This window comes from Enoplosus armatus, chromosome 23, assembly GCF_043641665.1.
Source record: "Enoplosus armatus isolate fEnoArm2 chromosome 23, fEnoArm2.hap1, whole genome shotgun sequence".
Lineage (NCBI taxonomy): Eukaryota > Metazoa > Chordata > Actinopteri > Centrarchiformes > Enoplosidae > Enoplosus > Enoplosus armatus.
Genome location: NC_092202.1, coordinates 15364734 through 15484474, shown reverse-complemented (window position 1 = coordinate 15484474; position 119741 = coordinate 15364734). Strand labels below are relative to the sequence as shown.

The window sequence follows — 119741 nt, the reverse complement described above, 5'->3', positions numbered from 1 at the left end:
CTCAATGGGAACGGAGAGCTGGAAGAATCCCGAACAGAGAGAGGTTTTGGATGGTGATGTAATCTGATCCACACACACAATATTGAATCCTATACACAGCAAAGAAACCTTCTGTCCAGAGTCCTGCGCATCTCTGCAAACCCGTCTTGCACCTGCAACGCTCAGCATTAAAACCGAACCGTTAACACAAGACCTGCGACCTGGACAGTGGGCTAATCGAATGAGCTCCGAGCTGACCGCCGGTAGTGCAAGACTGACCCTGTACAGGCGCACAACAAGGAACTGCATAAATGCTAAGAAATAAATACATAAAAACACGGTGACACGTTGCAGAAGCAGACAGAAGCGCCTCACCTTCATGTTTAAAGATGAATATAAATTAACAAGATAGACAAATAGGAAATAATTGGCTTAATTTTTGACGAATATCTGATTTTGACGTCTGCAGGTGTTTTCGCATACTAGTAAGAACTGTCATAGCTGTCAAGCCTATAAGCTAGCACAAGCTAGTGTGCTGCAAGGTAGCTAGCCGGTGCACAGCTATTGGGCCTGGCTAGTACATTCCCAGCGGGCTAATGTGTTAGCGGTTAGCTCGTCACACACAAGCACATGCTGGTGAACTGATGAATACTTTCTGGTGTGACTGGGCCTAAAAAACAAACCTACTGTGTATGTAACTTATGCAGCAACATCTAACTGTTGCTCACCTTAACAAACATTAGCCAACAAGAGCTACTGATATATACCAGAGCAAGTAGTGTATTGAATAAATAAATTCAATGTTTAACTTGTAAGAGAATAAACATGTGATTTCTTCTTCAAAATGGACATGGTCTTGCTTTGACCCCCCCCCCCCCCCCCCAATGATGTCATCAGGGTTATCTCCGCTTTGACTTTGAAACTACAGAGTTTTAACGAGAAGCCTGGATTACAACCTGGGGATGTGAAGTTTTAAATATGGGGGCTGTTTACCATGCAGGGAGGGTCTAACGAGAAAAACAAAATGCCATTAAGTTGAATTATGGGAAATGTAGGATTCAGTTGACCTGGGTATCTCGGCCTCTGCTGCTTCGATGTTGACCATTCTTTTTTTTTTTTTAATCTGTCTCTTGTGAGTCCCCCCAACTTGATGGAAATGCACTATAATAAATCACTGGAGTACCCCTTTAATGGTTTGTTATGCACTGAGACGGCACAGATGCTGTGCAGTTCTGAGATATTAAGATTAAAGATTCGACATATGCCAGCTGGGAAAAACAGAACATGTGCTTTCTGTGTGTTTGCCCCACCTCCCCCCTGGGAAAGATAACATAGCACAAGCGTGAGATAATAATCAAAGGGTCCCTCACAATAAGTAACCCCTCCGACAACCCGGCAGAATCTCATCCTGCCTCTCCCAAACCACAAACTAGTGACGAAACGCAAAAACACACAGCTTGCGAGGGAATGCGATGCGTCCTGTAACAAGTGGCCTCGCTCCACAGCTGGGAACGTCTGTTACATCCATTCACAGCAAACGGCTTCTTCTAATCTTAATAATGATAGGGTCCTTAGCAGCCAGCAATTTAAAGAAGAAGGGAGAAGGGGGGGGGGGGGCATTCTGCTGAAAAAACATTTGGCCGCTGTCCAGCAGAATAGTCCTTGAATGTGCAAACAGAAAGCCTTAAAACGCTTCCAAATACTCCCTAACTGCTAGAAACGAGAGCTGAGTGTGTGACAAAGGGGTGCGAGAGCAGTTTTTGCATGTCCCAGTGCTGTAGCATTACAGGAAAAAAAAGCAGATTTTCCCTTTAACTGCACTGATGATGGTGGCTATGATGTATTAAATGTACTGACAAACAGATCTGAGGCGTCTCGCCTGCACAGGAGTTTCCCGAGGCATCAGCTAGTGAGTCCACAGATAAATGGTGGATATTTTGAGGCAGCGAGAGGCAAGGTTTCTCATCGGAAAGGAAGTTTGGGATGAGAAACGGACAAATAAAAGGAGGAGGAAGAAGGAAAAGACATCGTATTATGCTCCTGAACAAGAAAGGTCCCCAGCAGAGACATCCACATTACACTCAGACATGTCCTTACCTGATCTGCTAACATCTGGCGCTGCTCCTTCCTCCCTTACCTGTCGGCCCTCCTCTGCTTTTAACAGAGCGACTGCCTCATTGACAGGATCTCGCTCGCTCCTCAAGCGACAAACTCCACCCACGAGAGAGAGAGAGAGGGAGACAGGGGAGGGAGGGACAGAGGCCGAGGGCAGGAAGAACCAAGCTGAGGACGCCTTCCTCCTCTTGTTGCGCCCGCGGGATCAGTCACCGGAGCGGAAAAAAAACACAAAACCTGGAGACAAACACCAGGCTCTGAGATCAAAGTCTCGTCCAAAGTGCCTGGTGGTTGAAGGCCCAGCTTTGTCATTACTGAACAGAAAGGGGCAAAGATAAAAGGCTTAACAGTGCACTAATGTAAGGAAAACACCAAAGGAGAGAAAATGGACTTCATGTACTACATATATATACATATATAAAAGGATACACACCCTTTGTGAATCTGAGGAATCTTTATGTCCTGGAACTTCAAAAGCCGCACTTATCATATCAATACATCAATAAAGGACCAGCTGGTGAACATAGATGGAGCATTTAGCAGCTAAAGAGCCAGGTATTTCCCTTCCGGAGGTGGTGGCGCAGGCCGAAAAACTAAAGGTCAAAGAGAGGGAACATTGCACTCTTACAAGTCAAGAGGTGGATACAAACAAATCTCTGAACGAACGCTAGCGTGGCTCTGCGTCGGCTGGATGTGTAAATAGGCAAAAACCAGAACCAGAACCTCCGGGTTACTGCGCCGAAAGTAACAACAAAAAAATCAGTCAGTCAGTTCAACAAGTTCTCCAAATTAGATGACAAAATGACACGAGTGCTTAGTGCTTAGTTAAGGTTCGGGTTAAGGACGTGAACCGGCGGTGTTCATGGTCCAATGCTTTGTTGAACCAACCGTCCACCCCTGACCTCCTCCCCACACGCAGACATGCAGCGGAGGTCCCCGGTCAGGAATCGAACCATAGATGTTACTTATGTAGTTTCAGCTACTAGGCAACCGGGGCTCCCACGGTCGGCCACTCGTAAGGCTCTTAAGGGTACGCCTCTCACAAACTAGTCATGCATGAGGCGTCGTCCCGGAAAGGATGTCCTTGAGTTAAAGATTTCACAAATTGCAAGAGTTCGTCTCAACATAGCGTCAGTTCACACGCAGAACAGCTCTGCCCACGCGAGGGATGGCATTCTGTTGGTCCAGCTCTTGTTCGTTTAATCCTCAATTGTTTCTTTGTTTTGTTTTTTTCAGTCCTGGTTTAATCCAATCATCCATCATTGTCTCCTTCGTCAAATTGTAAAATTACAGTTTATCAAAGCGGCAGGTATTAAAGTCGGAAGAGAAAACTAACGCCACTGTGTAAAAGGAAGGCCTTAGATGAAACATTTCTACCACACACAAAAAAAGGCCTTTTTAAAGTGAGTGAAGCAAAGATTTGTGTGAATTTGAACACTGCCAGACTAATACAATAATGTAGAATAAAAATAAAAATAATAAGACTGTAAAGCCTGAACCTTGAAATAATTGCCAGAAAAATCAAATTTTTTGAAACTGGAGTGTTTATTGAACCTTCTGACAAGTTAAAGAAAAAATAAATTTCAATTTGCATATATGAGTTTTAATTCGTATCATTTTTTGTACAAAAACATATAAAACACAACATTTTTTAACCCATTAAACTTTGAGTTTCAATGCCATCCTTTCTCACATCAGGGGGCACACTAGAGGTTGGCCTTTTGTGGGGTGGGAGGGGGGGGTATTCCTCCTGCTTCTGGAGAGGATAGTGGTCTAGCACACTTGATTTTGCCCTTTCCTGCACTTGTGAGACGGGTGCCAACAGCAGCTTTCTGCCTGAGCTTCAATTTCTTCTGGTGCACTGCATGTGTCTGATTGTATACATCAGGTTCTTCAGGAAAAAAAATATCACACTGATGATGAAGAGGTCTCAAAAACTCATGTATCAAATATGGTACACTTGGCGTTACAGGGTTAACATTGCAGTTTTGCAGGGGAGCCAGTAGGGGTCAGTATTGGCCTGGGAAAACAATATGACCTCAACAAATACACGGTGTTCCATCTAGCTGCCTGTTTTCTGGAAATGACATGAAACATTTAAACATGTAAACCCACGCTGTCCCTCCAAGTTTAGTCAAAGTGGACCCGTGGAAGCCCCCCCCCCCCCCCCGTCCTTGAGCAAGACACAGAACCAAGTTGCTCCCGATGGAGGCCTGCACCTTGCACGGCTTAAAAAGCACTTTGGGAACCGGCGAAGGAAAAGCTCTACATAAGTGGACTGAAATGCCAATCAATTGACAATATTCACATAACCTGAGATGTTGAACTCACTGGCTTGTGGGTAATGAGGGAGCGTTTCCATTGCGACCCTCTCCTTGGCAGACGTGCAAAACATGCACACAACCAGGAATCCTGAAATGGAAACCAGCCACCGTTAGAGATATTAGTTGCTGTGTTGGACACTGTGTTAAGCCATCACAGAGCACAGAGTGAGCGACAAAACAAGAACAGAATGGTTCCAAACCCACCCCTGCCGGCCCTTGACCCCTCCCCAGGAGTGTCACCTAATGTTGCATGTAGGTTATGTGCAAGATTTGAGATATTTCAGCCTTCCAGGTAGGAGATGAAGGGCTGCCAAAATCTTCTCAAATCGCCCCCCAGTCCTCAGCCCTTCCTATACTCCCAGCGTATCATCGAAAATACTCTAAATATCCCCATCCAGGAGTTCTGTAAACTGGGACATAGATTCCCCCGAAATATTCTATGTCATTTTGTCTTTGAATAGTGCAATCTATGCAGTGTCTTCAATTGTATTAAACAGTGTCGTGCATTACGTCGAAACATGTGTGTATATATTTGAGGCTCTTGTCCCAGATATCCTCTGATAGCTGTTGTCCCAGTTCTATGTATATCCCCCCCCCCCATGCAAGAAAAAGCACGAATCGGAAGGAACGAATGAGGGATTTGCAACCATGGGTAATAATAAGCAGGACATTGACCTAAGTGAAAAAAAGTTTCGTAATTTGTTTCCAAATGCGTATAGGGTTGTGAATGACTGGGCTGTTGCTGTAGTTTACTTTGCTTGGTGGCACAGGCGATAAAATAACATCCATCTCCAGCCCATCGGGCCGCCACTCTTAGATTTTGAAAAATAAAAGTTGAAAAGTCTGAGGGGAAAAAAAGTTGCAACAGCCATGACAATAGTCATTATACGCTTAAAAAAAATCAGTGGGTCAAAATTGACATAATATTACAACGTTTCTGCTTGTAAAAGTGCAATGTTATTCTCAAAATATCAAGACATATATTAACAAAAACAAACAAAAAATTTTGAGTTATTTAAAGGGGACCTATTATGCTTTTCCTTATTTTCTGTCATATATATATATAATGTTACAATGTCGGATATTCATACTAAATGTTGCCAAAGTTGCCAAATAATGAGGTCAACGTACGTAAAAGTAATCCAAAAGCTCAAGCTTCAGACTGCTCTGAATGCCCCGTTTCAGTTTTTTCAACCCCTGTGTCTCTCTGATGTCAGAGAGGCACGGATGTCCTTATATGGTATCTCTGCTCCAGGCACGGACCAGGTGTTTATGTTTATGTCATAAACAAAGCGTTGCTTTGTAACGTTAGGTTTACAGTTTGCCTTTGGAAATTCTTCCGAAGACTTCCGGAACTTGGCCGGCCAATCAGAAGAAAGCAGGATTTTAGGGAGGGGGAAGGGGGCTTAAAGAGACAGGAGCTCAAACGGCTTGTTTCAGACAGAGGGCGAGCTGAGGGGCCGCATGAAGGTCCAGTAGAAGATAAATGCTGCTCCAGTGGAATCACAAAATGAAAATATAGAGCTGGAAATGAACATAATAGGTCCCCTTTAAGAAATGTCATTTCCTAAAAGCGGCCCTAATACTATTTTTTTGTACCAGCTAACTGTGTTGGAAATTGGTAACTAAGTATAATATGTGAGTTTGACAGGCATCACATGTTATACTGAGCCTGCAGTCGCCATAGTCACAGTCGTACCTTGTTGCTGGTGTCTAATGTTTCCCTCAAGTCACAGCGGAGTCTTTCCAGTCAATGCATCAGCCCAGTGGTTGCTTGTCGGGAGTGTTTTGTCAAAAGGAAGCAACATTCCTCAGCTCCAGAAATGGGACCGCTTCACTAAGTCCTGACAGCCCCTGTGGTTCCTGCATACCTATTAGCGCACAGACTGTTCCACCAGGCTGCCAGGTGGAGGCCTCGGCAAGCGCTCCGACAGGGAGATAAGAAGTGCAGATACAGGATCACGTCAGACCGGATGGAAACCATTTAAACTCACGATGGTCCAAGGAGTGTGTTTGGGATTCTTCAACGTAACGCTGGTCTTCCTCCTGCTGTGCTCCGCCACGGGCCTGCTGCTGATGGATCACCACAGGGGTGCAGAGGACGACCAGGAGCTCGACAAAGCCATTTTGGAAATGCTACATATCAATAAAGTGTCCGCGAGCCATCAGGCTAAGCCCCATCCCTACATGAGGAGGATCTATCAGCGCCTGGACTCCCTGGAGGCTCAAGACTTTGGGAGTTCAGATGGAACGCTGGTGCAGAGCTTTCGGAGCGTTGTTGGTAAGGACTTGAAATACTTTTCTTTCTATAATTACGACTACTTTACATAGTTTTATTAAACACAGCTATTACCTTTCAGTCCAATTCAATTTCATTTATATAGCGTCAAATAACAACAGAGGTTATCTTAGAGCAGGTCTAGATCGTGCTCTTTACAATCTTAAAGCGACAGTAGGCAATGTTATTGAATTTTAATTTCAGTTGAAATAGCTCATTATGACCATCGCATGTCACTAACAATATCTAATTGAAGGGCTCCTTTAAAAAAAAAAGTGTGTCTGTGAGCACCCGCCCCTCTTTGTGTTTAGTCTAGACCAGGTCTGACTCAAACGACCAATCGGGGGTTAGCTAGCACGTAACTGGCCACTCGCATCGACTCGTTCTATTGAAGGCCCCGTCTTCTGGATTGGAGTGTGAATCAGAACACAGACACCCCGGGTTACCCTGATTGGTTGTTTTGTAGAGCCAATTGTTGTTCCATTGATAACCGCCTTGTTGTGAGATTCCTTGTGCATTCATTTTTTTTGTTGTCAAATTCAATAAGCACCTAAACTGCACTGCCAAGCAATGTGAATGTCATGAAAACAATGTAAATGTAATGGACTACGCGGCCTGTGAGTTTAAAACGTCGGTTGAGTCTCATACCAAACAGAAATGAAGGGAAAACCTGACAAACCCGAATGCTTTTCTTTTCATTGTTTGGGTCACCCAGGTCCACATCACGCTCCCCCAGGATGGATCTGGTTCAACGTCAGCAGCCTGAACCCCTCCATGCTGGGTGCGGAGCTGGTCCTGTTCAGGAAAACCCTCCACCCCCGTCCCATCAGCGTGACTGTCGCCCTGCACAGTGTCGCAGCTTCGCAGGGAGCTCTGAGGGAGAGTCCCGCCCTCGAGGAGAGGCTGCTGGTCCTGGACCAGCGGCCCTCGTCCGGATATGATGTGTTCGACGTGTCGGCTGTTCTGGCCGCGAGGCCTCTGGAGGTGGTGGGCTTTCAGCTACGTTACACAGACGAGAGTGGTAGTCTGGTCCTCCATGAAGCCCTGACACAGAGTCTTTACTGCCTCAACAGAGGCTCTCTGAGTGAACCCTTACTGGTGCTTTACCAAGCACACCTCGTCCACATCTGACTCTGATTCTGGGACCACCGTTAGACCACTTTAGGAACTAGTAACTGTGTGCATCACCTTCAGAAAATGTAGCCTTTACAAGCATCAGTCTATTATTATTCTGATTGTTATTTTAAAAACTGAACCAGAACTTCCCTCTAGTTGCCATCTTTTATTTTGAAACTTCCCGCCGGAAGTGATAGTGCTGTTGTGTCTGACTTGACATGGGTGGAGCGGTCCACTGCCCCCTCAACACAACAATTTAACTGATCTGACATCAGCTAATAGCTGTTATTGATATCAATATCTATCAGTTAGTATGAGTGTCTCTATTAGAAATGACACCAGTAACATCAGCACTGGTAACAACTGCATTAATATGGAGTAACATTAATAAGAGTGTTCAGATCTGAAGACTAATGTAGCCTGTTACTTATACTTCCTGTGAAAACTTCCAGAGTAAAAGTTGTTGACCAAAGTGATGTAATTTGAAGTTATCAAATGAACAAACGAGCAGAAATGGAGTAAATATAACTCGGCATTTATATAATATACAATCACATTATGAGTTATAAAATATAACTCACCCATATTCAAAAAAGCAAAACATATTTTGTCATTTACCTCTAGTGGTGTTCCACCATGCACATGGTTTTGCTTTTATTTTCTAGGTTTTGACATTTCTGTTAGCAGCTAATGTTAATATGTGTTTGTAACATAGGCCTGCTCTTAGTTATCAAACGAATATCTGTACCATGTTATGTCTTATGATACAGCAGCCCTGCAATAAATGTTACCTTTGTGTATGCACACATCCATTTAAGATTCGTGTATGCATTAGGCATGTTTATTACAGTTTAAAGGTCCCATATTGTAGAAAGTGAGACCTCCATTTCTTGGTTGATTATAAAGCAGATCTCGGTGCTGCATAAATACTGTGGAAAACGCTCGGTCCACGGAGAAATGAAACACAGCCCGTATTCAGACGCTGCGCCTTTCAAACGAGCCATCAGGACTTCCGTAAGGTCGTGATGTCACAACTGTACAGTCGCCGCCCTCAGCCACGCCCTCCCCAGCAGACAGAGGGTGAACTACTAGGGGCTGCCTAAAAGGGCCAGTAGAAGATAAATAATAACTTTTTTTTTAATTGTGAATCATGCAAAAGCTACTCTAGTGGAGTCCCAGAATAAAAAAAAAAGAGAAAATGAGCATAATATGGGACCTTTAAGGGAATACATAAAATACACTTCTACAAAAGTAAACTAACTAAGATGTTGTCATCAAGGTGAAGCCACTCTGTTGCAGAAATAAAGGAAAGAAAGACATTAAGTTGAAATGAGGTGCATAACGTCAGGGAAGCAAATCTACAGAAAATTAAATTCATGTTTCGCTTTTTTTGAGATACTTTAAACTAGTTTGGTGGCGTGTCAAAACCACCATAGAGTGGGTGGCATTCTGCTCAGGGACTTTCGCACGTATGACCTCAGCAGTTGCCAAAATCCCGGCTTGATGATGATGATGATGATGATGATGATGATGTCCTCATTAATATTTCAATATTTTGCAAATGTAGGGGCTTTGTAATGACTGAAAGGGAACTCTAGACATTACGCATGTTAGGGTTTATCAGTTAAATTACATGACCTGAAGTCTTGCTTATTATTATTATCATTATTATTATTATTTTATTATTATTATTATTATTATTATTATTATGACAGATAGGCAATGTAATCACAATAAAAAATATTGTTATTATCATATTATAAATTATTATTATTATTATTGTATTATAGACAATGTAATTACAATAAACAATATAATTTATAATTTATAATATAACAATATTGTTATTGTTATATTATAAATTATGTTTATTATTATTATTATCATTATATTATTTTTTGTTATTATTATTATTATTATTATTGTGATTAAATAGCCTGTCTGTGTCATCATTAGTACGTCCTACAAGACACAGGAAGTACCCCGTCCTTCCACTGATATGATTGGTTGCATTCCCAGCCCTTCAAGTCGTTTCCCAGCCAATCACTGACGACCATCCGCAGCAGCGGCACCGCCTCCTGCAGGCGCAATTCGCCCCGAACACAGAGGACGCTTCGGATCCTGCGGGATTTTTGTTTCTCTTTTTTTTTTGTTGCTTTTTAACTGCGGTAACGTTTGACGTTTATTGTTGCGGTGCTTACGTGCGCGAGCTTCGTTGTCTGCCAGCATGCTGCCCGGTGCGTGGATCTGAAGCGGCCGTGCGAACGCCCGAAGCGGACGGACTCAAGTGAAATGCATCCCGGCCGGAGCGCTGAACCTGCTCCTCCATCCCGCACACAAAGCCCGTGAAGCAGGCCGTGTTTTTTGTGTGTGTGTGTGTGTGTGTGTCTTTTCCCCCCCTTCCTCTCGAGAGACTCCGCGCCGATGATGCTCAAACATGTCGGGGAATCACTACAAGGGCCACGAAGTCAGCTGCTGCATCAAATACTTCATTTTTGGATTCAACATCCTGTTCTGGGTGAGACGGTTTTCTGTTGTTTTCTATTCGCATTCTACGCATCTGCGCGTCTCTCTCCAGTCCAGGTCTCGGTTGTTAGCACGCCCCCCCCCCACCACCCGCCTTGCCAATAGGGAGGAAGGCCCCAAATCATCATCGCGCCGCTATAACGGTACCGTTATCAGCGCATTTGGTGCCTCGTTGTGAGGACATTTGTCCGGACGACCGCAGCTGCTGCTCGGCCGGAGCGCAGAGAGCTAATCGGCTTTCTGCGGCGAACTAATGACAGCTCAGGCTGCAGCTTATCATCCAACTGACACATTCATATCACACACACACGCACAGGACGTACTGACAGCAGGTCAGTCACTATATATATATATATATACACACATATATATATATGTTCTAGAAGGGGATGGCACCCACGTCAAGTATACAGTGCTAAAGTATGTGCTCGTTGACAGAACAGGTTACATGGTCGAATTACAGTGGTTCCCAATCGAAGGGTCTCCACCCATATCGTGGGTCGTCAAAGCTCCACAGGGGCGGTCGTGAAGCCCTCTTGATTTAAGGGTGTAAGAAGGGTGTAAGAATTATATATGTTTATATATATGTATAATATATTCATGTGTATGTAGCATGTAGCATGCAGTATGCAAGAATTGTACATATATAGAGAGGCTTTGATTGGGATTGATATATTTATACAATTCTCTCTATATATACACTTCTTGCATATTGTACATATATATAGAGAGAATTGTATATATACAAATATATATATATACACAATTCTCTCTATATATGTACAATTCTTGCATACTACATGGGAGGATATCGTCAGTGTGTACATATATATATTGTATATATAAAGAGAACTGCATATATATATACAATTCTCTATATATGTACAATTCTTGCATACTGCATGCTACATGCTACATTTTGACAAAATCAGTATATATATATATATATTATTTACGTGCATTTAATTCATTTCTGTGAAGAAGACAACTACATTTTAGGGTTATTTTAGATGTTTTTATTCTATTGTTTTAAAGCCAGCCTGCTAATTAAAAAACATTTTCTCTGGGCCGCAACTAAGGAGGATTTTCATTAATGACTGATCTGCCGATTATTTTCTCGAGATATATATATATATATGTATATATGTATATCGACGAAGCACGTGGTCTAAAACAAATGTCCAACGCAATATCCTGCAGCCCAAATTAACGTCATAAGATAGAACCATCACATTTCTGGCATTCTGGTATTGGAATCGTGGAGGCACAACAACAAATATTTCTCATATTTGTTCAGAAACAGATTTTGGTGGCGAAAGAAGTAAAAGTTTACGCAACGTCAATGGCAGCCCACCGCCAGCGCTTTGCACTGTGGGACACAGTAGGCGAGGTAGACCGGTCCGATGCAGACTGGACAAGGTTCTTTTCCGAATCAGTACGACATCCGGGTGTTTTTGGCGCACTGTGTATTTTTGCTTTTGTTTGCATGCTGCGCGCTGCATGCTACATTTTGGCCAAATCAGTACGTACTGCTAATATAGTAGAGGCGGTTTTGAATACAGGCCTGGAGTGCACGCACGGACTGTGCGGGCCGACTCGAAAGATTCATTGATTATCAAAATAGTTGCCAATCAATTTTTTTGTTGCAGCTTTAATGTCAATAGAAGGCTCATTGTTGGTAGATGACAGGTTCACGTGGGGAACTCTTTATGCTAACTCTGCGGGTAGAGACTTCATTACAAACAAAGCAATAACAAACCACCCATTCATAATAAATATGTTCTCCTCTCTAATATTCTTATATGGAAATGCTTATAAAAAAAGATCTGTGACTTCATTGTGAGGGTAAACATACAATGAAAATATACAATACCGCTATTGTATCTGTACTAAGATAGAAATACAAGTCAACATGAGATAAAAGAAGGCTGAGGTCAGAGCAGAGCCCCCCCACAGGGTCACAGCAGCCCTCGGAGGAAACACATTTGTGTTTTTCCATTTAATAACGATGTGACGGACGGCGCCGTGTCACTTTGCGTCTTCTTCTTCTTTGCCAGTAATGTGACATGACTGTGGTGTTTTTGCAGCTGCTGGGCATGGCCTTGGTCGGAATCGGACTGTGGGCATGGAGTGAGAAGGTAAGTCGAGACGCTATTGTTATTATTATTATTATTATTAATAATAATAATAGTGATATTGGAAAATAGAAATACAGAGTTCATAAAAAAAAAATGCTGAGTATTTGTTGTTGTTTTAATTCCTTCATTTCCAAATAACATCTGACGTTGTTTGTGTTTTAAATTGCTGATTGTTGAAACCACAGGCTGTATATAAAGATGGCCGACGCGCCTCCACTTCCTCCCACTGTGCAACAATGAAGCCAAAACATCCTGGGGGGTGGGGCTGTGGTATCCAGGTCCCGCCCGTATATGGGCCCGACCCAATCGCGAGCTCACCGCAGTCAATCTCAGCTGTCAATCATTCTCGACGTTTCACCCCCTATTTATAGCATCAAATAACTAATTAAAACCAAACGAACACTTGATAAGAACTACCTAAAATGACAGAAATCACCTTTGGGGAAAAATGGATTTGACGTGGACTTAAATTTTTTTTTTAGTTTGGCCCATGTCCCATTGGCTAACATGGAGGGGGCGGGGCTAATGACCTACACTGCAGCCAGCCGCTCTGGCTTGTTTGTCCGATGAGCCGGGCTAGCTGCGCGCTAACGGCACACAGGCACCGTCGGCAGTTAGCTGACGAACACCGCGCAGCTCCTAGCAGCTTGTTCCGCCGCCCCCTAGTGGCCGGGGAACACACGAATGCAGCTTTAAATTCTCAACTAATTCATCTCACTGAATCACTTCATATTCTGGGGGTATCAAGCGTTTGCATTCTAAATATAAATAGGTCGAAAAATGTAGTGAATCAAAGGACGACTTATTCTTTGTCTTTTTTGCACTATGTCTGGTTGCAGCAGCCTCAGTTCCCCTCTGTGTTCCAGCCTGTTTCATGTCACTGTGACCCTTTTGGCAAACCAGAAGAGACGCAGCTGCCGGGCCTCAGACTGACTGTGTTGTTGTCGTTGTGCCCTCTCTCTCTCTCTCTCTCTCTCTCTTTCTCTCTCTCTCTCTCTCTCTCTCCCTCTCTCCCCTCCAGGGGGTTCTGTCCAACATCTCGTCCATCACAGACCTGGGGGGCCTGGACCCAGTCTGGCTCTTCATGGTGGTCGGCGGGGTCATGTTCATTCTGGGCTTCGCCGGATGCATCGGAGCGCTCCGGGAGAACACGTTTCTGCTCAAGTTTGTACGTTCCGCGGCGAAAGCTCCCGCTTCTCGCGCCGTCAGAAGGTATTCACGGTATTTTCGCAAGCGACCAAAGAGTGTATCATTTTTTTTTTTGTCTCTGTCCTCTCGCTGTAGTTCTCTGTGTTTCTGGGAATCATCTTCTTCTTGGAGCTGACGACGGGAGTCCTGGCGTTCGTCTTTAAGGACTGGATTAAAGACCAGCTCAACCTGTTCATCAACAACAACATCCGGGCGTACCGGGACGACATCGATCTGCAGAACCTCATCGACTTCACTCAGGAATACGTACGTTGAATTGACAGCTGAGCACGAGCGTTCAGTCTCGACCTTGACAAAATCATATTTACACAAATTCCCCTTACTTTTTCTCTCCAGGGCTTTCAACCATATATCTTCGTGTTCCCACATCTCAGCAGTTACTCGCTGATAAACCGTATAAAGTAAATATAAGAAAGAAATTCTGTTGTATTATTATATTAAGCTACTCAGCAGTATATAAAGTAGTCAAAACTAGCCCCAACGTTACCAGCTACAACATTAAAGCGTCAATTACATATTATTTATTATGTATTTTTCTGAAATTTTCACTTAAAGCTACAGTAGGCAATATTATTGCATAATAATTTTGGTTGAAATAACTCATTTTGACCATCGCATGTCGCTAATAATACCTAATTGAAGGGCTCCAGGTCTGAATCAAGCAACCCATCAGGGGTTAGCTTAGCACGTAACCGGCCAGTCACATCGACCCTGTACAAACAAAGGGCGTTCTACAGGAGGCTCCACCTTCTGGACTGAACGGTTGGAAGAGAACCTCTGAGTACCCCGATTGGTTGTTCTGGTTGCGTACTGTAGCTTTAAGTAAAAAATCGGAGCAGTTCTTTGACCGCTGCCGACGACGAAACACCAGCTGGTGCTTTTGAGTGAGCTCATGTTGTAAGGTAATTTGCATTAATACAAAGGTCACTGAATGAGAATGGTCTTTCTTTCTGTAACAGAACAAAGAAATTGCAGTCCGTAATATTTTGAGAGGTGAATGCCTTTTTCCGTGACTTGAAACCGGGAGGGGGGATTCTGTGTATATAACTGATGGGCTGCGACTGCGGGACAGGTGCCTACAGGCAGAGATCAGAGATCGACTCTTGTGATGATGGGAACCCTGTCGCGCTTCGGAGTAATTCCTTTAACGAAGGGAGCCAATCGGGGGGCCACCCGCGATGCATTTCATTCACGAAAAAGGTCTGTTTCTCAGTGGGGAACCTTTTAACACGCCGTTCCTCTCTGCCCCGCCTGCAGTGGGAGTGCTGCGGTGCGTTCGGAGCGGACGACTGGAACCTGAACATCTACTTCAATTGCACTGATGGGAACCCCAGTCGGGAAAAGTGCGGCGTTCCCTTCTCCTGCTGCACCAAGGACCCGGCGGTATGAGTCCCTCACTCATGCATGCGAAGCCCCACGTCTATAGTGGAGTTCAAACCCAGTATGTAGCCTGACGCAGGTCCCCTCCGGAGTCCAGTGATATTACCGTAGGAACGCTGGTAAAAAAAAAAAAAATCTGGTGTCAAGGCTCGAAAGGTGCTCTGTGATGTTTGTGTTAGTTAGCCATCAGTCAGCATTTTATTGTTGTGTATTACTGCCCCATGCGCAAGGCCCTCAATAATAATAACAACAATAATACTCTTTCTGTTGCACACACTTTAAATGGGTTCGACGCTGTAATGTTTATTCTTTTTTTTGTCTCCAGGAGGACGTAATAAACACTCAGTGTGGGTACGACATTCGAGCTAAACCAGTAAGTGACCCATCTCTACTTCATTCACTCTCACTCCGCTTTCTTCCATTTTGATACTGATTTTTAAATTTTTTTTATTCATGACTACCGGTTTTCTTCAGAAAGTGTAATATTTCACTTCTGCCAATTGATTTTAGTTAGTAATTTAGTGCTAGTGATTTTACCAGCAGGTCAAAGGTGGATCAAAGCTGCTAATAGCCATAATTTATATATATATATACTGTATATATATATATGTATATACATATATAAGGTCCCATATCGTGACTGTATAGTTGTGACATCACAACCTTCCTGACGGCCCGTTTAAAAGGTCACGGCGTCTTGAATACGGGCTGTGTATTACGTGGACGTGGACTGAGGGTTTTGATCCTTTCCCAGTTCCAGTATTTATCCAGCACCGAGACCTGCTTTGTAGTCAAGCAAGACATGGACGTCTCACCTTCTGCAATATGGGACCTTTAAACATGGCTTCCATTCACATTCTATGCTGAGTTTCCAAAGAGTGCGACAGAGTGCGCCTTTTCATTGAACTCTAGGCGAGGCTTAAGCATTTTCACAAGAACGCCAGGTTGCTTGTCCATCGAGTGTTGTGTTCATTGCAGGACTCGGAGCAGAAGGACTACATCAACGTGAAAGGCTGCGTGCCACAGTTTGAGAAGTGGCTCCAGGACAACCTGACCTTGGTGGCCGGGATCTTTATCGGAGTCGCGCTGCTGCAGGCCAGTTTTCATTCACGCGCCTGAAACAAAAAGCACCATTCCTGTCTTTCTTTGTCTTGAATTTACGTGCCATTTTGTGTCGTTTTTTGTTTTCTCTCTTTCATCCACAGATCTTTGGGATTTGTCTAGCCCAGAACTTAGTGAGCGACATCGAAGCTGTGCAGGCGAGCTGGTGAGAAAACGATCTTTTACTTTCACTACTATCAGTTCAGTAGTCCCTTCCCTGTTATACATAAAAGCAAAAGGTATGTCCGTGGATTACTTGCCATTTTAAAGTTACGCTCATTTGGTTTGAATTACAACACTAGTCTCAATTAGCGGTGCTCTGGATAATGTAAAGTATTTTTAGCGTTGCTTGTTATGCCGGGTTCAGACTACACGGTCACTGTGTCGGATTAGACGATTATCGAGTCATAAATTGTTGGCGCAGAGTCGGCAGGAGGCATGGCGGACAGCGCGTCGGTCCCCCGACCACTCGTAGCACCTGCCATCGGGAAGGAGGCGCCAAGGAGGGGGACTTCACGGGAACAAGGATGTCAAACAAACAGTGGCGCCCGAATCGGTGTGTTTTGATACTGGCTGCCCTTGTGTTGGGAAAAACCTAATCTTGTCTTGGGGTGGCGCTAAGCCCAGGACGCAGCCACGGAATAGTCTCACTTTTACTGTCGAGGACGTAACTTGATCCTCCGTGTCCTGGAGGTGAGGCCTACCTATACTGGACGGGTTAAAACCACGGACTTCCGCTACCTGCGCCGTAAGGTCGCCGGACTTATCCCAGCAGCCTAAGTCAGGCTGCTGGGATAAGTCAGGCTCGGCGAGAGAAGGCAAAAGTCGGGAGGCGTCCCAGAAGCAGTCGACTTCTGTCCGGGTCGGTCTGCCATCACACTGGTATTGCGTAGTCTGAACCTGGCGTTACTCACCTCCCCTGAGAGGTCCTCATAGTCATCTCCTAACCCTTAGATGCAAAGGTCTGAAGAAAGAAAAGTTCTTTGCTCAAGAAATTGATTGTAAATAATAAATATACAATCTGTTGAGACTTCAGGAGCTCCGCAAGGTGCAAGATGGTGCAAGTAGAGGATGTGAATCGTGCTAAACACTGAAAATTAGGATGAAATCAAGCAGTTTTGACACCAAGGCCCCCCTAGGGAGCCTTGACAGACGGCAAAAGCCAGATAGGTAAACAACTACAGCTACTGAAAAAGGACAGAAGAACACGTTTTTTTCTCCAGTGAATCGGATGTTTGAGTTGTATCAGCAGTCATTCCCAGCGGGCTGGGCTGGGGTGGGGGGGGGGGAGTAAAGGGGGGTTACTGAGCTCTGCCATCACGATGCCAAAAAACTCACCTCCCGCCTCATTCTTCCTCCTCCATGCTTCATCAGGGTGCCCCCCCCCCTCTCCATGCGCCGACTCCCACCACACTCCAGCAAGAAAGCGTCGGCTTACTACTCATGAGACACACGCACACGCGCACACGCCGCATGTGTGTTTGTCGCCGGTGGGTGTGATGGATCCATTTGGTCAACTGTTTTGTCTTTTGGTGTATGACCTCTGTTTTGTGTTGTGTTGTGTCCCATTTAAGGTCCAAATCCGTTGCATAGTCACTCTGCCCTTACAGTGTCCTATGGAAGCAAAAGGGTGCCATTGGAGTAATTTTGTAATTCGCAAGTTTGTTTAAGTATATTATGATCAATTGAAAGACCCAATGAAAATGTTGCCTCTTCAGCGGTGACCTCATGCTGCACTGCAACAACAACAACAACAACAAAAAAAAGAACCAATAAAGTCATCAGAAATGTATTAACAGCCGCCCCTCTCTCCATAACTAACAGCCCCATTGGTTCGCACATTAGATTAACCCCTAATGGAACAGGAAATACAACTCACCGGGAAAGCAGTGATACCGCATCGACGCCGTTGGACTTTCCTAAAAAGAAATTCTGACTTGATTGATTAAATTAGCATTTAAATGATACATTTAAAAAAAACAAAACTCAAAAGTAAAAATTAATAAAAACAATTACATTTGCCAGTTAATAATTGCTTTTATTTAACTGTCTTTTAAACAGCCATTGTAATTGTTAAATTTTAAAATGAAATTAACTTTGAAACGAACCTTATTAACCTTATTTAACTTCCATACATTTACGCCTACGCCAGTATTCTTTGTCACACTTCATTTCCTGCTGCTTGAACATTTACAGTTTCCATTTTAAGATCGCTTTGTCTAAAGACATGTAGCAGCTGGCGAGTCATAGCGCTATTAATTGCCATTTGCTGCTATAATTAAACTCTAAAAACAGTCTATAATTACTCCAGTGACACACGCAGACTCCATACTAGAGGTTCCGAACAGCCACAGTGAAACCTTGCTTCCTTTGCTCTCCGCGCAGCACTTCCTGTTCTCTCAGTATTTGGTAGTCAGAGAGCTAGCTAGCAGCAGGTTAGCCTCACCTATTTTGTTTATATCAAGTTATCGCGAGGAAGTGACGCACACGCCGGAGGCGCCATACAGACGGACGTAGCCGAGCTGCGCTAATCCAGGAGGCAAATGTGATTGAGACGTGGCTTTTCTGGGCCACCTGACATGTTAACGATGCGTCGGGATGCTGCAGCGTGCGCTGCCCTGGAAGTTCGCGCGTCGTTCCGAAATTTCGAGCGTTAGGAGCAACTGCCGACGCAGGACGTAGTCGTAAAAAGTGTAAATTAAGCTGCAAACACGGGACTCCCTTTTTGTATGATCACTTACAGAGATTATTTATCGTTCAATCACGCGCTCGGAATTTCGGCGCCAATGTAATTCCGTGGGTTTAAGGCTCGCATTCACATTACGGTGCAACAACCAGCGTTTGCGTGCTTGCCTCCTCCGTTACTGCATATATGTGGTTCGTTGCGACGGCTCTTAAGTGGGGTGGGGGGTGGGGAGGCCTGACCGCTGCTCAAACTGAAAGACGTTTCCGAACTGTGCAACAGCAAATCGGTGTTGAGGCGAGACGGGGGAAAAAGATACTCGCTTGGCAAAAACATCAGGTTTACCAGGTTGGTTCGAGCCTCCAAAATGTAGTGATCCACTGTTAGCAACATTGCCGCTGGGGTGGGGGCTCACCGGGTGTGTGTCCGGAGCGCCGACCAAGACCCTGTTATCCCGCCGTAATGTGAAGAGTTCTCAGACTGGATGGGGTCGGCTGCGTGCAGGAGAAACCCTCAAGACCTCGCGGTTCGAGTGAGGTTGCCATTATGTTTTAACGTGTCGAACTGACGTTTAAATCAAAATCTGAGTCCGGACCTTTCGGGTAATATGGGTCGCGTTGCGGCAAGCTTGAATGAAATGCTACTGAAAGGGTGGTTTTCAGTTGCTGAACCCCGCTGAGCCACAGCAACTGAGAGTCACGGGACTTAGACAACAATCCCGTCTTTCTTCTCGGCCTTTCCTCCCACTGTCTCGTTCACTTCATGACTTTGTCCAACTGGAGACGTGTTTTTTCTCTTCCTCAGCTTCTCTCTCGCTCTCTCTAGCCTTTTTAGTTTAGACCCTTTTTTTTTTTTATAGGAAACAGTTTTCCAAGCATTCCCAACCTAACCCTTCACTTTTCCACCCTCTGCTGCTCTCTGTTTATTGTATTCTTGTTGAAGCGGATGGGGGGGGCGGGGGTTGCTGGAGCCTCGTTTTTAAAATGAGCAGATGATTTATAGGCTTTCTAATGAATGCAGCGCTCCTTCTGTTCTTCTTCCAGTTTCTTTACCTAGCGCTGAAGCCGCGTTTCAGTTCGAACAGGTAACATTTTCCTTTAATTTTGACGCGTTACTTTAAACCAGGATCGCATTAAAAAAAAAAAAAGGATGTTAATTCTCATTTTTTTTTCTTTTCCTCAGCTCCGGGTCCTTGAACGCGCCTCCTCGAACACGCCTCCTCGAACACATCGCCGGGGGGGGAGCGTTCGGAGGACTTCACCGATCACCTGCACCATTTTCTGTTCACCGAACCAGCACCTTCTTTCCAAGGCACTAATATGTGAAATGCTCTGTATATAACACTTGTGTGTGACTACTGTAAAAAGATTCCTGTCGGAGATCGCGGTGGTTGAACGTGCACCACGTGCAGATCGTTACAGCGCCCCCCTCCCCCCCAGTTTTGATAGCTACATGTAGAGAGTAGGAGTTTTGATACATCTTTTTGATATTAGATCGGTATTTTTCACTGTGGAAATAACGCTCCATTGCTACAACCATCTGTGTAGGACCGTGAAGTAGTTGTGTACAAGAAACTGGGGATCTGCTTTTAAAGTTCAGAGCTTGCTTTCTGTGTCTTTTCCCGCCACCCGTCCAGGGACCGAGGCACCGGCTGGGCCACGTCACAAGAGAGTTGCAAAAGGAAGGAAGTTACGGGATGTCTTTATTATTATTATTATTTTTTTTTTTCTTCTAAAAAAAGAACACTTGTAGGATTGTTTGTGTGTTTCAGCAGAGTCCAGGACTACATAAGTTCCCATTTCACCAATGAGAATTATTTCCGCTCACTGAATAATCCGCAAACTTAAAACAGAATTCTTTTTGTGGCACTAACAATGAATTGTAGTTCCTGTTCAGGATGAGCTAAATATCCTCCAGATACTAACTCATTAGCATTACAGAGGAAACGACTACAACTGTTGTAGCATGACGAGTTACTACTCAACTAATGGACCGAGGGATCACAGTTCATTGAGCCCCCACCATGTAGCCCCACAGTGTGCTACAAAGTTATGAGGACCATGGTTGGAGGCGCATCATCTGTAGGAGTCCCGGTATCCGACTTGGTGTTGACCGAAATGTGTCTGCAGCACCGAGCACCAACCCCTGATTCTTAAAATCAGATCATTAACCGATTTGAATCAATTTATTGTTAATGATATTTTCATTTGGGTCGAAGTTCTTGTACGGCAGCTTGTGTCCAGGCGACACTTACGAAATGTGAAGCGGCCCCTCCGTAGCGTGACTTTACACGAAATCCGTGTTAAAAAAAGAAAAAAGGTTTTCCAGCGTTTGGAAGCTAATGTGAGGCTTCAAGCGTTCGGAGTTAGCCGAATTGCAACTTGGCTAACTCCAAATGCTTACATGGCAGCAGATTTGGACCCGTTTCACGCAGTGGACTCGTGCTACAAAGACATTTCTTTTTTTTTTCTCGACCAGTTTGGACGTGAGGAATAATTAGCATACTCGTGACGGTGCGAGTGTGAGGATTTTAAGATTTAATAGGACAAAGTAAATGGAAAAGTAATGGTTTGGCTTCTGTGCTGAAGTGTCAAATCAGCAATGGCAAAGGATACTGTGTCTTATTTTGCTGTATCCCATATAAAGAAGTCATTGTCAGTCCTGAGAGTTTGAGAAGTGAACCTGCGGGGTGGGGTGGGGTGGGGGGGGCGTGTTCCAAGTCCTGATATGCATGACGTATGACCACGAAATGTAATTGTACCTGTGACCCCCCCACTGTCATTTCATTTCACATTTTGTAACCGTCGCCAAGGAGGTTAAGTTTTACTTTTACCGGGTTTCGCAAAAACTGTGTGGTGGGTCCATACTGAGCTAGGCTTTTATATATCGTGAAATGGACATTTTTGAAGATTTTCCTCATACTTTTCTGCTCTCGCTGAAATGAAAAGAAATCCGGCACATGCATCCCATGATTTTAACCCCATCCCGTGAATTTTCACTTTGTGTATCCACATCAGTATCTAGTATCCACAATACCGACTGAACGGAATATTGGAGATTTAAATCTGGAATTTCAAAAGTGTTGAAATGTTGATTTGACGTTTGAAAGTGATGACTTGCTCAAAGCGTGAGTCACTTTTTTGTTGTTGTTGTTCGTAGCATCATACTAAGTGAAGCATGCTTCCTCCGGCAAGTTCGGCTTGATATTGTGGGATACATTCCGAAAAGGGGTTAAGCTACTCAAAAAGATCGACAACGTTTGCTGTTACGTTTTGGTTTCAGGGCTTCTCCGCTGACATTCAGTACTACTGAAGCTGACTCCACAGATAGCAGAGTTCATGTGCCAGGTTTAGGAGGTTGTTCTATGGTCCTGCTGTATAGGCCTCTCACTCGCCACCACCTAGTACCACTTCCAAGGATTGTTTGACGGTCACAGTATATCCCACAAACATTGTAATGTAACTACCTCCTCTAATTTCCTCGTCTCATGTCCTGTTTGAAATTGGACTGATTTTAATATCAAGTAAAAAAAATGAATTAATAAAGGTGACAAAACATTTTGGAGTCTTTACAGTGGTATGTGTTTGTTTCCCCCCCCCCCCAATTTTGGCCGCTGAGAGCTCGCTGATTTGTTTGTGCGTTGCACTTCCCACGCATCATCTGTCAAGCGTTCCTGGCCATCTTCGGTTGTCTGTCGCCACTGATGCAAAACTGGTCTCGATCCTGTTCTCATTACCAGACTACCAGACTACCAGACAACCAGACAACCAGACTCGTGCGCCAGAAACGGGGACATGGACACGAACACCTGGGCCCCCGTATTCATGAAGCTTCCTGGCACAAAGAGTCGCTCCTAGTGATGAAATTTGGAGAAAATTCCTTACATGTAAGACTAGGTCCTGGTAAAGATAAAAGTTACTCACGAAGCATTGTAGCCCTTAAGAGAACTAAGAAACAGAAAGACTGTTTGGGAGTAGGGAGGAGGCCTTTTAAGATGCATTTCTTAAGCTACGACGCCAGAAATCAAAGCGGTCGCAACGCGAAGATATTTGACGACAATGTAAATGCGACAGTGCTTCCGTTGCTGTTTGGACGTTTGCTGGTTTCTGATCAACCAATCAAACCCTTTTTTTTTTTTTTAAGAATGTGTCACACATAGCAACAGCGTCAACCACACCTCCTCACTAAGGGAAGCAATTCTGTCCCGTCCTTGCTCAGAGTTGCTCCGAGAGTTTTGCATGAATCACTCCTAAGCTAGGACTCCTTGCTAGAAAGCTCCTGCCCCTGACGATTAAGGCAGTTGCAAATAAGGCCGTCTGTCATGGTTTACTTGAAATGCAAACTACCATTCGAACCTGATCTGTTGCTTGCCCCGCTGCTGTCTCTCAACTGATGCGAAATGGAGGACAATGGAGCCATGTCAATTCTACAATGTAGTTTGGGATCAACCTTTGTGGCTTGTGTTTTCGAATGAATCCCCTTTTTATGTTTGAATCTTAATATTTTGAAAAAGAACCAAAAGAATTCAAAGTCATTCTACCATTTGTTTATTTCATAAAGATAAAGATGGGTATTGGGGTTCGAATTCTACCACACGTCTCTGGAGATACAGTGGGAAGAAAGACATGAGCCGTCGACCAGCTATCATCTTTTAATTATCTGCTGAGTTACAATCCTCCAAATGTACAACTTCATGACATTTACAACAAACATTTAAGTTTATAGTATTTTACGCAGTTACTATGGATACACCTCCACTGGCGTGTGTCTTTAGAAGAGCACAGATCTGATAAATAACCATTCATACCTTTTAAAAAAAAAAAAAAAAAGAAGAAAAAAAAAAAAAAAAAAGCGTGGGCCCAGACCAGGAAACGCACACCGTGGCATGTTAGCGGAGTGTCGGTACAGTGTCGGACATGCTGAGCAGGAAACCCTTTGACTTAGAAGAACCAAACTGTCATTCCCAAAGAGAGGGACCCCGCCCTCTGGAGGGCGTGGTGCTGCTGTATTGGTGGTGGTGGTGGTGGTTACAGTGACAGCAGTTACCCGTTCTCACGAGACTCCCAGACTTTTGCTCCACGCTGCCAAACCCCAAGCAGTACATTCACAACACACATAGAAACTGTACACGCATACGTAGGAATGGTGTCTGCTTTATTTCGTACTGTAAAATTACAATGCCGGGTTTTTTTGTTTTGTTCAGTTTGGTGATTTTATTTTGGGTGGGGGGGATGATGGGGGGGCACTATTTTGTGTTAGAACTGGATCACGGAGTCAATCTTGAACCTAGGCTGCAGTAACTTCACTTGGAACTCTTAGTCCCATGCCTCCTTTGACTTTACCTTGTCTTGTTCTTGGGCTGCTCTTCATAAGCTTTCTCCACCCCCCCACCCCCCCTGTCCATCCAAAAAAAAAATATAAGAAAAGAATATCTTTTGTTGATCTTTTCTTGAGTTTGGTCCACAGCGCTACAAACAACAATTGTATCTGTAGATGAGTGCATTGATTGGTTTGGATGTTGAATAGGCAACCTTCTTAGCAACCTATAAAATGGGGGGGGGGGCAAAGTAACAAAACATGGTCCGAAACTTGATTTAGTCCAGTACAATACAACCATTTGAAATCAACGGTTTGGTGAAAAAGACCTCCTGTGCCACCTTCGATGTTACATGGCTTGCATTGACTTGAATGGGACGAGACCTTTCTTGTTCATGCTAAGAATCTCGTTCCGTTACTTTGCACCCACCCGACACTGTTTTGGCCACGGGGATCGCCTACGATGTGGTTAGCTTGTATTTACAACAATCTTCCCGGAATCATTTTTATCAACCGCTCAAGGGGCGACGCAAGACCATGATACTGACGACCCTGGATCAGGGCTAACAGAGGCTGAGATTCCACATCTGTGTTGATGGGCAAACTCCTTAAGTATATTTCACCAATTCCGTGTTTTGGTCTCGACTTGATTCGATGCATTTAGTCATGGAGCCGAACTGGACTCGACCGGGCAAAAAGGTAGACCTGACTTCGGCCCCCGTCTCTCCACTATACTTGCTTCACCCGGTTGTTACATGAGTCTATTTCAACGATGGGGTGGAGACTTGCGGAGCCTCTAACTTCACTGTACAGCTGTTGGGGAGGGGGGAGGGGGGGTGTTTATAGACAACTGCGGAATTAAAAATCAGATAAAATCTCTAGATCCAAGTCTTAAAGAACGAGTGCAAAAAAAAAAAAAAAAAGGAGTGTACATGACTGGAGGTGTCAGTGGAGGAGGGCAGGCTGTACTTTGGAGTATGCGAGCGGTGGAGAGGTAAAATGAACACTGTCACACCTTCAACAGGACTAAAACATGCACAGTTTCTAGTCAATTTATACTCGAGCTACATGGGGACACGACTGGGCACATCATGGATGGCGGCTTTTCTTAAAAATGAAAGAAAGAAAAAAAATCACAAGAGGAAGGGTTGTTTTTTTTTTGTTCTTTTGTGCACATTTTTTTTTTTTCTCTGGTGGGTTTACCGGTGGGATGGTATCACAGCTATGGTCGTAAAAGAGTGTCGTCTCTTATCTATTGCGTTAGGCTGTTTTATGGCGGCCTCGGCTCCTGCGGAGCTACTTGTAGCAGAAGACGCATGCACACAAGTAGAGGTGGGGACCAGGGTTAGACTGATGTATCAGTTTATTTATATAAAAAAAATAATAAAGGATAGTGGATAGACCAGTAAAGTCAACGGTGTCCCATCTTGAAACACTCGCATTGAGCATTTAAGGAGTCTGTAAAGCCTGAAATGAAACCTGCCTCACCCTGCCTCAGGACCTGCTAACCCACCTAAATAGATCTCATTGTTATGGCTTTCAGAGGAGAGTTTTGGTGTCCCACAGTAGTCTAAAAACAGTTTCGGAGGCTTGTCCACCCTGTCGAGTATTCAATTCTGGGCCATTTTAATTAGAGAATGCTCAGATTGTACGATTTGTATATCAGAATTAAGTATTGGCCTTCCAAACGGGCATCAGTCTAACCCTAGTGGAGGTGGGCAGGGCGGAGGGGTCAGGGGTTAGAGACGTGACTGTTATGTCTGGCTGGCAGTTAACGTGACATGGTACCTTGGCACATGACGATGGGGCACGGGGGAGAGCAGTCGTGGAGGTGTCACTGGGTGATTAGGTGGTCAGGCAGGCGGTTGGGGTGGATGGCTGTGGTTTTGGGGGAAGGGGGGTTGAACACAGTCATTTAGCTCTGGGCAGTCAACCGCTGCTCTGTGAGCGACGCCTGGTGCGACACCGTTTTGTTTTCGTGGGCCCTCAGCTTGGACACCACGTCGATGAACGCCAGGCTCTGGACTTCTTTGTGGAGAGGCTCTAAAAAACAAAAGCCGGGGGGGGGTTATTGTGGATTCTTAAATAAAAGCTGGGTATTCAAGTACAACGACAGAGTGATCGCCAATCTGCTGCTCTGAGTTTCTCTTTTTAAAAGAAACCACTAGTCCACCAGTTAATTCCAATCGCTCCCCACCATCAATGAAACTTAACACTTCCTCCAGATGTTTCACATTAAAAGCCTACCTTTAAACCTTTTTTTTTTTTATAAAGGCAATTCGTGTACAGAAACTGTATTTATTTTAAAAAGACAGTGATTGTTGTGAAGCTACCGTCTTCGAATCAAACAACACTTCCTGCAGGTGTTTCACATTAAAAGCCCCGACTGAAATAAGAGTGGTTTTGCCATTTGGAGCCACTGGAAGGCTTCAATGTGAAACGTCTGCACATGGAAGTGTCCCGCTTCGCTGACAGTGATCAAAGCCAATGGAAACAATCAGAGAGGGACAAGGGTGTTTGAGTGTGAGCTTGACATGACATGGTGAACTGAAGAATTAGTGCTGGACTGTGTATGAAGATGGCCGACGTGGCTCCACTTCCTCCCACTGTACAAAAATGAAGCCAAAATCTCACGGATATGGCCGCTACCATCATCAGGAGTGGTGGAGCTGCTGTATCAAGGTCCCGCCCATACGCGAGCACACCGCGGTCAATCTCAGCTGTCAATCATGACGTCTCACCCCGTTTTTATTGCATCAAATAACGAAATCAAACCAAACTCATCAGAAAAATCAGCGTGATGAGAACTACCTGAAATGACAGAAACCTTCTTTGGGAAAAATGTATTTGGTGGGGAGGGGGCGGGGCTTATGACCTACACTGCAGCCAGCCACCAGGGGGCGATTGAGACGTTTTGGCTTCACTTTTGGGGCGCTGTCATGTCGTAATGTACATCACAATATGTTTATCAAGACAACAAAATAAACGGTTGAGAAAGTGTTACCGTTACACACAAACGGCGAAATATTGCTATATTAAGATGACTTTTTTTTCTGATTCGCAAGAATTAAGCGTTTCTGATTGACGTTCAGTCTGTTGAAGTAACGGTCCAGAATAAAGCTGTGGCATGAATCTCATAGCTAGCTCGACGATAGTAATAATATTAATAATAATAATAATAATAATAATAAATAGTGAGCGGTTAAAGCATTTTTAGGTCTCACCTGAGCCCATGACCGCACAGATGAGGATCATGGAGTTGTACTTGATCTCCGGTGCACTCCTCTCGTCGGACAGCAGCTTGTGAAGCACTGACACCAGGTGGGCTCCGACAAAGTCCTTCTCGGCCGCAACTGAAATCCAGAAAAAAAAAGAGGAGAAACTCGGTATGAGTTACGGCGACATGTTTTGCGTTTCCAACAGCCGGTGGTTGGTTTCTGCAGCCACTTCTCAGAAGTCACGGGGCCGAGTCAAACTGTGCTCGGGGATATTTTCATCGGGAAATGTCAGCTCAAAAGAGGTGAACTGTTTATTCAAGAACACACTTAAGCTGTGTAATTGAGTCAGCGTCTTCTTTTTTTTTTCTGTATTTAATTCAGTCAATTACTGACTTAAAGTTGCCGAAGTGTACAACTGTAAATGCAAATGAACAACAACAGAATTACAAATTTCCGCTCGTTTACTTCCGGCTCTTACCCAAATCCAGCGCTGCTATGAGACCCAAAGCCACCAGTGCCTCGTTCTGCATAATCATGTGCTCACTGGTTGCCATGGTCACTAAATGCTTGACGCCTCCTCCCTGGATGACCGTTTTGACGACTTCCTGAAATCCACAACAAAAGCATCACTCAAATAGATCAATCTTGAGGTGTGCTTTCTGATAATCACAGAACATGACAGTTTAACTATAGACAATAGTAAATGTATATCTAGTAAATATTATTATAATTATGACACAAATGTTGCAAAAAAGTGGCAGGGTGGCACTGACAACGAGGTGACTGAATGATTTATGGATAGGTGCCTGAGGCAAGACAAACCCCGTGCAGTAGTAAAACCCAGAAATAATCAAGTCAGTATTTATTAGCGAGAGCCACATGGCAGCGGTTATTTTCCTGTAATATTCCTCCACAGATGAAAATGAATAAAAATGCAGTTTCACAATTTAATACACTCAGAGGTTTGACTACAACACCCTTACTCAGTTTCGTATGGTGGCTAATGTTAGCTAATGTAAGCAAACTGACAATTACAGTGTCACTTCATGTGCTTGCTTTAAAGGGGACCTATTGTGCTCCTGTTCCGTTTCATTCTGGGACTCCACTAGAGCAGCTTTGCATGATTCACAGTTAAAAAAAGAAAGAAAAAAAGTCCTTATTTATCTTCTACTGGCCCTGTCTGAAACAAGCCGTTTTAGCTCCTGTCTTTTTAAGGCGCCCCCTCTCTCTTCTGATTGGCCGACTTCCAAAAGTCTATGGAGGGGCAGGGACGTGACAGCATATGACAGCTACGGTAACTTAGCTTGGAATATTGAAATATGAGGCGCTGAATTTCATGAATTCACGGTTTATCAGACCACAACGATAGATGAGTGTTTCCAAACACACAACTTTTATAACTTCATTCACTGATTTTGGTGATCACATATTTTACAGGAAGAAAATGTTTCCTGGTTTTCCCTCTGATGTCCTCCGGCTGCTCTGCATCAACTCTCGATGGAACGGATAGCTTTCAGAAAGTAACCGCTAACTGCTGCTAACTGGAGCTGCCATTCGCTCAGTTACCGTGCCAGCTGGCGGCCCTATTAGCTTAGCTGACTCTGCCCGGACTGGGAGCTCGGAGGAGCACTAAGCTTTGGACCGCCGGTGGGAGTTTTTCAGCTTTTTCCAGTTTGAAGCCCGGGTGTTTTTGCTCACGGGGGATAACTTTTACATACGTTCCATAACTTTGGCCACGTTTAATATGAATATCCGACATTGTAACATTACAGATATGACAGAAAATAAGGGAAAGCATAATAGGTCCCCCTTTAAATTCATAGTGTGCAGCGTAGTTGTAGTTACGCTGGTATAAGAAACCTCTCTCTGCCCAAATGGGAAACACTCCACCGACTAAAGGGTAGCTACACCCTCACATTCTGCTAGAACCCCTCTCTTCCCAGCATTTTTTTTTTTTTTAAATGCGACAGAGGAGTGAGGGAACAACAACTGAAGGATAAACTTCATGACATAGATAAGTCCCAACTGGTCGACTCAGCCAGCATTGGCCCTACAACGTTCAGGGCTGATTTAAAAAAAAAAAGAAGCCATGTTGAGCCACTTTCAACCCATGAAATGCCGATTTTTATTATTAATTTGATAAGAAATGTCGTATCATTTAGTTTACAGCTCAAAGAACACGTGTAAGTGTGCAGTGCCTCTTTAACTACATCTAAAGAAACACAGGGGATCATTTGAAGTGAAGCACGGCGTCTGACCTTGGACTTGCTGTGTCGAATGAGGGCGGAGAGGAGCCTGTTGGACTCGCCCATCACTCCCGCGTGATCTTTGGCTTCGCACCACTCCACTAGCCTCTCCACCAGTTTCCCATTGGTTCCCAGCTGGTCTGCGGCTTCAGCTGAAGCAACACACAAGATTACCGTCATTTATTCTGGCGTCTCGCGGCCACCGAAATGCAGTAAAAAAAAAAAAAAGCTAACAGGTTGCACCCAAATATACCTTTCATTTGGCTCAGTCTCATTTAAAAATGAGAAGAAAAAAAAACATTTTCTTTTCAGATGCTAAGAATGTCTTGGTCATCATGCCAGAGCTTAAAACAGAGCTGTAGGGAAGAGACTCGTGGTTGCTTGGAATCTCTTTCACAGGGACTTCGCACTTTAATCAACTGGTGTGCGTAACATGACTACAGGATAATTGACATACATGAGAATTTAGAGCCGCTTCGCAGTCTATAATGTGTGCCACATATTTTCCCGTGATGGAATGTAAAGTGAGAGTCAGATAAAGTCTCTACCTTGCGTGTCGATGAGCATACGTAATGTCCCCAGGAGTTTAAACTGGACCGGAGGCATCTCTGATTGCAAAAACTTCAATACCACGTCCGCTACTCCGGCCGACAGCATCTTGGATTTGTTTACCACTGGAGAGAGGGAAACAAGGCGTTATTATGTTTGCAAATGTATCATAACTGTAGGCAAACACACCTCTTCGGCCCTTTAAAGCCGGGACGAAACAGCATTTTTGAGAGTATTTAGCTTCCGTATCGTGACGTATTTCCAGGTGAAACGGGACAGGCAGGCGGGACGTCATTGTGATTTTGGGCGCACGGACGCTTGCGCCAGAGACGCTACACAGACCACAAATCCAGCTTAAGTTTGTCCGATGAGGCGGCTCACCAGGTATGGCCAGGTTCCGCAGGGCGCTCAGTGCTGCGTGTTGAACAGTGACGTTGCCTTCCTCAACATGCCGGTCCAACAGCTCCAGAAGCTTCTGCACGATACCAGTGTCCACCATGTGGATGCAATTCCCATCTACAGACACAAGGTGAGCAGACGGCTTGATGTAATTAATACTACAACACAATATTATAATCAGCACTAATGTTACCAAGTCTCCTCCTGCTGCAATGTCCCCCTTTCCCAACTGGGGTGATAAATGTTTTGGTTGCTAACTTTCCTCTGGGACCTCATCTTACCACGGTGTAAAGTAACGCCTACCGTTGCGGGCAAAATTAGCGATGGCCAGAGCCCCGGCGAGCTGCAACTGATGGTTATGAGACGGTATCCAGGACAGGACCCTCTGGAAGACGCTGCCCTTTCCTCCCTCAAACAGCTTCTGCATGGACTCATCTGCACAAAAGGAGGAAGACGGGTCACTGTATGACGCCAGTCAATACGTCAGTCCATATGACAGCGGGTCAGGAGCTCCTAAGGCAGCAAGGCAATGGAAACGGCAGAAGTAAAAAGCTAACGAACGACACCATGGTCGCTTTACTTCAAAGTCACCACCACTAAGCTTCACTTTTAAGAGAATACGGATAGATATAGATATATATAGACAAGAGTATAAACACAACGAGGCCGTAAAGGTGTCCGCTAACGTTAGCCGCTTGTTAGCAACCGCCTTTTTTAAGACACGTAAAAGCTTCAAACTTCACTAGTGGGGGGTATCTACTGACGTATTTTATGTCGCAGAACAAAGCGTTGAAATCTTTTAAGCTTGTGTTAACCACAGACCTTATTCCAGGCATCTAACTAAAGGCCCATTCAAAAAAACCTGTTGACTTCCAGACGAGGGAACAGGAAGCGTAAAAATGCGAACTCATTTCTGGGTTTTAGGACTCATTCCTGTAGCGCTCCATTAGAACCTTAGTCAGCCTGAGAAGACAACTGCAGGTAGTACTCGAGGCTGAAATTAAAAAAAACATGCAACACTAGGGATGTCCCGATTTTCTTTTTTTACTGATCAGTATCAGGCTATATTGAGCACGGACCTCACGCTCAACCCCCCCCCCCCATTGGCTCACACAGCTAGGCCTCAGGGAGGGAGATTAATCACCTAATCTGACACGGTGACCATCTCAAAAGATAAAAATATCATCCTGGTAATCTCATCCCGGCCCTTAGATAACGGCCAAAAGTCTGAAGCTGCACTCCACACTCAGGGCCCGCGTGGGAATGAAGGCGTTGACGAATCATCACTTCAAGTCGCTCATTAGACGTATGAATTGTGGCGTGGTGCTCCTTTAAGAACCAAGAGCATGAGCACCATCACGTGAAGCGTGTGGTAAGACTTAGGCTATTCCGCTGCAATAAAATATTTACATAAAAAGGCTGAATTATTAATACTCAACATCAGCACTGGACAGAAGACGTTTATATCTACGGTCACATGCAAGTGTAGGTTATATTTTCAGTTGGGGGATAATCTTCTCCCTTGGCTGCAGGATCTGTGCTGCAACAGTAATCTGACAGAAAATGGTTATTTACTGTTACACAAGGTTCTTTATAAATTCAGATTCTGAAGGAATTTGAATATGCCTGCCTCCGCACACAGGAGTCAATATTTTTTGACAGAACACAGCGACCCCGCGAAGTTCGTGGTATAACTGGTGACGCTGAAGGCAGTTATGAGGAGTCATCGTTGGCGTTTACCTCCCAGCAGCAGGAGAACCATGAGGTCAGAGGCAGTCTTGAGCTGGGCGATGTCCTCCTCCCTCTCTCCGTCCACAGTCTGAGCCACCACCTCCAGGAGACACTCCACCAAGCCGGCCTCCACCAGCTGCAGCTTTATCACATCTGGCGGGGGAGGGGGGGGGTGGGGGTTGAGACATTCAGAGAGGGCCCACGGTGAGCAAGTTAAGTCTGAAACACACTGCTACTGCAATGCAGTGGATATGCATCACATGATGTGCATTGCATGGCGCGAGTTAGCACGCGCGGGACTTGTCGCGGCCCGGCATACCAACCCGGACTTCACAGCGCGTGAGGCATAATGATGGCATGCTGGGTAGTTAAGCTGTCATTTATTCAGGGAAGTCTCAATAGACAGGGTTCAAAACGTAGCAAAGACTGGAGCTGAATCTACAGAGAATCGGCAAAAGCAAAAAAAAAAAGAAAAAAAGAAGCTAATTAACGCATGTTTTCATTCGCTAACGTTGTTGGAATTTGAGCGCGTCGTTTTTTTCTTCCCCCACACAAATCTTCAGCGTTTACATCCAGACAGAAATCCAGCTATTTCGTTGCTGGGTGGAAATTGAAAATGTGCATAAAAACAGGTAGACTACCGTTCAAAAGGTCAGCATTAAATGACCCTTGAGCACCCCCTTGTGGACTAATGAAATAGCCGTTTCAGTAGGTTCATTCTGCACTGTGTGGCACCAATCGAGGCCTAAGGCCAATCAGAAGAGGACACCAGTGACTGCTGTCGGTGCGTGGCTGACAGTTCAGCACATCCAAGCGGCTTAGCCCCGTTGGCAGCATACAAAACATCTCCTTTCCAGTAATTCCATCCAGGAGTCCTCTATTTTGAGGCCTTTGTGGGCCGAGAGATCCCGCGCGTCCATGAGACTGAGTCTGTTTTAGCAATTCAAGAATATTACGGTCGTTATTTCCTTGCCTGTTAAAATCCGTGACTCTGGTCACGTGTGTCATTCTCACTTATAACCATTTTACGCTCAACTCAGCTACAGCTGTAGTGATAGTAATCTAAATCTAACGAGCGTCATGCGGTGTGACAAATGAAAGAGCTGGAGAGGTAGAGAGAGGTAGAGAGAGAGAGAGCGAGAGAGAGAGAGGTTTCTCTCCAGTTAAGTAGGACGTTGTCCTGGAGACGGACAATGTACGAGCAGGCAGTGTGCCTGGAATGGTGATAACAACAGTCAGTAAGATGCTGTTGAAACACAAACACACACGTTTGAAAAAGAGCAGCTGAGCAAACGCAGGAGCTGTCTGCCATGACTGTGCAGTTAGCAGCTAGCTCGGAAAGCATGACTCACACACTCGGAGAGGATCATTTACTCTAGAGTAGGTGGAAGTTATCCATGAGACAAACGCTGCAGTCTCTCACTCTTTCAGTGGCTGAATCTCTAGTACCTCCCATACAGTGGACATGGCCTTTTGTAGAACTTAATAATGATAATAATAATAAAATAAAAAAAAATATATATATATATTACCATTTTCTGCAAGTGGAGCCAGAACCTCAAAAATCATTTCCTTCTTCTCGTGCTCCGTCTGCTTCTGGAAGAGACGCACTAGCTCCTCGGCGATATTGGTGGAGGCAAACTGCTCTTTGCTGGACTCTGGAGGACACCGGGAGAGCATCACAGGCATGAACGACAAGACACTCCCCTCCTCTGCGCGGACATCTTTCTGTGCATTCCGGTTACGCTAATGGTTACATTGTTGAAGAATAAAGGCGCACACCATCTAGCGTCTAAACTGACTGATTGGATGACATTTGGTCGGTACCATAGACTGCATATAAAGATGGACGACATGACGGCTCCCCGAAAGTGAAGCCGAAACGTCTCGATCGCCCCCCCTCCCGGTGGCTGGCTGCAGTATAGGTCATAAGCCCCGGCCCCCCTCCAGGTTAGCGGATGGGGCATGGGCCAAACAAAACAAATTCAAAGTGCACATCAAATACATTTCTCTCAAAGTTGGTTTCTGTGGTTTTTGGTTATTCAGGGCTATAAAAAAAAAAGGGGGACGTCACGATTGATAGATGTGATTGATGTGGGAGGAAGTGGGGACGCATCGGCCATCTTGACATACAGCCCGTGGTCGCTACGTTTGTTAGCTCGGCTAAACAGCTATTTGGTCATACTCACCGAGCTCAGCCAAATTCCCAAAGGCAATTAGACACATTTCCGTCAGGGCTGTGTTGTGGGAATGGATGCCTAGCAGCTTCACCAGAGTGGGAATCACACCCATATTGATCAGCTGGGCTTGTAAAGAATCTGCAGGAAAAAAAAACACACACACAAAGACACAGGAAGCCGGGCAGTTGACCCGTTGTTCTAAACATGATGCAGAGCTGAGGAGATCAAGAGAAAAAAAAACATGTGCATGTGGCGTTCGATTGTGGCCTGAAAGCTCATTTGCTGTAGTTAAACAGACGGCGAACCATTTGTGCAAATCGGAATCCAAATCTTTAAAAGGTGATTTTCAAAGAACTACGTCAGCTTAAAAACACGCTTCCAGGAAAAGTAGACGATACCATTGCGAGACAACCCCCATCCCCACCCTTTTTGCAGCAAGTCCCGCCCTACTGTGCTGTGATTGGACACCGTTTTTTTGTCGTATTTTCGGCAAGTCCCCCTAGCAACCCCAGTGACACTACTGACATTGATGATGATGTAATAATAATAATAATAAAAATATAAATATATTGTAAACCCTTGTATCGTGTATAGGGGATGTAACTTAATTTAACTGTACGCTATTTAAACCCCTGTTCGCATGTATTCCTACCATAACTTCGTTGGCTGCGCACACAGCTAGCATTGAATCGCAGGGACATGTCGAAGTAGCAAGTGCCGGCCAATCACAGCAAAGTGGGGCGGGACTTGCTGCAAAACAAAAAAAAGGGGGTGGGAAAACAAATGAAGCGTCCAGTATGACCAGTAGCTTATGGTGGCTAATGTTAGCAAACATTAGATTTTGCTGTTGCATGTTTGCAGAAGTTACATATTTGGGAAAACCACAAAAGCTAATAAAAATACCCTTTTTGACACAGGATTGAGTATATAAAACGTTGGGGTGGGGGGGTGAGGTCAATCACGACGAAAATGAAACCCCTGAAATAGTATTATTATTATTATTATTATTGAATGCAGGTTTCACATACCCACCTGCGTTAAATAGCAACCCCCCCCCCCCCCCCCATGACAGTAGGGTGAGTTAGAAGCAGCAGAGGTAAATTCCACATTTCAGATTCCCAAATACCTCAGAAGAGTGCAGATGATTTTTGCCATTTGAAGGCAAGAGGTGGTGAGAGCTACGACGGACACACCTTTTCATTTCAAAAGCCAGAGACAATGAATCAATGGTGAGGGAAGACTAGAGTGAGTGGATGAGCAGAACAGAAGAGAGAGAGAGAGGGAGAGGGGGGAAAAATGTCCAGTCAAGGACAATACTACAATAATACTCAAAAAGATTGTGTCAGATGCTCATTGAGTGTCTTTCAGAGCTTATAGTAGCAGGACGAGCTAAACCCCTAAAGCCAATGTAAACGTAAGGAACGGAAAAAGCCGACAAAACTGACGCTACGCGTCTCGTTTGGACATCAATAAATCATCATGCCATTAAGAGGCCACTACATCAAATCTAGGGGCTTATTTTATTGCACTTCATGTCCTTTTGTTTTATTAGTTATAACCCCACTGCTGTACTTTGTATTTCTGCTAACTGTCCTACGGGGCTTGAGATATTGAGATATAGTACATACTATTGGGTTATACCAACAAAAAAAAAAAGAAAAAAAAGATGGTATTAGATAAATGAGATAACTTGATTAAATAAAAGGCTATATATATGAAAGAGGAAATATCCTTCAGTGGAGTTCCACAGCCGTTTAGCAACAAGACGTCGCGGTGCAGAAGTGAAACAGAAACGGCGTTGCCTTTCCATAGTCAGTCTGCCAGCAAAACCACTGACCAACATATATTTTTAACTCTACAATATCTATAGCAGTCTTAAAAAAAAATCAAGAAAAACAACATAACGCGACCTTACAAGAATACCCATCAGGCATTATGTGTGTACTGTAAATACTAAAGTACCATGGCTGTCACAGGAATATCTTAAGAAAAAGACAAGTGTATTGAAAGAGATTCCTTTTAACTAATGCAGTTGGTTCGGTGTTGGGGCGCGAACTAGATGTGAAGAGTCAGCTCGACGCTGAAAGCTGCTGAAAGCTGCAGAAAACGCCACAGAAACGCATCCACTCTGTGAGAGCAACCCAAAACCTCCCGTCACTCGGCCAAGCGGATCCAACCGTCGTCCGGTGCCAAAAGGCACTTTGGCAGGAGGTCCGAGTCTGCCAAGATCACTCACACACACACACACACTCGCTGCTCTCAACAAGCCTCGTTATCACAAAGACGCAAAACTGAAGGACAGGAAAAAAAAAAAAGGGATACAGCGGAGGGTAAATTCACCTTTCTCGCCTTTTTAAAAATGGGCAAAAAAACCATTGACGATTAAGTCTACAGAAAGGAATGCAGATACATTATGCGCGAGATGAGAAGAGTAATATCAATGTCATGCCTGTGTGAGTCGTACGGAGCTGCAAGTCCGGGCGTGGTCAGCCGAGCTCATTCTATTTGTTTAATCCGTACACGCACACACAAATGTGACAAGACTGGGAGTCGGCAGCTATGCTAGCGGCTCTTATTAGGCTGTGCTTTGAGTGAAATGCTACGCGAGGGTGCTAACATTCTCACGATAGTTGCGGGGAGGGCGTATTTTTGTAGGCAAGCCCGGGAGACTTTTTTCCATGGGATAACCTTCATGAACGAACACCAATTTTAGGATTTTTGAAGCGTGAATGGAATCGCCAGAAGTAAAAAAAAAAGAAAAAAGAAAAAAAAAAGCTAACGTTAGGCTATAAACGAGCGACACCGCGGTCGCATTACTTCAACGTCACCACCGCTAAGCTTCACTTTTAAGAGACTATAGATTGATGTAGATATATAGACAGGTAGATATAGAGTATAAACACAACTAGTGAGTAGATGACTTTCCGTGTTTGGCGTGAAGACGTTTAACGTCCCCGACAACCGCTGTAGTCTCATTTAGCCGCTTGTTAGCGACCGCCTTTTTTAAGACACGTAAGCGAGTGGGGGTATCTACTGGCGTATTTTATGTCGTAGAACAAAGCGTTGAAATCTCTTAAGCTTATTTCAGCCGTCCAAACCAAAAACCCTTTCCTGGGTTTAAGGATTAATTCCTGCAGCGCTCTATATGACAATGCTAACATGTTGATGTTTAGTATGTTAGCATGCTAACATTTGCTAACATCTGAGTACAGCTGAGGTCGATGGGAACGTCATTAGTTTTCCAGGTATTTAGTCCTAAACCAAAATCTTGGACAGGCTGAAACGTTGACCTGATGATGCCGCTGGATGAAAAAGTTAGTGGATCACCAAAGTTATTACAATCCATCCTGAGGGGACATGAATGCATCGACTTGCGATATGTTTATATAGAGAAATTTCACTTAAAACCACAAGTGTCATCATCCGGGTGAAGCTCGGAAAAGCCGTTAGGATGCATAATCTGGGAACCAGCAGTGTCTGTACAAGCCTTCGTGCCGATCACCTTTTGGATTTTGAGATATTTCGCCGGATGAGGGACAGCGTTGACGTGCGGGTGGCGCTCGAGGAAAAGTCGTTCGCGCCACTCCGTCCTACAGACAGGCCAACACTGCCATCCCAAGAGCCATGTTGCAAGCTAGGCTTAAGAAGCAAGGGAGGGGAACTAGCTAATGAGTACGTTTTACCTGCGGAGTCTATCAAACAATACAAAACTTACAGGAGGAGCAAAGTAAAGAGGGAGGAAGGGGTGCTGCTGCTGCTGCTGCTATGAAAGCTGACACTCAGCAAATATTAATAACTGCAGATTACCTCAGGGGGTGAAGTTGCAAGAGCAACAGAGAGCATGGTAAGAAAGATCAGTAGAGAGGTCAGTCCAAAGAGAAAGCACAGAATGCCCTGGTTCAGTTCAACCCTACTGTCAAAAAAATAAAAAATAAAAATGATGCGACATCGTCTGTGTATAAGAAAGAGAACATCCGCTGATTAGTTGAGATTAGTTAACAGTTTTTGTTCTTGGAGGGGGTGGGGGTGGGGGTGGGGTGGGGGGGTCATTACCATTATCATTGCTATAGTTCATCAGCATGCCACAAAAGACAGTCAAGAGCTTCTCATTTTCCGGCTCAGTATTTTGGAAGAGGGACTTAATGTGTTCAGCTACTATCTGAGCCCCTCCTGCCAGGTCAACTGCACTCCTGCCCTCATCTGCAAAACAAAGAGGCCGGGACACAAATCAACCACAAAGCAAAGGGGTAAAAAAAAAAAATTACAAAAAAAAAAAAGAAAAAAGAAAAAACAACCACAACCTGAAAAATACATATGAAAGAAATGTTAGAAGTACAAAACATATTCAAATCAATGCAAACTAAGGCTACGAAACAGTCACATTGCTGAATAAATGAAGTGTAAAGGAAACAATTATGACCACAACTGCATGTCATACAGCAAATCCAAGTTTAGGTCTGGTGTGTGGTCAATTGAAGGGTCCATCTGAAAGGCTTTTAATATTCAAATCCACAGACGACATTGGTGGCCATAATTCTTCCCTTTTTTTTTTTACATGATTTCTTTCCAGACTGTTTGTGGCGACAGAAGGAGCCCTGAGCAGTTCACTAAATACAAATACTTTGTTGCAGCCCAGAATAAAAAAAAAAAAAAAAAAAACACAATCAACAGCAAAATCAAAGAACGGCAATCTTAAAAGAAAAGAAAAGAAGCTTGAACAATTGACAATGGATGTGTTCGGCATGATCACGCTTTTGCGCACAGTTTGCCCATTTCCAGGGCACTTTACCTTTAATGTTCATTACAAGTGACTTCATTGTGTGTTCTTTCATTTCTTTTGTTTCTTTATGGAAACAATAACTACACAGTGGCGATGATCGTCCCTCTGGGAGGGCTTTGTCTGGTAGAATAGCTGCCAAAGGAAGCGTTACACGAGTCAGCCTTCTCAGTGTCAGTTGCGTCTGCTACTTGCATTCACTCGTGGCGGCACGCCACGCCACGCCTCAACCCTCCGCAACGTGGCAATGCCACGTGCGTGACATGTCCGGTTTCCGTTCTGTTCACATGAAGGGGGACTCAGAAATGTGTAAACAGTGACGGTCCCGGCAGGAACTTGAGTAGAGCGGCTGGTGCTAGCGAGATGTGCTAGCTTTAAAAGGGTTAGAAGTTTGCTATGGTTAGTCCTTAGCCACTACAAAAGGTATTAACATAGGTGTTTGGTTGGAAAAGCCATTTTAATTCATAAAGGGTGTTTAAGACGGTTGTGCAGGTCTCTTGTTTTGAGCACTCAATCTGTTCATGGTTTGAAGGTCTGCGAAAAACACACACACACACACAAAAAAGGAGTTTGTATTGGGTTTGAACCTGAGGACACATTGGCAAACAGCAATTCCAACAGCTTGTGTGGTTACCTCTAAAGACTTGAGCCATGCAACTACAGTGTGGTACATAATATCCACGACAACAGAGCCCATGAGTATCTCAAATAGAGCCTGACCAATTCATTGGTCAGCTGATATTAGCTGATGTACTGAAGTACTTTAAAAAGAGCAGTTCTATACGATTATCTAATCGCAATTGATCGGTACAATTGCATTTATGCAGTCTTTGGGTCTAAAAGTTTGGGTTGATGATGGCCCTCTGAAGGAATCTATGTCAGGATGCTGGTCGAGGAGGCTTCAGCCGACTGTCGGACCTCACGATCAGGACTCCTTCCTGGTTTTGGAGGAGTGGACTCTTTGCTTTTGAGTCATGGGGGTTTGTCCATCCAGTCTGCATGTGCTTTGTGGACTTGGAGAGGGTTTATGTCGGTGGACAGCCAACAAGTGGAAAGTGTCCACTTTGTTGACATCTCCTTTTTCCCCGGGGTCAGTTTTGCTGGCTTTAATCAACCTGTGTGCTCCATGGTGCCCTGGAACAGTGTGAGTGTGAAGTGGCTTGGATGAAGGTCAGCACCCCTAAGTCTGACGCCATGGCACTCCGCCAGAAAACAGTGGATTGCTCATTCCGGATCAAGGATCAAGTTGATGACCCATGTGAAGCAGTTATAAGTATCTTGGGGTCCTGTTCGCAGGTATGGCACTGGTACTAGACCATCACGGTGAAGAGTGACCTGAGCATGACGGCGCCTCACCTATGGTCATGGCGTTGCGTCTGACAATTTTTGGAACTTTGAAACAGACCACCAGACGATCATACAACTAGCCCCATCCCCTTGAGTGTGTACAACCGACTGCGACACCACCTTCAAGGAGAGAATGTCCAAAAGTGTGTGCTGTTATCCCCGATCGTACAACTCATCACATTGAGACTACAAAGGCATGCTAAAGAATTCTTGGAGGAGAGATCGGGGAGGTAGCGGGATGCAGTCAGGAGGAGGATATGATGTCTTGGAGTGTGGCCATTCAGAACAGGAAGAAACATCTCTAAATGGACACGTCGCAAGACCTAGTTTGTTTTAAGCATACTGAACCCTTCAGGGACAAGGAGAGGCGTTGGTACATCTATAAAGGAGCTCAGAGTAGAGCCGCAGCTCCTTCACACTGAAAGGGGTCACTCGAGGTTGTTTGGGCATGTGATTAATACCCTAAGGCGGCATTCAGAGCAAATCCGTCAAAAACGCCAGTCCTCCCATTCATTTTGAATGAGGGTAGTGCAAGGAGTTTCGAAAAAAAAAACCCCGCAGCGCCGAAAAGTTTAGACGGATTCAACTTTTGGAGAAACGCAACCCGACGTCACGCTGCGGTGGCCAATCAAGTACCCTGCCGATCAGACCGCAAGACACCCACGAGAAGAAGAGCCATGTTTACCTTTTACCGGCATGCTAACAGCATCACAGCGGACTGTAACATTATGTTTCACGTGTAGTCTTTGGCCTTGTGCACCAGTTCAAACCACACGGTCACGACAGGCCTCGTAACCTGGTTATCTGTCGAAAGCAAACGTGTGTTTTTAATCTGTTGATGCGGATGGACGACCCCTCGGGTCAGGGGTTAAAAGTTCTTCTCCTTCTCTTTTGTTGTTTAGAGGCAGTTGGCAAACTGCTTAAGCGCATCACCGCCACCTTCTGGATTGGGAGGTTAAAGGTCACAACATGCCGTCACGCAAATGGGCCACGGGGTGTCACCCCCACACCGCCGCAACTGCCGGATTTTGGTCTGAATGCAGCCTAACCATCACCACCTTACCTTACTCTCGTTAATGAAAGGTGTAAACATGGCAATAAAGATTTAGACTTGTTAAAACTCAAAGGGCATTTAAATGTTTAAAATTACTTTTTAAAAAATGTTCAACTTTGTAGCGATACTTAAAAGTGATTTCAGAAGATCCGGTTTTATCCATTTCACTGAAGCAACTGAGGCGACTTCTCCCATATCACAGTGTGTGTTTCTTTAAGGTGGCGAGCAGCTGCTTCTCCACACTCTCCCAGTGCGTCTATCACGAAACCATGCCGGCTCACCGAGACCCCCCTCTGCTCAAACAAATGTCACGTCCCACCAGATTCCACACCAGACGCCCGCCTTTTCAACAAGAGGAGAAACCACGCACCAGAACTGACAGCTGTGGTTAAAGCCTCTAAAGCTGGCTGCAAAATCAGGCTTAAACTCGGCGGCTCTTCCCTTGAGGTCAATGCTCAAATACTCCACTGGTACATTCACTAATGAAATTTTCTTAGAGCAGATATATCTTGAAAAAGGTGCCACGTGTAGCATTTCCAAACACAATCACGTTATTGTCATGTGAACTGTGATACCTTAGCTTTTAGTTTGCCTATCACTAAAGAAACGGGGGTTTATGAGCAACGTGGCTTCGTTATCACACGTGGTTCTCAAAGTTTTCTGCCCCCCCTTTGTTTCATTTGAACTTCAAACACAATAACCAAATGTGTGCCTTACATGTGCATTAACAAATATAGAAATGCAGGTGTTCTAACAGCCATGTCCAGTGATATTGTTGTCCCATTCATATATGTAATTTGAAGTAATTTAGCGGCACCTGAGGATCTACTGGTGGCTCATATCATGTCATTCTTAATTGTTAAGTTAATGCCTATAAGAGTGCAGCCGCTGTATCGTCAACGTGTAATCGCGGGTTATCTGTAAGTGGCCTTGATTTGCATTATGCGGTCGCTCTATGTGTATATTTTCACGTGGACTACTGTAAGACAGCAACTTCACACCTCTCCGTGAATGCACTATTTGCCTGTGTGCAATGCCATTGCCCTGTTTGAAGAGGTTCGGGGTCACCTGAACCACATGGTTGGACATCGGAGCTTTGTCTACTGCAGTCCACCAGTAGCAAAAGCAAAAAACTCCTACTTACGGCTGTCATAACAGATGTTGCCAAGAGCTCGGCCGGTCTGCAGTAAAACCTCCTGGTCGGTGGAGTTTAGCAGCTGAATTAGGGGAGGGATGAGGCCGGCTTCAACGCAGGGACTCCGCATGAACTCTAGAGAGAGAGAGAGAGGAAAAGGTATTGGATAAGAGGTCTGTGCAAGACTTGCTCACTAAAGATTAGAGCATCAAACTGCTATATTACTCACCCCCCCCCCCCCCCCCCACACACACACACACACACACAATTTTACTGATTATCTGTAGCAACTGCAGGGGCCCGCATGATTCAAGATACGCAGTGCCTTTAACAAATACAGAAACTGGAAATGAACAGGTGAAAACGTTGCGACAATTTGACACCGATGCGACACTGGCCACCCTTCATTTTGAGCCGGAGTCAAAAGCGAAGAGATGAAAGTGAATGTGGAGAAAATCAGACATTGCTGCGACATGTTTAACCCATATGCTCTCCTTGATCCTATTGGGGCATAAGAGCGTATGATTTCTCAATACCGTCAATAATACAGACGCTCCTCTTTCTATTGAGCTGATACTGAAGCGGCTGTTTAATACCACAGGTGACAGGATTAAAAACTATTTAATACACTATTTAACAAAGCAGCCAAAAGCAATAATTGGCCTTTTCCCGTCACTCTCGACCCTCATAAGAAAAGCCAACTTGTGTTTCGCCAGTTAAATGCTTTCAGTGTGAAGCTGCGGCAGTGGGAGATTGTTTCGTTTAGCATTAGCAGGAACTTAGCACAACATTTACCTCATTCGGTGCATAGTGACTTGACAGGAATGTATTTAAATGAAAATCTTGCATGCTACACCAGCAGCTCAGCTTTTGCTTTGTACACAAATGTCCGTCTAATAATATGCCTTGTACCGCGGCGAAATGTCAGGTAGGTTGTGAAGGTACGCAAAAATAGATACTGCCAGTTTAGATCACCAAAATAAGTGCCTTTGTTTTTTTCATGATTCACCGCTACAGCCCCCAACTCACCCGCAGCCACACAAGCAAATAAATGCACTGGCCTCCGCTGGTTAATGGGGTGACAGCGGCCAGTAGGATTGCTTTGCCTTATCACCTAACCCCTAGCATCCTGACAGTTACACGCCCAACTAAGCTGTGATGCTTTACGACAAAAAGGTTACAAAAGGGATGAGGAAAAAAAATGGAGGTGAATGCTCTGATACAGTCACCATGTTGTGCATTAAGGAGAGGATGTCTCGACGGTGTCCATACTGGAATGGGGATGGGGAAACGAGAACCGGTTCCAAATTGTCCAATCCATCAGGATCATATGCTTCTGAGCTTATAAATTCCTTTCATTGATGCTGGCATGTTGACATGACAGCTCCCCAAAAGTGAAGCCAAAACGTCTCGACCGCCCCCCTGGTGGCTGCCTGCAGCATACGTTTTCATCATAGGTCTATAGGTTAATTTGCATACACACTCCGCTAACGGCTTCACTAGCTAGCAGCCTGAAGTTAAAAATAAAGCGTGCTAAACAAAGCCTGGTGTGGGACCATTCCATCCAGTAAGTCAAAATGTAAATTGCGTGATGCTACTCTTCAGTTCAGTAGCAGTGCTAGCGCTATGCTGCACCACTTTAAGAACAAGTACCCGACTGCCATGTCCGAGGATGGCTCGCAGCCAGTCCGAAGCCATCACCCAGTTGGTGTGCCGAACGATTGAGACAGATTGCCCTACCGATCAGCGTGGTTTGGTACCTCAAGCCCGAGTACGATATGCCTATCGAGAGCTAATGTGACGAGACGCATTGAAGAACACTTCTGAGAAGAAGGAGGATGAGCTAAAAGTCAAGCTAGCCCGGGGCAGACAAGCTAAATGAGCTCTGAACCACCGACTGACACTGAAAACCTGTGCAGGGCTAAAGAATCGGGCCGCTAAGCAGTATCGATAATGGCACTGGTATCAATGCAATCTTTTCAATTCCCATCCCTGCGTGTGATCACACTTTCATTTGAGCAATCACGTTGGAACATCTGGGTTTTAGTGGTGGACGAGACAATACTCTCTGGTGGGGATGCTGATGAGTAAAATATGTTTGTTTTTTTTAACACTGAATCTTGCCCGGTGCAACTTTAAACAATCAAGACAGAAAGGGAGCCGTCTTAAGCCCAGCAGTCACTTGGCTGCTTGCAGACATCTCCGGAAGCGGTGACAGATAAATGCCAGCGGGGCTGTTGCCAAGCTTGGCAAACTGCTGGGGGAGTGATCATTAGCTGCAGTCTTGCAAGCTGCTAAAAAGCAGTTCATTATCCCAACCTTTTTCTTGCCCAAACTTCTATTCACGTCTGCCTACTTTAAAAAGCCTCTCCTGTGCTCACACAGAGGCCATTAAGGAAAAATGGAAGCTCTCTTGACACTGCAGTTATGCAAGATTTGAGTCCTTACACAATAGCCTCGCAGCCTGTGACAGCTTAGCTCTGAAATGCCAAGGAGGGCTGCTAAAACTAGCCCTGCTCTGAAATGTCAGTCAAACACGGTTCTGTTTGATCCTTCAAATATTCAAATTCACAGGAAGGTTCTAAAGCATCCCTGACTAACAAGTCCGCAACAAAATGATGTATTCACGAAGAAGACATGTAAAAAGCAAAAGGGATGACGGCAAGAAAACAAAAAGTATACAAATTGAATACTGACGAATGGAGGAACAGAAAGTCAGGATGTTCCTGGGTGGATGGGCTTGGAAACCGAACCTCACCATTTTTGGCCACCTCAGCTATGATGTTGGCTACTTTCGGGGTGCAGGAAGACTGGGGGTTTAGCAGGGTGGGGAGCAGCGGAAGGATGCCCATCTCCTGGATCTTCACACTGGCTTCGGTGTCTGCGGGAGGAAAAAAAAAAAAAAGAGAATGAATTTCTATCAAATGAAGTCACGCTAACAGTGATCTTGTAGATTTACTGCATGGTACACACTATGTAAGATGGGGGAAAAAATCCCATACATGCGTACGTTTTGAGGAATGTTAAATTGTGCAATGAATGCCTGAACATTGGTACAAGTAAATATAAAATATTGTGTGCAAGATATACATAGCAGATATGAACATTTGAAAGCTGTATTTTTGCCATGCTAACGGCATTGGCTCTAGGGATGGCAAGGTTGTTAGGATTCACACTGCATATCCTTAGCCCCGTTTTCACACTGGCACCTGCCGTGTTTAGTCGATTCTCGCGGGATAACCCTGCAAACCCGGGGCTAAAAGCCTGCTCTGGAGCAGGGCCTGCAAGCCCTGGGCTAAAGTCGGGGGTTAGCCCACTTGGAATGTTCCGGGATTGTGCCAGTGTTGAGAGCTCTCTTAGCCTGGGGCTAACAGCTCCCTTAGAAGGGGCTAAGTGCAATGTAAAAAGCCAATGTCAGTCCGCAACAGTTGTTGAGAAATTCCAGACATCCACATTCCCCTCGGGACGATTTCTAATAACTTTGGTGCTGGCTTTTCATCTAGCGCCACCATCGGGGGCAAACCCTCTGGTTGTCCAATACTTGGCTTACTTGCTTTACGAAAAAATTCCTGCAAAAAACAACGACATTCCCATCAGCCTCAGCTGCACTGTGTTTCGTGCTAATTAGCGAACGTTAATGTTAACATGCTAATGCTAAGATGGTGAATACGGTAAGCACTACACCCGCTGAACATCAGCATGTTAGCATTGTGACTGGGAGCATTAAGCTCAAAGCGCCGCTGTGGCGCGAGCGTGGCCGCGGACTCTTTGCCTTGTTTGTATGTTACTTAGCTTAGCACAGATATCAACACACCAGTGCGGTACCTTCGCGTATGTGTATGAGCACTGGCGCTCTCCCCTGTCATTTCACGCGGCGTTCTTATTGATCGACTTGCAGACGAGGGGGAGGGTAGCAGCAGTTACACTGTCAGAATTTTGCTCCAATTAATGACTGATCTGCTTTACAGTCAGCTGGGGAAGAACTGCTCGTTCAAACAGCAAGATGTCATTACTCAGCTGTCTGGCAAAGACGTGGCTTTAGGCGGACACTAGCAGCGCACATTGCAATTCAGATTTGATTTATTAAATTAACAACTGGCCACATTAATCAGAGGGTTTAAGTCAGAGGACTGCTTGTATTTACATTTGACTCATGTGGGAGCGATTACGGAAATGTTCCAAAGCTCCAGAGCAGGCAGATTGTCAGGGAGACTATTACGGAAAACGTAGAAAGGAGGTAGGTGGACTGGCTAACACACACTAGGCATAAATCAGGCTCTACTCACTGTTGTTGGCGAGTGCTTTCAGCAGGCAGTCCAGGCAGCTCTCCACGCTGTCGGTGGCGCTGTCTGTAGACGCTAGCTTCAGCTTCTCCAAGGCCTCGCTTAAGTTGTCTGAAAACAGAAACACTTACATGAACAAAAGTCGAAAGGTTGTCGATTTAGGGCCGTGATGAGCAGAATATGACGGGGGGGGGGGTAGAACAAATGTTTTGAGGCGGACCACATTGGAATTTGAAAGCAGTTTTCGGAAAAAACGAAGCAAATGTACCAAACGTTTTTCCAGAACCTTTGTGGGCCTGTGATGGACTGGCAACCCGTCCAATGGGTTCCTTTTTTACTCAGCCGTCCAGTCACAGTGGAGGAAGGGCTGGGCAAATGCCACAAAGGCCAACCGTCACATCCTACATGTACTGAAGTGCTGACAATATTATATTATAGAAAGGATCCCTGCAGAGATAAGACCTTTTCGTTAAAGAGGAAGGTCCTTTCTGTTTAACCAGAAACAGAAGTCTATATAGATATTTTACAATCCGTCAATATTTTGTACATAACTAAATTGGCTTATTGAGCTTTTGCCGTTATCCTGCCATGCTTTCGTGTGTTGCTGACGCCAGGTCAACGCAGTAACTTCAGCGGAAACATTTCCTCCACCCGGTCTGCGGTGGGTCTCTCCACTCTTGGAACAGCATTTTTCCTTTAGGAGAGGTGCCTTGGTATAAGCATTTTCTTCTCTTCTGCGACCGGCCGGTCAGTAGACAACTCACCTCTCGCAAAAAGACTTCAGAGCGAGACTTCGCAACACAGAACGAGCACTTTTAACGGATGCACTTGCCCTCCGAAGGGTTGCTTTGCGTTGGAAACTAAGAGTGCTCGATGAGCAGTAATAACAGCTGAAAGAAGCCTCGGGAGGCGACTGGGAGAAAACAAATGCAAGACGCATCAAGGCCCGAAAAGTGTAAATCTAAAATGTACGGCACATTGGTATGCCTCCGCAGTTCTACTGGCATATAGCTCTGGCAAATTACACAACTCTCCATTGACATATGACACTACTTTGACATATGCTGTTCCACAGATCACTTCCTACGTTAAACATTAAACATTTTTTGACATCACGCAGATTGGCATACAGCGAGCGTTGAGGTCAGACTTCGTCCGAGGCTACTCGGTGGTTGTCTTCCAGTTGAGCATTACGGCGTAAAGTATGCAGCGTCTCCACCTCGCCGGGCGGTTAAATGGCTTTGGTGTGAGAATATTCCGGAGACTGTTTGTAAAGGCCCTCGTAAGAAGGTGTGCTGACCTCCAATTAAACCAATCTAATCCTGGTATCGGCATCTCGGTTGTAAATATATATATATATATATATATAAAAAAACAAACACCTTAGGCCGGGTTGGGAATCAGTTGGGGGGGGGTTGTTCTGACACATACTGCCCACCCACTGATCTGTTTGACTTTCTGCCCTCTGGGAGGCCTTTTATGACGCCTCTGGCCCTTCATTCCCATTGCAAATTAAATTCTAAAGCTGCATTGTTTTAATGTCATTTCATTTTTAGTCTGTTTTATTTTTGCTTGCTTCCACTGATACCAACTGATCCACTCGATTACATACCAATATGCACGTATGTTGCTTCGCATGTCTTTGACCCCATTTACACGCAATTTAAAGGCGATCAATCCGGATTTAAATCCGACTCAAAAGAATCCACCCCGCCAGGCCTCAAGTTATGCGCTTGTGGCCGAAACCACGGTGGTTTTATTAGCGCCGGTTAGCCTCCTATGAGGGACTACTGGCAGCCAGGGGGGGCGTGGTTTGGGGGACACAAGAAGTGACTGTTCGTTTGAAAACAACAATGGCGGCGCCTGAAGAGGACAGTCTAGATGCGGCTGTGGCACCAGTTACATCAGAACTGGGGAGGCATGTCTTCATTGAAAGCAGAGCAAAGAACTGAAGGCTTTCCTCGATGGTTCGCTGACCTGATTGGGTTGAAGTTAGACGGCGATAGACCGATGGCTCATCCAATCACCTGCCAAGCATGTTTTGAAAGTGCCTGCCCCTTTTCTGTCCCCCCCCCCCCCCCCCCCCCCCCCCCGAGGACAACTTCTCAGACTGGTTCTGTGTAACGAACCATCTGGCGTGTCAGGTTACTTATCTGCTGAACGACGCGACTGACATTGTCCCGGCACTGCAGACTGACTATCTGACTGGCCACCTACCCACAGCGGAGCTACCACGCTGCCCTCCTGCCTACAGCCAATAATATCAAGGACCTGCGAGCCAGTTGGCGTTGAAACACCTTGTCCACGTGGGCTTACGACCAGCTCTTCTGCTGCATATCTCTGCCTTTGTGTTTGTCTTGCTTTACTCCATTATGGAGGACTACCACGTTACAGTCACAGATTGTCTATTTCCTCACATAATGTGGTGGTAGACGACACGCTCGATGAAAGTTTTCTTCCCAGAAACGTCGAACAGAGCTGCGTTTTGTGAAATCTGACAGCTGCCCCACATGCTCACTAAGGAGTGATACCTCTTCAGTGGATCTATACCCTATCTATCTACTTACAGTCAGACGCAGCACATATTGATGTTCATCATGCAGGACAAACGGGCTAAATGATGGGCCTATAAAGCAAGTGGCTCATATACAGTGCGGGTGTTACATGAGCTGGAGTGATGCTCCGTTGTTGGTTTTTTTGGCTGCATTTTTTGCTCACAGCCCCACATTCTCAGCAGAACCTGATCAGGACTGACCTGCCGGGGGTTTGGTGTCCAGGACGCACTCTAAAATCAATCTAGACTGGCCGGCGCTTTGCTGCTTTCCGACAACGTTGACCACCAACAGAGAGCGTGAGGTTGGTGTGAATGATGATGAAATGTTGCCATAAGAGTGGGGGATTTTCCTCTGGCACCGTCACCCCAGCAGCGCGCCTGACAACAAACCCAGTAATGGTGAATTGCGTAAGGATTGCGGACGCTGTTGCAGTGACCTGGTTGCCTGTGCGCTGCACAACCCACACATCCACCACCCCCCCACCCCACCCACCATGATAGATGGCCTTACATCAAATGACAACGTGAGTGATCCAGCCGTCAAAGCTGTCAAACTGACAGTTGCTCCAGATGCCGCCACCGCTTCATGCAGGCACTGGTCCTCAGAAGTGATGGGTGGAGAGGTATCATTTAGAGAATGTGCAGAGCATGTTTTTTGACGTTGAGCTGTGTGAAATTCCATGCAGAGACATGCAATGGGCACGGGCCTGTGCTCAAACAACCAGTGACCAGCGTGTGTGCACCATCAGCAACCAGCAGAAGCAGTAGCATCACGGAGAGCAGCGCAGTATAAACAGCAACACGAAGTGGGCTGCTGGATCCTATTGCATAACAGCTGTGGAGACGGAGGAGTGCCATCTACACCATCAACAGCACTGCCATTTCAAGGGGGGGGGGGGGGGGCGCCCATTCATTTAGCAACTGGGACCTTCGAGCCATTTCTAGCCCCAGCTGAATTGCATCGGGCAGGAACGGAGGCAATACATCACATTTGTCAGTTGCTAAAAGGAAAGCTAATAAGAAAATGCACGACCATTAAGGGCGGATGGTGGATGGAGAGAGTCAGGGAAGCTACCCCACCCGAGTACTGAAGCTGACACGCGCGCACACACACACACACACACACACATAAGCGCGCGCGCACGCTTTAGCTACAGTCAGCTTTCCATGTAACGTTAACGACGAAATAATAACACATGAGACTAGGAAGCTAAACAAAGTGCTACAGTGGCATTAGTGCACGACCCACGGCGTCAACCGTCAACCAATACGTGGCTGCTTTCAGGCGTTTTTATTAAAAAAAATAAAATAAAATAAAATAAACATTTTGTGGTTTAAGTGACGTTTAATGGTCAAAACAGTACCTTGTTAGCTAACTCGGCTCAGAGTGAGCTGGTTAGCTAGCCGTCTACTCACCCATCTCAGCAGGATGTTGCTCCGGAAAATAAACCGGGGTGTTGAGCTCTCCGGGGCAGCTGTAAACCGAGTCGCACGAGCCGGAGGCCCCGTTTTCCCCCCACACCGTTCGTCCCTTAAACCGCCCTAAACTGGTGAAGTTAGCGGGGTGAGCGTAGCTAGCTAGCCAGCCAGTTAGTTGGTTGGTTAGCGACAGGAGCCACCGGGCCGGTCGGAGCAGTCCCGCTCGGATGGATGCTGCTGTACAGCGGCCTGTACACCGGGTGACTACCAGGCTACACACATCTGACTTCCTCTCATATCCACACCGACAGCCGAGACCTGCTGACTGGCGCTCCCCTGGACGACTGGCTCAGTCTGACATGCCACAGTCAAGTCAGCCACTGGGGATCAAGACTGGGACTTCCGGTCACAACCTTCAAAATAAAACCTTTTTTGGGACACATCGCCGGTAGGTGGCAGCCTGAGAAGACACATCTGAAAGCACAAGCCAGATGCTAATGACTTTCATGAGTGGCGGGAGGGTGGGGGGGGACTGGAGTTTGCGTCCCACACCAAAACACCACATGTTTTAGTTTTTTTTGTAGATCATTTGTCACACATGCGACTTCCACGGTGATCCACTAGGTGGCAGCACGGCCACGACAGATTATACAGAGGCGACACCTGTACGCAGCAGAGGGCGATGAGTGGCGAGAGGAACAGCGGAAGCGAGCACCCAGGGGCCCCAGTACGGCGAGGGCCCTCAGAAGGGCACTTTATAGCCGAGCGCCTCGCGTCAGCGTGACAGTAGTGCCCGTGCTGAGGAGCTCAGGGCGGCTTTTGAACAAACCCTGAAAGCAACGTTCTGTAATGTTGTGAAAACCTCCGGGTGAGCGCTTGAACGCTCTCTTAAATTGCCCAATTGAGGCTGCGTATGTATGCCCCCCCCCTCCCTCTCTGTTTCTCCCTCTCTCTCTCTCTCTCCCTCTCTCTCTCTACACACACTCCCTCCCTCACACACACCGTCGCTGGCCACCAGCAGCGCCTGACGGACGGCTCTGCGTCCTGTGTGCGCCGTAGTAGCAACGCGGCTTCTCCGTCCTCCTCTGCGTCGCCCCCGGCGTCCGACTGTCCCCGAGACCGCAGGAGGCTTTCGTTTTTTTCTTCCGCCGCGGTAACGGGAGGGGGGGGGGACCCGTTTTTATTTTAACACATTTAAATTTTTTTTTGTGGTTTTTGGAGGAAAAAGAAAGAAAGAAAAAAGCAACAACAGCCATGGACGTGATGGGCAACAAAGAGCGGCGAGGCGTGAGTTTCAGAGGCTTGCTGAGGAGGAACTGGCTCCTGCTCGCCACCGTTGTGTCAGTGCTGCTCGGTATGTGGGACCCCCCCCCCGAATGTCTGCTCATGTGTGCTGAGAGAATGAGACGCTCTCTCCATCCTCCTCACTGGTGCCATTTTCCCTCCTTCCTACCTTCCTTGCCGTTCACACCCTCCATTTATCCCCTTCTCCCTCTTCGTCTGACACGTCGGCTGTGTTTCATCATTTCACATGAGAGCGGGGTGCCGAGCGTGGGGTTGTGGGAGACATAGCCTCTGTCCCCCCCCCCCCCCCCCCCTGTGTCTGGACGTGTCTCAGTCAAACGTGACCAGACTGAATGGACGGCTGATGCGGGCTTGGGTTTGAAGAGATGCTCGGATGTTATTTATGGGAACCATTTCTTTTTTTTTCTTTCTCTCTTTTCAAAAAGGCTGTCTTTCTGAGTGAACTGAGGAGATCAATATCAATTCTCATGTCTGCTGTGTGTTTAAGTAGAGCTGTAGCCGGGGGGCAATTAGCCAGGAGAGAGGGGGGGGGGGGGGCTTCACTACTACAAGTCATTGATTAACACATGCTTTATTATTCCAATTTGCACACACTAACAGAAATGTGTGTGTGTGTGGGGGGGGGGGGGTTACATGCTGGAGCTATTTCTTGACACACAACAAGTGTATCCATCAGTATCGGACGGCTTTTGCCAGATGTAGCCGGCGAGCGCAGATGTTTTGGGTTTTGGGTTCCTCTGCGCAGGCACAGCGGTACCAAACCACCCCCCCCCCCTTCACCCTGTGACGACATGACTGCGGAAGAAAGAAGTCACTGGGCTGGGGCCGTTATTCAGCCAAAGAAATAGTTCCAGGCAAATGACGTCTCTTCAGAAATCAGCACCGCTTTAGAAGTGCTGGTGAACTGCACCCCCACCACCACCACCACCCCCTTGCTTTTTTTAATTACTTTTATATATATATTTTTTTTTTTTTACAAAGCAAGTAAGATTTTAGCAAATTGTCATTGAATGGCAGCTAAGATCCGTGGCTGTAACGCGCTGACGTGCGCCACCTACAGGCAATGTGAGGTCTGTCAGCTGCGGAATATGTCTGCAGAAGACGGAGGTTGATCCGAGCCAGATTTCAAAAAAGAGCGCTCATGTAGCTAAGCTACGCTAGCAGCTACGCTAGAGTGACCTAAGTCAAACAAATGGGGCAGAGCGGACTACAGGGGGTTCAATAAAGTCTTGTTTCTTAAACTATTTATAGTATACAGTTTCAGACTAGCGCTTTTAAATTTCATCCGTGTTCGCTGTTTCGTGGAGTGGTAAACGGGGGCATCGCCATCATAAATGAATAATGTGGCGGCAAATACCAGAGCGGCCGTTCCATTTTGTGTTAGGTGCGAGTGGTACAATTGGTACAGTTAGCGGTGTGCGCTTGGCATGGGTCGAAAAAGGGGGCCGAACAGCTCCACCTTGTGGAGAACCTGCAGCTTCCTAAATGTGAAAGCTTGAGCGAGCTTTACGAGTGAGTTCTGAGCCAGTTCCATCCGGTGCGTCCACATCCGCAAATACCAAAGTATAGGTCATCACAGCATTTTCAGAGGCATTTTCAGTGGCGGTCTGTCGTGCGTGAGTGCGACCCGTGTGACGTTTACAGATGAAAAAATGAATTCTGCACGGACGAAACCTCACAAGTTCGTTTCAAGGGACGTAACACCAATTTCAACGGGGTTTGCGACGAGGTTGCATTGCGCTCGTCTGTCCCGCTTGACCCATTGTTGTCAGCTCTGTGATCCAACTTCATTTTTTATTTTTTATTTTTATTTCCTTCAGCAAAAACCAAGAATACTTGATGGTGTGACTCCGTCTTTCTCCCGCTCTTTCAGGGATCAGTTTGGGCGTAGTGGTCCGAGAGTACGCGTCCCTAACCCATCTCCACAAGCAGTATTTTGGCTTCCCGGGAGAGATCCTCATGCGAATGCTGAAGCTCGTCATCCTCCCGCTCATCATTTCGAGCATGATAACAGGTAACGCAGTGAGTCCAGTTGGGTCAGTTTTATTTACATAGCCCGATATCACAAATCACAATTTTCCTCATGGGGCTTGAAGGTGTACAGATGGGCACGTGTAGACGGGTCCGCACTGAAGGTATAACCATCCCAGTCAACACAGTCACCAGAGGTTCATCCATTTCCTGTATTGGTGAGCAGCAGTCCAGTGTCCCTAAGAATTACATTCATATGCCGATGTTCAGTGCCGATGCAGGGGGTAGGGGTCCTTGTTCTGCCAATCTTTCCCAAACCTTAAACAGGTGTTTTAGTCGCCTGAACCTGACCTTAACCATGGTTTATTTGCAATAACTAACGACCTTTTCCCTAACCCTAACCAAACCGTAGCTGCCACGCGCAGATATTACAGAATGTATAACGCTCTGTTCGGGGTCGGAGCTACCTGGAGCGGGAACAGTTGACTGATTTGGGATTGTCAAAGAGATTAAACACGAACCGATGGTGAGGAATTTAGTCCTACTGGTCAGTCACACATTTGCAGGCCAAGGGAAAGCTGGTCGTGGCTGAACTTATTAAGCTCTTGCTAGCTAGCTAGCTGGGTCAAAATGAAAGAATACTGAAAGACAGAATGCGAATGCGCTACTAATGCAGCTGCATCAGATTGATCTCGCTAATTAAAATAGTGAGATGGACTCCATCGTGGCTTAACTTCATCTAGTTCTTGGTGTTTAGTACTTTGTAGTCAAAGGAAGGCGCTCATGCCATCTGACGATGAAGATTGTGAGATGCAGTTGGAAGTAAGTGGCCCTTGAGTTAAAAGGATTTTGTCAAACTACTGTTTGTACAAGGCCATTTTTTTTTTAGCAAATGAATGAAGCTACGGCAGAATGGACAGACAATGTCAACATGAACGTCGACATACGTAAATAGAAAAATAAAAGAATAATTTAGTTAGTGGTATTTTACCATTGCAAAGAACCTGACGTAGGGGTTTTCAAGGATTTATTATATAATTGGACTGTCAGAGTGCTTTGATGGTAGGGAGACGCCAAGTTGGTCTCTTTGAAAGGGACCACAATGACCGAAAAGACAAGTCCAATCAATCGACACCTGCATCGCATGTTCATATTCATGTATCTTTATACAGTTGTGAACTAAATTACTTCACTTCAGTACTTTACTTCATTCATCAGGGTTCTTTTTTTTTTTTTTAACTAGTTCAGGTGAACAAACTGAAGGATTTTTAGCTTTAGACTGCATCACCTCCCATAACCCACCACACTCACTTCCCCAAGTCATGAGGGAACAAACCTTTGTATAATCCACAATCTACAAAATCAAATGCCAGGCTTAGCTAGATGGGACTACTTCATGGGAGGTTCAACGGATCAGACTTCAAAAACTCAAAGTCTTGTCTTTTGACGCCTTAAACATTGTGTTTTTTGCCCAACAGGTGTCGCAGCCCTGGACTCTGAGGTATCAGGAAAGATAGGTCTGAGAGCTGTTGTTTATTATTTCTCAACAACCATCATTGCAGTTGTTCTGGGTGAGTTGATGGTTTCCCTCCTGCAGTTCTCCTGTAGTGACACTGTATTTAAATTCCCCTGCGTATTTCAGTTGCTTTACAGTTCCCTCAAATGCTGTTATGTAAAAGTGGTGGTTGACACTGTCATCACAGCATACTGACTGGTGTCAACCCCTCGCAGGCATTATTTTGGTGATGACGATCAAACCGGGAGTCTCCCAGACAGCCGAGCACATTGACAGAGCCGGGACCACACCCAACGTCACAACAGTCGACACGCTCTTGGACCTCCTGAGGTGATAACGATGAAGTGAAAGAGAATCACTTCGTAAAAGTGTTGTTGTGATTGTGGGATTGCGTCAACTCGAGACGTTACATCAACTCGGAAAGTTGATTCGGCCTCGAGGTGCTGTTGGATGAGCCGACAAGTACTGTTTTTGTAGCATACTGGGGCCTTTGACTCCAGAGCGCAGAGGTTCACATAGCCAACCTTCAGTTTCATTTCAGGATGTGCTCAAAATCCCATCCCCTGACAACTTCCTACGAACAAAATCTTCCCTTCGCCATCCTCGAGGAAGGCATTTCAGTGTTCTAGCTCCATTGCCTCACAAGCAAGTTAGCCACATTCAGATAAAGAGTTGTTGCGGATCTGTCAAGGAACGACTGTAGGATGCGTCCTTATCTTCTGTGTCTTTCATCTACCCCCAATCTTGTCTTTTCCCCTCAACAGAAACATGTTTCCAGAAAATCTGGTGCAGGCTTGTTTTCAGCAGGTGAGAGGCTTTGCACATCCATCATTCGTTCCTGTTCCACTTTCTACCCGTGTTTAAGGTGTCATGTAAAACCTACATCAGGATCTGGTGAGTCTATAGCATGCAGCCACCTGAACGTAACTCTGACGTTGTGAACTGTGACCACTTACACTCTAGTACAAGACCAAGCGCAAAGAGCTGGAGCCTCCGAAAGTTTCAGCCGACACCACCACAGTTCCACCCCTCACGACTACTATCACGGCGGTGGTAGAGGTAGGTGTGCACGCTCCTCTATTCTGTTCATCTGGATCAGTCTTTAACCTGAATGCTTTTGATGCGTTTCCTTGTTTGTCTCGCAAGAAAAGCTCGAGTTCGACAGGTGTATTCTGTTGGGAACATCCATTAGCGGGATTGTTGGGGGGTTCTGATCTTTACATGACAACAGCGTATCCTGGTTGATCCGCCGCTGCACTTTACGTTTCATGTTCCTGCACCTGGCAACCAGCGTCTGATCTAAATGCATCAGAACGCCCCAATAATGAGTCATGAGTAGCCATGGGTCATTGTGCCGTGACCGTGCAGAGGACATTTGCACAGCTCATCAATGGGTCTTTAGAGTAAGCTAATGTGGTTGTGAAAGCAGCTTCCTGGCCTGGTCTTGGTTAGCTGAATGAATCGCCTCCTTGTTTCCTCTCTCGGCAGAATATAACGAGGGACTATAAAATCATCGGGACATACTCAGATGGAATCAACGTATTGGGGCTTATTGTGTTCTGTGTGGCTTTTGGCCTCGTCATTGGGAAGATGGGTGAAAAGGGCCGCATCCTCCTGGAATTTTTTGACGCCCTGAACGAGGCAACCATGAAACTGGTCCAGATCATTATGTGGTATGTATAAAAAGGCCGACCCACAGGTATGGGCGTCCAAAGGGACGACCTTTAAAAGCTACGCGGTGACCCGGTGATCATACTTTCAGTTTTTAAAGCTTGGACTGCAATACAAAAGCACTTCTTGAGTGCTTAGGTTCTACATGTGCCTCAAACCTGAACTTGACCCACACCCAACGCTCTCGACCTTGGGAACAGTAATTTAACGAAACAAAATCTTAACTCAGGGTCCACTTGCTCACTTTTTCAAGGGGTCTCCAATTGCATCTCCATTTTTCTCACCAGATGGAGTTGTTAGACTAACAGAGACTAACAATTGTACCTTGAGTTAAGATATTTAAGGGGGCCTCTTATAATCATTAGGGATTTTAGAACCTCCCCCCTAGCCAAGTTTTGGTTTAATTTCGTCCATTGCAAGTGTTAGCATCCCTATATGTAGCGTCATGTAGTGACACAACCAGTTTCACCACATTTCCCAGTAGCTATTTTCAAAATCATGTAATGTTTTCGGCTTTACCAGCTACAGTTTCAAAGTAGCTTCCCCAACACTGGCTATTGCTGATCGTTAGCTTGCCAGGCTAACAGACACTATGTCTCTCTGTCCCACTTCCCTTTCGGTAGATATTCAAATAAAACATTTTACACTGTGTCATTTTGAAAAATGTCTTTTATTTGTCCAACCAACAGTTTAAAACACTTAGCTCTCGCAGAAGACTAAGAAAACCAGCAAATATTCACTTTTGAGAAGCTAGAACCAGTGAAACTTCAAAATGCAATTCCAAATGCACAATATTAGCAATAATCTTCGATTCTATACCCCAAAGGACTCAGACTTTGTGTTGTTGTTTTTTCAGCTACATGCCAGTAGGGATCCTGTTCCTAATCGCTGCCAAGATCATCGAGGTGGAAGACTGGGAGATCTTCAAGAAGATGGGTCTTTATATGGTGACGGTGCTGAGTGGGTAAGCCGCCCCCATTACTCCGTATCCGCCTGTTCCAGACACTGGGATTTATGGTCGGCATTTGGGCCGATTCTCCCTCCAGCGAGACAGTAAAAGCTGAGCTCTGTGCGGGCACTGATAAGGGCCAAGGACATTTAAAACTGCTCAACCTGCAGACGCAGTGATGAACGCTTCGCTCGCGCCTCTAAATCTAAGTGACACCATTTAAGACTGTACAGTAAATCCCGTCCACTTAGGGTCACGGGGGTTAGTCCAAGGCTGCAAGAGTGCCTCTGTGACAACGCGAGCACGCAGTGTTCGCACTTGTTCTGAGTGCGACATTCGGTGCCTATAAAAAGAACGTTTTAATGCGTTATTGCTTTATGACTGCGAATCACGGCGGATGTAATTAAGAGTTCTTGTCGAGATCAGCAGAAAAAGACTCTTTAATGTCAAAGTAAAGTCGAATCTCTCAACAATGTGCCTCTTTTTTTTTTTCTTTTTTTTTTTATATGCTCCGTAGCTGAAATCTATTTAAAAGTCAGTTCAGTCAACTGACATTTGAGCGTCAACTCCCTTCATTTCAAGGGCCTTAATCAGCCTTGGTCATGTCGATCAGAGCCTTCTACTGTGGAAGTAAGGGGTGAAGGGCTCTGTAGTTCCAAAACTACAGAGGGATCGCGTTGAAACCCCAAAACTTCACTGCGTAAATTCCTCCCTCTTACGTTAAAAACACAGTGGGAATTTTTTCAAATGTACCTGACTGTATTTGTCGTGTGAAAAGTCACTGTTATTAAAAAGTTGTTTCCCACTAATGACCGTTAACCGTGCGTTGTACAACTTAACAGACGGCTTTAGTCTTGAGACACGTTATGCTGTCGCAGCTTCTCACCGGGTTTGAATGCAAATGGAGTCATTTACAGGCCTCGAAAACAGTGAATATATAATAGGCAATGTATAAATATATATATATATATATATATAAGTATAAAAAAAAGATTTATCCTCGATTTTTAACGCTTTAGAGGAATTGTCCACGATTGCTTTTTTTCTTTAACGAGAGCAAGGTGAGAAGATCGATACCACCGAAGTGCCGAGATGGGACCAGCGGGGCCGTTAGCCTAGCTTAGCATAAAGCCTGGGAGCAGGGGGAAGCAGCTGGCCTACCAAAACCTCTTAAGCTCCCAAATTAAAAGGTTTATCTAATTAGTTTCACCTGTACAGGCCGGCTGTTTATCCCTGCCTCCAGCTTTTATACTAAACCAGGCTAACTACTTGCTCTCTAAAAGAATAAACAACAAATTAGCTTATTCAGCCAAATATTGGACTGTTGAAGCCCAATGAGCAGCTGCAGTAGACGGGTTTGTGTCTGAAATCCGAAGCTATTAATAAGTTTGTTCCGTGCATGATTATCAATGATGCCAAGTATCATTTTAATACAATATCAATTCCCCTCAAGCACATTGCTCCACAATAATGGGTGTTGTTTTGTCCCTCAGTCTAGCGATCCACGCCACCGTCTGTCTGCCGCTGATCTTCTTCGTCATCGTGAGGAAGAACCCGTACACGTTCACATTGGGAATGGCTCAGGCCCTGGTGACCGCGCTCATGATCTCCTCCAGGTCAGAAAATCCGCCGAGCCCCATCACTCTGCTTGCAAAGACAAAGCCTATCGACAGGTTGTTTGTTAGGCCGGGTACAGTATGTGGCTCTGTTCGTGTTTATATAGCGCCTAATTATAGCAGACGGTATCTCAGGGCGCAGATACATAAATGGTATTATCACGCCACAACACACAGATGAAGTCAATATATCAGAAACATTTAATAGTTATGTATTTAATGTGCAGAAGTGACACCTTTTCATATTTAAGAATCAATAAAGTAATAAAGCCCGCCGCTGTCCTGTCTCCCAGCTCGGCCACCCTGCCCGTCACCTTCCGATGTGCCGAGGAGAACAATCGCATCGACAAGCGGATCACCCGCTTCGTCCTCCCAGTGGGCGCCACCATCAACATGGACGGCACGGCGCTCTACGAGGCGGTGGCGGCCATCTTCATCGCTCAGCTGAACGACTACGCGCTGGACGTGGGACAGATTGTTACCATCAGGTACGTCAATAGGCACTTCTAACTGCAGATTATGAGGCTATAAAACGACTGCTGCTGTGGACCGAGGTCGAAATGTCTCTGCTGAGTCCAACCCTACCTTGCACGGAAAAACATAAAAACATAAAATACTGAAGACAACGTGTAAAACAGCAAACAGGCTGGACATAACGCCACACGGATAACATCCACAGCACGCACACCGAGACAGTAATATTGGTATCTCACTGTGTTTTGGTCATTCAGGCCTTTGTTAAGGTCTCAAGGTCCACTCAATAGCTTTTTGGAACTTTCAAATCCCACCTCACAGTCTTCATCAGCAGGTAGAGTTTGCACAGCGGTTGTCACGGAGAGTCTCTGTGAAAGTCCAAAGGTCTTTACTCAAGGTCCACTTGCTAGCGTTGCAGGCTCTCAGCTGCATCTCATGGTGTTCATCGGCGGGTGATGATGATGATGATGATGTAACATTTCATTTCTGCATGTTAGCGTGAAGAATACCTACGTGTCTCTTTGTTTCAGTATAACAGCAACAGTTGCCAGTATTGGAGCTGCCGGGGTCCCTAATGCTGGGCTTGTCACCATGGTGATAGTCTTGACAGCCGTTGGATTACCTGCAAGTGATGTCACTCTAATAGTCGCTGTGGATTGGCTGCTGTAAGTTTTATCCGTTGACCCTTTTATCTGGGACCTACTAAAAAAAATTCTAACTTGAGAGCGACGCTGTGGATTGACTTTTGAGTGGTGTCTTTTCAGGGACCGGTTCCGCACCATGATCAACGTTCTCGGCGACGCCTACGGAGCCGGAATCGTCCAGAAGCTATCCAAGAGGGAGCTGGAGAGGATGGATCTGACATCAGACGTGGACGTAGCCAACCCCTTCGCCCTAGAAGCCACGTTGGATGACGAAGAGTGCGAGAAGAAGTCCTACGTCAACGGAGGCTTCACCGTCGACAAGACAGATGCGATCTCCTTCACCGAAACCTCGCAGTTTTAGCCTCTGGCTGGCTCAAGAGGAGCAGGGAACGTGCCGCGCTGCTGTGGGTGTCAAAACGGGGAAAAAAACCTTCCATCGCGTGTCAGCACCGTGACGAGAGAGGGAAAGCTATCGCACCAGGCCCATCCGAGCTCAAACATCAGCAGTAGCGGCTCATCCAAGGCGGTCACCCCTCATGTTGAACATTTACAAACCACGACTAGATTAAAGTGCTTCCTTCTTACACTCAAATTGTGCCAAGATTAAGAAAAGTCAGCGCTCTTTCTTGCAAAGCTTTGCACTCAAAAGGAAGAGCTGTTTGCTGCGTGTGTGTGTGTGTGCGAGGACATTCTTTGTGGATGTTCCTGAGGTGTGTGTGTGTGTGTGTGTGTGTGTGTGTGTGTGTGTGTGTGTGTGTGTTTTTTCCGCAAATAGGAAAACATCATCTGCATTTGAAACTTAAATCCCACTTGATTGGACAGTTATTCTCTAAAATGTCTGAATGAGGTGTGTTTGTGCGGCTGTAATGCACTGCTTGTGTATCTTATCTGTGTATTTTAACTGTGCCAAACATATAAAGAGGTTTTTCACCAAGTTGCATGAAGCAATATGTTAAAGAAACGCTAATCGCTGGCTGCAGACCCCAAAATACATTTTTTTTGAATGGAGACTTTACCGGAGACTGGTTAATAGCGGCTTATGAAGTCATTGAACACTGTGAAACTTGTGGACTTTTTTTTTTTTTTTTTTTTCCAGAACCAAATCACTAACATTCATTGATTTATTGCAAAGTCTAATGATCACAAATACTATCCGCATTGAGGCAGCGTGGTCACATAGCGGATTTATGTATCAATAATAATCAATAGAGTGTGTCTTTTAAGTGCTTTTAAGTGCTCAACTTCGCTATTTTCACTGTAGTGTAGGCTAGCTTGGGTTAGCATAAAGACCGGAAGCAGGGGGGGAAACAGCTAGCATCGCTTATATATATATATATATATATATATATATATATATAAAGGTTCAAATGTACACCTACCAAAACCTCTGAAATCGTTTTTTTACATTTCTGTTTGTGAATCAAATTAAAAACACGAGATGCAAAGTGTTCATTAATGAGCTTTAGAGGTGTAGGTAGGTGTATTTTTGAACTTTGGACAGAACCACGTTAGCCGTTTCCCCCTGCTTCCACTGTCTCCATGCTAAGCTAAGTTCAGTACGGAACACACAAACATGGGAGAGGTATACACTTTGTGTACGATAACCGTTTAGTACATGATCACTAGCTACTCAGTCCGATTGTGCCATATTTCTGTGACTTTTTAGCTAGCTTAGCTAGCTAGCACGAGTAAGCAAGAACGTTGAGAGTTTGAGATTTTCTGAGGAGGAGGTAGTGAAGATAAAAGACTGAAAGTGTGTGTGTTATGATATATATAATAAAACTTTACACTTTCATTATTTCAGTCGTGACACCTCCCTCGAAGCTGCTCTTCCACAACGTTGTCAATATAAACAAAGTTGGGAACTGCTGCCACAGGGAAACATAATAGTAATAGCTAACTAGCAAACCTATAAACATGCTAAGGTACTCCACTCTACACTTCTTTTTGGATGCTACAGTATGCTTTTGCCACTTCCAGCCTAGATGCCTCGTCAGCTTCTCACTAGTTAAATGTGGGTGCAGATAATCGGGGCTGAAAGGCACCCCAGGCCGCAAACTCAAAGTGTCAACCGTGATTGACATTTGTTAGGAAAGCTTCACTCGAATGTCAATGATGGTTAGCGGTTGACGGCTTCGGCGCAAACGCAACAAATGATACGAATGCCTGTGCTAACGCTCCCCTGGCTGCACTGCACAGCTTGTGACGCTTGTGGTCTTACGCTTTTCCTTCTAACATGTATGTCCATGTCTGTAACCGAAAGCGGCGCGTTTGACTCCGCTGCATACTATGATGCCCGCACATGCACACACAGCACTGATGCCTGTGGAATAAGTGGCGTGCAGTCGTTCAAAGGCAGGATGAGTAGGATTTGTTGGTCGAGGTTTGGTAACGCAGCGTTCAAAGTTGGCCTCCTCCTCTTGGGCTCCGCACGCACTGCCCAGAGGTTGACGCCAGGGAAACGTCCTGAACGCAGCAAAATAAGAAAATCCAGGCAGACGGCCATGAGTGATGGTTGAGGGGGATTGTTTTTGTATGGGTCAATACATTGTTTTTTAGGAAAATCATACTCATTCTGCCTTAACTTGAAGGATACTTGACATGGAACCAACACTGGTATCATTTAGGGTTTTCTGCTGTACAATTTCTGCTATATACAGTATGTCTGAATGTAATGTCCCCTGTGCTGGTCCCATAATCACTAATCCCAGCATGATATCATCAATAGCATTGTTTCTATGTTGAAGTAAAAGTTTTTGTTTTTGTTTTTGGTTGACTTTCCACCATCGCTGATATACCTTTCCAATCTCTCGGCAGATAATACAATAATCCATCGCACAAAATACAACCCGGTGACGCTCATGTTATCCAGTACATGCCCCATGGAGGGATGTGTTCTAGAACAACAGGCTAAGCAGACCCACATAATCTACATCCCTTGCGAGGCGACTACAAGCTCGTTCCTCAGATTGTGGTAGAAATGAAACTGCTGGCGCAGTTCACAGCACAATGTCGCGTCGCACGCTGTGTTCCATGCTGATTTCAGTGGTCCAGCTTGGAAAAACATCAGAAATACCTGTGGAATTTTTTTTCCGTCTGTATAAAGCACTGCAACTGCACACGCTAAATTCCTTGCTAGGTAGACATGCTAGTTTCAGTGGTTCAGCTTGGAAAAATCCCAGGAGAAACACTTGGGAGATTTTCTTTGCTTGGTGCGAAATACTGTTCTTGAAGCAACCGCTAATGTGTTGATACTTCGCAATGTTAGTAGCTACCAAGCGTAGAAAAAAATGGCAACTGCAAATGCTACCTTCCAGCTTTACCCTTAACCAAGTATCATGCGTATGTTTGGTAGTGTTGAAAAATCAAACTATCTATTTTCAGATTCATAAAAATGTTCAATAAAGTGATGGTGTTTACAGAGTACTGTCAGGTTTAGCGTGATTTCACATGACTACATCCTTGGGGTGATAACATATCTTGTCTTTGGGTTTTCATGTTGAAGGGTCGTTCCGTCACTTTCCCCCCCCCAAGAGGTCAAAATGTCCAAATCGTGTCTGCTAAGTCTGGTGAGCTAAGTCTCGGCGTCTCGATTTTAGTCGTCCCTACACTGCCAAATGGGCCACTTGAAATAAAACTTGGGCGAATGAAGGTGCTTGTTTGTAATTCTAGACTGATCAGAGATGACGCGAAGACAGGCCCTCGCAAATCAGGTTGTATTCGACATTTCACAAAGCACACTGGCATGAACCAACCCCTTCTGTGTACAGACAACTACTTGAATACCTACAGTATGTGAATCAACATGTACTAAATTATGTGTAACTGCAAGCAAATAAAAGAAAGTTGCTCATTTCTTGCCTGATCCTGTTGTGTTCATTTTTGGCGGCTACGAAGGACACCTTATCGAGTCTCCATGATAAGGATCATAAGATTGTTCACGGCCATTTAACAGGAGATTTTCTTTAAACAAATACACAAGTTCTGGATGAACTGAGTTGTTCGGGTGGCAAGTCATGAGAGGACTCATTTCTTGAAAGAACATCAATTCCTCTTCGCACTGCAGTTTCTTCCATTTCAGAAGTTTGGGACTTCTTGTCTGAGTTGGCCGATCTGTTAAGCAGTTCATTCTTGGCCTTGGAAAAAAGTAGTTTGACAAAACAATCCCAACTCAAGGTTCACACAACTTTCTTCAATACTATGCAACACGGTTTATGCTGAAATTCGCTGACATTTTTATCCGCTCTTAAAATCATTATCTCAGTATACGGGCGTGGTGGCGCAAGTGGTTAGCACTGTTCCACGGGAGGTAGCGCAGGCTGCCCCCGTCATGTCGAAGTGTCCTTGGGCAAGACACTGAACCCTAAGTTGCTCCCGATGGAGACCAGCGCCTTGCACGGCAGCTCGGTCGCCATCGGTGTGAGTGAATGGCTGAATGAGACCTTAACTGTTCCCAGCGCTTTGGGAACCGTGAAGGCTGAAAAGCGCTATATAAGTGAGACCATTTATACCTGATATAGCCGAAACTTGCCAAAACAGGTCACTTTACGCAGCAATTTGCCGGATGTGTGAAGATGTGAAAGTATACCGGGTTTTAACTCCTTTCTTAAGCTCTTCTAAGCTCTCTGTCGCAAATTGTGCCCCCTTATCCCCATTTGTATCATTTATCCCATCTTGCACCTCTCTATGACAGCATGGTTTGTTGTTCTGCCTTTGAGTGCGGCTATTTGGAACAGGTGCCTTTAGACACAGTCGGATACAATTTCGTGCAAACCAGTCATTAGAAGCATCCTGAGACCTTAAGTTTTGGTTGCTTTCCGAGGCTAAAACCGGGAAGTCACAATGAGGCTACGGTCACCTACGGTATGGTCATCGTTATGGTTCCTAGGGAGGAGGCACAGGTTCAGCTTATTAGCCTTGCACCTTTTTGGCTGCATCCTTCAAAAGAGGAGTCTCTCTGAAATGGGACTAATAGAGTTTTTCCTATTGTGGGGGGTTTAGTCGAGCCATTCCACGAGGAACCGCGAGCAGGCGAGCTGTGCTGGCACAACTCTTTTTTAAGAGTTTTGTTGTTGTTGATGCATTGATGTTGTGATGACACGTTCTTGAGCCAACCCGGGGACTGTGATGACACAGCACACATGGCTCCGTTGAGGGGGCCTGTAGCCCTGCTCGGCCCTGCTAACAAGTAGGACCACAGCAGCATGGCGTGACTACCCCCTGCTGTAAAGCACTAATAGAAACACTAGAGCGGACCGACCGGAGCCCGCTGAAAAACCCTATGAGCTACAGTCTCCCCCTGCTATTTATAGAATTATTTAAAGACTTCTTAAATCAAAACTGACTGAGAAATCAAATGAAGAACTAAAAAAATGTGCACTGCCACTAAGACCTGCAGCTTGACTGCTCATTACACCAGTTCCGTCTCAGCGGCCATGCTGCAATCGCTCGCAATGTTCCCTGACAGAGCCGGTGCTTAACGCCTCACAGTCATAGCGAGCAGCTATTTCTCTGATATATGGCGGCGGCTCACACAGAGCTGCATCGCCATAGACACAATTAGCTTTTAATGGCCTTTGGTTGATTCACCCGAGGACTCGGCAATGTCAGCTTGATAGATTAACGGGATACTTATGACATCAAACTCGTACTACTGCCTCCTAGCTGCCAGACACAACAACACGTTTCAATTCTAAAAGGTTTGTTTTAACATAAAACGCATTATTTTTTTGCCAGGCATTAATACAAGGTGTGCGGACAATTATCAAACCTGGCTGGTCATGTGCAACCCTGGCCTGGCAGAGGTCATCGCAGAGGTGTGTGGTTTTGTTTTTGTTCACACAGACTGAATATAGAGCTTCAAACAAATTCCCTTTTTTATGGCGTTTTATGATCCACAATGAAAGAAAATCGGAACTACGGCCCTTCTAAATATAACTGAAAAACAGCAATAATCTTCGCAGTAGGTGTGTGTGTGTGTGTGTGTGTGTGTGTGTAAATCAGTTCAAAACATCCTACTGTCCTAGAAAATACAGCTTCTCCTTCTTCATTTCTTCCTATATTCCCTCTTTACCCCTCTGTGAGAAACACAAGTTCATGATACGTGTCTGCCAAACAACATGTGCTTTAGAGGATTGGTGAGGACTACATCCGCGACCTGGACCAGCTGAAGAAGCTGCTGGAGTTCGTGGACGACGACGCCTTCATTCGGGATGTCGCCAAAGTCAAACAAGTGAGTTTCTCAAGAAAGGCGGTGGTTCTCCTGTCTCCCTTTTTTGTTTCGAATCACGTCTTCCTCTGCATGACCTCACCTTTTTTTTTTTCAGGAGAACAAGATGAAGTTCGCTGCCCACCTCGAAGAGCACTACAAGGTGAAGATCAACCCCAACTCCATGTTCGATGTCCAGGTGAAGAGGATCCACGAGTACAAAAGACAGCTGCTCAACTGCCTGCACATCATCACACTGTACAACCGTGGGTGCTTCATTTGTGTTCGTTTCTTTTCTTTTACTCTTTAGAAAATAAACATGGATTCAAAGTTACGCAAACCTTTTTGTTTTTTAAATCAGGTATCAAGAAGGAATCCAACAAGTCATGGACCCCCAGAACCATCATGATTGGAGGAAAGGTGAGTGGCGTCCCATATCTGCATCTACCCAACGCTTTCCTGCCGGACGAACAAAACGCACCTTGAAGATAACATCAGCGACATCTCATATCTGCTTTTGAGATAATCCACCAGGCAGTAAAGTGTATAACAATAACGGCAGAAGTACCTTTAACCACATAAGCAAGTCTGTCATCCGTAGAGGTCTTGGGCTAACGTGTGAGGGTCCTCTGGGTTTCCTCAGGCGGCTCCAAGTTATCACACCGCCAAGATGATCATCAAGCTGATCACGGCGACCGGGGACGTCGTCAATCACGACCCTGTGGTGGGAGACCGCCTAAAAGTCGTCTTCCTGGAGAACTACAGGGTCACCCTGGCTGAAAAGGGTAACGGAGGCTTATTCAGAATCAGTCATTCACGTTTAAGATTGGAAGGCGGCTCTTTCTTTCAGACGTTCGGGGCTTTTTAATGCTTGTTGATGATGATCGGGTATCGAGCCTGAGCACTACTCGTGTGTGTGTGTGTGTGTGTGTGTGTGTGTAGTATCGCAGCTTGTCCAGGCCCTGTGCTCATGTATGTAGTAGAACTTGGCTAGAGGGGAAACGTTATGGATCTTTTGATCTGCACCACTTTATATACTACTGTGTATTACACTCCTATACCAACCTCAGGCCTTTCTAACACCAGGTTAACGTTGAGAGGCGGTCGCAGTTTGGTTACGTTAGGCTCCATTATACCATAATGTACTATACTATATTATACTGAACTACACTGTATTATACTATACTATACTATATAGTATATATACTACTTAAACTGCAAATGGCTGTGTAGTTAATGCTCCCTGCATACTGTGCTATACTATATTATACTGTACCTACTAAAGCATGTTATACTATTCTGTATAATGCTGTACAATACCATATTATACTATATTATAATACCCCCCCATCCTCCTCCTCCCTGTGTATCAACAGAACCCTAAAGAGTGGACCAAGATGGTGATCCATAACATCGCCGGCTGCGGTAAATTCTCCAGTGACCGCACCATTTCCCAGTACGCCCGGGAGATCTGGGGCATGGAGCCCAGTTTGGAGAAGATCGCCGCCCCCGATGATCCCCACTGAGACCAGGACCTGCCTCTCCACGCTCTCCAGCGTAGCGGTCCAACCACTGAAGAGAAGTGTAGCCTTGTAGCTTTTTCTTTTCTTTCTTTCTTCTTCTCACTGTGTCCTGTGGCATTACTCCTTCACACGATCGCTCCCGACACGACCTCCATCACTTCCAGCTCGTCTCGCTGTTTTTGAAAGACCACCAGCACTTATCTCAAATGTCCCTCTGATGTCTTCATAATATACAGCGTGAGAGCAGTTTTACCAATTCAAGTGAACCTCGCGCATAAAACTGTCAAACAGAATCAGAAATACTTTAAACCCTGTGATCTGACGCACACTCTGTACAAAAGGCAGAGAACACCACTTTTCAAACACCGGACGGGAATTGAAAAGGTTGCACAAATATGTTGTAAAGAGGTCTGAACCCAAATTAGGTTTATATTTCATTTAAAGAACTAGCTTTCTCTTTGCTGCAAGAAAACTCAAAACAAACGTCTGATGAGGAAACTTTTTTAAGCAAACACGTCAAAGTTGGCAGCATGAATGATTCACATACTGTATATGACTGAAAGGCTCTGCACATGTAATTCAGCATTCCGTCTTTCTCAACGGATCATATTAGATAGTAAACTCCATACTCGACTATATTAACTTTGGTTTGGTTCACGGATCATTAAACACGTAAAATCTTATTTGTTTCAGTGTGAAAACAAAAAATACAAAGTTGATTGACAATTTCTGACATGACACATGGCAGATATATAGAATATGAATCATATGAAAACATCATATAAACAGTCCACCTTATTTAAAAGTCATGACACAGATTTGTAATTTTGTTTTCTGCTTTTAATGATTATATTGATTACATTTTTCCTTTCTTTGTTCAGTTTAAGATGTCCAATGTCCCCTGCATTACAGGACTGCTGTGTGGAGGAGGTAGTGTGGCGGAGGACGGCAGTGTATGGTGGAGGACAGCAGTGTGGTGGAGGACAGCCATGTGTGGTGGAGGACAGCAGCGTGTGGCGGAGGACAGCCATGTGTGGCGGAAGACAACAGTGTGAAGGAGAACAGCAGTGTGAAGGAAGACAGCAGTGTGGAGGACAGGACAGCAGTGTGTGGAGGACAGCAGTGTGGAGGAAGACAGCAGTGTGTGGAGGAAAGTGCTACAGGGGACATTGTCCTAACTGGCTCGCAGTGCAGAATTCGATCAGGCGGAATCAGATTACGTGTCAATTTAAAGTCTCCAATCAACCTATCAGCCATGCTTTTGGAATGTGGGAGGAAACTGGAGCACCCAGAGAAAACCCACGCAGACACGGGGAGAGCATGAAAACTCCACACAGAAAGCAACAGAGCTCAAAGTCAGCCAGCCAGGAGCTCTCTGCGAGGACCCAGTGCTAACCACTGAGCCCCCGTGCTGCCCGCAGAGTACGCATGTGATAGCACCCCCACTCACGGTGACGTCACATGCATACTCTCTATCATACTCCCTCATCATCGCAGACACCGACACGGTTGCAGAATGTCCTCTTCATCCACGAGAAGAAGCGCTTGAAGCAATTCTTCTTCTTCTTCTTCTTCTGCTGCTTCTTCTTCTTGGGCTCCGTGTCGTCTGAAAATCAAAAGGACATTTGAATGCCTCGGCTGCCTTTGATACAAATAACAACAACGTGAAAGAACAATCAACAATTCAGACACAAGCGGAGGTTAGCATTTCCTACCAGGTGTAGCGGCGCTGAGCTCTGCCTGTTCCTCGAAGAGGGGGAACAGGGAAGGGGGGTCACTCGTGACCACACTGGACACCACTGGACTACTTTCAGAAAGCTCCTCTGGCAAATCCAATGAGCTAAAAACACACACAAACACACACACACACTCTAAATATCTGACTCTTGACGCTCCCTAATCTGATGATGGCCTAACTTTCTCTCCTCTGTCTGATGGAAATCATCTCACCAAGCTTCAAGCCCGCTGTCCTCATCCAGCTGCAGGCAGCAGTCAGCTGGTGCAGGCTGCACCAAGATAACTCCTGGATATAATGTGGACAGAGTCACTCCACGAAAACCACAGAAGCCACTTGAGCTGTGGAATTAAGAAACACGCCGTTCATCAAAGGTACAACAGACAGCAAAGCAGGAAGAACAGACACGACTGACATGAGCAGAAGAAAGAAATCGTCCTACCAAGTTTTATACTCCTCTTCCGTCGACGGGCTGCAGACAACACCTGGTCGTGGTGGTGGTGGTGGTGATGATGATGATGATCCCGAGGTTTCATCTGTCCTCCTCTCACTGGTCTCATCGGCCTGGATGGTTCCTGGTTCCGCTGCCCGGATGGTTCCTGTTTCTGCTGTCTTACCTGGTTCCGCTGCCTGGATGGTTCCTGGTTCCACTGTCTTACCTGGTTCTGCTGTCTTACCGGTTCCTGGTCCTGCTGCCTGGATGGTTCCAGGTTCTGCTGTCTTACCGGTTCCTGGTTCCGCTGCCTGGATGGTTCCTGTTTCTGCTGTCTTACCTGGTTCCGCTGCCTGGATGGTTCCTGGTTCCACTGTCTTACCTGGTTCTGCTGTCTTACCGGTTCCTGGTCCTGCTGCCTGGATGGTTCCTGTTTCTGCTGTCTTACCTGGTTCCGCTGCCTGGATGGTTCCTGGTTCCACTGTCTTACCTGGTTCTGCTGTCTTGCTGGTTCCTGGTTCGGCTGTGTGGCTGGTGCTGGGCTCACTGCTGCCAGAGGAAAAAGTCACAGTGCTGTATTCATAGAGAACAGCAGTACATAAAACATTCAAATCTGTGATTGAATTATTATAAATGGCCCATTTACTATGCCTACTGTGGCATTCAGACTATCCCCACTTTCAGATAGCTACGGATGCATCTTGACTAGTTCTCCATACCGTCACTCCTCAAAAAGAACTGCATGTTATCATTTATTAGGCTGTACATGATTCATATTACAGATATGTTTAATAAATACAGTTTATTTATGACTAGTCAGAACAGTTTCACATGAGGTTACACGTTCCTGAACCAAAAGCAGAGTGTGTTTCTTTTTGCGTCTCGAACACAAGCTGATAACGTTAGCATTCCCGGCTAACTAGCCTTACTGCGGTAGCAACCTAACTCTAGAGTTACCTCTATAGCCAGGGGTTAGCACACATTGGCTAATTACCTAATTTGAGGCTACAATATAATAAGCTAACATAACGTAGAGTTCAGTACTAACTGTGTAATTCTCTACACAGTCTATGGTTGGATGTAGCATAGTGTTAGGTTACTGCTGCAGTAAGCTAGTTAGCCAGGGCATGCTAACGTTATCGGCTTGTGTTAGAGCAGACAAACACTGCTTAGCACATCTCTTACACTTTAGCTCACAGGTTGTAGAAAGGGAAATAAGTACACCTCTGAACTGAGCATTGCGCTGCGGGGTAGCAGCTAAATCACACTTCCTTCCAGATATCCGTAACTCCCTCGTAGCTAGCGACCTTACGGAACTACTCTAACATGAACTCAAATTCAGCGCGTCTCCCCTTTATTTTGGACTCGTCATAACCCGCGCTTCAGATATCTACAACTGGTTTTTGAGCTGTAAAAGTAATTGTGTCAGCTTTAGAAAATCAAAATATCTTTAAAAGTGCCGAACGAAATTACTACTTTGAATTGAAATTGTGACTTGTCAAGACTTAGAATGAAGACATCTTGAATTTGAGTCGTCATAACAAGAAATATTGACGGTGTCTTTAGATACAATAGTTCATTCTTACTAGTCAGAGAGTAGTTAGGTATCTTCAGTTAATCTGGCTGTTTAAAATGTATTTACTGATATTTCATATAAACTAGAGTTTGAACTACTCATGAATGAATTGCAGATCATGTGACTCCTGTCAGTCTAATAGATGATGAATGCCATATGCCTACATTGTCTGATAATCTGTACAACAAAGCAATGAAATGAAGACTCCCGCCTCGGCCCACTTGCAAACACAGACACTTACTCAGAGCTACGGTGGACGGAGCCCCTTGTGATGAATGGGTGGGCTAGCACTTGACTGGGGGTGATCCTCTCGTTGGCATCCATCCGAAGCATGGCCTTGAGCAGGTCGACGCACTCCTCCTTTTCGTCAGCCTCCACCATGTTCAGTTTCATCTGGGTTTTTGAGTCATAAAAAGGGAATCAATCAAAGTGCCCCCCAGGAGCTACGGCAGCTACAGCAGCTACGGCAGCTACAGCAGCTACGGCGCAATCTACTGAAACACATACCGTTACCAGATCGTCCAGCCTGCAGAATGGGTGGGGCCTGTAGTTGCCATCCTCGCAGTACTCCTGAGGTGTCTGAAAGAAGGTTAAGTGCATTTCAGATACCTCTTCAATCACTTTAACTGATTAACTCGTGGAAAGTGTTGTAACTTGTTATCCTGACTAGAAAGGTGAATGTTGTCGTACCTTAAGTCTCCAGTGACCGGGAGATGTTCGTACAAAAAGTTTCTTTGAGTACCTCCCAGCACTCAGAAGATGGTCTGGAGGTATGCCCATGTTATCAACCATGCATCGCATCTGGAAACAAATCAAAGCATATGCAGGATTACGTAAAAGTTGGAGATTGGTCAGATCTTATGTCAGGACCTACTGGTGCAGGGTGAGGTCGCCATTAAAGACGCTCTGTTTTCCAGGGAGTGACGGTGTTTGGGTTAGAGAGGAAGAAGGAAGCAGTAAATGACTTACTAAATCATACTCGCTGTTCCCCGGGAGGAGCACCTCGCCGAGCACTATGAAGGACATCACAACACCGAGAGACCACATGTCGATGGCCTCTGAAAATGGCAGTCCCAGGATTATCTCTGGAGCCCTGGATGTGAAACAAATGTAGATCGCGGAATGAGGAGCGCTGGCATATTTGAGCAGAAGGCAGAAATGTCCCACGAACCTGTAGAATCACGAGTCACTTCTCTATGTGGCTCACCTGTAGTGGAGCGGTTGGAGTATCCTGCCCTGCTTCGCTCTACAGGCTGACAAAGCCAATCCAAAGTCGATGAGCTTCACCTGGAGGGGCTGCGCGTCACCATCCACCAGCATGATGTTGTCCATCTTTATGTCCGAGTGGATCACTTTCACGGTCTTCAGGGCGTTTAATGCTGTGGCCATCTGCAAGTCAAAGGTGAGCGATAACGTTCAGAGAGAGGCGCAACACTGACGGCTCTCTGACTTTCGTGTTCAGCGCCTGACGCTACTGTATCCATACCTGTTGGACCACAGTCCTGACCTCATGTAACTCCAGAGGGCTGCAGTCCCTCTGGCAGAAGATGTAATCGAGGAGGGTCGCGTCCAGCATCTCGAAGGCCAGGGCGTCTCTGCCGTCGTTCAGCTTGAACGAGTCAATGAACCTGACAATGTTGCACTTGTCCAGGTTGTTCTTCATGAGGAAGTTCAGCAGAGACAGCTGGAGATAAGACAGCACAAGACAAGTTTGACGCTTCCTTGTTGACACCATCACGAGCTCTAAACCTTTCGATATTCAGAGAAAAGCGTTGTGAGCACGCTGACGGATAAAAGGGACCTACTTCATTGCTGAGGCAGCGGCCGTCATGAGGGATCTTTACAGCAACGGTCTCTTGGGTGTCCTCTTTGACGCATTGGAGCACCTCTCCGTAGCCCCCCTCTCCCAGAAACGACACCAGCGTGTAGTTTCTGGGCAGCTGGTCGGCTTCAACCTGGCTTGTGTCGCTATCCATCAGGAAGTGATTTTTCTTGTCTTTCTTTAAAAGAACGCTGTATATACGTAAAAATAAAACAAATGTGGATGAAGGTTACTTTGAATCCTTCTGAATAAGCGGTGGCCTTGTGTTAAACAGCCCAGTGTTCGGCTGCAAGTCTGGAGTCTGATCCGGACTGGACGCATCCCCCACCAGCTGCAGGGACTTTCAATATCAAGCTCATGAACGTAACTGTGTACATTTGGATTTGACATATACAGCAATTAATAACATTAATGACGATGCTTCCTGCTCGTGTCGACACATCTCCATGTTATATATTAAGTAAGTTCCCGCTCACTTTTCTGCACGAGGGAGAAACAGTGAATTACCTGCGTCGCCGAAGATTTCCAGTCGCTGGAGTCGGCTTGATTCGTCGAGAGGTCGATATATTTTGAGAGTCGCGTCTTCTTGTCTGTCCACTTGTGCGCGGTGAAATGACTAATACATGCAGCAAGCCTTCATGTGTGACATGGGCTCTAGAATGTCTTCATGATGTCGCGTTCCACAGCGGAATTGCTTGCGCGTGTCATTACACATGGCTCCAAATGTGCTGCCACTTCCTTTTCACCAGAGTAACTCCAACCGAATGAGAAAAGTAACTAATAACATTTATTCACTGCACTCGAGTACAACTTCATATCAAAACAGTCTTGGTGTTGTCTCAGTTGCTGGAGAATGCTCTCTCAACCTGTGGGAGCGTGCTTCAAACTGATCCGAGACCATTATAATCCTCAACATTTGAGATAAAGTTTTTTTTCAGGAGTAGTAACAAAATATTATGCGTGTTAGCAGGTAAAAAAAAAAAAAAAGGGTTAATATTAGAGGATAAACAAAGTGAGCCCAAACTTAAATCTAAAACTGAACATTTTCAACAACGTGTGAAAAACCCCCAAAACAAAACAGATTTTGTGGCGCTTGTGTGGAGAATTAATAATTGGCAAATTGGCAAATCATCTTTTTTTGTAATTTTAAACGTCAATGCAAAAACGAACCAAGTTATAATAGCCCTTTGAATGGAAATTGAATCAATTTATGGACTGGTCATAATTCAATACAGCAAAAAGCCAAAATCATTTTGGCACACTCGGGGCTCCATACTTGAAACACCAACTGGACTATGGATGGTATTTTAGAAAGGAAGAAACACATTTACAGACATTTAAAGGAGGTTCAAGTCAAGTTTGTGCTGTGTCTGAGCCACTTTCTCCTCTCTGCCAGCAGAGGGCGATATAGGCAGACGGCTGTGATTTATGACGATGAACCAAAAACACATGTACTGGCTTCCTCCTGTGAAGTTAAATAAAAGTTAGGTTTTTACTGTTCTACGTGATAGTATAATGCTTTTTACCATCTCTTACCCTTTCCTGTTCCCCCCTCCCCCACCCCCGCCCACATCCACACGATTGACAGCTGCCAGTCACAACTTGTCCCCTCCCATCTCTCATATTAAAGCCCCATTCCCCCCCTTTGGTGGTCTCAGTTTCTTTCCGCCTGATCCCCATCTTCCTGGCACACACCGAGGGATGGACTGCAGTGCTTACGGTAAGACGGCCGCTCCTCTTTTCCATCCTCCTCCCTGACACCACCGTCAGAGAGTCCAGCTCCACCCCCCCACAACGTCACTGGCCTTGCGGATCAGTTTGTTTAGTCTGTTGGAGTCCGCCACCCTCAGCCTACTGCCCCAGCATGCAACAGCATAGAGGATAGCACTGGCCTCCGCAGACTCATAAAACATCCTCAGCATAGTCCGGCAGATGTTGAAGGACCTCAGCCGCCTCAGAAAATAGAGGGCATTAGTGTTCTTTACCCAGTCCAGTTTATTGTCTATGTGGACTCCCAGGTACTTGTAATCCTCTACAATGTCCACACTGAGTCGTCAGAAACCTAGTAGTAGTAGTTGACAATCCAGGACACGAGGGGGGGGCATCCACCTGCATCTCCGCCAGCTTCTCACCCAGTAGAGGCGGACGGATGGTGTTGAACGCACTGGAGAAGTCAAAGAACATGACTCTCGCAGCGCTCGCCGGCTTATCCAGGTGGGCGTAGACACGTTTGAGCAGGTAGATGATGGCATCCTCAACTCCAAGTCGGGGCTGGTAGGCGAACTGAAGGGGGTCCAAGTGTGGCTTGACCAAGGGCCGGAGCTGCTCCAGGACGAGTCTCTCCTGGGTCTTCATGATGTGGGAGGTCAGTGCCACGGGTCTGTAGTCCTCGGAGCCACTGGGACGCGGCGTCTTCGGCACAGGAACGAGGCAGGACGTCTTCCACAGCACGGGGACCCTCTGAAGACTCAGGCTCATGTTGAAGACGTGGTGAAGTACTCCACATAGCTAGGGGGGCACAGGCTTTAAGCACCCTGGGGCTGACACCATCAGGGCCTGCAGCCTTGCTGGAGTGGAGTCTCATCAGCTGTCTCCTAACATGGTCAGCAGTGAAGCACATTGTAGAGGTGACCGGCGGGGGAGGGGTGGTCAAATCTGTTGAAAAACAGATTCAGTTCGTTGGCCCGGTCCACGCTGCCTTCAGCTCCTCTGTTGTTGGTCGGCCTGTAACCCGTGATGGTCCTCATTCCACTCCAGACCTCTCTGGTGTTGTTCTGCTGGAGTTTCCACTCCAGCTTCCTCCTGTACTTCTCCTTGGCCTCCCTGATCTTCACCTTCAGTTCCCCCTGGATCGTTCTCACCTCGTCTCTGTTGCCAGAGATTTAATAGTATTAATGAATATAATGGCAATGATAATTGTTGTATAATTATCATAAGTTTCCGAGGTTTAAACTGAAGTCTGGACGATACTGGATTTTTGAGGCCATAAGCAACATAAGATCTGCTAATGATATATCAATAATAAGAAATCCTTTATGAATTTCATTTGATTGTTAAAGAAAAGTGACCCGAGGTGTGTAGTGAGCACAATGAGGAGGCTCAATGCAAAATAATGCAAGAAGAAGGAAAGCCAAAGGAAAAAAATAAGAACAATGGAAGAACAACATAGAAAAGAATTGGACATGCAGAGGTCTGAATTAGAGCGTCTACAAGCGGAAAGGGACGTGGAGGCTGCTCGCGCCAGACTGGAGATCTATGACAAAGAAATCAGACAGCAGATCAACAGCCAGATAACTTCCAACCCCCATGTAAACTACCCAAACCCTCATCTTGTTACACCATCGCTCCCTACTGACGTGTCCTATTTGGCCCAATCAATCCAAGACAGCATAGCCATAAACAGACTCCCAATGCCAATGCCCACAGTGTTTAGTGGAGACCCAGTCCTCTGCGTAGAATGGAGGGCTTCATTCATGTCACTCATAGATCGTAAGGGCATTTCTTCAGCTGATAAGCTTTATTTTCGAAAGAAATATGTCCGTGGTCCTGCTCACAAATGCCTTGAAGGCACCTTTTATCGAAACGACGATGAGACATAGAGAGATGCATGGAATAAGCTCAACCAATGCTACGGTCAGCCATTTGTCATCCAAAGAGCTTTCAGAGACAAGCTGTCAAAATGGCCAAAAATACACTCCGAAGATGGCGAAGGATTAAGGACATTCCTAAATGCCTGCCTGCAAGCCGTGCCTCATGTGAAGGGTCTAGAGATATTAAGTGACTGCGAAGAAAACCAAAAGTTGATACAGAAAGTTCCTGATTGGTTTGCATCCCGCTGGAATCGTCAGGTCACGGTAGCCCTCATGGAAGGTAGGGAGTTTCCCACCTTTGAAGATTTTGCTAACTTTGTGTCAATAGAAGCAGAGATAGCAAAGCCCACGTCTTCAGCACTCAAACTGCCATAAACAGTGATGAATCAAGATCAAGCAATGGAAAGTCAAGGCCCCCCTGCATGTGGTGCAAACATGACAAGCATCAACTGCCCAAGTGCCCAGATTTTATGTGCAGGTCCCTTGAGGATCGACGCACATTCGTGAAGGACAATAAGCTGTGTTACGGATGCGTGAAACCAGGTCACAGCGCCAGGGAATGTCGTCACCGCCACACTTGTGGTGTATGCAAGGGAAGGCATCCTACCTGTCTCCATGATGAGAACTACAGAAGATGTGAAGGCAGAGAAAGGTCCGTGTCCATCGTGAGCACGGTTCCAAACGCTGTGAACGAAGCTACAGCAGCCGCGGCACTCAATGTCACTGGAGGAGGCCGGTCATGCAGCACTTCCATGATGGTCCCTGTGTGGGTGTGCTCTGCAAAAAACCCATCCAAGGAACAGCTTGTCTATGCATTATTGGACACTCAAAGTGACAGCACCTTCATTGACAAGGAGGGAAGCAAGGAATTACAAGCAGATGCCTACCCTGTGAAACTTAAACTTACCGCTATGCTAGGAGAGAACATGATCGTGAAGAGTGAAAGGGTTTCTGGATTTCGTGTGAGAGGCTACAATTCCTGTGTTCATATTGACCTTCCTCCTTCATACACAAAAGACTGCATTCCCGTGAACCGTGATCATATACCCACTCATAAAACAGCAAAACAATGGCCTCACTTAACAGCAATCACAGATAACACGCCACCTCTCCTTAGCTGTGATGTAGGACTCCTAATTGGGTACAACTGTCCCACAGCACTAACGCCCAGACAGGTACTAACAGAAAAGGACAACGAGCCCTATGCCATCCTTACAGATTTGGGGTGGAGCATTGTTGGCTGTTCTGAACTCCACTCTGTCACTTTCCCATGGAAGACTCAACGACGCTTCCCTACGGACTCTACTCTGCGAGGCCGTGGCCATAGTAAACAGTCGACCCCTCACTGTGGATAACTTAAACTGTCCTGATAGCCTAGAACCACTCACCCCCAATCATTTGATCAACATGAAATCTAACACAGCTCTGCCTCCACCCAGTGCTTTCCCTAGAGAGGATCTGTATGGAGCGAAAAGATGGCGCCGCGTGCAGTATCTTGCAGAGCAGTTCTGGAGTCGCTGGAAACGGGAGTATCTTCAAAACATCACCGCAAGGCAAATCTACAAGTGGGTGACATAGTGATGGACACAGATGAACTGTTACCCAGAGGTGAATGGAGACTTGCAAGAGTCTTAGAAACTGTTAGTAGTAAGGATGGACTTGTAAGGAGGGTGAAAATCTCAGTAGGAGATAAGAGACTGAACAAGAAGGGTGAACGCCTTGCTAAGCTTTCCATGTTGGAGCGTCCAGTGTAGTTAGTTCTGCTGTTAGAGGCTTCTTATGTCATGTCTCGTCATTTACGTTAAGTTACCGTTTTTTGTCTCGTTTAGTCATGTTGTCTTGTCATTTCCTGTTTTATGTTGTAGTAACCGTGTTCCCTCTCGCTTCAGACAACTTGACTTCCTGCCCTCGTGTTTCCCGCCTTTGTGATTGTCAGCCCCGCCCTGATTGTTTCCACCTGTGTTAACTCACCTCATGTTTTAACCCTCATAATGTCCTCCCGATTGCCATACACCTTTTGTCCTCTGGGGTCAAAATGACCCCGCCTGGTTTGACTGTTATTTAAGGAATATAAAGTGGATACTTCACCCAATTCTGTGTTACACCTTTAATAACAACTTCATTCAAACACATTAACACCATTTCTTTATTCCATTTGGAATTCAAGGCCAATAAGACCTCATTTAAATGAACTTTTACCTTGTTTTTGAGTAAAAATAAATAAAATCATCAATTATTCTGACTATAGTTAACGATCAGAGTCACGTGTGTTGCTAGATCATCACAGACTGGTATATGTCAAAGTTGAGTTAGCATGCTGTTTTTAAACCACTTCAATTTTTTTAATGGCAGCAAACAATCACACCTGTTGTCCTCTGGGGTCAAAAATGACCCCGTCTGGTTTGACTGTTTATAAAGCATAAAGTATAAATTATCACCCACGTCTTTGTTTCAACCTTTTAGTTAACTTTATTCCAACTCATTACCTGACATATAAAACATGTCAACATTCATTTCCAAAACATTTAACTTTTCAGAATAAAAAGAGTCTGAATGTGCCCTGAGTTGCATGCGAGGCAGGTAGTAATGGCGTAATCTTTGCAGATGTATGCATTGCATTTTTGGCACATTTTCGATGTTGCATGCCATAAACTAGCTGTAGCTTCTTTACTGGATGAACGCCAGCGAGAATCAACATACCCACATACACTATATGGACAAAAGTATTGGGCCACCTGCACATTACACCTACAGGAGCTTTTATGACATCGCATTCCAAATTCATAGGCATTAATATGAAGTTGGTCCCCTCTTTGCAGCTATAACAGCTTCCACTCTTCTGGGAAGGCTTTCTACAAGATTTTGAAGCGTGTCTGTGGGAATTTTTGCCCATTCATCCAGAAGAGCATTTGTGAGGTCAGACATTGATGTTGGACGAGAGGGCCTGGCTCGCAATCTCCGTTCTAGTTCATCCGAAAGGTGTTCAGCGGGGTTGAGGTCAGGCCTCTGTGCGGGCCAGTCAACTTCTTCCACACCAAACTCATCCAACCATGCCTTTATGGACCTTGCTTTGTGCACTGGGCCACAGTCATGCTGGAACAGAAAAGGGCCTTCCCCAAACTGTTTCCACAAAGTTGGAAGCATAGAATTGTCCAAAATGACTTGGTAAGATGAAGCGTTGAGATTTCCCTTCACTGGAACTAAGAGGCCTAGGCCAACCCCAGAAAAACAACCCCATAGCGTCATCCCTCCTCCACCAAACTTTACAGTCGACATAATGCAGTCAGGCAGGTAACGTTCTCCTGGCATTCGCCGAACCCAGACCCGTCCATCAGACTGCCAGATAGAGCGTGATTCGTCCACAGAACTTGTTTCCACCGCTCCATAGTCCAGTGGCGGCGTGCTTTACACCACTCCATCCGGCGCTTGGCATTGTGCTCGGTGATGTAAGGCTTGCGTGCAGCTGCTCGGCCATGGAAACCCCATGCCACGAAGCTCCCGGCGCACAGTTTTGGTGCTGATATTAATGCCAGAGCTGGTTTGGAACTCTGCAGTTATTGAGTCAGCAGAGCTTTGGGGACTTTTACGCACTATGCGCCTCAGCACTCGGCGACCCCGCTCTGTAACATTAGGCGGTCTTACGAGTTGCTGTGGTTCCTAAACGTTTCCACTTTGCAATAATACCACTTACCACTTCTGACACTTCTTCCATTTCAGCTTCTTCTTCCAACTTCTTCCATTTCCAGCTTCAGATTCTACCTCATCATCATGTTCATCATTTTCCTTCACTTCATACCCTTCTTCCATTTCTGCAGCGGGCGGTGTGGGGGCTTCTTCAGAGGAAGAAGTAGCATGTGGTCTGTATGTTGGATCTATCACCTCATCATTATTTTCCTCCTCTTCTGACCCTGAATCGTCCTCATCAGTTGATTCTCCCTCCTCATCATGTTCAGCATTGTCCTCCTGGTCATTCTTTGCCACAACATGGTTAAAAATGAGCTCACGAGCCTCCTGTGCAGTATAGCGCTGCCTCCTCATTGTGCTGCCTGTCTCTCTCAGATTAAAATGTCAAATGCCCCAACATCTGTGAGAAAAGACCTCTTTTTTGTTCTTGTTTTTGTTGTCATAACCATTGCTTGACCCCACACATCAAACATCCAACATCAAAGATGTGTTGGGTCTTTTTGACCCCAGAGGACAACAGAAGTTATTAAATTCAATAAAATACCCATAATTCAATCAAATTACTTCAAATGTATTTGAATCATAGTAGCATAGCATAGTATCGAACAACCCCCATTATTTACAGGCCATTTGATGAATAAAAAACATATTTTGACGGCAAAAGATTTCATTTGGGGTCAGAATGACTCCAGGACAACACAAGGGCTAATAGTCTGCGTCTCCCTTTGTCTTGTGCCAGTTCGTCTTGTCCTCAGTGCCATGACAACCAGCGGTAATTCCATGTCAAGATTTCCTGTTAGTCCCTGTGTGAGTTGTTTCAGTGTTCTTGTTAATTTGTTCACTTTGCTGTCTTGGTTTTCCCCGTTTTGTTCCTCCACTTTTCAGCAGTGATTTTCTGTTGTTAACTTTGTAGATATCTCTTGTTTTGTCAAGCTTCATATTTTGTTATAAAGAAATGCTCTTTATTTGTACTTTCTTTGAGTCGTGCGTGTGGGTTCATTTTTCTTTAAAGGGACATTGTCATTCCTAATGTGAAAATTATTCATGGTTTGTGTCATTTGACATGAAACACTCAATTTTGGTGGGAGTGTAAATTACCCACTTTATATTTTTAGCCCTAGAAAAGAGATAGTCCAGTTAAACAATATTTTAGTTGCCTGTCTAACCACATAGTCTCATTTCCTGTTTGGTTTGGAAGGGCTTTTATTTTGAATATGAACAGGAAGTTCCTGCAGTAACGGCAAAATTAAGGCACTTTGAGTGAAAAGGTGATGTATTAGCCCCCCCCCCCAAAGAGGCACAAGGTCAGTGTCTGTTATAATACTGTGGTATTCAGAGGTTGTTTGTCTTGAATGAATTTTGAACTGTAATAAGTCTTTCTGACCGTTTGTTTATTTCAGTTAGTGTTAGCTTAATGTGTGCTAGGTTGTAATGTTCTAAAAACGGATGGAAAGGTGACTGACGTGCTCTATTTGTTGTTTTGTGTTCTGTAAGCAGCTCTTACGGTGGTTTTTGAGATTTGTAATGAATCTGGAATCATCAGTCGAGTGTCAGACCATCTTTTGGCGGGATTTGCTACACCAGGTGTTTCTGTTTGCAGTCGGCGGAGACCAAATGTTGAACTTGCACTCATCAGGCGGACGCAAAACGAATCTCTCAACGAATGCTAACAGGCAACGGTTTGCTAACATGTTAGCCTCAAGCTGGACAATACGTCATATTGTCTTTATTTATTTTTGTTGCCCTGCAGCTCTTCGAAGGGAAGGAGCTGCGTCTGAAGCAGGAGGACTTTGTCGTGGCCGCAACTCTTCATCCGGCGCTTCAAAGCCTCCAAGTTTGGCTCCACGGAGTTCGTGCGACTGGACCTTTCTACGCTGCCGGACAAGGTGAGACATCTGTCGCATCGTATCGGATCATGATGCGGTATGTGTTTACAAATGACAGTATATCATATTATAATTATCAGTATAATTGGAAGGTCTGACATCCAGAGTTTCCATGTTAATTGCTTCTTAGTCAGGATGGTGATCCCCCTTCACAGCCCTGTATAAAGGCAGAAAAATAAGGGGACAGGGGGATGGGTATATTTAAGCTAGTTAATGTTATCAACTTTAATTGACTGAATTTATTAAGTAACTGGGTTTGTGAACACCTGAATACTGTGTAATATATTTGAACTGGCCTATAATGGGAACAGCGTTGCACTTAGTGGGAGCAGTGATGCTGCGCTTTGGACTGAAGGATGGTTGGCAGGTCAGGAGTAAGTTTGGTGGTTGAGATGCGAAGGACCTCACAGAGATGGCTGTCGGCCGTTTCGGTTCTCAATCTGCTTTTGTTCAGCGTTAACAGAGAAAATGTTTGCTCACATATGTACGTCGAGCCGAACAGACTCGTCATTCTTTTTGCGTGGCGTCGCATCAGAGGAAACGTGGCCTTTTCCAAGCTCCGGTAGAAGTCGGGTAGGGACAGAAGCTGATGGTGATTCTTCAGAGAATCGTCGCACTGCATTTCGATCAGTTCTAATTGCAGACTCTCTTCCGCTTCTTCTGCATCCATCGGGAAGGGAGTCGAGAACAGCTTGATTTCTTTCTCAGTGACAGACAAATCTTGGAAGCGCTGGCTGAATTCTGTCATGAGAGATGTGATCACACACACATATTTCCCCTTTTTAGCAGAAAGGTTGGCCTTTTGAAAAGCATGTTTGATTTCGGACAGCCTGGGGAAGTGCGCAACATTGAAGTTGCGTAGTTGTGTCTCAAAGAGACGAAGCTTCGCACAGAATGCTTTCGTGTGTGCATAAAGTTGTGGTACAAGCTGGTCTTTGCCTTGCAGGTTCTTGTTCAGTGTGTTAAGATGACCAGTAAGATCAACTAGAAATGCCAGGTCTGCCGACCATAGTGGGTCACTCAGTTCACGAAGAGGTCGGTCTTTCTCTTTCAAAAACTGCTCAATTTCTGATCGCAGGGAATAAAACCGCTGCAGCCCGAAGCCGCGACTGAGCCAGCGCACATCAGAATGATAGAGTACGTCCCCGTATTCAGCGTCGACATCGGATAGGAAAGCTTGAAATTCTCTGTGGTCGAGCCCTCGTGCTCGAAATGTGTTGACAGTTTTCACAACAGGGTTCATCACATGGTCAAGCTGGACCGTCTTGGCACAGAGGGCTTCTTGGTGGATGATACAGTGCATTTTAACAGCCTCACCTCCACCCTCTCGCACCTTGGCGCACACCACAGAGGCCGTTCCTTTTGCGCTCGCCTGTCATAGCTGGAGCCCCATCCGTTGTAACTCCACACAGCTTGTCCCATTTAAGTTCCATCTTGTCAATTGCATCAGACACAGCTTCAAAAATGTCCTTACCCGTTGTTGTGCCCTTTTAGACTCCTAAGATCAAGCAGCTCCTCCGTAACGCAAAAGTTATCGTTAACTCCTGTGTGGTGTCTGTGCTCTCATCACATGCAATCGAGTAAAAATCAATCAATCAATCAAATGTTGAAGACAGAAGCTCCACCTAGTGTTACAACTAAGAATTACAGTGCAGTCAAGTGTAAGTTTCGTGTCTGGGCCATATTCCATTATATTTTTAGAATTTGCTGCGGGCCAATTAAAAATGGACCGCGGGCTGCAGTTGGCCCGTGGGCCGTAGTTTGGACATCCCTGGCCTAAACTCAAACTGGCGGCTCTCAGTAAATGCAGAGACCATTTTATGTCTGGTGTGGAATTGTCTTGTTGTGCCATGCAGTGTTGATTATTATACGTCTGTGCTGCAGGTTCAAGGTGTTCGCGGACTACGAGGAATACATCGAATGTCAAGAGAAAGTCGGCGCGCTCTGCAACGTCAGGACATCGAGACCAGCTGAGAGTCCCACTTCATTTGGCACTCTGTAGACTTTTCCATATTTAATATATATATTAGATGTGCAGTGCTGTACTACAGTATATCGCACTATATGATAACTGCACCACTTTATATACTACTGTGTGTTACACTCCTATACCAGCCTCAGGCCTTTCTAACACCAGGTTAACGTTGAGAGGCGGTCGCAGTTTGGTTACGTTAGGCTCCATTATACCATAATGTACTATACTATATTATACTGAACTACACTGTATTATACTATACTATACTATACTATATAGTATATATACTGCTTAAACTGCAAATGGCTGTGTAGTTAATGCTCCCTGCATACTGTGCTATACTATATTATACTGTACCTACTAAAGCATGTTATACTATTCTGTATAATGCTGTACAATACCATATTACACCATACTATAATACCCCCCCCATCCTCCTCCTCCCTGTGTATCAACAGAACCCTAAAGAGTGGACCAAGATGGTGATCCATAACATCGCCGACTGTGGTAAATTCTCCAGTGACCGCACCATTTCCCAGTACGCCCGGGAGATCTGGGGCATGGAGCCCAGTTTGGAGAAGATCGCCGCCCCCGACGATCCCCGCTGAGACCAGGACCTGCCTCTCCACGCTCTCCAGCGTAGCGGTCCAACCACTGAAGAGAAGTGTAGCCTTGTAGCTTTTTCTTTTCTTTCTTTCTTCTTCTCACTGTGTCCTGTGGCATTACTCCTTCACACGATCGCTCCCGACACGACCTCCATCACTTCCAGCTCGTCTCGCTGTTTTTGAAAGACCACCAGCACTTATCTCAGATGTCCCTCTGATGTCTTCATAATATACAGCGTGAGAGCAGTTTTACCAATTCAAGTGAACCTCGCGCACAAAACTGTCAAAGAGGTCTATTGTAAAGAGGTCTGAACCCAAATTAGGTTTATATTTCATTTAAAGAACTAGCTTTCTCTTTGCTGCAAGAAAACTCAAAACAAACGTCTGATGAGGAAACTTTTTTAAACAAACACGTCAAAGTTGGCAGCATGAATGATTCACATACTGTATATGACTGAAAGGATCTGCACATGTAATTCAGCATTCTGTCTTTCTCAACGGATCATATTAGATAGTAAACTCCATACTCGACTATATTAACTTTGGTTTGGTTCACGGATCATTAAACACGTAAAATCTTATTTGTTTCGGTGTGAAAACATGTTGATACGTTTTTCTACAAAAAAATACAAAGTTGATTGACAATTTCTGACATGACACATGGCAGATATATAGAATATGAATCATATGAAAACATCATATAAACAGTCCACCTTATTTAAAAGTCATGACACAGATTTGTAATTTAGTTTTCTGCTTTTAATGATTATATTGATTACATTTTTCCTTTCTTTGCTCAGTTTGAAATGTCCAATGTCCCCTGCATTACAGCACTGCTGTGTGGCGGAGGACGGCAGTGTGGTGGAGGACAGCAGTGTATGGTGGAGGACAGCAGTGTATGGTGGAGGACAGCAGTGTGGCGGAGGACAGCAGTGTGGTGGAGGACAGGACAGCAGTGTGTGGAGGAAAGTGCTACAGGGGACATTGTCCTAACTGGCTCGTAGTGCAGAATTCGATCAGACGGAATCAGATTTAGTGTCAATTTAAAGTCTCCAATCAACCTATCAGCCATGCTTTTGGAATGTGGGAGGAAACTGGAGCACCCAGAGAAAACCCACGCAGACACGGGGAGAGCATGAAAACTCCACACAGAAAGCAACAGAGCTCAAAGTCAGCCAGCCAGGAGCTCTCTGCGAGGACACAGTGCTAACCACTGAGCCCCCGTGCTGCCCGGAGAGTACGCATGTGATAGCACCCCCACTCACGGTGACGTCACATGCATACTCTCTATCATACTCCCTCATCATCGCAGACACCGACACGGTTGCAGAATGTCCTCTTCATCCACGAGAAGAAGCGCTTGAAGCAATTCTTCTTCTTCTTCTTCTTCTGCTGCTTCTTCTTCTTGGGCTCCGTGTCGTCTGAAAATCAAAAGGACATTTGAATGCCTCGGCTGCCTTTGATACAAATAACAACAACGTGAAAGAACAATCAACAATTCAGACACAAGCGGAGGTTAGCATTTCCTACCAGGTGTAGTGGCGCTGAGCTCTGCCTGTTCCTCGAAGAGGGGGAACAGGGAAGGGGGGTCACTCGTGACCACACTGGACACCACTGGACTACTTTCAGACAGCTCCTCTGGCAAATCCAATGAGCTAAAAACACACACAAACACACACACACACACACTCTAAATATCTGACTCTTGACGCTCCCTAATCTGATGATGGCCTAACTTTCTCTCCTCTGTCTGATGGAAATCATCTCACCAAGCTTCAAGCCCGCTGTCCTCATCCAGCAGCAGGCAGCAGTCAGCTGGTGCAGGCTGCACCAAGATAACTCCTGGATATAATGTGGACAGAGTCACTCCACGAAAACCACCGAAGCCACTTGAGCTGTGGAATTAAGAAACGCGCCGTTCATCAAAGGTACAACAGACAGCAAAGCAGGAAGAACAGACACGACTGACATGAGCAGAAGAAAGAAATCGTCCTACCAAGTTCTATGCTCCTCTTCCGTCGACGGGCTGCAGACAACACCTGGTCGTGGTGGTGGTGGTGGTGATGATGATGATGATCCCGAGGTTTCATCTGTCCTCCTCTCACTGTTCTCATCGGCCTGGACGGTTCCTGGTTCTGCTGCCGGGATATTTCCTGGTTCTGCTGTCTTACCTGGTTCCGCTGCCTGGATGGTTCCTGGTTCCGCTGCCCGGATGGTTCCTGGTCCTGCTGTCTTACCGGTTCCTGGTTCCGCTGCCTGGATGGTTCCTGTTTCTGCTGTCTTACCTGGTTCCGCTGCCTGGATGGTTCCTGGTTCCACTGTCTTACCTGGTTCTGCTGTCTTTCCGGTTCCTGGTTCCACTGTCTTACCTGGTTCCACTGTCTTACCGGTTCCTGGTTCTGCTGCCTGGATATTTCCTGGTTCTGCTGGCTTACCGGTTCCTGGTTCCACTGTCTTACCTGATTCCACTGTCTTACCGGTTCCTGGTTCTGCTGCCTGGATATTTCCTGGTTCTGCTGTCTTGCTGGTTCCTTGTTCGGCTGTGTGGCTGGTGCTGGGCTCACTGCTGCCAGAGGAAAAAGTCACAGTGCTGTATTCATAAAGAACAGCAGTACGTAAAGCATTCAAATCTGTGATTGAATTATTATAAATGGCCCATTTACTATGCCTACTGTGGCATTCAGACTATCCCCACTTTCAGATAGCTACGGATGCATCTTGACTAGTTCTCCATACCGTCACTCCTCAAAAAGAACTGCATGTTATCATTTATTAGGCTGTACATGATTCATATGACTTTAATAAATACAGTTTATTTATGATTAGTCAGAACAGTTTCACATGAGGTTACACGTTCCTGAACCAAAAGCAGAGTGTGTTTCTTTTTGCGTCTCGAACACAAGCTGATAACGTTAGCATTCCCGGCTAACTAGCCTTCCTGCGGTAGCAACCTAACTCTAGTGTTACCTCTATAGCCAGGGGTTAGCACACATTGGCTAATTACCTAATTTTCTGAGGCTACAATATAGTAAGCTAACATAACGTAGAGTTCAGTACCAACCGTGTAATTCTCTACACAGTCTATGGTTGGATGTAGCATAGTGTTAGGTTACTGCTGCAGTAAGCTAGTTAGCCAGGGCATGCTAACGTTATCGGCTTGTGTTAGAGCAGACAAACACTGCTTAGCACATCTCTTACACTTTAGCTCACAGGGTGTAGAAAGGGAAATAAGTACACCTCTGAACTGAGCATTGCGCTACGGGGTAGCAGCTAAATCACACTTCCTTCCAGATATCCATAACTCCCTCGTAGCTTGCGACCTTACGGAACTACTCTAACATGAACTCAAATTCAGCGTGTCTCCCCTTTATTTTGGACTCGTCATAACCCGCGCTTCAGATATCTACAACTGGTTTTTGAGCTGTAAAAGTAATTGTGTCAGCTTTAGAAAATCAAAATATCTTTTTAAAGTGCCGAACGAAATTACTACTTTGAATTGAAATTGTGACTTGTCAAGACTTAGAATGAAGACATCTTGAATTTGAGTCGTCATAACAAGAAATATTGAAGGTGTCTTTAGATACAATAGTTCATTCTTACTAGTCAGAGAGTAGTTAGGTATCTTCAATTAATTTGGCTGTTTAAAATGTATTTACTGATATTTCATATAAACTAGAGTTTGAACTAGTCATGAATGAATTGCAGATCATGTGACTCCTGTCAGTCTAATAGATGATAAATGCCATATGCCTACATTGTCTGATAATCTGTACAACAAAGCAATGAAATGAAGACTCCCGCCTCGGCCCACTTGCAAACACAGACACTTACTCAGAGCTACGGTGGACGGAGCCCCTTGTGATGAATGGGTGGGCTAGCACTTGACTGGGGGTGATCCTCTCGTTGGCATCCATCCGAAGCATGGCCTTGAGCAGGTCGACGCACTCCTCCTTTTCGTCAGCCTCCACCATGTTCAGTTTCATCTGGGTTTTTGAGTCATAAAAAGGGAATCAATCAAAGTGCCCCCCAGCAGCTACGGCAGCTACGGCGCAATCTACTGAAACACATACCGTTACCAGATCGTCCAGCCTGCAGAATGGGTGGGGCCTGTAGTTGCCATCCTCGCAATACTCCTGAGGTGTCTGAAAGAAGGTTAAGTGCATTTCAGATACCTCTTCAATCACTTTAACTGATTAACTCGTGGAAAGTGTTGTAACTTGTTATCCTGACTAGAAAGGTGAATGTTGTCGTACCTTAAGTCTCCAGTGACCGGGAGATGTTCGTACAAAAAGTTTCTTTGAGTACCTCCCAGCACTCAGAAGATGGTCTGGAGGTACGCCCATGTTATCAACCATGCATCGCATCTGGAGACAAATCAAAGCATATGTAGGATTACGTAAAAGTTGGAGATTGGTCAGATCTTATGTCCGCACCTACTGGTGCAGGGTGAGGTCGCCGTTAAAGACGCTCTGTTTTCCAGGGAGTGACGGTGTTTGGGTTAGAGAGGAAGAAGGAAGCAGTAAATGACTTACTAAATCATACTCGCTGTTCCCCGGGAGGAGCACCTCGCCGAGCACTATGAAGGACATCACAACACCGAGAGACCACATGTCAATGGCCTCTGAAAATGGCAGTCCCAGGATTATCTCTGGAGCCCTGGATGTGAAACAAATGTAGAACATGGAATGAGGAGCGCTGGCATATTTGAGCAGAAGGCAGAAATGTCCCACGAACCTGTAGAATCACGAGTCACTTCTCTATGTGGCTCACCTGTAGTGGAGCGGTTGGAGTATCCTGCCCTGCTTCGCTCTACAGGCTGAGAAAGCCAATCCAAAGTCGATGAGCTTCACCTGGAGGGGCTGCGCGTCACCATCCACCAGCATGATGTTGTCCATCTTTATGTCCGAGTGGATCACTTTCACGGTCTTCAGGGCATTTAATGCTGTGGCCATCTGCAAGTCAAAGGTGAGCGATAACGTTCAGAGAGAGGCGCAACACTGGCGGCTCTCTGACTTTCGTGTTCAGCGCCTGACGCTACTGTATCCATACCTGTTGGACCACAGTCCTGACCTCATGTAACTCCAGAGGGCTGCAGTCCTTCTGGCAGAAGGTGTAATCGAGGAGGGTCGCGTCCAGCATCTCGAAGGCCAGGGCGTCTCTGCCGTCGTTCAGCTTGAACGAGTCAATGAACCTGACAATGTTGCACTTGTCCAGGTTGTTCTTCATGAGGAAGTTCAGCAGAGACAGCTGGAGATAAGACAGCACAAGACAAGTTTGACGCTTCCTTGTTGACACCATCACGAGCTCTAAACCTTTCGATATTCAGAGAAAAGCGTTGTGAGCACGCTGACGGATAAAAGGGACCTACTTCATTGCTGAGGCAGCGGCCGTCATGAGGGATCTTTACAGCAACGGTCTCTTGGGTGTCCTCTTTGACGCATTGGAGCACCTCTCCGTAGCCCCCCTCTCCCAGAAACGACACCAGCGTGTAGTTTCTGGGCAGCTGGTCGGCTTCAACCTGGCTTGTGTCGCTATCCATCAGGAAGTGATTTTTCTTGTCTTTCTTTAAAAGAACGCTGTATATACGTAAAAATAAAACAAATGTGGATGAAGGTTACTTTGAATCCTTCTGAATAAGCGGTGGCCTTGTGTTAAACAGCCCAGTGTTCGGCTGCAAGTCTGGAGTCTGATCCGGACTGGACGCATCCCCCACCAGCTGCAGGGACTTTCAATATCAAGCTCATGAACGTAACTGTGTACATTTGGATTTGACATATACAGCAATTAATAACATTAATGACGATGCTTCCTGCTCGTGTCGACACATCTCCATGTTATATATTAAGTAAGTTCCCGCTCACTTTTCTGCACGAGGGAGAAACAGTGAATTACCTGCGTCGCCGAAGATTTCCAGTCGCTTGATTCGTCGAGAGGTCGATATATTTTGAGAGTCGAGTCTTCTTGTCTGTCCACTTGTGCGCGGTGAAATGACTAATACATGCAGCAAGCCTTCATGTGTGACATGGGCTCTAGAATGTCTTCATGATGTCGCGTTCCACAGCGGAATTGCTTGCGCGTGTCATTACACATGGCTCCAAATGTGCTGCCACTTCCTTTTCACCAGAGTAACTCCAACCGAATGAGAAAAGTAACTAATAACATTTATTCACTGCACTCGAGTACAACTTCATATCAAAACAGTCTTGGTTTTGTCTCAGTTGCTGGAGAAGGCTCTCTCAACCTGTGGGAGCGTGCTTCAAACTGATCCGAGACCATTATAATCCTCAACATTTGAGATAAAGTTTTTTTTCAGGAGTAGTAACAAAATATTATGCGTGTTAGCAGGTAAAAAAAAAAAAAAGGTTAATATTAGAGAATAAACAAAGTGAGCCCAAACTTAAAACGGAACATTTTGTTTTACATTTAAAGGAAAAACCATCACAACGTGTGAAAAATCGATTTTGTGGCGCTTGTGTGGAGAATTAATAATTGGCAAATTGAATCATCTTTTTTGTACTTTGTAATTTTAAACGTTAATGCAAAACGAACCAAGTTATAATAGCCCTTTGAATGGAAATTGAATCAATTTATGGATTGGTCATAATTCAATGCAGAAAAAAGCCAAAATCATTTTGGCACACTCGGGGCTCCGTACTTGAAACACCAACTGGACTATGGATGGTATTTTAGAAAGGAAGAAACACATTTACAGACATTTAAAGGAGGTTCATGTCAAGTTTGTGCTGCGTCTGAGCCACTTTCTCCTCTCTGCCAGCAGAGGGCGATATAGGCAGACGGCTGTGATTTATGACGATGAACCAAAAACACATGTACTGGCTTCCTCCTGTGAAGTTAAATAAAAGTTAGGTTTTTACTGTTCTACGTGATAGTATAATGCTTTTTACCATCTCTTACCCTTTCCTGTTCCCCCCTCCCCCACCCCCGCCCACATCCACATGATTGACAGCTGCCAGTCACAACTTGTCCCCATCTCTCATATTAAAGCCCCATTCCCCCCCTTTGGTGGTCTCAGTTTCTTTCCGCCTGATCCCCATCTTCCTGGCACACACCGAGGGATGGACTGCAGTGCTTACGGTAAGACGGCCGCTCCTCTTTCCCCTCGCGCTCTTCGCTCGACATCAGGGTGAACTCCCATTGTTGTTGTTGTCTTCTTCTGGTAAATGTTGAACTTGACAGGGTTTATTAGAAGTGATGGCAACAGTTCACTGTAACCCCCCTGTTGAGTGTTTACAGGCAGGATATGAACTGGAAACACTTCATGAATGGTTTACGACACTATGATGTAGTGGCAAGTAGATAGAAGACTTTATTAATGTGTTTGTCAACAGCAGCTTCTCCTATGAAGCTTCTGTATAAACGGATGATGAATGATTCATACGTGGCTTTAATCACGTCTAATAATGAAGCCAATCTTTCATTACCTGTTGATGCCCATGGATAAGTCATTCACAGGACCTTTTCAAACTCTTGAGAAATGTGTGTCCTCCTTGACCCGTGGAAACAGTAGTTTGACAAAGGATGTGAACTGGATTTCTTCAGGGCTTTCAGTCGCATCTTCATCTTCACCTTCACCTGCGGATGCAGTTGGCTCAGTTGTCGTGGGGAGTGATGGAGTATTTATAAATAAGTGAATACTTCATAAGAAACGGAATAAAGTAGAAATTACTTTTTCAACTCATTGGCCTTAATGTGTTGGCTGAGTTTTATATATATACATATATATATATATATATATATATATATATATATATATATATATATATATATATATGTATATATATAAAGCACTTCAACACTAGGCTTTCATGCATTATGGTACGTAACTCATAAACTGTATATATCATCATAATGACTGGAGGTGCTGTTATACATACAATGGGACTGAATGTCCATAGACTTTAATGTATTTTACATCTCATAATAACTCATAACCTGTATATGTTGCCAATAAGTTAATTCACAGTCAGTCAATGCATTTGTGTGTGTGTGTGTGTGTGTGTGTGTGTGAAATTTACACTACAACTTTACATTGTAGTGGGAATATACTGTAGAACTATGCTGCTTCTGATGGGCTTCTAATTATTAATTATCACATGAGGGCCCTTGTATTTTATGGTTGTCCCAGAGCTGGATACCCTGGAGGTCCCTCCTCTCACCCCGACCAGTAAGGAGGTCCTCAGCCAGGCGGTGAAGGCCAGTTTTGCCGGATTTGCCCAAGAGAGAATCAACCATAACTTCCCGCAGGGTACAGCCTGAGCCGCGCGCAGAATATTTTCAGAACGGTTTGCCGCGTCCAGAGCTGTAGATTTACGCGCGTCTTTTGCGTATCGTCCAGATCCTACGCTGTGGTCCGAGCGGAAGGTGAACTACTGGCTGGACTGGTGCCAGGCTGAGTTTGGGCTCCACTGCCTGGGCTCAGACCTGAGGGGCATGCGGGGCAGTGAGCTGCGTGGCCTGGACAGAGAGGCGTTCCTGGGCCTGATGTCCGACTGCACTGCGGGGGAGATCCTGTGGGAGCACCTGGAGACCATGAGGAGAGGTGAAGTCATTCTTTTCCTTCAAGCAGAAAACCCATTCTTCCAAACTCACATTGCTGGAAATCTTCAAAGTCTAATGAGGCGCTCATAGTTTTATCCAAAATATATGTCACCTCAAGATACATTCAGTTGAAAAAGGAACTTATTCAAGCGTAACTCAAGTATCATGTGCATTATTAGTATTGTGCTGTATTTAAACAGCTGGACAGCAACAAAAGGAACTTTCCCAACCCTTTTTAATACGTTTTCAATGTGTCATTACTCGTACACAGCACAATGCATCTGGAGCACGAGGCCACAAATGTCCAGGCAGCCCAGTATGTCTCTGCTCGTGAGCCTAGTGAGACGTTAACAAGACACCTGCCGTAATCACGAGACACTTTTTTTGTGTCATATAATCTATACCGACAGCGTTTTCACAGACCTTACACGTTGATTTTTGTATATAAGCGAGAGTGGTTTGACACGCAACAAAGGTCGGCCAACCAGAATCAAACCAACCACGTGATCAGGACGCCCCAAGAGAGTGCGGAAGTGAAACTCGTGGAGACAGAGCAGGTCCACCTCACCTTTCCCGAGCCTTGTCCAGGTCATCACGGTGGACCCGGAGAGATGGACCTCCGCGCTAAAACCTCGTCCACCTCAGAGTGCGTGGCCCCCTAAAAACACAACGATAACCCGCGATCTTCAGTGTGTTTCCCCCCCTGAGCTCTTTATGCATTAAAGTAGCAAACTCCCAGGGACAAGTTTGTGGATCAAAACAACAGGTGAAACATGGAGGAGGTTTTGACTTTCAAAAAGCTTCTTACGGACATATGATAAGATATATTATAGTGAAACAGAATATATAAAGGGATCTCTCTAATATAAGCCTGGTTCCCGCTGAGGTTGATTCACTAGTAATAAGATAAAAATACAGCTGGTTGGTTTTTTTTAGAATACATTTTAAATGCAGTTTGTTTATAACCTTAAACATTAAAGCCTTATAACATTATAACATTTTTTTTTTTACAGCTGCATATTGACAACAACTGAAACAAAAGACACATGGTGGTCTGATAAATGGCAACAGGTCTAACACCAGACTGGAACACACACTGTGGCTGCGATATCTAACATAGATGTAGAGTCTTAATGTTCCGCATCACTTACATAGACAAGTCGGCGTATAGCTTTCGGTGTCGTAAGGAGTCCCCGAAGGCGCTCTTGGACCTCCTCCCATTCTCGGTGAGAGCTGGACTGAGACCTGAACATTTCATTAGCCAATCGTCACTTGCTTGAAAAATGAACATTGCAGCGTCATCTGCGTACGCTTGTTGGCAGTCAAACACGACTGCATGCATTTTTGACATTTTTAGCATCAATTATAACTTTTTGATTGTACTCTCTACCTTTGTAGTGAGGCGCATGATTATACTAATATGTCAATATTCAAAACTAGTCAAGACAAGGACCTGCTGTGCCTGGCCTGGTCCCTGTAAGACCCCCACAGCCCTGAAGGCTCAGGACCTTGGTGGTAGTCGAGGGGGTCGTGTGTTTCTGAAGAGCTGGAGTGGTCTTCTGATATCCCTCCAACCTGCCGGTGGAATCACAGAGGAGTTACTTTCTAAAGGCTTTAAAGGCTGCATTTTAGGAATAGTTTCTCATCTTATACGTCTGCACCATTAAGGATAGAGTCAGGACATGGTTAACCTAACTTATCACAAACCAAAGCAGACGGAAACAGAAACCTGGCTCTAACCAAAGTTCCAAAATACCTCCCAACACCTCTAAAGCTCACTGACTAACACACTATATCCTGTTTCTTTAATCTGAACACAAACAGAAATGTAAAAATGACTATTTATGATTGAGAGGAAGTCAATCTGCTGGAACTATTTCTTGGCAACAGCTGGATCCTGGAGTCACGTTGTCACAGTGAGGTTGCTAGGTTTGGTACCATTTAAGTCTGTAAAGAGACCAAAAACCAAAGCCCTTTGTCTGGAAACCAGCACTGTAGCCGGAGACGCTGTGGAGAAGTGCTGGGAAGATGGATACACTGTTGTTCAACAAAAAAAATAGTTACAGCACGTAACTCCCCCTAAAACCACAAATCGATGTTTTTTTATGAGATATGTGTAAATCAGTGAGCTTTAGAGGTGCTGTAGTGTAGCCGTTTCCCCCTTGCTTCTAGCCTTTTTTGCTAAGCTAGGCTAACCACGTCCACTCCAGCTCTGTACTCTGTGCACACAGACATGAGTTCGGTATCGATCTTGTCATCTCACTCTCAAGGCCCTTTCAGACACAACGCGTCAACGGCGCGACAATGAAACCCCATTATTTCCAACGGCTTCAAGTCAATTCTATTTACATGGCGCCAAATCACAACAATAGTCGTCTCACCGTCCGAAAATTCGGAACTGTTCCGTTAATGCTATAACGTCTTGAATTAGGACCACATCTGATGATGATGAACCCCATGACTCACTCACTTACTCTAAGAGGCCAAAGAGGAGAAAAATGAATTGCTCCTACCAAACCGTTGGATAAAGATTTTCGTCCGCCGGTTGGAGAACATCTCACTAAAACAGCGAAAACAGGGGGGAAAACAGTGAGTCACAACAGACTGGCACGTCAACAGAGCAGTATAACGATAAAGGCCAATTTCCCTCGCCGTTAATGGCAAGTTGTTTGAGACTGTAAACCACGTTTAGTAGTTTAGTAGCGAACAAAGGAGCTTTATATGAAGATTTCTACCTGTGGATGAAGACCTGGTCAAAGGTGAAGAGGGGTGGGGCGAGGCAGGTCGACTGGCTCCGGGCCACGAGGCCGGCGTCTGCACACAGGAGAATGATGAGGTGGGACCATTTTTATTGGGATAAGGAAACAGGAAACAAGGTGTTCCAAACAGCAGATATAAAATGTCGAAATGGGTGTGTGTTAGTGACTAGCATATGATGATTTTTATCAGCAATGGAGAGCAGCACAAAAGGCATTTCCTATATTATTATGAGTGTCTTTTTGTGTTGTCGTGTATTATCTGATCTTATGTCTTTTTCAACTAAAGGAATTTCTCAAAGTCATGACTCAGTCATTCACGCCCTGCCAACAGGAAGTGCTGGTAGCTGAGGCTGAGCTGTGGCTGAGTGCGGTGACTGTATACTTGTGACATCACAACCTTACGGAAGTCCCCACGGCTCGTTTTAAAGGCGCAGCGTCTGAATACGGGCTGTGTTTCATTTCTCCGTGGACTGAGCGTTTTGAAGACATGGGAACGTCACTTTCTACAATATGGGATCATTTAGCCTACTGCTACCATTACCAACTACTCCCATGTGTTAACATCACCCAAAGCATGATGGGAACCCTGGTGGAAAAAAGCTCAAAACATCACAACAGGGGTGACCGTATATTCCCTTTTTTTTACGTCACTAAAGCTCTGAATGTCCCATCAACATTTTATGTCCCTGGAACCACTGAGGGCATTTTCACCTTAGGTACGATTGATTCGTACCGTGTCTGAGCACGCCTTCCCTCCTACCTCATCGGCCACGGCCGTGCGGCCGAACGCTACAGCCGAATAGTTATGGCGTCACATTCTAAATAGCGGTACACTTCCGTGTTTTGGCACGGTGGTGTTCACGCCTGATGCGAACCGTATTCGCGACCACCTTTTCAAGTGTACAGTACACGTATGTTCACGCTGGGCCCTGGTCCCTGATGTGAAAGTCCCCTAAGCCATACACCAGTAAATAAAGAAAGAGTGCAAACGGCCCAGGGGGTCAAGGCAGACGGACAAAAACCTGGGGCTAATAAATGCCTCAGTAATCCCTGGTTACAACTACCAGGTGGGTTTGCGCAAGACAAATAGGTCCACATGGCTGTTGACACTCGGGACTCAGACCTTCTCACCGGTGAAACATTACATCGCATGGGGGAGGAGCTCTGTATCAGATGGAGGTTAAAGAAAACACTCTGTAGTGCTGTAAATTGAATTGGAGCTCTTCTCTGCCATCTGCTGGCCGGGAATGAAAGGAAGATGTGTTGTTTGTGCTCACGGGCTGGGAGGCGCCGGTTGCGTCCCGGCCGGCCGTGGCGGGGGCGGCAGAGTCCAGGCTGAGCCGGGCCAGGCGCTGGCTGCTCAGTGGGGACGGGGACTGGGATCTGGGAATGTATGAAGGTGACCTGGCGACGCTGTGCCTTTCTCCGTTCGCCCCCCCGCCACCTCGTCTCCTCCCGAGGGTTTGAGGTTGTTTCCTCTGAGGGGAAGAGGTCCTGGGTCTGCTGGAGCGTTTCCTGTCCCTCTTAATCACCGGCCCCTGGAAACAAAAGAGTGGAATAGAGTTTATTATTATCATTATAGCTGAAAATTCAAGGACCTCATAAGACAGACACTGGGGGGTGGAGATCTGGTCCGGTTAACGTGGTCCACATCATGTCTAGTCTTTACCACGGGTACATTGGGGTGAACGTTGATCTCTGCCTCCGCCGAGCACTCACTGATGGTTGTTTTGCTGGAAAACTCCAACCTCGGAGCGATACCCTGGGACCAAGAGAGGAAATATTTCTACCATAATCACTTTTTTTTGTATGTTTCCCTGCTGCTGTGGCCAAGGAAATGTAATAATTTCTAGAAAATGAGAAACCAGGTCAAGGGAACACAGTTTATCTAAGTAGCGAATAGGAAGTTAAAGCCACAGTAGGCAATATTATTGAACTATAATTTTGGTCGAAATAACTCATTTTGACCATCGCACGTCACTAACAACATCTAACTGAAGGGCTCCTTTTAAAAAAAATGTGTCTGTGAGAACCCGCCCCCTTTGTATTTACTCTTTTAAAAAACTGGACCAGGTCTGAATCAAACGACCAATCAGGGGTTAGCTAGCACGAAACTGGCCAATCGCATTGAACTCTGATGGTGCCATTCGCTTACAGTCACTGACTAAATGTCTAAAAAAAGAATGTGCTAATGATACACGTAGTGCATTTGAGCCGCATGGGGGGAATAGACAACATTGTGGTACACTTCAAAGCACTGCCGAAGGGTTGGACCCACCGGAAAGTGAGGCGCTCGGGTCATCAGAACCTCCTGACCCACCCCGGAGAAGGAGGGAACCAGTTTGGGCTCCGGGAATAAGAAGCACCGCGCGTCCTCTTCGAAGCGGGCCAGCGTGTCCCCCGCTGCAAACACAAACACACTTCCCTTACTCCGCGGCAAAAAGGGTCATTCCGGCCGGGCAATTTGAAGAGAATGCCTCAACCTTGTCGCGCGCCGGACAGGACAACAACCTCACCTGGAGGGATCAGCTGCACCAGTTCAATTCTGACCGTCTCGTCTGAGGAGAAAAGATCCACGGTGTCAGTAGTGTCGCTAATATCATGCTGACATCATATTGCTGCATTTCCTGGTCTTCAGAGGCCCAGAGAGAATCACAATAAGACACGAGTGTTTGGCAACTTACACTCCAGCATTACGGCGATGTCGCCGGGGTCAACCGCATGCCTGAAAATCTAGACAGAAAGCAAACATCCGTGTGTCCATGTGTGTTCATTTTTAACGTCCTCGTTGTACAATATTAATGCGCCGTGTCATGAAAAGACCTGCCTTTTCGAAGGTCATCTTCTCGTGAAGCAGCAGAGGAAAGACGGCAGGGAGACACTCAGACTGACGGCACTGGCCCATGAAGCACACGCTGAGGTAGATGTCATCCTTGGCTGGCAGATGGACTCCAGGACAGGAAACCTGAGCACAGTGGAGGAGCACATATGGGTTCAGTTACATGGGGTTTCGAGTCTACTGGCTGCTAGCGGAGGCTGACCAAAGTCCCATATTACTTTGTGCTGCTTTAAGGAGCACTCCAACACTGAGGGCCATACGTTTCACTGTCTGTGCCACTATAACCAGTCCACTCTGCCTCTCTGTCCCACTATAACCAGTCCACTCAGTCTCTCTGTCCCTCTATAACCAGTCCACTCTGCCTCTCTGACCCACTATAACCAGTCCACTCTGCCTCTCTGTCCCACTATAACCAGTCCACTCAGGCCCTCTGTCCCACTATAACCAGTCCACTCTGCCTCTCTGACCCACTATAACCAGTCCACTCAGTCTCTCTGTCCCACTATAACCAGTCCACTCTGCCTCTCTGACCCACTATAACCAGTCCACTCTGCCTCTCTGTCCCACTATAACCAGTCCACTCAGGCCCTCGGTCCCACTATAACCAGTCCACTCATATATAATATATACTAATATAATATATGCTAACCACACCCCATAATGACATGATGCTGCATTTTTTTTGCATTGTTTTACTTTTGACGTAAGTAAGAAGTACTTAAGTAGGAGTAAACACATTTGTGAATAGCACTCTGTGAATCAAATACCTTATAGTTTCATCCACAACACACGCTATCAGATATCCTGCTGTTGCGTTACAGACCCACAGCGGGGAGTCAGAGAACAGGTGAACCGACCCAAAAAGTTCAAATCTAGCTAGTTGAGGAAACGAATATATGGTGCACTACATGCCGAATTGTAAGTGTTAAGGCTTCATACTGCACTGTCGGTCCGCTGCTGACTAACGTGTCCGTGCCGGTGGGGAACCTTCCGACAATTTTAAAATGACAGGGATCGCTTATGCAGTCTGGCGTTTGACGCGCCGTTCTCTCCTTACAGAGCCCGGCGTGCGCCCGGAGGCCAGGTTTTGCAAGTAGTAGAAGAAAACACAGTTCTCACCGCTCTGAACTTTACTTCGACCGCCACTCTCTGCGCCTTTCGGGACATTCGGACTCTTCTGACGGACTAGCCCCAAACGAGTAAAGCAGTCCGGTCAAGCGTCGCCTTACCTTGTTACCATGGACGCTACAACTTCCGGGTTTAGTTGCCGGGGCAACCGGGGCCGACACATTGCGGACGTCGTTCATGAAAATATCTTTGCGCTGGACTCGGTCACGTGGTCCCACCGGGTTTAAAGCACTTCCGGACTTGCATTAGATGAACCAATGTGAACGGTCGCGGGAATCAGCTTTCAAACGGGGTCCTCGGAAGGTTCTCAAAGAGATGTGGGTCCTCGCAGGTCCCGGCGAAGAATTTAATGTCCAACATTTCCCCAATTCGACCACTGTTTCCCCATTCATTTAGATCTGAAGGCATGGCTTGTGTTTAACCAGCTGTGGGGCCCTGGGCCAAACATGAGCTGTGCCCTCCCCCCAACCCTGCATACAGTACATATCAAACAAATGAGTCTATATTACTGTGCAATTAATCTGTGCATGGTCAGTTTGAAACAGCGCCATAGATTAATTGCATTCACACCAGGTCTAACCTATGGCACTGTACATTCGGGCAGCAGTCTGAGACCCAGCCCATCAAAATATGTCTTAGGGCACCTGCTTCTAGCATCCAGAGCAGGCCAAGGCTGTCCCCCTGTGGCCCTCTTTGCATTACATGTGCTGCAACACACAGACACACACACACACACCTTAAAAATCATTCAATTACCCAATTTCAATACAATGAGAATAATATAGCTTCAGCATTATATTAATATAAAAAGATCGTCCCATGGAAAAAAAAATAAAACTACCCCAAAGAATGTATCAAATGTGACTACACTCTCAAAAATATCCCAGGAATTCCAGAGACAATCACGGTCGCGTGTGCTTTAAATCTTTTCTTTTAAATGAGTCCATTTGGCACAGGTTTTCTGACAGCTTTAGCTTTGAAACAAACAACCAAACAAACACAAAAAAGGAGTACAAATTCAAGTATAAACGATCTTCAGTGTAATAGCAACTGTACATTCTGCCAAAAAAAAAAAAAACGTAGCAAAACTGAAACGTTGTACTTCTATTAGATCTTCAACTAAGCTATTAGCCATTACATGAGGCACAAAGTAAAACTTTCAATAAATAACAAAAATTAAAAAAGTTTTAATAAGTTTTGCCATCACATCCGGTGTCTCGGCTTTGTCTGAAGTTGTCCATTTGAACTAAGTTTCAGGCTATTTCCCCAGTTCGGTCCGGTGTGTCCGAGTCCGAGTCTGAATCCTCCTCCTCCTCCTCCTCCTCCTCCTCCTCTTTGCCCTGAATGGTTGTTGTCCCGTCCTGGTCGACGGCCACTGCTCCTTTCCTCTGAGGCAGGACGGTGAAGAAGGCCTCCTGCCAGCTGCCCTTCTCCAGGTACGCCAGGATGATCTCGAACACTGCAGAAGGGGACCAAAGCACACTTTTAAAAACCAAATATAAAAAAAAAGCAGCAGCAGCCCTAAACTTGAACTTATTTTCTGCATTAATCCAAAACCCAGAGGAAAAACCCCCCATTGGCTTTTTGTGGAGGTGAACCAGGGCGATGCTAACTTCCGAATTGACCTCCAAAAATACAGCGCTCTAGAGAGGCCAGGGCCCCATGCACACCCTGTTCAACAAAAATCCAAAGCTTTCAGACCTGCCATGCCTAGCCAGCGAGGCCATTATTGGACACCCTCCCTCACCCAATCACAAACTAAAAAACAGGCCAATGACAAACTTTTACCCCAAAGATACAGCCTCTGTGGCTCAGAGCTGCCGATACCGGTGCCATATATTGATCCGATACTCGTCCTTACCATGGTTGACTGCGAGAACCTTCCGACTGTTCATCTTAACGAAACTGCTCAGGGGAAGCTGGGCGTGGCCGATCCCCAGCTCCTTCGCCCTCTCAAAGGTGATCCCCTGCAAACAAACAAAAAAAAACACGCAGACAGCTGCAGCGGCTCCAGTCAACAGGCGGGAATCACAACCAAGCATCGGTAGTGGCAGCTGCGAAGCCAGCCGGGCAGGCAGACCTTGTGATGGTTGTGGTCCACCAGGCCTCCTATGACGTAGGCCTTCTTTTGGTCCAGCTCTTCCAGCACGTTGGGGGAGTCTGACGTCAGGTACACCAGCTCCTCCTTGGCCACAACTTCGCTGTAGTGCTCGGCTTTAATGCTAATGTCCTGCACACAGCAGCAGCACGCACGCATACTGTTACGCAAAGTCAACGTGATGTCAATATGAAAAGGTATGTGAATAACTACGTAAGCTGCTACTAGCACAACACGCCTGTTGGCCGTAGTGTTGCATTGTGGGCAACGCGAGCACCAGCTTTTGACCATTGACTGTAAATAAAAAGATGGACGACATAACCGCTCCCCAAAAGTGAAGTCGCTTACCTTCCAGTTCACCCATCCTTTGTCCTTTTCGTCCATGCTCTGTTTCAGCTGTCCTCCCAGGCTTGTCAGATAAAACTGGAGATGGGGGAGAGGAGCGGTTATAGTTCAAGGCCGGACTGCCGCCCCCCCCCCCCCGGTCAATGTCAGTGAAGTAGCCACTAACCTGCACCGGATGCAGGGCCCGTCTGTTCTCAGCGTAGCACCGCTGGATCTGTTTGTGAAGCTTCCTGACGTCCTTGAAGACATGGAAAGATTAGCGGCGAGGAGAGTCAGTGCCTCGGTTCATGTCTCAGTATGCACGGTGGTGGTTCGCGGGGAGCCGTTTACCTTGATCAGCATGAGGTTGTCGAAGCTGCAGTCCACCACCAGCCTCAGGGAGCTGGGCGTCACCTCGCGGCGTGGACGCTTCCGGACACTCGGGGCGTCTCCTCCTCCTTCTTCCTCCTCCTCCTCATGATGGTGATGTTGCCTCTGCAGCCGACGCTGCTGCTTCCTGTCCTTTCGTCGCTGCCTGCAGCAGAAAGCACAGGACGGAGGCTGCAAATGTGAGCACTGATGTGGCTCCACGCTGCAGACTCCTTGCAAGTATCGTAAAGAAAACACACATTTACATATATTGACTGTAATATCACCGTAACTTAAGTAAGACCCGATGGCTGGAGCTACAAAAGTAAAGCTCCGATTGTAATAAAACCAGACCTTTCATTAGTGCCGATTGCTGATTATCTGATTTAAAACATTGCCAGAAGGCGTTTAAGAAATGTGCTTTGTTTTGTAAGGAGTAGAGCAGCACCAAAGACACATTAGGTGAATAAAGTCAGGCAGACCAACGTGCACTGAGATGGCCAAAGCTCCCAAAGGTGGCACACTGATTTCAAGTTTATTTACTTTTAAATGAGGCCAAACAGCGCTGCAAGCAATACAACCTTAAAGTGACTGTTTTTTGAATGGAGATTGGCATGTAAGGGGAGCACTGGAGCTACCATGGGAAATAACTACAAATACTCAGTTTAAAAAAGGGCAAACAGCATGTTATATCGACAGACAGCATGTTGTTGGACGGCCATGTTAAAACGAGCGTCCTTACTTTCGCAGCTCCCTCTCTTCTTCCCATTTCTGCTGCTTCAGAAGCTTCTTCCTTTGCCTCTTGGACAGAGTCTGCCCGTCTGCCGCAGCTTCTCCGTTGCCGCTCGCACCGTCTCCGCCGTCTCCCCCGCGCTCGGCCGGAGCCTCACTCTTCACGCCATCGGCAGCCATCTGTAGAGAGCCGAGATGCTAATGTTGCCCCCGCGTCAACTCGCTCGTGGTGTTAGCTTGCCGGCGGCGCTTCGCTGTGACGTTAAGCTGCCTGGCAGCATTTAGCGGCCAGTCAGAGTTCTCCGCTTTACAGTTTCACGAAGAACGTTTGAAGCTTTTTCTTTAAAGTACCTCACCGGCCTGATAGCAGCCACAAGACAGTCAGACACACCACGACAAGAAACTAAACAAGCAGCTCCACATGTATGTGATCTTCTGCTTCTTCTTCTTCTTCTTCTTCTTCTTCTTCTTCTTCTTCGTCTCTAATATAATGGGGGAAACCAACGTGTATAGGTGCATACCGCCACCTACTGTACCGGAGTGTGGCTATACCTACTATAACTTCTTCTTCTTCTTCTTCTTCTTTTTTTTTCTTCTTCTCCTGAGATTTAATGGCGGATCGCAAACCAACTTTTAAGGTGCATACCGCCACCTACAGTACCGGAGTGTGTAGCATCAGAGCTGTACCTACTTCATGTTACATCAAAGAAATGTAAGAATAAATAATTAATGGTGGGATTTCTTCTGATAACAATGACAGGAGTTTGATAGTTTAAATCTTTTTTTTTTTTTTTTTTCTTTTTTTTTAATTCAAAATGAATCTCCAGACTGTGGAGGTTGGTCAGAAGAGGTATGTTAATGATACCCCCCACCCCAAAGCCAGTGTAATATCCAATTTCAGACTAGCCGTTCTCAGACAAGAACGTTCTCTTGGCCTTTACTCGACCACATTTGTTCCTTTTTTACGTCACGGGTTCACACGGAGCCCCGCCAGTGCTCACCTGACGCGGTGTACGGCCGTGCTCGTGCTCCAACGCGCCGTTCCACTCCAATTCATACATGACAATTCATACATCCACTGTGTTTGCATGTGTGTTTGTTTGTTTGTTTGTTTGTTTGTTGTTGTTCCTGTGAAGCCCCGCCGTGGTCCACGCTGTAGGTCATGCAGGTATGAACGACATTCGACAAGTGGAAAACACAAGAGAGAGGTCTGCAAAAGGGTTTCATATTTATTGCATTTTCACAAGGCGCGGACACATTCAACGTCAGCAGCTGATGAGACATCCCTTACGGCATTCGTGACACAATTCTGAATGCATTTGCAAAACACACGCAAAATGAGCAGCACCAGATTTCATTTTTCTCTCTCTCTCTCTCTCTATCCGTCTATAACCCACCATTTCATTCCAAACAACAGCCACGGACGTCCTCGCTTTTTCTATTCTAGTCTACTTTCTTTTTACCTTTCACAGTGTTCACCGGCTGTCCAGAGAGCCCCCCCCACCCCACCCCCTCAGCCTTTTTGCTTTTGAAACCACAGACGTCCCAGAATCCCTCAGTGACACATCAGAACATCAGGCCTTCCCTCAGACCTGAGTAAAAACATATTTACACTTGTACAGAATTTCATTTCTCTAAAAAAAAAAAAATAATAATAATAATTAAGATAAAAAATAAAAAAGCTGCACTGACACTTCTCCATGCAGAATCAAAAACTGCTGCGATATGACCTGCAAGGTGCTACAACAACCACACGACGATGATGATTATTCCAAAGATTGAACTCCAGTGGGGGGACCAGTGAGTTCATTGACAAACTATTCAAAATGCGATTAAACATAAACGTAGATATTTTTTTTGTTGTTGCCTGTATTGCACACCCCTATTATATACTATGTGTAAGTAAGTTAAGTTTTTTGGCTGTTGGTATACAGAAAGTGAGAGATCATCTGCATACTGAAAAACCTTTTTTTTTTTTTTTTAAATATTGCATTTGAGGTTTCAAAGTCAGATTCAAATTCAGATTTTTTTTATTTGCCTGAGCGTTCAGACGTCTGTCGCTGTTTCTGCCTCCAGCCCCATACAGAGCGCTCACAGCACTGACAAATGAGGTTTAAAAGAAACTGCTTTTAAGTCACGTGACGCCGTATTTAATTGTCATACGAGCTCGATGAAAGCAAAGGCTAATAACCGGCATCAAAGCATATTATGCTGTACTTAAAGGGGACCTACTGTGCTCATTTCCAGCTCTATATTTTCATCTTGTGATTCCACTAGAGTAGCTTTGCATGATTGACAGTTCAAAAAAAGTCCTGATTTATCTTCTACTGGCCTTTCATGGGGCCCCTCAGTTCACCCTCTGTCTGAAACAAGCCGTTTGAGCTCCTGTCTCTTTAAGGCCCCCCTCCCCCCCGAAAGCCCACTTTCTTCTGATTGGCCGGCCAAGTTCCACAAGTCTTTGGAAGAATTTCCAAAGGCAAACTGTAAACCCAACATTACTGAGCAACTTTGACATAAACATAAACATCACGTCTGTGCCTGGAGCGGAGATACCATATAAGGACATCCGGGCCTATCTGACATCAGAGAGACACGGGGGTTGAAAAAAACGAAATGGAGTGTTCGGAGCAGTCTGAAGCCTGAGCTTTTGGCTCGCAGGGGTTACTTTTACATACGTTTACCTCATTATTTGGCAACTCTGGCGACGTTTAGTATGAATGTAACATTATATATATCTAAAAAACACATCCCCCCCGCCCTCTATGACATGTAACAACAATCAAAAAGGACTTGTTCAGTGTTCATTTATACCGAGCGTCTGATGGTCTCTCTATAATGCGCAGCATTCAGGCATTTTCCTAACATCGTTTAATACGCTACCCCACTTTTTTTTTTCTTTTTTTTTTGTAATTTGGGCAAATTGACCCTTTAATTTAAATTAAACTCTTATTAGAAAGAGTTCGGTCTAGACCTGCTCTATATGTGAAGTGTCATGGGGTGACTTTTGCTGTAAGTTTGGCGCTACGTACATGAAACGGAGCTGACGGAGCAACATTTGAAACAGCGGCTCAGAAAGTAGAAAACTGACCGAAACACCAAACACAACCTTTACAACCCACGCGGCTTATTAAAACAATACAACACCTTTCAACATGAACACTTCTTAATATGATAATATAATATATTCTTTTAGAACAACAGCATCGTGTCATTGCAGTTATTATAAAAGAATGCTTGATGTTCTAGTTCCTCAGCATAAAGACTCCAGTAGCATATTTCCAACAGTGGGTGGATTGACCAGCAGATCCACAGCCTGTGAACTATCTTAAGTACAAAACAAAATAATTAAGATTAACAATTAGAAACAGCGATACACATACTGTAAAAATACATCAGAGGGGGCTGAAAGTCCATCCTAGAGTCCACCCTCTTTGCCCTGCCTGCTAGATAGCGTCCCGTAGCTGCGCTGCCTCTTTAAACCTCTTGAAAGCTAAAATCAGTTTCTTCACGTTCCAGTTTCGAAAGGAAGAGGACCGGCCAGGTCTTTTTATTTCTGTGTGATCAGGCGATGATCAATCCACTCGACCTCAAACATGAGGCGCAAATCACGCCTCAACCTCATCAGGTTCTAATGCGATGCGCCGTGCTCAAAGATGACCTGGATGGTCTGCTGTGTATGCAGGACAAGGGCACGATGGGAGACCTCTAGGATGCACTATGCCATTGTATAGGTTGGACACACACGTTGCATCAGTAGTATTGCGTTTCCAGTGTATATAAAAACACTGCTGACTTTTGTGCATTTTACAGCAATAGTAGTGACACCGCATAACACACAACGGTAAGAAAATATTCATTGGTATCGATATTTTTGGTTAAATATTAAATTATTATGTAATAATGTGTTGTCAAATGAAATAAAATGATGAAATCTAAACTTAAAACCCTGATCAGTTTAGGGGGGGGGGGGGGTGATTGATAACTGTGCAAGCAAAGTCAGCGCAATACGGGGCCGACGGATGAAGTGAGTCTGTCAAACGTTTTGCAACGTGACGTCACAAAACAAAGCGGGAAGCGCACACTTTATGTGCACCTTGTACACTGCTAGAAAAGGCGAAGCGGCGTGCAAAAGAGCCCTTATCCGCTCGCCTCGACGGAGAGCAATGAAAATCGTAACGGACGCAGCACGATGAAGAGACCGGAAAACCCCGGAGCGGTCCAGCGTCCCCTCGGAGCTCAGATCTGTTGGGGACAAAGAAAAGAAAACAGACACTTCATCAGTAACGACCGGAAACCCAAATACACGTATTTCATTAGAGAAAACGTGGTTTCCACGTGTGAAATCATTTCATTTGAGCACAGAGGGATGGTAGAGTCACATTTGTTGTGCACTAAGGAACAAAAACTTTTCTCGTTATATGACTGTATAAAGAATCACATGATACATTACATGACTGACATATACAATATGTGCACTGCAGCGTGAACAGTGCTTTGGACCCCCTGATTCCTCTCCAAGTAGTGACTGAAGTATCTGATGTCTGGTATAGGTCTTCGTTGAGCAGTCACCTTACTGTTTCTTATATTGATGGAAGAAATAAGCTAAGAGTCCTTATTTCTGTAAGTTGATTTACAACAACATATCTGTGGTCTGTTCATTTCTTATTTATGGCAGTGGAGTGAAGCCAACAGGGTCAAAGATATTTTTCCTTCTCTCAATTCTGACTGAAAATGGAAGGGCTTCAGGCTACACCTGTCTCACCGAGGAAGAGACTAGCTTCTAGTGCTGAAAATCAGGATTCAATTCCAATTGAATTGAATTTTACACGAACAAAATCGGCTCCGCGAGGCTGTATTTGAGGCGCAGCTGTGCTTTGAGCTAAATGCTAACATACTGATATTAAGCAGGTGTGACGTTGACCAATGGTGGAGCGTCCAACAGACCTACATCGCCATCCCTAGAGCCACAACGCTAGCATGGCTAAAATGTGTTATCTGTTTGATGTCATTTGAACCCTTTTTGGCCTCCGTACAAACTGCAGTTTGATTTGATTTGATGTGTCAAATCTTTAGCGACATATTTTCTATTGAAGGCTCAAAACATATGTAATGTTCTGTATTTGCGTGTGTCAAACCTCTCCATGCACTCTCTCAAAATAATCACTGCCCGCTTAGTTTTGGACATTGTTTAACTTCCGTACATTCGGTTATTTAGGAGAAGAACCTGCATGTCAGTCTGCAATCTAAGGTATCACAAAACCAGCTGCATGTTCCCTCATATCTACCTTGTTTTTTTGTTTTTTTTTAGCAATCTGTGTTTTTAAAACCTGCAGGTGAGCTGTTGCCCTTAAAAGACCTCTGTTGATTCCCGCGGCCCCCGAGCTGCAGTTCATCCAGTCTGCAGGATTTCAACCAAACTTCCTCTGAAAAAGCCCCAACCTCTTGACTATCAGACTGCAGACCGCGCAGATCTGTTTACTTTGTAAACATAACCGAGCCCTCCAGTATGTGGGTGTCATTCTCAGATGAGAAGGGGGAACTCCAAATGTTCCCCCCCGCGCTGCGGCCCGAGGGCTGTTGTGTTTGCTGATCGGAGGCCATGTGAACCTGGCTTCTCTCGCTCGCTCTGGCTTTAAATGACTGGTCCTATAAAAAGCTGCCTGACCCCGCTGCGACTCTGACCTGCCAGGCAGCCTCTTGATGTCCAGCAGCAGCTGAAGCAGCCAGTGTATACACATAACAACGCCTGCCGCCACCTGACCTTTTGCTGCTGCACACGCTATATCCGCCAAGCTACACACACACATTCAAACACCCATGAAGCATCTTATATAATACATCAATATAAACCCCCCCCCCCCCCTGTGATATCAGCATTCACAAACTAGCTTGTGAGGTACTTGCAAGCTTTACAATCTCTTCCTTGAATTCTACTACACGATCGGTCGCAGGCTCAGTGCCCTTATCCGACTGACATGATACCAGAAACTGGTCTGTAGTGGTCTCAAATGGTCGCACAGAGAACGCGCCACCAGTCCGCTGTGTGCTTACAGGCGCTTTTGAGGTCCGCGGAGGCACAAAGCATTCAACATAAATAAAGAAGACATCGTGAAATAAGTGACCATACGGATGAAATATGAATACAGACGTAGGATAAAACAATATAACAATGAAGTTGGAGAACAAAATAACACAACACATTTTTTGAAACTCAACTCGCTGCTATGAAATGTTGTTTACGGCGAGTCCATTTTTGTCGAATTCCAGCACTTTTTTTTTTTTATTTTTTAATTTTGAATCTTTCCAACGTTCTTTGAGTCTTCATCTCACGGAGGCCACTTTTAGCACACTGCCAAAACTTTGGGAAAATAAGGCCCAACTGGTATGGAGGCCTACATTGTTGTTGTTGTTTTTTTTTTAATTAAATAAATAAATAAATAAGATGCAGGAGTTTCTACTTCAAAATGTCTCCCGAGTCAATAACAGGTTTTATTTCAGAATGCCATGTTTTGTTTTGTTTTGTTTCTATTGTTTTATTACTTTGTATTTATTATTCATAGTGCCATCATTAGTTTTGGGCACCCCAGGTCTCCGTACAGGTCGGGCTTCATTGTCTTGCTGTTGTCGAAGCTTTGGCAGTGTGGAACATCGCGGTTGTGAAATGAAAACTGACTTTGCAGAGGTAACATTTCAAAATTAGAAGCTCCATAAAATTTTTTAAATTTTTTTAAAAAAAGACAAACAATTTCCTGATGGGAGAAAAGTCAGGGTGAAATAACACAACAGTGATCTTTAATGAGTATTGGACGGTTTAACAGTGTTGTGGCTATATTATAGATTTTGTCTGTGCTTCTTCACATGATTATTTATTGGCAGGTAGCTATTCGCACCCAGGCGTCAGGAGCCGAGAATGCTACTTGTTTATGCTGAAGTGGAATTTGAATTTTTCTTTTTAATTTGAATCTTTTATTTGTAACAGACAGCTGTGACAGTTTTTTCTTTATAACGTGGGACTTAAAGTGAAGGATCCCAGTACTTTTTTTGTCAACTGCTGTTTCCCGGGTCAAGAATGAGCTTTCGATCTTAAGTAACGGTACGATCTATTACAATTGGAAGAATTGGTAACAAACACATCTTGGTTATCAAAAGCAGAAATGAACCAGACAAGAGTATGTGCGTGAGTTCTCGTCTATCGCGTTTGGATTTTTGGGAGACAAAAGAGTGCGCTATTAAAATGATATTATCGCATTTATCTGCGGCTAAAAGTGTTTGACTTTCTGATTTGCTCTTGGTAGTTTGAAAAAGTGCCTTTTGCTGCTGTACAAACGCCATAATGTACATAAACAAGGTCAGAACGACTCACCTGTCCCGGTAAGCTGCCGTTCATCTGTGCTCCACCACGAAGCTCATGGTGGTCCCGTCAAACGAGGGCGGGGCGATGATCCTGGGCCCCTGCTGGGAGGTGATGCTGATGACGGGCTGCTTGATGCTGGAGACGCCCTGCAGGGGCCTGCTGGCGCCGGCCTGCTGTTGAGCCCCGGCGGCCGCCTGGGGAGACTTTCCGGTGGCCATGTAGAAGGGGCTCTCCATGTACATGCCCTCCGCCTGCTGCGACGGGACTCTCTCGCCGCTCTCCGCCTCGGACTGCACCGACATCTGCGACTGCACCAGCGTCCGGGCCGGGATCACGGATGGACCGGGCATGAAACCCGGGTAGATCATGTAGGTGTGTCCGTATGCGCCTGGATTGAAGGCCAAAGGGGAGATCGGCATGGGCACCGGGGTCACAGGAGGTTGCGGCATGGGCACGTCTACATACTGGCCTGTTTCGGGGTCAAAGAGGCGCTTGGTGGCCGGCTGCACAGGAGTGTCCACCAGGTAGTAGTTTCCAGTGGTTGGATCCAGGAGCATCTTCCTCTGGGTGGCCTGGAAGGGGTCCAGGGTGGGAGCGGGGGTGATTGCTGGGGAGAAGCAGTATACCTGAGGCTGACAGGGGGACATGCCCAACGGCAAGGAGTGGTAGATGGTGGCAGAAGGCATCTCTGGCGAGCGTGCCTCCATCACAATGCTGGAGCGTTTAGGAGACTGGTTGTGGTCTTCCTGGCCCCTGCCACCGGATCCCAGGTATCCAGAAGGAGTGGTTGGGTGTGTCTGGGTGGTAAATGTGTACACTGATGTTTTGTCAGCAGGTGACGCTTGTTTGTTGCTGCTGGCGTGAGACTTGACCGGAATGGTTAAGTAGTTCTCGTTGTCAGCCGAGGCGCTCAAAAGCTCCCGCGTGGACCTCTTCACCTCCTTCGATTCAGCTCCCTCATGTCCACTTAGCTTCCTCTGGCTGATTTTTAAGGACACGGGCAATTGCGGGGACTTTGGTACGAAGCTTTTGCTGCTGAAAGGTGTTTGTGTGGCGGCGTTCGGCTGGGGCGCCTTTGCGGTTGTGGAGGCCTTAAGGCTGAACGCGTGTTTGCTCCCTGCGGCGCCGGTGGCTTGCACTGACTTCGCAGCCGGCCTGTCATCACGGCTGCCGGGAGTCTGAAAGCCTTTGTCCTCTCGCCTCGGCAAGCCGTCGGTGACGGCGTCCCCCGGCGGCGTCTTGCCAGTGCTGGGGTAGGAGTCTCTTCTGGCTGTCTTGTCCACGCTGGCCCCCCTTGCCCCTTCCTCCTCCGCTCCCCCGTGGTCATCCCTGGTTAACAGCGAGAGCACGTGGCTGTCTGTCAGGGGCCGGGGCTCGTTCTTCCTCTTCCACTCGTTTCTCTCAAACACATAGAGCTGCTCCATGGTTTTCACGGCGGCCTGGAGCCTCTCCAAAGCCCCCTGGTTGGCCATCTTTGATTCAGGCTTCTTCTCCGCGGTATCTGACGCCTTTTCCTGCCTCTTTGGGGCTATTCTGCTCTCGGTTCTCAATTCGGCCCCTCCCTCTGACGGATTACTACCTATAGCTGCTCTCCCCGCGGCCCTCTGAGGCGGGGCGCTTTTGGCGCCCTCTGGAGACGATCGGTCGGGGTCAAACGGCTCCCGCTTGGATGACTCGGTGAGATTTCCACATTGTTTCGTATTCACAGACTGACATTTGATCACTATAGGGGACACGGAATTAGGATTCCGACAGGGCATCTGCTTCCTCTGCTCTGGCTGGCTGTCCGCGGAGGCGAAGTGGGACTTGCTGTCGTTGTTGTCCAACGAGACGAAGTGGTAGGAGCTTTTAACCAGCTTGCGCACGTCTCTCACCTGGTGTATGGGCGCCTGCAGCTTCCCCTTGCTGTCCCTGACGTCTCGGACCATGAAATGCGGCACCTTGTCCGAGGGCTCGCCCTTCAAGGCCGCGGCCAGCGCCTGGCACTTGAGGTCGTCCGCCCGGGCCGCCCCGCAGCCTATATTAGGGGCGCGCAGTTTGGAGACGCCGAGAGGCTCCGTTTTATTCTCTCTGACGCTCCTCAGGTTGATTTTGATTTCCGGAGACCTGGACGTGGCCGCGCTCCTGGACTCTCCGACGTACAGAGTGTTGTCGGAGCGCAATTTCATCCCTCCTCCTCCTCCTCCTCCTCCTCCTCCTCCTCCATCCCCGCACGGAGAGTAGCCCCCGCGCTGCAGCTGCTGGCCGACCTCTCCGTCGCTGGGCAGCAGTTGGATACTTGGCACAAACAAATGCGACATTTTCGTCAGTTTGCCGCCGGCCGGTGAGCGCTGGTCCCCCTCGCCCTCTCTGCCGTGAGCTGAGGGCGACTTCCCCTCCGGGGTTTGATCGTTTTTATGATCCTTTTGAAACTCTAGCTCCTCGTCCTTCCAGCATCTGAAGGCGCTATTTTGGCTGCGGAGCAGCGTGCTCTTGGACGCCTCCAGTGAGCCCTTTTTAGTATCGATCCCAGCCCTGTTAGCCGGCTCCAAATTCGTTTCTGGCGCGGGCGCGGCCGAGTCGCGTCTCCGGGAGTCGCCCTTGGCATCGCACGAGCCGCTGTCCACGATGTCCCCCAATTCATCCACGCACATAATGGCGTAGTCCGAGCCGCTCTCGGAAAACTTGGAGCTCTGTCTGTGCAGCTCCCGGCCCCCCTTCCCCCTGTGGCCGTCGCCCTCCTGGTGCGCGAAGCACGGGGACGGCGCCCGACGCGGCTCACTTATCTCCCCCCTTTCCATCTTGCGCTCCTGCTCGAACTGCATCTTCTTGGAAATCACATTTTTGATCAGGCTGGAGGCGAATATGGCCCTCTTGTGCGTGTCTTCCATGGCTTTGGAGGGCGGCTTGCTGGCCCCTCTCCGCTGGCCGCCTGGCAAACTGCTGGTAACTTCATCCGTGGAACGTGATCCCGCGGCGTTTTGTGCAAAGTTGGTGCGCCTTTCTCCCTCGGGCATTCCCGACTTGACATTGCAGCGGAAATTCAGAGTCTCCGTGAGCCGAATCACCCCGCTGTGGCCCTGCCCGAATTTCCCCATCAGCTCTATTTTCTTTGTAGATGAAGATGCGCCGTGGGGGTTCCCATTCAGGGTGAAGATCTTGCTGGCGGGCGGCTTGATGCTCGCCAGCGCAAGGTCCCTGTAACCTCTATTGTCTATGTTGTTGGCTATTTCGAACGACGCGTTTTGGTGGGAAACGACACTTTGGTCCAGCCCCTGTGACACATTCATGTTGCCGTATTTCAGGTCGACAAACGCGGACCACCTGTTTATCCCGAGCCCGTGCTCCGATGCGGAGGACTCGCTGGAGGTGCTGAAATTGATGGCGTCGAGGTAAGGGTACGCCAGGCTCTTGAAGGCTTTGGCTGTCAGGTTGCGCACCTCCTTGTCAGCGTCGTCCAGCTCGCTGACGGCGCTGGACGCACCGCTGGAATACCCGGTGACCTCTTTGCCTCTCAGTTTGCGGCCAAAGTGCAGGCGCCCGGGCGCGGCTATGAAACACTTCGCCCCGTCGCACAGCGTCTCCGCCTTCCCATCAACCCCCCTGAACACATAGCGGCTCACGTCCCCGGAGCGCCTGGCATGATAAAGGATATTCCCCTGTTCTTGGATGTTGCCGGGGTCATTTATAGCTCGAGAAGTGGCTCTGATTGACAGGTGGATCTGCCCCGCGCTGTTGCCACCGCACTGCTGCTGCTGCTGCTGCTGCTGCGGGGGCTTTGACGCGCTCTCATCTGAGCTGGTGAACTTGGCCGCGTCGCACGGATCACTTTCAAGCAGAGTGCTGACCGCTGCTGGTGCGCCCCGGGGGCGAAGCTGGCGGCCGTCCCCCCTCTCCTCCGCCGCTCCATCGCCGTCAAAAGACGCGTAATCGACGAAAGAGTACACCTGGTTGCCGTCCTCAATGTCCCAGCTGGCGGAGGAGCCCGCCCCGGGGCCGTAGTCCCCCTCATGGTCGGAGAGCTCCGAGAGCTGGATCTCGTGCGTGGTAATGTAATGGGACTCGTCCTCCGTTACGCGCGGGACGCAGTCGTCGGAAAGCACCAAACTCACATCGTCCTCCTCCTCCCAATCGTCCGACTCGCTTCTCCCGCTCAGATAATTACCACCGCGGCGCAGCTCCTCGTCTCCGGGCGCGCAGTCCTCTTCGTTTGGCACCCCGGGCTGCGTCATGGCGCGCTCGATTTGGTTTTCTCCTGGTTTGAGGGAATCCTCGGGCTTTGCGTGGAGACAGGGGGGGTCTGATGACGGGGGTGGATCAGAGGGACCCCCCTCGACATCTCCCGCACGTTTCCCAACTCCACAATCCTCTTTCTTCTCAGTTTCGGTCTCGGTCTCAATCGCCGGCTCGTGGTTTGGTGCCGCTGCGCGCGGAGCCCCGGAGCCGCTGCCGCCAACGGGGGCAGACGTTCGGTTTCTTTCGCCAACGCGGCAGCCTCTCTCCGGTTTCGCCGCCTCCAAATCGACGTATTCGCCCTCGCCTTGCTCCCCCGGGGCGCCCACTCCCCCGTGCGCCAACCCCTGGATCGTGGCCGGTGTCTCCACGCCGCAGCTTTGCCCAGTCTTCATAGCAGAACCCGCCGGTTGGAGTTTACATCAGGTGTCTCTGACAGAAAAAAAAACCCCGGCAGAGATGGAGACCCCCCCCCCACCCCCCACCCCCACCCCTTCAGGCAGCCGCGGTGCAGCAGCGCGCGAGGCTCCGTGCCCGGTTGAGAGACAAGACCCTCTGACGACGCGGAAGCGCTCCAGACATCCCAGATCACCGCGACTATCTAAAAAGGACCAGAGACGTTACCAACTGCTGTCTAGGCCACGCGGGTCTCAAGCTGGGGTTCGCGGGCCATTAGGGGCCGCGGAGAGGACCAAAATGAGCAAGTGGTTGCCCCCAATAAAACATGACCTTTCTTTTTTTAAGAAGGATTTAATGAACCACAACTGATGAGGGGCGCACACCCGCTTGGCTGAACCATCTTATTGGCATCCATTAAACGACGAATGAAAGGGCCCCATTTTATTTCTGACTATGACTTTTACTCCACCTGTCCTTTAAGTTCCAGAGGGGAAACATTGCACTTTTTAATACTCATCAAGCGTCTTATATCATCAGACTCAGAATCAGCATCAGAAATACTTTATTCATCCCCGGGGGGGGGGGGGGGGGGGGGGGGGGGGTTTGTACAGTACCGGTGCTCCCATTCAAGAGTAGAAAGTAGCATAAATTTAGAACTAAAAGTATGTACAAAATATAAAAATAAGAAATAGAAAGTCAAAAATATATACAATAACAATGTATGTGTATATATATATATATATATGTATGTATGGCACTGAAACATTTAAAGAATAAATAGAATAATAACAAATAGTCTTAATTAATAGTCTTTAAAACATGCGGCGTTCCTTTCGGGCTGTTTTTTTTGTTGTTGTTGCAGATTCACTTCGTGACGTACGTTTGTTCAAATGTGTTGCACACAGACGACGAGCGCAATCCTGGATCCACCTCTTATTTGATTGTGTTAGAAATAAAGCTAGTGCATTAAAGGAGAGGTTCACAGTTTTTTTTTTTCTGTGGGGGGGGGGGGGGGGGGGGTTCACGTCAATACGTCAGATACAAACTTCACCTTGGAGCGAACACGGGGGCTTCAGCTGTCCAAGACAGACACAATCGAGTGGACATCTTCTTCAAGTTGCAGCCTTTTTAGCGTATACCCCCCCCCCCCCCCCCCACACACACACTTTGTGTGTCCCTGTTGGGCTGCAGTGGAGGGACAGTCACCAAAAGATGGAACATTTTATACTTTAAAAAACAACAAACAACTTCGGACGACTTAGATTTGTCTAACTTGGGACAGTTGAGGATTAGCTTAGCAAATTAGCTTCATTTAAAATTTTTTTAAAAAAAGTTTTTAAAGTTTCATTCGTTCCTGTTTCGATATATTGAAAATAAGATCTTGATTATGAAGAGATATTTCTTTTTTTTGTGGGGGGGGGGGGGGGGGGGGGGGGGTTATAGAACAACTGCCCGATGGTACAGAAACTACCACAGTAAAGGAGTGGTTGAACCACTTGCAGCTGTTCCTTTAATGCACTTGTCTACATGGCATCTGGATCTTTCTCGCAGAGATCTACTTTAACATTGTGGTATCGCAGATTTTACTGACGTGTAATGATCTGATTGGCGTCTAATGTGTGTGTGTGTGGGGGGGGGGGGTTCTCTTCTGGCTGTCGTTTAAAAGTACACGTCACAAAGCTCAAATATAGGCACCGCCACAAAATGTGAAAACTGCTGCGACGGGTTTTTTTTTTTTCGTGACGCCTCAGATGAAGGCTGTCTGGCGGATCAACACCCAAGTGACAACAACTCAGCAACAACACGCCCCTACGAGGAAGGTGGGGGGGGGGGGGGTCCCGGGATCTGATTTTCCCATCAGAGTCCTCCTAGAAGGAATCACTGAGAACAGTTTGGGTGAGATCGCAGTCGGGATCCTTTCAGATTTGGTTCCCTGCTGTAAAATTTAAAAAAGGTCAGGTCGCGGGGGGGGGGTTCAGGCAATATGTGCTGAAACACAATAGACAAGATAAAAAGACGAAGACGACGCAGGAGACATAAGCAGACATGGAACTAACCATGACGGGTAAATTGACTTTGACTTGTAAAATCGGTGGAGTGGCCCCTTTAAACGCTTCATATCGCACCGGGACGTCTTTCTCCGTCAGCAATATATATACGATACGACATATGATATATGACGTACTTTATTGTCCCCGTGGGGAAATACGTCTCCACGACCACTCATTACACATATTGCACAAGCAGTGATAAGAACTCCACCTGCAGCCTCGAGCAACATCACTGAACGTTTGAACCGAGGTGGGCGCACATTGTCCACATTGGGGTACTCCAGAGGGCCAAGAGCCCTGTTTGTGAAGAAGAAGAAGAAGAAGAAATGAAAAAGAAAAACTACACACACACACACACACACGGCATCAAGGTGAGTCCTCAGCACCGTGGAAAGCTCAGCCTTCTGCGGCTCCATCGGCGCCAGATAACCACACAGGTTGAAGCTGGGCGGAGATCCGGCTTGGGCTCAGCTCCGCGGGGGCTTACAAGAATAAAAACAGGACAGCCTGCTCTCACCTGTAGCCCAAACCTCCAAACTGTTATTCAACCTGTAGTTATCGGCTACATATATGGACCATAAACATCTATGAAAATGATAACACTTAGCGTCAGTGTCAATAGGACGAGACGTAGATATTTATATATTAGGTATTTATATTAGATATTTAAGTAGAGC

General features: G+C 46.0%; 9 protein-coding genes across 9 annotated transcripts; 4 read left to right on the top strand and 5 right to left on the bottom strand.

Annotated features, from left to right (window-relative positions):
* Positions 1-6413: 6413 nt before the first annotated feature.
* Positions 6414-7827, top strand: LOC139306326 (uncharacterized). Its single transcript, XM_070930261.1, has 3 exons — positions 6414-6699; positions 6833-6835; positions 7412-7827. The coding sequence occupies exons 1-3, from the start codon at positions 6414-6416 to the stop codon at positions 7825-7827; spliced, it is 705 nt and encodes a 234-aa protein (XP_070786362.1).
* A 2422-nt stretch (positions 7828-10249) lies between these two features.
* Positions 10250-17613, top strand: tspan5a (tetraspanin 5a). Its single transcript, XM_070929740.1, has 9 exons — positions 10250-10330; positions 12426-12476; positions 13498-13644; positions 13761-13931; positions 14943-15068; positions 15391-15438; positions 16044-16160; positions 16271-16332; positions 17541-17613. Exons 1-9 carry the CDS (start codon positions 10250-10252, stop codon positions 17611-17613), a joined length of 876 nt encoding a protein of 291 aa, XP_070785841.1.
* An 8036-nt stretch (positions 17614-25649) lies between these two features.
* Positions 25650-51179, bottom strand: rap1gds1 (RAP1, GTP-GDP dissociation stimulator 1). The gene is made up of 15 exons (XM_070929688.1): positions 51055-51179; positions 47088-47195; positions 45560-45682; positions 42811-42936; positions 38542-38688; positions 34498-34626; positions 33841-33966; positions 32318-32461; positions 30881-31012; positions 30560-30694; positions 30178-30303; positions 29642-29781; positions 27862-27988; positions 27390-27518; positions 25650-26208 (listed from the first exon to the last, which is right to left on the bottom strand). The coding sequence occupies exons 1-15, from the start codon at positions 51056-51058 to the stop codon at positions 26081-26083; spliced, it is 1824 nt and encodes a 607-aa protein (XP_070785789.1). The 5' UTR covers positions 51059-51179; the 3' UTR covers positions 25650-26080.
* A 1132-nt stretch (positions 51180-52311) lies between these two features.
* slc1a1 (solute carrier family 1 member 1) lies at positions 52312-61564 on the top strand. The gene is made up of 12 exons (XM_070930100.1): positions 52312-52411; positions 54236-54376; positions 55812-55904; positions 56065-56179; positions 56614-56656; positions 56813-56908; positions 57338-57522; positions 58377-58484; positions 59963-60085; positions 60379-60573; positions 61090-61224; positions 61324-61564. Exons 1-12 carry the CDS (start codon positions 52312-52314, stop codon positions 61562-61564), a joined length of 1575 nt encoding a protein of 524 aa, XP_070786201.1.
* Positions 61565-66983: 5419 nt separating this feature from the next.
* On the top strand, positions 66984-68937 carry LOC139306325 (glycogen phosphorylase, muscle form-like). The gene is made up of 6 exons (XM_070930260.1): positions 66984-67019; positions 67334-67435; positions 67530-67677; positions 67773-67831; positions 68055-68196; positions 68798-68937. Exons 1-6 carry the CDS (start codon positions 66984-66986, stop codon positions 68935-68937), a joined length of 627 nt encoding a protein of 208 aa, XP_070786361.1.
* An 18593-nt stretch (positions 68938-87530) lies between these two features.
* Positions 87531-91779, bottom strand: LOC139306324 (homeodomain-interacting protein kinase 4-like). The gene is made up of 11 exons (XM_070930259.1): positions 91609-91779; positions 91290-91487; positions 91011-91192; positions 90773-90896; positions 90494-90604; positions 90317-90382; positions 90072-90223; positions 88237-88806; positions 88010-88135; positions 87771-87895; positions 87531-87661 (listed from the first exon to the last, which is right to left on the bottom strand). The coding sequence occupies exons 1-11, from the start codon at positions 91777-91779 to the stop codon at positions 87531-87533; spliced, it is 1956 nt and encodes a 651-aa protein (XP_070786360.1).
* A 3612-nt stretch (positions 91780-95391) lies between these two features.
* spata6l (spermatogenesis associated 6-like) lies at positions 95392-101564 on the bottom strand. The gene is made up of 12 exons (XM_070930286.1): positions 101517-101564; positions 100386-100523; positions 100243-100291; positions 100075-100116; positions 99837-99961; positions 99228-99320; positions 98836-99096; positions 97535-97613; positions 97313-97359; positions 96253-96374; positions 95951-96044; positions 95392-95457 (listed from the first exon to the last, which is right to left on the bottom strand). The coding sequence occupies exons 1-12, from the start codon at positions 101562-101564 to the stop codon at positions 95392-95394; spliced, it is 1164 nt and encodes a 387-aa protein (XP_070786387.1).
* A 984-nt stretch (positions 101565-102548) lies between these two features.
* Positions 102549-105419, bottom strand: trmt10a (tRNA methyltransferase 10A). The gene is made up of 7 exons (XM_070930017.1): positions 105059-105419; positions 104299-104482; positions 104135-104206; positions 103972-104046; positions 103606-103755; positions 103387-103492; positions 102549-102984 (listed from the first exon to the last, which is right to left on the bottom strand). The coding sequence occupies exons 1-7, from the start codon at positions 105226-105228 to the stop codon at positions 102779-102781; spliced, it is 963 nt and encodes a 320-aa protein (XP_070786118.1). The 5' UTR covers positions 105229-105419; the 3' UTR covers positions 102549-102778.
* Positions 105420-112431: 7012 nt separating this feature from the next.
* Positions 112432-117009, bottom strand: c23h4orf54 (chromosome 23 C4orf54 homolog). The gene has a single exon (XM_070929678.1). The coding sequence runs from the start codon at positions 117007-117009 to the stop codon at positions 112432-112434; it is 4578 nt and encodes a 1525-aa protein (XP_070785779.1).
* Positions 117010-119741: the final 2732 nt, after the last annotated feature.

Excerpts from the sequence above, each read along its gene's own strand:
- c23h4orf54 (XM_070929678.1), bottom strand. The coding sequence starts at position 117,009 with ATGAAGACTGGGCAAAGCTGCGGCGTGGAGACACCGGCCACGATCCAG.
- LOC139306325 (XM_070930260.1), top strand. The coding sequence starts at position 66,984 with ATGTGCAACCCTGGCCTGGCAGAGGTCATCGCAGAG. Across the intron at positions 67,020-67,333 it reads TGGCAGAGGTCATCGCAGAG|AGGATTGGTGAGGACTACAT; the intron begins GTGTGTGGTTTT and ends CATGTGCTTTAG. Across the intron at positions 67,832-68,054 it reads CCATCATGATTGGAGGAAAG|GCGGCTCCAAGTTATCACAC; the intron begins GTGAGTGGCGTC and ends GGGTTTCCTCAG.
- trmt10a (XM_070930017.1), bottom strand. The coding sequence starts at position 105,228 with ATGGCTGCCGATGGCGTGAAGAGTGAGGCTCCGGCCGAGCGCGGGGGA. Across the intron at positions 104,483-105,058 it reads GAAGAGAGGGAGCTGCGAAA|GCAGCGACGAAAGGACAGGA; the intron begins GTAAGGACGCTC and ends TTTCTGCTGCAG. Across the intron at positions 104,207-104,298 it reads ACAACCTCATGCTGATCAAG|GACGTCAGGAAGCTTCACAA; the intron begins GTAAACGGCTCC and ends CATGTCTTCAAG.
- spata6l (XM_070930286.1), bottom strand. The coding sequence starts at position 101,564 with ATGTCCCGAAAGGCGCAGAGAGTGGCGGTCGAAGTAAAGTTCAGAGCG. Across the intron at positions 100,292-100,385 it reads AGAAGATGACCTTCGAAAAG|ATTTTCAGGCATGCGGTTGA; the intron begins GCAGGTCTTTTC and ends CTTTCTGTCTAG. Across the intron at positions 97,360-97,534 it reads GACCAGGTCTTCATCCACAG|TGAGATGTTCTCCAACCGGC; the intron begins GTAGAAATCTTC and ends TCGCTGTTTTAG.
- LOC139306326 (XM_070930261.1), top strand. The coding sequence starts at position 6,414 with ATGGTCCAAGGAGTGTGTTTGGGATTCTTCAACGTAACGCTGGTCTTC.
- slc1a1 (XM_070930100.1), top strand. The coding sequence starts at position 52,312 with ATGGACGTGATGGGCAACAAAGAGCGGCGAGGCGTGAGTTTCAGAGGC. Across the intron at positions 56,909-57,337 it reads CTATCACGGCGGTGGTAGAG|AATATAACGAGGGACTATAA; the intron begins GTAGGTGTGCAC and ends CTCTCTCGGCAG. Across the intron at positions 60,086-60,378 it reads GCGCTCATGATCTCCTCCAG|CTCGGCCACCCTGCCCGTCA; the intron begins GTCAGAAAATCC and ends CCTGTCTCCCAG.
- rap1gds1 (XM_070929688.1), bottom strand. Across the intron at positions 42,937-45,559 it reads AGCTGAGGTGGCCAAAAATG|AGTTCATGCGGAGTCCCTGC; the intron begins GTGAGGTTCGGT and ends CTCTCTCTCTAG. Across the intron at positions 29,782-30,177 it reads TATGCTCATCGACACGCAAG|CTGAAGCCGCAGACCAGCTG; the intron begins GTAGAGACTTTA and ends GTGTTGCTTCAG.
- LOC139306324 (XM_070930259.1), bottom strand. The coding sequence starts at position 91,779 with ATGGATAGCGACACAAGCCAGGTTGAAGCCGACCAGCTGCCCAGAAAC. Across the intron at positions 90,897-91,010 it reads CTCCAACCGCTCCACTACAG|GGCTCCAGAGATAATCCTGG; the intron begins GTGAGCCACATA and ends TTTCACATCCAG. Across the intron at positions 90,224-90,316 it reads TCTGCAGGCTGGACGATCTG|ATGAAACTGAACATGGTGGA; the intron begins GTAACGGTATGT and ends TCAAAAACCCAG.
- tspan5a (XM_070929740.1), top strand. The coding sequence starts at position 10,250 with ATGTCGGGGAATCACTACAAGGGCCACGAAGTCAGCTGCTGCATCAAA. Across the intron at positions 13,645-13,760 it reads ACACGTTTCTGCTCAAGTTT|TTCTCTGTGTTTCTGGGAAT; the intron begins GTACGTTCCGCG and ends CTCTCGCTGTAG. Across the intron at positions 16,333-17,540 it reads GAAGCTGTGCAGGCGAGCTG|GGTGCCCCCCCCCCTCTCCA; the intron begins GTGAGAAAACGA and ends ATGCTTCATCAG.